This window comes from Polypterus senegalus, chromosome 4, assembly GCF_016835505.1.
Source record: "Polypterus senegalus isolate Bchr_013 chromosome 4, ASM1683550v1, whole genome shotgun sequence".
Lineage (NCBI taxonomy): Eukaryota > Metazoa > Chordata > Cladistia > Polypteriformes > Polypteridae > Polypterus > Polypterus senegalus.
Window position 1 is genome coordinate 189,067,036 of NC_053157.1, and position 104,740 is coordinate 189,171,775.

Genomic DNA, 104,740 nt, shown 5'->3' on the forward strand with positions numbered 1-104,740 from the left:
TATCTTTTTTGGGTAGTCCTGAGAGGAGTGCGTTACAGTAATCTAGTCGACTGAAAACAAACGCTGAACTAATTTCTCAGCATCTTTCAGTGATATAAGAGGTCTAACTTTACTTATGTTTCTTAAGTGAAAAATGCTGTCCTAATGATCTGATTAATATGTGATTTAAAATTCAGATTACAGTCAACAATCACCCCTAAGCTTTTTACCTCCGTCTTGACTTTTAATCCTAATGTATCCAGTTTATTTCTAATAGCCTCATTGTATCCATTATTGCTGATCACTAAAATTTCAGTTTTCTCTTTATTTAACTTGAGAAAATTACTATTCATCCATTCTGAGATACTAGTCAGACATTGTGTTAGTGAATCAATAGAATCGGGTCATCAGGTGCTATTGATAAGTACAGCTGTGTGTCATCAGCATAGCTGTGGTAGCTCACGTTGTGCCCTGAGATAATCTGACCTAACGGAAGCATGTAGATTGAGAATAACAGCGGACCCAGGATAGAGCCTTGTGGAACACCATATTGGATATCATGTGTCTTGAGTTGTAATTCCCACAACTAACAAAATATTTTCTCCCTGTCAGGTAGGATTCAAACCAATTTAAGACACTGCCAGAGAGGCCCACCCATTGACTAAGGCGATTTCTAAGAATGTTGTGATCAATGGTGTCAAATGCAGCACTCAGATCTAAGAGGATGAGAACAGATAAATGGCCTCTGTCTGCATTTACCCGCAAGTCATTTACTACTTTAACGAGTGCAGTTTCTGTGCTGTGATTTGTTCTAAAACCTGACTGAAATTTATCAAGAATAGCATGTTTATTTAGGTGGTCATTTAACTGCATAATGACTGCCTTCTCTAGAACTTTACTTAAGAAGGGCAAGTTAGAGATGGGTCTAAAATTTTCAAGAGCCGAGGGGTCAAGATTATGTTTCTTAAGTAGGGGTTTAACTACAGCAGTCTTAAGACAGTCTGGGAAGACCCCAGTATCTAGTGACGAATTTACTATGTCAAGAACATTATCAATTAGCACGCCTGATACTTCTTTGAAAAACCTTGTTGGTATCGGGTCAAGGACGAGGTGGAGGGTTTTAATTGAGATATTATGTAGACAACATTTCTTGTAAATATTCTGTCTGAGTCTGGCAAGAGTTTGCCTTGTTCAGGACCATCTACAACCTTGACAACAACATCTGGAAAACTTCTAACTCTTGATAATGCAACATATAACTGACCGTGGCTGAATACTGGTTCTGGCAAGTAAATGCCAACTTTTTGTAAGGTTTGCTCTTCTGAGTCTCTCTCTTTTAGCGTTTTTCTGATGCTCATTTTCTTTTTCTTCAAGCGATCTATTTGCTCGGATTGTTTTTTTTTTGTCTTTCAGCATTTCTTTTGTTGATGTTTACTTGTTGAGCTGAACGTTCTTCCAGGAGATGTTACTTATATAGGATTTGATTGTCTGTGTCTTTTGTCCTACTTTTTTTGGGTGGCATGTTGTTAGTAGATATGTCCGTAATATTTTCTCTTACAGTAATACTGGCTTGTATGTGGCTGTTATATGCATCACTGTATTGTGTGCCTTTAAATTTCTCTCGCAGTAATACTGGTTTGTATTTCCGTAAAATTCCTGTAATTTTCTCTGACAGTAATACAGTACTGGCTTTGATGTCCGTGATATGACTTTAAATTTCTGTCACAACAGTGGTCAATCAGCAGAGTGTCCCCAGAAACTGATGTAATGTGTGTCGTGCAGTTGATAATCGTGACTGTGTCGTCTCCCCAGCAAGTATTTTAATCTGTGCTGGCGTGTAGCTGATTACTGTATGTGTGGCGTCTCCCCAGCAACGGAGTTTATGCGGCGGCCGCGACTACCTAATCAGCACTCTCCCCAGTAATGATATCTTTTATTTGCTTATTATGCGCTGCCGCGGATAGGCCATTCACTGTGTGCCCAGCTTCGAGTGTGTGTGCAACCAAGGTGCTGTGTGCATGGGCGGTGCACGGTGCGATGTGCGTCGCGGCCCCGCGCATGCGCACTTCACCAGAAGACACACACATGGACACCTGGACGCACACAGGGCTTTTATTAAAAAGGATGATACATACTATTATCTATACTAATAAAAGGGAAAGCCCTGACTGACTGACTCATCACTAATTCTCCAACTTGCCGTGTAGGTAGAAGGCTGAAATTTGGCAGGCTCATTCCTTACAGCTTACATACAAAAGGTAAGCAGGTTTCATTTCGAAATTCTATGCGTAATGGTCATAACTGAATCCTATTTACGTACATATATATGGCTATAGCCTGCAGCTTGGTCGCCGTGTGAGGCGGAGTTGCGTCCCCCATCACCACGCCTCCCACGTAATTGAGTGCCTGCCCATATAAGGCCGTCCATCAGCAGCAATCCAATAGACACGCTGCTGCTAAATATTCGCTGGTGAAGGACTGTGCTTATGCAAAAGAAGACGAGATGGTCAGGGATAGAATAGTGTTTGGCACAAACTCAGCAAAAGTGCGAGAGAAACTTTTCAGTGCCCGGCCTAAGCTAACATTAAATAAAGCCGTGGACATCACAAGACGCACGAGATAGCACAAGCACAACTGAGAATCTTCGATACATGTACTCCGAGCAGCTCACGTGAACTGACTGTGAACGCAGTACGCAGACAACAAGCAAGAACTCCAAAGAGCGCTGAACAAAAAATGCATTACACAATTGAGACGACAGCAAAAGAATATGAAGCGAGTGACGCATACACGCATATTCATAAGTGCAGCTACTGCGGAAAACAAAGCACACGGTGGAAAAAGTCAATGTCCAGCTAAAGGAAGACAGTGTAAAAATGTGGTAAATTGAACCACTTCACTAAAGTTTGCAAGACTGGGAAAGATAAACCCGTGCATGTAGTGTGTGATGTCTCAGATAAAGAGGAAGACGAGCTGTTTATTGATGCAGTAAGAAAGGAACAACCCTCTGAAGTTGAACAAGCCTTTGTAGACATATCAATAGGAAAGCAAGGTGTAAAGCTTAAGTTTAAATTATGTTCATAGACACGCTGCCGCTAAATATTCTCAGGCAAATCCACAACTTAATACCGGGAATGCCTATTAAACATCTTAGATTAACGAGTACCGATTTGGGTAGTTAACACTTCGATGAATGAAACCTGTTATCTTTACAACGGTTGACAACGAAGATGAGATGGTCAGGGATAGACCAGACAAACACGGAATGTAACTTGAACACAACACATCCTCCAAATAAGAACCTGATTGAAAGAAATAATGATAATCAAATCCTTGATAACAGCAACACTCATAACAGTCACAAAACAATTACATTGACAATCGTGTTACGTTATTTTTAAAATGTTTCCTTTTCTTTTTCATAACTTCTTTGACACACTACTTCTCCGCTGCGAAGCGCGGGTATTCTGCTAGTTACTTATAAATCATTTACACTGGAGGCATTAGCATGACTATACGTGTATATATATTTTTCAGGCATTTCACTGTCTTCTGTCTAAGTATTGTTATCATCTCTTATAAGTGAGAAAGTAAGTACTCTTCCAAGCCTACCGTCTGTCTTTGGATTAAAGTTAAAAGAGAAATTCTGTTTCTTCTATATTGTTCAGCATAACTGAATAAATATATTATGAAGCAGTGTTTTAAAAAGCCATAGTTAGGATCACTGGCACATACAGAATGCTTTCCACTCTCCACTTACACCTGTAATTCCACACTGGTAAACAGGACCTCTCCTGCTGCCAGTAAGGAAGGTACTCATTCTGGCTTTAAGGTTTCTTTTGGAACTTTGTATGTTTCATGTCTCAGCCAGTATTCCTCTCCTGGCTGGAGTTGAAAGTCTTGTTTTATGTTTTTTTTTCTTGAGTCTTTGAGTATGTTAATGTCACTTTTGTGTATTGTCTGCTTTGTTTTCTATGCCTGTGATATGTTGCATATGCTTTGGAGTGGTCCCCCAAGAGGTAGGGCCATCAGTCAATCACCTTCAGGAAGTGTCCTCCGCCATATAAATCTGGAGGGTCTTAAAGAGTTCCTACACATGACCTCCCTGTTCTGAATGTGCTAGGGTGTGGTGGGTTCTTGTGCTCTTTGTTTCTACTTTGTCCTTTATTTTTGACTTCATGCTTTGTCTCTGACATTATTTTTGCCTTACTGCACTGGGACTTTGGTTGCATTGGATTCCCTTGTTGTTTTGGGCTAATCCTTTTGCCTTTATGCTCCATGGAGCTTCATTGTTATTGAAGAAAATTTTGTAAAGAATACATTTTTTATTTTATAAATATTCAATGTGGCCCTTTTTGTATCTAGCTGGGAAATTCCCCTTCTAGTGGGCATTTTTGAAAGTGCGTTTGGGACTTAATTAAGAGGGGGCTGGGCGGTCTCATGGTCTGGAACCCCTGCAGATTTTATTTATTTTTTTCTGTCCTCCCTGGCCATCGGACCTTACTCTTATTCTAAGTTAATTAGTGTTGTCATATTTTAATTCTTACTTTGTCTTTTATTTATCTTTTCTTCATCATGTAAAGCATTTTGAGCTACATTATTTGTATGACAATGTGCTATATAAATAAATGTTGTTGTTGTTGTTAATTGTTTTGGGACTCCCAGTCACAACAAAATTTGTCTTTTCCTACCTCTTCACAATATGAATATTTAGAAACAGCATCTTAAATAGCTGTAGTCATCAAATCGGAGATTATCATCTGTCTATTACTATCAAACTGTCAGCAAAATATTGCTTTAAAAATTTGTATTCTATGGCCACTAAGATAAGGCAAGGATAATAGAAGAGAGAATGATGAAGCATGACATATGGAAAGTCTCTTTAATTCTGCCTGCTTAGAATATCTCTAATCTAAAATATCTAAACAGCACTGTTTTTCATTGCATAACACTGTACATAATAATGAAGCTCTATGTCTGTTTTCTTGGAGACTGGCACATGCCAACAAACTGTTACCCTAAAATAGAATCCTTTGTGTTCTGTGGGCTCTTCTTTTGTCTGATCAGATTCAGGAGTCATTTTTAATTTGCTAGTGGCTTCATATGAAAGAGGAATATCACTTTCCTCATAATATCCCATTACAGCTCTTGCACCACACCTTTCATTTTTCTTATGATGGTGGCCAAGTTCCAAGATAAGGACATTTTTTCCCATTCCAGAATTATTTTTACTTATGTAAGAAGATAAACTTAAAAGAAGGTAAATATACTAAGCATTCTTTGCAACTAAATATTTTCCAGTTATGTACAGTAATCTGACCACAAAGGCATATTTTTATTTATTTGGAAAAAACACAGTCTAACAAAACCCAGTTCAGTTGGACAAATGAGAACAGGATGTGCTTCATAAACAATCCAAAAAGGAGTCATTATCCAACCATCACCAGACAAAACCTTAATTTAACAACTGACAGTTTGTTTAACTTCTGCTAAACACAAACAGGTAATTGTACTGTCATTGCCATTATATGGGTTTTTGAACAGTTTTACATTAATCCATCAACTCAGACATTTAGGTGGCAGCTAATAATATAACTAAACCATATTCTTCTCTCACAAAAGAAATGAGTTTAACTTGGATTCTGATAAATTGCCTGGAAGTCTAAAGACCATGTGCTTTGCTCCCTTCAGGTATGGTGGAGGAGCATCAGGAGATGCCATGTTACTTTCCAGGTAAGCATACATAAGATATCCAAATAAAAAGAACTATTACAAAATTATATTTGCAATATAATAATAACAAAAATAATTTGTACTGATATTGACCGTGCTGATAATACTGAAACATTTTAGTTAACACAGCGTTAAAATAGATTTACTTATAACAGTAAAAATGTTTTGACTGCAGGTGTGGATCATGAAGAAGGACAGTTATTTTGATTTTCAGATCTAGCATTTAATGAAGTAATGTTCAAGGTGTGATTATCATAAACACTTTAAGATCAGTTTACAAAGCATTATGAACTGTCAAATCAGGATCAGTGCAATCTGTTGATTAATGGCTATCTATCTAGCAGCTGAGAAATTTGATATTAACAGGTATACTTAATGCTGCATATAGTGGAGGCACAAACTAAATTTTGCAGTGAAACACTACCTACAGTCTTACCCTGCTCAAATAGGCAATCTGTACAACATTTCTCAGAGATACTGTAAGTTAAACAGTGTGGATTTGCATACTGGACAAACACACATGCAAAAACACAATAGATTTTATATAGTAAGATACAAAGTAAGTTTGATAAATATTTTTTACAGAATAACATGAACAACCATTATAATTACAGCAGCTTGTAAAGAGAATTATACATGCTTATTTAAGCAGTTATTGGTATCTACAGTCCGAACTTCAAATGTATGCTGTGAGATTTTGTCCAAGGTCTGTTTCTCAGTGCTTTTAGAAGAGTCCTAATTATATATAGGTAGTAACAATGTGCAAGGACATGTGGACATAACATTAAGACAGCCCCAGTAATGTCGGTATTTCATTGATAAGAGATATAGATAGTACAGGAACACAGACATCAGAGAACAGCAGGATATGAGAACTACCATGTCAAAAATAATGTGGATTAGTAGCTGCTAGATGGATATCTTAGTCTAAATGCTAGGGTGGGCTATTGACCGTGTGGGTGACAACCAGCAGAGGTCTACCCACATGGTGCTTCTGGACTATTTTTTCAGTGGGGAAAGGCTAATCAGACGTTTTTGGGGATTATACAAGAGACTGAGAGAACTGGGGCTCAGGAATTCAGGGACACCTGAAATAACCAGAGAGAGTGCCAAGTGAAGGTCACATGACTTTTGTCTGATACTTTTGTTACAAGCATGGAAGTTCCTTTGTGATACCCTGTCACTAGACACATATGCATATATTGATTTTCTGGTATGCGGCAATATTCAGTGGTAAATATGTATGATAATATTAAGATATTCAGTGTTGAAATATTTAGAAATATGTTTAGATAACAATCTGAAGTTTCATTATCACAGAGAAGCAAGTCAATTGAAATGTACTTTGGGTTAGCTAATAGGTTTCTCATTTGTCTTTCTTCATTAGTATGCCACCACTGTATAAATAGCATTTTTGTTTATTGACTCACATTATTTTGCCCTTTAGGATAAAAGATTTTAGCTTATTTCAGAATATTTTCTTATTTTGGCTTATAGGCTTGGACTTACTTGCAGAAGTATCCTTATTCATTGGTTTTCTGTCCATAGTTTGCTTGTGTTTTACTTAATCTGCTTGCACTTTGTACAACTCAATATGTGCATATTACTTTATATTGCTGGATTAATTAGTTCACTTTTTAAAAGAGGTTTTAAATTCAATGCTTTTTCTTACTAAAATAAAGACCACTGCTGTGGCTGAAAATAAAGTCAGTATGTTTTCAAAAGTGCACTGGCTCTTACTGCATAACCCCAGCATGCTTTACATAGTATAGTTAGAACAAAATACAAAAGTGCAAGAACACAATTACACTATTCAATATAAGCACAACAATATATAGGGCATACATGTATGTCTCATATTAGGTTAGCCAGTTAGGGCATTCCACAATGCATCTTGTTCTAGGTAACAGATGCCTGCTAGATAAATAGCATGCGTATATATATATAGGCACCATAATGTTTGGGACAATTGGCATCATTCTTCATCAGTGTAGACATAAATTACCTAGGCTCGCTTCCACCTACAGACTATCTTTGGAATCTGTAGTTGCCATAGTCTTCAACATGAGGCCAAGAGTTGTGCCAATGAACGTCAAAGAAGCCGTTATGAAGCTGAAAAACAAAAATAAAAACTTTCGATGCATTGGTAAAACCTTATAATTTCCTAAATCAACTGTCTGAAATATCATTAAGATGAAAGAATGCACTGGTGAACTAAGTAATTGTAAAGGTGCTGGTAGACCAAGGAAGACCTCCACTGCTGATGACAGAAGAATCCTTTCTATGGTAAAGAAAAAGCCCCAAACTCCTGTCCAACAGATAAGAAACAGTCCTCAGGAGGCAGATGTGTATATGTCAGACTACTATCTACAGAAGACATCATGAACAGAATCAGAGGCTACACTGCAAGATGCAAAACACTAGTTAGCCATAAAAATAGGATGGCCTGGTTACAGTTTCCGAAAAAGTTCTTACCAAACCAAATTCTGAAAAAAGATGTTGTGGATGGATGAGTCAAAGATGAACCTGCATCAGAGTGATAGCAAGAGCAAAGTGTGGCGATGAAAAGGAACTGCCTAAGATCCAAAGCATACCACCTCATCTGTTAAACATTACGGTTGGGGGTGTTATGGCTTGGGCATGTATGGCCACAACATATATTAGAAACCAGTCCTATCCACTTAATTCTTGTAAAAAAAATCAAGTCTAGTTTTGAAAGTCCCTAAAGTCTTACTGTCTACCAACCTACTTGATAGCTTATTCCAGTCCTCTGTGTAAAGAAAAACATTCTAATGTTTGTTCGAAATTTACCCTTAACAAGTTTCCAACTGTTTCCCCTTGTAATTGATGAACTCATTTTAAAATATGTCTCAATCCACTGTACTAATTCCCTTCATAATTTTAAACACTTCAATTATTTCACCTCTTAATCTTCTTTTGCTTATATTGAAATGGCTCAACTCTATCTTTCTTCATAATTCATCCCCTGTAGCCCTGAAATAAGCCTAGTTCTCTGGAACTTTTCTAGTGCCATTATGTCCTTTTTGTAGCCTGAAGATCAAAACTGCACACAGTACTCCAGGTAAGGCCTCGGCAGTGCATTATAAAGCTTGAGCATAACTTCCTTGGACTTGTACAGTACACATTGTGCTATATAACCTAACATTTGCTTTGTTAATGGCTTCTGTACACTGCCGGGAAGTCGATAGCTTAGAGTCCACTACGACTCCAAAATCCTACTCATAAGGTGTACTCTCGATTTTCAGATCTCCCATTGGATATTCAAACCTAATATTTTTACTTCCTATGTGTAACACTTTACATTTACTGACATTAACCTTCATCTGCCACAAATCTGCCCAAGTCTGTATGCTGTCCAGGTCCCTGTGTAATGATTTAACAGATTTCAGATTATCTGTCATTCCACATATCTTGATATCATCTGCACTTAATCAGCTTGTTACTTGTATTCCTATCCAAATAAATCATATATATTAAAAATAGCAGCAGCCCTAGCACTGACCCCTGTGGAACACCACTCTTAACATCAGCCAGTTATGATGAGGTTCCTTGCACCATCACCCTCTGCTTCTTGTGTCTGATGCAATTCTGCAGCCATCTAAAAATATCACGTGAACTCCCACTCCTTCTAGTTTGATGCCCAACTTCTCATGAAGCACCTTATCAAATACTTTCTGAAAGTCCAGTTAAATAATATCATAAGTTCCACTTTTAGCTTACCCTTTTGTTGCTTCCTCATAGAACTCCAGCATGTTAGTAAAACATACCCTCCCTCTTCTGAACTCATTCCGACTGTTCAGAAAAACCCCTGTAAATTGCCAAGTGGTGCTCAATCTTATCCTTAATAATTCCTTCCATTAATTTTTCTGTGATGCACATTAAACGTATTGGCCTATAGTTACTTTGATCAGTCTGGTCACTGTTTTTTATATAATGGGATAATATTTACCATTTTCCAGTCTTTGGAATTTCCCCAGTGTGTAATGACTTCCTAAAAATACAGTATGTGTCAAGGGTGTATATGTGTACTCACTAACGTCTGGAACAACTCGAAGAAAATTATTATCTGGTCCTGGAGATTTGTTTGAATTCGGCCTATTTAATCTGAGCAGCACTTCACCCCCTATAATTTCCAAAATCAATCAGTACCTCATTAGTAGTCCCATTTACCACTGGAAGGTTATCTACTTTCTCATTTGTGAATGGATGTAACTGCTGATGGCAGTCACACAATGAATTCTGAGGTGTAGGTAAGCATCTTATCTGCTCAGGTTCCTGTAAATGCCTCCAAACTCATTGAATGGCATTTCATCCTATGACAAGATAATGACCCCAAAACACTGCTGAAGCAACATAGGAGTTTTCAACGCTAAAAAAATAAAAGATTCTTGAATGGCCAAGCCATTCTCCTGGTTTAAATCCAATCCAGCATGCCTTCTATTTACTGTAGAGAAAACTTAAGGGGACAAGGCCTTTCAACCAGAAGGAGGTGAAGATGGCAGAAGAGCATCACCCTAGAGCAGGGGTGCCCAATGCGTCGATCGCGATCGACCAGTAGATCGCAAAGGTAGTGCAGGTAGATCGCGTTGCATTAATTTTTTTTTAAATGTTAGTCTATCATATACAGTAGGATGCAAAAGTTTGGGCAACCTTGTTAATAGTCATTATTTTCCTGTATAAATCGTTGGTTGTTACGATAAAAAATGTCAGTTAAATATATCATATAGGAGACACACACAGTGATATTTGAGAAGTGAAATGAAGTTTATTGGATTTACAGAAAGTGTGCAATAATTGTTCAAACAAAATCAGGCAGGTGCATAAATTTGGGCACCGTTGTCATTTTATTGATTCCAAAACTTTTAGAACTAATTATTGGAACTCAAATTGGCTTGGTAAGCTCAGTGACCCCTGACCTACATACACAGGTGAATCCTATAATGAGAAAGAGTATTTAAGGGGGTCAATTGTAAGTTTCCCTCCTCCTTTAATTTTCTCTGAAGAGTAGCAACATGGGGGTCACAAAGCAACTCTCAAATGACCTGAAGACAAAGATTGTTCACCATCATGGTTTAGGGGAAGGATACAGAAAGCTGTCCCAGAGATTTAAGCTGTCTGTTTCCACAGTTAGGAACATATTGAGGAAATGGAAGACCACAGGCTCAGTTCAAGTTAAGGCTCAAAGTGGCAGACCAAGAAAGATTTCGGATAGACAGAAGCGACGAATGGTGAGAACAGTCAGAGTCAACCCACAGACCAGCACCAAAGACCTACAACATCATCTTGCAGCAGATGGAGTCACTGTGCATCGTTCAACCATTCGGGCACTTTACACAAGGAGATGCTGTATGCGAGAGTGATGCAGAGGAAGCCCACAGCACAAACAGAGCTGCTTGAGGTATGCTCAAGCACATTTGGACAAGCCAGCTTCATTTTGGAATAAGGTGCTGTGGACTGATGAAACTAAAATTGAGTTATTTGGGCATAACAAGGGGCGTTATGCATGGAGGAAAAAGAACACAGCATTCCAAGAAAAACACCTGCTACCTACAGTAAAATATGGTGGTGGTTCCATCATGCTGTGGGGCTGTGTGGCCAGTGCAGGGACTGGGAATCTTGTCAAAGTTGAGGGACGCATGGATTCCACTCAGTATCAGCAGATTCTGGAGACCAATGTCCAGGAATCAGTGACAAAGCTGAAGCTGCGCCAGGGCTGGATCTTTCAACAAGACAACGACCCCAAACACTGCTCAAAATCCACTAAGGCATTCATGCAGAGGAACAAGTACAACGTTCTGGAATGGCCATCTCAGTCCCCAGACCTGAATATAATTGAAAATCTGTGGTGTGAGTTAAATAGAGCTGTCCATGCTTGGAAGCCATCAAACCTGAATGAACTAGAGATGTTTTGTAAAGAGGAATGGTCCAAAATACCTTCAAGCACAATCCAAACTCTCATTGGAACCTACAGGAAGCGTTTAGAGGTTTTAATTTCTGCAAAAGGCGGATCTACTAAATATTGATTTCATTTCTTTTTTGTGGTGCCCAAATTTATGCACCTGCCTGATTTTGTTTGAACAATTATTGCACACTTTCTGTAAATCCAATAAACTTCATTTCACTTCTCAAATATCACTGTGTGTGTCTCCTACATGATATATTTAACTTACATTTTTTTATCGTAACAACCAACGATTTATACAGGAAAATAATGACTATTAACAAGGTTGCCCAAACTTTTGCATCCCACTGTATCCTCGCTATGGCATTTGCCACTTGATTGACATACAGGGCGGCCAGTCTAAAATCTGTTCTAACACACTGGTCATCCCGCACGCACGATCAAACGCGTAAGCTCCTGCAAAACTAAGGCTATCTGACTGATCTAGTTAGCCTTCCAATTTATATCGACTAAAGATGGGATTTAAAAAAAAAAATGTTTGGGGAGGGTATGGGCTGGATGTGGAATTGGAAGAGGATGTTTTTTCTCACAATGTCACAATCGAAGTGCGTTTGTTTGATATGTCAATCTATCATTGCTATTCCAAAGAAGGAAAATGTGGAAAGGCACTTTCGAACTGTTCATAAAAACTACGAAACTGACTTCCTTCCAAAAAGCGATCTGAGAAAGAGAAAGGAGAGGGAACTAAAATCGCAGTTAATCGGACAGCCGTCATTTTTTATTAGGCTGAATTCAAAAGCTCCTTGACTGCATTATTCGGCTCTACTTATTTATGCGAGTCAGCCTTTCCCCACATAACGATTATTACATCCAAATAGAGTAGTGATCATAAATGTAATGGATTGTTATTGTGCCATAAAGGTTGTATAAAGTATACAACATACAGTTTATATATATATATATATATATATATATATATATATATATATAATTTCTAATGTAGGTAGATCATTTCGACCTGGTCATTTTAGAAGTAGCTCGCAAGCCGAAAAAGTGTGGGCACCCCTGCCCTAGAAGATGAATCACAGACTTTAAGAAGTCATTGTATGCAAGAGATATACAACAAAGTACTAAATATGGCTGCTTTAATATACCTACCATTGCTATGTACCAGACATAGTGCCCTAAAAAGAGGGGGGCCATGTATAAAAGGTGTGGTCATTTTCTACATGAAAAGACCAAAAGGTATGCAAAAACTTTTAAATTAAAGTTTGCAATGTTAACTTTAATCACATTTAAATTGTTTCATTTGTAATTTTTAAACTGTGGAGCTGAGGGATAAATTAAGAAAAAAATGTGTCTCTGTCTCAAACATTTATATTATCCGTTAAATATCAGAGTAAATCTCATTCATTAGACATTGGAATATGCCAGCCTTGTCAGTTCATTTTACACAAGCTGGGAAAAACTCAACTGTAATTTAACAAAGGAGTCCGTCTTTTCCCAAAACTATGGAAATCACGGTGGCCCCGTATGATGCAACTCCTTTGTACCCATGCATGTCGACAATGTGGAATATTTATTTCTTCATATAATTGATCGATCATATTACGCAAATTAGTACGTGCGTTCATTTTATATACAGTACTGCATTATCCTGTAGTTAACCGATAAAAAGTTATAGGCTTGCATAAGCTGCGTTAAAAATAGCGGGCTGCTTGTCAATAAGTAGCCAGTCCAATAAGTAGCTAACTTAAGGCGCGTACTACGAATTGGAGTAAAGAAGAGGTGGTGGGTGTAATATTTCTAAAAGAAATCATTCTGAATATTTTATCGAGGGAAAGTTAAACATATATTTATAGCTTAGTTAGTTTCGGCTATCACTAATTCTGTCTCTGACGCGAACAAGTCTACATTCACAAGCAGAAAACATCAATAAACGAGCAGACGTCATCTTCGCATCTCTGTTGGGTTAGGCAGAGACGGCCAACTCTCAGAAGTCGGTGCATCTGCGACGTACCCTTGTGTATTTTTTTTACGTGGCGATTTCGCCGGGTTAACCTAGTGGCTATGTGGCATAACACGCTTTTAATTTCTGAGGAGTTTGCGCATCAGTATACCCGTCGACGTCAAAGTAAACAGGCACAACTTTGACAGGTCAAAGGGAAGTTCCGCTTATCTTCCAACTAAGGTAAAGATGAGGGGGTTGTGGAATTTTCGGAGGTATTGGGGAAGTACAGTTTTCGAAACCGTTTATAAAAATAAGCACAGAAAATTGTGATATATACAATATTAAATATATATGTATTCCACAAATAGATATATAATCCAATAAATTAATAAATCCCTATATTTTGCTCTCCCCCATTTTCAGTAACGTTTGGTAGAGTCCAGGAAAAGGGGTCAACATTTTGTAACACTGAAAACAAAAACATTGCATCTGTCTCTTAACGAAAGTTATATTTGGCATGCTGCACTTCTTGTAAAACCGTTGTTGCTTGTTTTCGGTATTAACGACCTAGGTATTTTTTTAAACATTTTTTTTTCTAATTGGTCGCTTTTTATTTTTTAAACGTCATGGATCAGTGCGTCAATGTGGAAAGAGAGTTAGAAAAAGTGCTCCAGAAATTCTCCAGTTATGGGCAACACTGCGACTGGACATTGGAAGAGCTTGTGGAGTATACGAGTGGGCTGAAATCGGAGATCATCCAGACAGGGGGTAAGCTATAGTATGTTTTAAACTACATGTGTGTGGCCGTCCCAGTCGGGGCCGGAGTGGAGGCCTTGGCTCATGCATGTAAAACGCACCAAACTCGGTTGGCCAACGCACCGGTTCCTGATAAGAGTTGTGCCTGCTGAAGGGGGTTCAGCTTCGGCGAAAGGCGTCGACTGTACCCCGGCGTTGCGTGATATCTTTAGGAAGCCTTGTTTTAAAAATCAAATTAGTTACTTCTACCTTTTAAGTGTAATACATACTATCAGCCATAAGTTATGTAAAACTCGCACCAAATTCGTGTCGACAATGATGGTTTTAATTGTGGGAATAAAGTCATCAAGCGAAAAGTAATTCCGTTCTGTTAAGAAGACAATGTGGTAAATGGTCAAATCTCCTCAAGCCTTAGTGGCACGGAGACATGAAATACACGCATTTTTTTTTTTTTTTTACCCTGTCCATCCCATTGTTGAGTTTGGGTATACAGTGGCGCGAGTCGCGGTCTGTTTCGTCTAGGCACGAACACATCTCGGACGGTGCGCTACTCTGTCTGTTGCATGTATTTCCCATTATATGAAAAAGTGGACGGAGTTGATTCTGTAACTAAACATCGGCATTCTTGCAACGTATTGCCCGAAAATAAGTGAACTAGAACATGCTAAGCACGTGTGTGTTAAAGACCAGTTTAATGGGTTCAGACATGGGGCGTCATGCAGTAGTAACATACCGTAATTCTCTGAGGAAGCATATAAACACCATGGTGCTTATGTTGTTTTTCGTGACTTTTCTAAACGGTTTTGATAGAGTGTGAAAACGGAAGTCATGTGTTCAAGGCATAGTGTGCAGATGGGCGAGGCATTTAAGTGGGTTCATATAACAGTCGTAAGATCAGCGCCAGGACCACCGCTGTTCCAGATAAAAATGCGGGTTAGTTAAAAGTGTTAGACAAGGTTAGTTGTCAAAGTCATTATATGGGAACACAGGGAGAATATATGACAAGGGGAATCCACCTGAAGCTAAGCATGCCAGTACTGTACTTGAATGGGAGACCAACTAGGAAAAGCTTGGATTGCCGTTGGAGGAGGTGTTGATGGGGTCATCTGCCTACCCTGTGGTCAGGGTGTGGATCTCAATGCCTTAGTGCAGTGACGGGGACACTGTTGTAAAAATTGGAACCATCTTTAAATTGAGAATTGAAATTGAGGTCCTGGGTATCTTTGAAAAACTATAGGTGTATCTCAATGGCCTGGTGAAATTGCCAACCATATCATCGTCCATTTTGACTCTCAAATTACCCCCATCTCTAACTGGCCAACAATCTCTTTCATCCCTTCAGTACCTAATAGCTAATGTAGCGTACTGGCAAAAGTATGGTTGCCATTGCATAACCCAGGTGGGTGCTGCTAATCGGTAATGACTGAAGTGTTCCCCACTGTCTATGTACATAAAGCACTTTGAGTGTCTAGAACAAGTGTAGGCAAAGTCGGCCCTTGAGAGCCGCAGTGGCTGCAGATTTTTGTTCCAACCCAATTGCTTCATTAGAAAGCAATGATTGCCAGTCTCAGACCTTATTTAATTTTATGGCTTGTTAGTCTGCAATGTTAGGTTCTTATTTTGTAGATTTTTTTCCTTTCCAAGGCTATCATCCAAATGATTTGAAGCCTAAAACTGATTATTTTCAGTCTGTCACGTTTTTCTAGTAAGTGTTTTATTAAAAAGTGCATGATGAACACACATGGAAACAAGCTAGATGGAGAACTGCTGGCCTCCTTGACATTTACATCTTACTGCTAATGAGGAGCCATTAAACAGTGAATGCAGCTGTTTAAGATTGAAATAAGCAATTAAGGGTGGTGAAACTTAACAAGCAAGACCGCTAAAATGAAGCATCAAACTATCACTTTATTAAGCAATAAGTGCTTCATCAGCAATAATTGACTGCTTATAAAGAAACTGGTTTGGAACAAAATACCTGCACCCCCTGCAGCTCTCCAGGACTGGTCTAGAAAAGAGCTTTATAAATATAACTATCTTTAAATTTAAGCTTTGTATAGATAAATACATGTGAAGTTTTGTATACCAAATCATTATCAAGACTGTTAAAATCCATTTCAAGGTCATGCACTCAGTGTGCAGAAATAATCACGCAGGCTAATGTTGTGAGGCAGCCATAATAACATAATGCAAGGTCTGAAACTTTAAAAAACTTTGTATGAAAAGGACTTAGCCGTCATATCCACATCCAGAGAGGATTTTGAAAGCTAATGTTGAGTTGCATAGTTGAACATTTTGATAGTTTATTGTAGGGGTAAGCTCAGAATGGGCCAATTTAGTGTCATAGATTAGTTTAATAGCATTTTTAGACTGTGGTGAAATACTTAAGCAAACTCAGAATGATCAGTTTTCACTTTCAGTGGCCTAACAGCATTCTATGATTTTATTATTAACTAGCAAAATACCCGCGCTTCGCAGCAGAGAAGTAGTGTGTTAAAGAACTAATGAAAAAGAAAAGGAAACATATTAAAAATAACGTAACATGATTGTCAGTGTAATTCTTTTGTGACTGTTATGAGTGTTGCTGTCATCAAGGATTTGATTATCATTATTTCTTTCAATCAGGTTCGTATTTGGAGGATGTGTTGCATTCAAGTTACATTCCGTGTTTGTCAACCGTGGTAAAGATAACAGGTTTCATTCATCGAAGTGTTCACTACCCAAATCGGCACTCATGAATCTAAGATGTTTAACAGGCATTCCCGGTATTAAGTTGTGGATTTGCCTGCGAATATTTATCGGCTGCGTCTCTATGAACTTGTAGATTTGCCTGCGAGTATTTAGTGGCAGCGTCTCTATTAAGTTGTGGATTTGCCTGTGAATATTTAGCGACAACGTGTCTATTATCTTGTGGATTTTTCTGTGAGTATTTGGTGGCAGCGTCACGAAGTTGCTTTCGTCTAGCTGCATCAGAAAATGTACCACGATGTCTGCCATGCCTACTTTTTACTGTTTTCTCACAGCTTGGATTGCTGCTGTCATTATCGGTTTGAGTTTCATAGTTTGTTTCAATTACGTTAGTATTTGCAGGACTTGTGTTGAAGTGACGTTCGGCATCTGTCAAGCGTTGTAAGCATATAACCGGCTTCATTGATAACTTTGCATCCAACCTTTGAGAGTTTAATCATTTATAAACATCAAAGTGTCCACTACTCAAATCGTCACCTGTGAATCTAAGATGTTTAAGAGGTATTGGCGGTTGTCCAAAGGTGTAAAATATTTGGCCGTTTCGGTACCCTCGAAAGCGACAACCGAACAATTCAGCGGCAGCCATCAACTCACATGCAAATCCATAGGTGAAGGGCTTAAGTATTTCACTCTTCTAGTGCTCCTGTGTAGTATAATTATCTCCTGTACCGTCATCAGTCCACACCTTGAACCTGTCCCAGTCATTCAATACATAAGACACAATGTTCCTCCGGATATCAAGATTGAGCCTGATATGGCCGTGCAATATGTAACACAGAGAATGTAAAAGGCAGGCGGCATCTCCGGGCATGGAAACCACTCGGTAAGTGACAGTTCTTTGATCGATGGTGATCACCTCGATAGACATGTTAATAGGGGTACGGTTGGAGCGATAAAGGAAATGGGTACCTGAACAGTAAAATAAGTCTAAAATACCTACACAATAATTATAATCATAATAAACGAACAATGAAACAGCGGAGAAGCCATAGATTAAATAAAAAGGCTGCAGTTATCAGTGGGGAGACGTGAATACCGTGGCGAAGCAAAGAAGGGAATGAAGAGACCGGAGCAACGGATGGCCTTATATGGGCAGGCAGTCAACTACGTGGAAGGCGTGGGGATGATGGACCCAACGCCGCTTCATATGGCGACCGAGCTGCAGGCTATGGATATATATATGTACGTAAGTACAGTGTTCTCCCTAGCGTCTTTTAGCCGGGCGCACCGCCCAGCTAATTTAGTTGAGCGCCTGGCTGTCATCTCACATGACATTGTAAGATGACAGCCGCATATCTAATGATCTGTAGAGATGGTAAGGGACGAGCAGGCGGGTGGGCAAATATATTAGAGGTAGGATCGCAAGTTGCGAGGTGCTAAAGCTAATAGTGGGGATCGAGGCGGAGCGTAGTTCAGAAGCAAAGAGTATGGGGAGGTTGGCTTTCAAGAGGGGGGTGTACATGGTAATAGCGTGGCGGAGCAGTTTAATTACAGTAGCAAGGAGTATGGGCAGACTAGAGGAGGCTGTACATGCTAATAACGGGAGCGGATTGACACTTCACAAGCAAAAACGGTGTGGAGGTGGCGGGCGAGAGGAGGACTGATAAAATAAAAAAATAAAAAATACTCGTGGAACCAACCTATCAGATATCAGAAAAAGAGTGTCAGGAAGTGACGTCTCCGTTCTCAGTGTCAGTGCAGTCTGTGTAGTGCTGCTAAGCGTATGTTGAGAATAAAGTTTACATTTCCACTTTTTTCTCGCCATTTATCTCAAGATTAAAGTCGACATGTTGACTTTATTCTCGTAGTTTGTCATTAAAGTAGAACATCATAAACTAAACTAAACTTCATCTAAAAATGAATATTTAATTTACTAGATTTTCTCAAACCCCGTCATAAATTATGTAGTGCATGAAATTCTTTTTGTTATCGTGTGGAGAAAGAAAAAGGAAGGATGGGAATTGGGGTTTTGGTACGTCAGATAAAGACAGCACGCATGCAATAACGAAAGCCCGTTCAGAAGAATATCCATTGAATTCTGTGTTCGTGTCTCCAACCACCAGATCACTAACCCAACATTTACACAATATTTAAGTTAAACCTGTGCGATTCCCATTCATACATCCAGTTTTTTGGAGTCTCGTCACACCTGCCATAAAGTTCTCCACACTGAATGTACACCTGGGGACCCCTTACAGCGAGGAAGCAGCACTACTGCCACACTACCGTGCATGTTTAATACCTGCTTTAGTGCATTTCATCATGAAAATGATATCAAGTATGTATCTTAGGATTGTAAATGTTCAGAGAGCAGGAATATCATGAAGTTAATGGATTCTGTGCAGCGATCCCTCCCAGTGCCTCCTCATTGCAAGAGGAAGTCCGGTTAAGAAGTGCGTAGTGATTAACAACTCGGTCGGGGAACACTTAACACAAAGCATTTAATGCACTACACTACCTTATGACGGGGTTTGAGACAATCTAGTAAATTAAACATTGATTTTAAGATGAAGTTTAGTTTACGACATTCTACTTTAATGACAAAATAAAATATGAGAATAAAGTGGAAATGTCGACTTTAATCTCGACATAAACGGCGAGAATAAAGTTAACATGTCGACTTTATTCTCGACGTATAGTTTTTTTTTTCTTCTTCAATTTGCCCATATTTTTTTTTTTTCTTCACCGTGGCCCTAATACACTTCTGTAGTTTTGTTAAAGTGACCCATCTGCCATTCCTTTTTTGTACATATCTTTCCCTGCTGTAGTGCAAGTGTGCATTGGATATCCAACAGACTGTCGCATTCCCATTCAAAAGTCTTATTCATAGGTACTTTTAATTTTTTCCAAACGTTTTACCAACATGAGCAAAAAAAGTGTTTAGAAAACAACACTGCTCAGTTATTTCAGAAAAGAGACGCCACAGACTAATGAAGGTGCAGCGTCAACTCCTCTTATGGCAATTTCAGGCAAAGACATTGCAGAAGCTCGTCCATCAGGGGAAATCTCTTCAGCACACACTCTGCCAATTGATAAATCTAAGCACCGCTTATCCGGCATAAACAAACAATGGTTTAAAGATTTTGATTGGCTAATGGTCAAAGAAAATGGTATGTTGTGCTCATTATGCATGAAATATTCAAACAAACATCCCCCAAGGAGGGGTTACTTTGGGTAAATGTGCCATACACAAGAATTCGAAAAGAAAGCTTGCTAGACCATGAAAAAAGTAAAACGCACTTTGAGTCTTCTACTGACCTTTTAGGAAAGGGTGTACTAGAGCAAGCTGGAATTGGTCAAATTGAAAAATCTGTATCTGTGTTAAATAACTTACAGAGAGATGCCTTTGTGGGAGCTTTAAGATCCATGTAATTGGTTGGCAAAAAATGAGCTGCCACATACAACGTTGTTTGAAAAGCTGTTGGAACACTGTAAAGAAATAGGTTGTTCCTTTTCTAAGAAGAAAACAAAAATAAATATTTAACTGAAGACACCTTCTGCATGTGCAAGTTGGCTTTGAAGAATATTTCTTAATTTTTTCATTGTTTTCACTTTTCTTCCCGACAGTGACAATACTTGTGCCTCTTGGTTTATGTCATAACAATTGTTATTTAAAATTTTTGTTAGGGTTGCAGGATCCTGAATTGAATACTTCTTAAATTTAATAAAAAATATTCTGGCACAAGTGTCAAACCTTAAAAAAGGAAGTCATATTGAGCATTGGAAAATAATTAATAATAATTAACTAACCACCAAATTTCCCCATCCCGCCCCACCTGGGTACTTTTTCATGCCACCCGGCTGGAAAAAATTTCTGGGGAGAACATTGAAGTAGGATTCAATTATGACCGTTATGCGTAGAATTTCGAAATGAAACCTGATTAACTTTTGTAAGGAACCTGTAAGGAATGAGCCTGCCACATTTCAGCCCTCTACCTACATGGGAAGTTGGAGAATTAGTGATGAGTGAGTGTGTCAGTGAGTCAGTGAGGGCTTTGTCTTTTATTAGTATAGATTTGGCAATCCTTATTTCACTCACAGTACCTACCTAATGCTCCACTACATTATTCTATAATGTTATTTGACATCTATAGAAGGTTGCCTTATATACAGTAAACATTTTACTGACTATTAAATAATTTTCCAAAACAGCTAACAAAGTGCAGTAAGAGTGCAGAAGAGCCCCATGCCGGCCCAGCAGCAGTCAACAGGTAAAAGAAATGAGAGAAATAACATGTATTGACAATGTATACTTACATATCTAACTACAACATAAGGGTTTACTTGAGGCTGGGTAGTAGTTAGTGCTGTGGCTTGACAGCTACAGGAGATTGGATTAGAATTTCCCCATTCACTTCATGTGTCTGTGTAGGATTTTCTTCTGTTAAATTCGGTTTTCCTCCTGACTTGCATGATAAATAAATTGGGAAGTGTACATTTACTCAGTGTGAGAAGGAGTGAGCATTTGTCCAAATACGGCCAGCAGTACTGTATATTGGTCCACCCTCAATGAATGATTACTTCCTTATGCCCGTTGATTTTAGGGTAGACTCTAGTGTCCTGCGCCCATAGGATTTAATGGTAAGTTTTAAAAAAACAGCCAAAAACTTTTTCTCTCACTGTAAATATCATTTTAATATAAGATAAGATCCAATGAATACAAATGCCGTGCACAAAAATGACATTTAAATTATTTTTCAACATTGGCTCACATAGCAATGAATCACTAAATTGTTTATGAAACAGGTGTTCATAATATAATCCATAGTAATGTTCCTCAGTTTCAATACATTTAATTTATAATATTATGTGTACCACTCAAGCCTGGTTTGGACTGATTGCTAAATAATGAAGGAATGGTTGAGTATCAGGACACGTGGCTACAAGAAACTAGGCTATTTCAGATATTTTATTTAATGCATTTGAGTCTGTGTGTGTACGTACGTGTAACATAAAATATTATTTGCTTTTGTTCACGTTACAAAATTCATACTGAGTATAGACTAACAATGATATAAGAATACAGATTAGCATATAAATCTTAATATTCCATTATTGTTGTACAGTAGATCTTATTTTCATGTTCAAGTTTCACTGAAAGAAAAAAGAATAGACTGTAAAGTATGGGTCAAAACAATCCATTTTCTCTATGTCAGAATTGTATTTGCTCATTTTCTAGAGCACAGTTCATGTTCAGAGGGATGTGGAACTGTAATTCTGCTTGGTAACAACAGGCACAAGGCAAATATCCTCTTTGGAGGAAAGTTTAGTTTACTGCAGGCTGCACATATAGTAGAATCACCCACTGTTAACTTAAATACAGGACAAGGTTACAAGATTGATCGAAGAGCTCAGAACAACATACAAGCTAGTTACAGTTCCTAGGTTACAAAATACTAACAGCTGTTATTAGCTAGACAGAAATTCACAAAACAAGAGCCTTCAAATGTAAACACATTGAGGGAGTCAGAATTTCAAATGGAGGTGGGTAGCTTGTTTGTCCAACTAGGAGCTACACATAAAAAGTGTTTGGAATGATATTTGAGGCCATGCAAAGATGGCATCACTTCCTGTTGTTCATCAGTAGACCTGAGTGGTACAGAAGGAAGATAGGACCTCACAAGTGTCTCCTTTTGTATAGTTGCTGGCCACCGACTTCTTTGTAGGCATGCATCAAGGATTTGAACTTAATATGTGCTGTATGGGGAGCCAATGTAGTAAGCTGAAACAAAGGAAAACATCTTCCTGCTTTGGCTGTTTGGACACCAGATGTGCCACTGTCTTTTGAACCATCTGTATCCGCATGCCAGTAATCCTGTCAGCAGAGAGTTGCAGTAGTCCAAATGTGACAAGATCAAAGTCTTAACCAGGGGTTCTGCTGCCTATTCTATCAGATATAGTTTGATCTTGCATATAGTATTGGGTGAATCTGCAAAACCAAGAGACTGACAGGGTCAGTGAAGGATAGCTGGTCAGTGATCACCACCCCATGGTGGTATATCTACTTGGCTGGTGTTGGTGATAATGAGCAGGGCTGAAAAGAGATAAGGTGCTGAATGAGCTTGGATAATGATAATGTCTTTGCGAGGTTGAGTTAGAGATGGTGTTCCTTCATCCAGGTTGCAATGTCAGTGAGTCATTGTGGTGTTATGGGTCCACAGCTCGTTGAGTAAAGGCCATTTTTAAATAAATAATCAATGTGCTCGCGGCTTAGTGAGGGGACGTTGGGCCATAGTGGGCGTGGGGCGATCCGTAGGGTGTGGGCGTTTCTCACCTAGTGCACAGGTGAGGAACTGCCCACATTCATGATTGTCCCGCGGCTAATGCTGCAGCTGCTGTGGCCCTCGTCATTTTAAAAAGAAGCGCGAGTCGGTTTTAGGGGAAGAAAAAGAAAAGAAACGATCGGAGAGAGAAAGGAAAGGAGAGGACGGAGGTTACCGGGAGCAGGAGAGGAAGCAGGTCGGTGAGAGCGAGCGAGCCGCGAAGAGCGAGCGGCCGTGCGCGCGAATGGGCGCTCGTGGACAGCTGCATGGAAGCTGGGTGTTAGGCCGGCACCCACGTGTTTGTGTTGATGTCGCTCCCGCTGAGCGAGCAGGTAGCGGGAGTGACCAAGGTGAAAGCGACGAGCCGCAGAAGGCCGCGGAAAGGCAGCGGAAGTCGGGAGGCTTGGTGGTGGAGTCCCCAATATGAGCGACCTGGCTATTGGGGTAATCAAGTCTCGGGGACTGGGATGAGTGCCATACCGGAGCCAGGGATCGGGAGGTCTCCAGTCTCGAGCGTGTGAAGTAGGAGGGCAGCTGCAGAGAGCGTCTTGCCTGCTGCTAAGCCCGTACGGGATAAGCAGGTGAGACGCATACAGAAAAACACCAGATTTGTTTGTTGGGTTTTAAGACTGCTTCCAGGAGAAGATTTTAACCTCTCGTTTTTAAGGATTGTTTTTTTTCTATTTATTGGTTTTAACCTCCACGTGTTCTTTTAATGGATTATTTATTTATTGAAGAACTGCACTTTATGAGCACTGCTTTATTTTGTTGACTGTTTTAATAAAAGCACTTTTGTACTTTCAACCATCCCCTTGCTCAGATGCTCAATTTGCCTCCATTGACTGGCTCACTCGGTTTCATTATCGACGGTGTTGGGTTCAAGGGTTCCCAAACAGCCATGGGAGCGTGGAGCCAGAACCCACATCGTCACAGTCATACAAAGATTCTCGTTGATACCATGTGGTGCCCTGGAGGGAACGACAGGTATAATTGCGTATCTTCATGATAACACTGGGGAGAAAACTTGGGACAGGATGAGGAGCCTTTTGAGGAGGTGTATATAGAGACTAGAGGTGTGGGGCCAGCACTAATTCTTGGGGCACCCCCATGTTTGCTTGGAGCACCGCTGACTTTTCTCCTCACCAGGACACATGGTAGGATCTGACCAAGAAGTAGAACACAAACCATCTGAGGGCGGTTTCAGTGATGTCAGGATCTGAGAGGGTGCCAAGAAGGATTTGGTGGTTAACCGTATCAGGATTAGGATAGATGGCACTCTGATAGCTCTAGCCAGCCAAAACAGGTTAACAAGTTTAATCAGAGCTGTTTCGGTGAAATTGCCTGTTTTGAAACCTGATGAGGTTCAAGCAGTCTGTTCATTAGAAGAAAGGCAATAGACTTGGTTAGAGATGGCATGTTCCAGTGTTTAAAAAGTTGTCACAACCAGCAACCCCATTGCTTACCTCTTGTGAAAAGCTGAAGCAGCTAAGCCAGTCTTTCCACTTTGCACAGGTTTTAATGAAAACAATGACCACATTTATTTATATAGCACAATTTCATAAAAAATGTTGCTCAAAGTACTTTACAAGATAACAAAGGGAAAGTTACAAGTAAAGAAAAAAACAAATAAGATTAGGCAATAATATTAAAGAGTAAGTAACAACAAAACAAGGTAATGTCAGATGGCTGGGAGGACAGAAAAAACAAAACAAAACAAAAAAAAAACTCCAGAAAAAAAAAAATCTGCAGGGGTTTCAAGACCCAAAGACTGCCTAGCCCCTACTGGGCATCCTACCTAACATTCATGTTTTTAAATCAAACCTCTTAGATTTAATGCTTCACATGATCCATCCACTTGAAGGTCCACCTGCTAGGCATAGTAATTTTTATTTTCTGTCATTAACTTTTTTTTGTAATTCTGTTTGTGTTTTGGGGGTGTTTTCCTTTCTAAATGTCGAGTCTTATCAAAACAGTAGAACATTTCATTAAATTTGCTATAACTACAATGTAAGGCAGTGTATTCTTTGTTATCTGTTAAATTTGCTGAGAGACCATCGAAAAGTGATTTTTTTTCGTAATTTTTTTTTCTGAACACTTAAATTAGCCAAAACCTAAAGGACTTAATGCCTAAAACAAAATGAGCCTAAAGTTATTTAAGTGTTTTAGGTTAAAGCTGGAAATGAAACACATTGACTGTTTAGTCTTGCCTTTCACTTTTAAGTAGAACTGAATAGCACAGTAACCCACAGTCTTTGTGGAATATATTTAAAAGACAGAAAAAATGAGAAGAGTTTATATAAATTCTTTGTTTATCCTAAGAACAAAAAGAATCCTTAGGATAAAAGAAAAAACATCTGAAATTAAGCTGGCACAAGAAAGTATATCCGCATGTTCGGGTTTGCAGGAGCTCTGAATGTGATATATTATTCTGTTTTGATCAACTATAGCACATGCAAGGAAGAATTTTAGTATACTCTGTGCCACATCAGTTAATAAGAACAAAAAAAAAATCATTAAATAATATGCAGCCGAATATGATGCTAGATTTAAAATATGTACAAACCGGATTCCAAAAAAGTTGGGACACCATACAAATCGTGAATAAAAACTGAACGCAATGATGTGGAGGTGCCAACTTCTAATATTTTATTCAGAATAAAACATAAATCACGGAACAAAAGTTTAAACTGAGAAAATGTATCATTTTAAGGGAAAAATATGTTGATTCAGAATTTCATGGTGTCAACAAATCCCAAAAAAGTTGGGACAAGGCCATTTTCACCACTGTGTGGCATCTCCCCTTCTTCTTACAACACTCAACAGACGTCTGGGGACCGAGGAGACCAGTTTCTCAAGTTTAGAAATAGGAATGCTCTCCCATTCTTGTCTAATACAGGCCTCTAACTGTTCAATCGTCTTGGGCCTTCTTTGTCGCACCTTCCTCTTTATGATGCGCCAAATGTTCTCTATAGGTGAAAGATCTGGACTGCAGACTGGCCATTTCAGTACCCGGATCCTTCTCCTACGCAGCCATGATGTTGTGATTGATGCAGAATGTGGTCTGGCATTATCTTGTTGAAAAATGCAGGGTCTTCCCTGAAAGAGATGACGTCTGGATGGGAGCATATGTTGTTCTAGAACCTGAATATATTTTTCTGCATTGATGGTGCCTTTCCAGACATGCAAGCTGCCCATGCCACACGCACTCATGCAACCCCATACCATCAGAGATGCAGGCTTCTGAACTGAGCGTTGATAACAACTTGGGTTGTCCTTGTCCTCTTTGGTCCGGATGACATGGCGTCCCAGATTTCCAAAAGAACTCGAATCGTGACTTGTCTGACCACAGAACAGTCTTCCATTTTGCCACACTCCATTTTAAATGATCCCTGGCCCAGTGACAACGCCTGAGCTTGTGGATCTTGCTTAGAAATGGCTTCTTCTTTGCACTGTAGAGTTTCAGCTGGCAACGGCGGATGGCACGGTGGATTGTGTTCACTGACAATGGTTTCTGGAAGTATTCCTGAGCCCATTCTGTGATTTCCTTTACAGTAGCATTCCTGTTTGTGGTGCAGTGTCGTTTAAGGGCCCGGAGATCACGGGCATCCAGTATGGTTTTACGGCCTTGACCCTTACGCACAGAGATTGTTCCAGATTCTCTGAATCTTCGGATGATGTTATGCACAGTTGATGATGATAGATGCAAAGTCTTTGCAATTTTTGCTGGGTAACACCTTTCTGATATTGCTCCACTATCTTTCTGCGCAACATTGTGGGAATTGGTGATCCTCTACCCATCTTGGCTTCTGAGAGACACTGCCACTCTGAGAAGCTCTTTTTATACCCAATCATGTTGCCAATTGACCTAATTAGTGTTTATTGGTCTTCCAGCTCTTCGTTATGCTCAAATTTACTTTTTCCAGCCTCTTATTGCTACTTGTCCCAACTTTTTTGGGATTTGTTGACACCGTGAAATTTTGAATCAACATATTTTTCCTTTAAAATGATACATTTACTCGGATTAAACGTTTGATCTGTCATCTACGTTCTATTACAAATAAAATATTGACATTTGCCATCTCCACATCATTGCATTCAGTTTTTATTCACAATTTGTTTAGTGTCCCAACTTTTTTGGAATCCGGTTTGTATTTAAAATACATATTCCAACAGTGAAGTTTTGGCACACCCTGAAATGTTCATATATTTGGTAGGCATTGTTACACTTTTTGTCAATATACCATTAAATTGATTTGAAAATACAGCCACAACATTATTAGTGTTATTGATGACTAATTACTACTTGAAATGACTGAACATTTGACTGCAAAGTCCATTTTCAGCAGCTATTCCTTCAGTGTCCGAGTGGTTAATTGCCTTAGCTCATCCTTAACTAGTTGTATTTAAATACCAATTGGTTATTAGAGAAACCTTTGTAATTGTGTTATCACTTATGAAACATGTTATTCTCTTCAAAAAGACAAATACATTTTTTTAGGTTGCAGAGTAGTGGCATTCCAGAAGTGCAGTTCTGTGTTCAAAAGTCATCAAAAGTAAAAAGGTTTCTCAAACACGTCAGTCTATTGTATTTATTTATTTGTTTGGAAAAATGACAGTTCTCTCATGTGTCTCTGGAATGCTGACCTAAGAGGCAGAGTTTAAAAGAAAAAGTCATATCTGAAACTGAGGAAAGAAAAAAAAAAAAAAACATTGAAACACATGAGTTGTTTGACAAATTACTGCAAAAACAATAAAAAGAAAAAAAAATTACTAATTATCATTTTAAAAATGTAGGGGGCCACATTTATGAAAGTGAACTTAGAGGTGCCTGTATTTCTGGGACATTTTATAGAAAAAGTGAAATATAATTTCAAAGTCATGTATGCTATTGAATTTGTATTAATCAACAAACTGTGGGATAAGGCACACACCGCACTTCATCATAGGACAGGTGCCCTTCAGCATTTCAGTTTAAGTTGCTTAAAAAACAACCAGCCAGCCCTGATTGTTTCATTAGATTATTGATGGTGACAGTAAATGACAAAGACAATAAAATTGTCATCAACGACAGGAAGCATAGGACAGGTTTTGACAGGTTTTTTTGCCTTATGTCATTTACAAATTAAATACTGATTTAGTAACTAATATCTGTTGATTTTTTCCATCTTCTTATTAGTGTGCGCCTAATCAAATTACATATTAAGCATGTCAGTGAGAATACCTAGTGTAGGCTTTAGTTTGATGTTTAAACAAACAACAACCTAAATGATAGAAGTACTGTGCCGATTTTAGCAATCAACGTAGCTTTTGTACAGTATAACATCTAGCAGGCACTTCCAGAGTATGGTGGCAGACTATGTATTGTTTTAAGTCTTGCAACTAACTTTAAGTGAGTATAGGGCTAGTGGACCACCAGGCGGGCACACTGCTGCCCAAACCCAACACAGACACACGCAGAGGCACAAGTATAAGCACACACTTTTATTTTTTCTTCTTTTACCCTTGTGTGAAATGCCTTCCCCAGTTTCCCACAATTACAGGACAGTTCACAACCACAACACAAGACTATCTTTTTCTCTCTCTTTTCTTCACTCCACTCCTCCGGGCAAGCTTTGTCCACCTTCTCCCGACTCTGGCACCCCGAGTAGTGTCTGGTGGCTCCTTTTATAAGTTTTCCAGAAGTTCTCCAGGTGTTCATTGACACATTTCCAGCAGTACCTCCCGGTGTGCCGGAAGAGCTGCATTCCAGGGCTCAGCAGTAGCTACAGCACTCTCCAGCAGCGCCCATTGAACCCAACTCCAAACTCCAGCTCCCATGGAGCCCTGCGGGAGTCAGAGGCACTGCTACAACCCAGGGGGGCTACCATATAGCACTCTGGGGAAGGTAATGCTTTGGATATGCTGCCTCCCCCACTCATTCCAGCGTGGAGACATCCCGGCCATATGCCACAGGCTGTATGCTGAAAAAATACATTTAGAAAGGCAAAATTGTAGCTGTAGAGTAGAAAAGTATTACATTTTTTCATGTTGTAGTCTGAAATTAATTTACACGTGTTTTTAAATTTCACATGCATTTCTTGATCAATGTCCATACATTTAATTAAGCTTTTTTTCTCGGTATTAGACATATACAATGTTAAGGCTTTCTTAAGGCAACATGAATTCATAAAATTATTTGCTTTGTGTTCCGAGACCAGATAAATGATCCAATCTTTCTTTTATGTTTTAATGTCCAAACTACTTCTATACCACAGCTGCACCAGGCTCACATCTGGGGACATCTTGTTAAGAAGTTTGTAGTGAATAGAGGTGAAATCTGTAGATGTAAAGGCTACAACATAGGTTTTCATCCTAAAACCTGCCCCCCAGTTCCGGCACTTTAAACAGCTGGTGTTGTACAGAGAAAGCAAAAGAAACTGAACGAAAGACTTAGTGCTGATAGAGAAAATAGCTAAAATTGATGTTATCAAATCAGGTACCTAATAGCACAAGGTAACTGAAGCTTAATGTTAATTTGTGTTTTTTTTAATGAGCAAGGCATTAGAGGAAACAAGACTCAAAAACAAATCACACACACACACACACACACACACACACACACATACATACACATACATGTAAACCACTGCAGCTGCTTGGCTGCATGCATTTGAGAAGTGCTTCTGCCTGCTATAACATCTATCTGTCGTTTTGACTATTGTACCATTAGTGGACATAACAACAGAAAATAGAAGTTAGATAAGCATTATGATCTATGGATATGCAATGTATTAAAACGATAAGGCTATAGTCTAGGATGGCATGTCTGCATTTCCAGTTAGGCATGAATGTTAACTTAGTTATTACTTTAGACATGTAGTTAGAAATCTGCATCTCTCTCTTCATTATCAACTCTCTTAACAACAGTATATATGTCACCTGCTGTTGACAAAATGTGACACCTTGTTTACATTGAATGCAAATTTTGCCATGCAATAACATTCCTTCAACCTTAGATTGACTTTTGACACTATTGTTAGGACTGAACAAAAGAGAGCACATGGGGCACCTGAAACCGCATATCCTTTTACCACTAGTCCACTGATATTTTTGAATAGCAATGTGTAATCTAATTTTTCAGAGGGGTTTTTCTCTTGCAACAAGTTGTGTTCATTTTTAACACATGCAGTGTGCTGTCAGCACACTTGACATTTTTATATAGGTTTAATGAGGGTCTTTTTGGCCTTAGACAGTTAATTGTAATCAGAAGCCTGCTATCACTTGGGACAGGTTATGAAGAGTATGATTGCTCTTTGCTGTTTAAATTGCCACTGCTATTTTGAGCACCATCTTCACAAGGCATTGGATTGGTTTAGAAATGTGACAATCAGTGAGCCATTTAATTGTTGCCACCCAGTTTTAAGCAAAATTCACTTCTGGTTCTCTCCAGACGTATATAGTATACGTTTGATTCTGCATTACTACAGCTATGCTAATGTTGTATGCATATGTAGGAAACCTGTTATCAAGTAATACCTTCTAAGAAATGCATCCAAACTTAATTCATTTTGCATTTTTTTATTCCATTATTTTACCTGGGTTAAGAAAATTTCATGACAACAACAAAATACAGTGAAAACCAACTGAAGTGAATAAAAATATGTAAAGGTCAAGGATATCTTATTGTTGTCAGCTACTGTGGTTGAAATCGCCAGCGATGATAAAAGCCCCGTTGGGGTGGACAGTTTACAGAATGATTATGGTTTTGTACAACTTTGCTAGTGCCTGGCTAACATTAGTGATAGGCAGCAGATACACGGCAAACAAAACAACGGGACTAAACTCCCACTGTAGGTAGAAATGCCAACATTTCACTGCTATAAACTCCGTGTCTATGTGAAGTATATAGTATTGTACATTAACTTCACCATTATTTACTATACTCTTATAGTGGCAGCATATTATAGGAAGTACCTCAGTATATGTCCCAATGAAAATATACACACTGTCAAATTTGTATATTCTTTATTTTGTGCAGTTTATTTTTGAAAGCATTTTGCCAACCTTGAAGGCAAGCTTGAGGAAGTCAAAATAAAAAAACAAAAAAAAAAAAACTGAAATATGTGTATACAGATCTATGACTTTTGATTTGGTTATATTGTGTAATCATATTTATATTGATAAATGCATAAGGCACTGTACAATCTCAGGTATGAATTTTTTTTTTCAAATGGTCGGTTAACATTAAAATTAACTTTTACTCGTCTTTATTGATTTCAAACTGTCTAGTAAAAAATATAATCTAATTAAAATAAAAAACAAATAGTTTGAATTAATATGTACACCCATTAATTATAATATTTGTAAATAAGCACTGGTATAAACAGTTACTTTATACATCTCTCAACCCTTAAGTTGAGTTGGTTTACTTCAGTGTAAAATCACCCGTTTCTGTTCATTTTCCTCTCCTGGATTATGTATTTCAAATAAAAAATTAGTGATAGGCAGCAAGGAAAATTCAAAAAGACAGAAGGGACAAGCTTATAAAATGGTGAAGATTAGGTTATGTTAGAGAAACTTCAAAGTCTGTCACTATCCCTGGAAACAAAATGACATCATTAAGAAATCCAAGGCATAAGCCACTGAATAGATCTTCCCAAGATCAGGTTTGTAAGTCTAAGATGTTGTCATTGTTTACATGGCAAATTTTTCATAAAAGATCTTACTACACAAATATGAAAATATAGAGTGTTACTTGAGATATGGAGAACAACACAACAGAGATTCTGAATCAGTAATGTAATCTAATGAAATGAAGGTAGAGTTATTGGTGTTAATGGAGTATTTCACATTTGGTTTTCTTTGCAATACAGAATAATGTTACCGTGGGGAAAATAAACAGAAGTAGCATTCTTTTATTAAGCTTTTTTTCTTTTATTTTTAAAAAGGTTGGTGGTAAACTGGACATAGCAAAATAAATACTAATGAAAATTCACTTCTATGCGAAAGAGGGCAGTAAAAGAAATGTTTAATAACTGAAGATATTCAAAACCAGGTGTATACCTGGCAACCACAACCAATGTAGAAAAGGTCAGAGAGCAACATGCAGATTAAAAGAGCATTAATTATAAGATGAACAGCACTGACTTAAAAGAGTCAAACTGTGAAAGAAGTTCAGGATATTATACTGGCTTTACATTCTTCTCCCCTTCTATGCAGTATGATGATGATGAAAATGGTGATGAAATAGCAGACTGTGTTGAATTCAAATCAAAGTAAATTATCCTTACATTATGTGATGTGCTACTAACGCCATATTCCTTCCTGTTCTGATCACCATGCAACAGAACAAAGCAACAAAAAAGGTATACTGAAGGCTGTGCTGAGAAGAGCAAACAAGTTCATCCCTGGACACAATGGACCATCTTTTTGTGAAAGCCTACTTGGTACTGGACCGAGAAGCTGTCAGTAAAAATGATTTAGCAAAGCAATTCAGTTTCATTAATGACGAACCACCTTGAGGGGATTCATGGAAATTAAGTGAAGGTGCATTCGAAACCAGAGAGCATTTTTCCAGTGGCTTATTGATTATTTGGAACAAATTCTAATTCATGAAAAAATAATCCTGATGTTAAATCCAATCAAGTATCTATAAAATTATTTGAAGAGTTCACTCCGATTTTCCTTTTGAATAAGACAAATGGGGAAAAATTAATGATAGAAGTAGTAATAATAAAACTACTTCCATTAAGGATAAAATTATTCCACTCATTTTTTGAGTTTTTAGTGGCTTTGCATATTTTGAAGGTTTTTTTTTTTCTTCTTCGTCTATCTTTTCAAGCTGTCTCCATCAAGGCCTGTGACCTTCAGTGATTAATTGGAGCCAAATTATTTTATTTTTATTATTAATTGAAACAAAAAATTAACATTGAATTTAAAGAGCTCTACTTAATTCATATAGGCTGTAAAGGTTTTTAAAATAATTTATCTGTTGTAAATGAATTGTGAGATGTAGTTTTGCTGCTTTTGAGTAATCTAATGTATAATGTGTCTCTGTAAGTTTTAGCGCTAGCAACCCCTCCAGGCATTGGGTTCACTTTTTTGATTTGTTAAGTTGCCTGTCTAGATGTCGTTAACTCTGTAGTAGCAAATGGTGGAACAACTTCACTGGCAGTCCAAGGCTGGTTCTGTGCATTTCATTTCATTACTCTTTACTGCTGTTCGGCACACAGGACAGCAGTTCAGTTCACCAGTCATACCTTCAGATATGTGAACATGAAAGCATCTCCGTAAGCATACATTAAACCAGAAACAATCTTGGTGTATAATCACACTACTGTTTGTTTAACCAAAATGTGTTTTCTTTTTTTAATGCATTTGATTTTAAAACATTCATTTTTATGACATAGTTGTTTGAATTTCTCTCTGTGAGAAATATACACATTCTTTCAGTATGTGTATTAATTTTTTTCAGGTATTCTAGTTTTCTTTCAAACCCAAAATTATGTACATTTAAGGTGAATTGGTAACTGGTCATTTATGTGTGAGTTTGCCCTTTATTTTTGAATATATATTTTTTTACTGGTGGATTACCTTAAATTTTCTATTTTGATGCAATCTTTTCAGTTTAGTTTTTTTTTTTTTTTTTTATATATAAACTTAAACAAGGTTCTAGAAATATGTGTTGTGTGTCCATAGCACTAGTATTGTAGATAAATGCAGATATACCCATTGAAGACATAGTGAAGGTCTTTTTTTTTATCCAGTGTTATATAGAGTTATCTTCTGAAATACATTTTATTTATATAGCTTCTTTCCTGTACTCAATTAGAAAGCTGACATTAGACAACTTTTCCAGTAATGTTCAGCTGTAGCTGTCATTTACACAATTTTTCGGTAGCTGGAGGTAGTTGGCAGCTCTCTCATGTGAAGGCCAGTAGCATAATGTGTTATCCCCAGTGACTGTGCCATGTAGTCTGCATAATCAAACAGATTTGATTTTGTCTTTAGTCATAGGGATGGGCTCTGCGTTGCATGAAAGGTGACAATCAATGAATGCTCATCCGGAAGTACACTACATAGAATGCAACAATGAGGAAAAAGTTACTTGGATGTTTTGGACCTCACAAACAGAAGCACTTGACTATGTGGAAAGCTGGCATAAAGGTGCATAATTTGACATGGCCAGTGATTTTCAGTCATGTAAATTAAAAATTGTCTAGTGACGAGGTAAGCAACTGGAGTTGGCTAATCTAACAAACTTTCCAACTAGAAGTCGCATAATGGAATCTATACTAATAAAAGGCAAAGCCCTCACTCACTCACTGACTCATCACTAATTCTCCAACTTCCCGTGTAGGTAGAAGGCTGAAATTTGGCAGGCTTATTCCTTACAGCTTACTTACAAAAGTTGGGCAGGTTTCATTTCGAAATTCTACGCATAAGGGTCATAACTGGAAGCTATTTTTCCCCATATAATGTAATGGAGTCTTGAGTTGGAGATGGCCGTGGGGGGTGGAGTTTCGTGTGACATCATCACGCCTCCTACGTAAGTACGTAGAGCACAAGGAAGAACTCCAAACAGCGATCAGCACAAAACGCCATTTCACAATTGAGAAGGCAGAAGAACATTATGAAGCAAATAATGCATACAAGCATATTCATAAGTACAGCTACTGCGGAAACAAAGCACAGTGTGAACCGTAAGTTTATATTAAATTAAGTTCATAGGCTACCACTAGCATTTGTAATTTAGTGCCTGCCCATATAAGGCCGTCCATCAGCGGCAATCCAATACAAACATTGCCGGTAAATATTCACGTGTGAAGGACTGTGCTTATGCAGAGGAAGATGAAATGGTCAGGGTGGTGTTTGGCACAAACTCATTGAAACTGCGAGAGAAAGTTTTAAGTGCCGGGTCTTAGCTGACATTACACGAGATGGCACCAGTACAGCTGGGAACCTTCGATGCAAGAACACCAAGCGCTCACGTGAACTGGCGCGGTGCACAGACAAAAAGCAACAGTTCCAAAGAGTGCTGAACAAAAACCGAATTACACAATTGAGAAGGCAGCAAAAAAATATGAAGCGACTGATACATAGAATCATATTCATAAGTGCAGCTACTGCGGAAACAAAGCACACGGTGGAAAAAGTGAATGTCCTGCTAAAGGAAGACAGCGAAAAAAAAAACGTGCATGCAGTTTGTCACGTCTCAGATAAAGAGGAAGACGAGCTGTTTATTGATGCAGTAAGAAACTAATCGATGAATGAAACCTCTTATCTTTACAACGATTGACAAACACGGAATGTAACTTCTAACAGCAACATTCAATAACACTCACAAAACAATTACTGTATATTGACAATCATGTTACATTATTTTTAAAATGTTCCCTTTCTTAGCACAAGCACAGCTGAGAAGCTTTGATGCATGTACTCCATAACGCGTTAAAAAATAACACATTTAATCACACTTTCAATTCCAAACAAGCGGAACTTTTTGTCAATGCATGATTTCCTGGTACATCCATTACACTGATGCACCCATCACAGCTACAAAAATGTTACAGTCGGAATAAAGCGCGTTCCTACGACTGATCATTTCGACTTCCCGCGCGAAGCCTTGATAAAAGCATGGTTTTGTGCACACTGAAAAGCAAGCAAAATTAGATGCATTACAGAAAGCGGACTTTGTGGCTCTTACTAGGGATCATTGGAATTCCGTGACCGTTAGTAATTCTAAATACATCTAATTACAAAATGTTCAATGATCACACTGTTTTAGCCTAATGTACAAAATAATTTTGGCTAATGTTACTCAGAGTTTAAAGAGTAAGCTGGTCAAATTACCTTTTATGTTTCTGACTTATTTTTAAGAAGAAAAACTGCACTTTATGGTGAAATTTTGGTTATTATTATTTAAAGACAATACTATTCTGCAAACGTACTTAAAGTACTTAAACTACCACTTTATTTTTAAGTCTGCCCAATTTTAACCAGGGATGATATTTTTGTTTCTGTTTTGAATTCAAATGCAGTTTAAAGGCTTTTTTTCAGAAATTAAAACAGCTTCAGTTTACAATATTCATGTCCATGTCTATTATTTGATTCTGTCGCCCACTAAAACCGTTTTAAATAAAAAAAAAAAACATTTGCGATTTGGGGCAAATTTACGTGTGCGATTACATACGATTAATCAACATTAATTCTTACACAGCCTCTAATTAATTGGATTAATTTTTTAATCGAGTCCCACCCCTAATATATATATATGTAGATATATATGTACATTTGTATATATATGTGTATATACAGTATATATGTAGATATGTATATGTTGTATATACAGTATGTATATATGTGTGTGTGTGTATATATACAGTATGTGTATATATATGTATATGTATATATATGTATGTGTGTATATGTGTATATATATATATATATAACTGTATATATATGTGTATAATGTATATATATATATATATATATATATATATATATATATATACCAGCAACACTCATATCAATGACAAAACAATTACATTAACAATCATCTTACGTTATTTTTAAAATGTTTGCTTTTCTTTTTCATAACTTCTTTAACACACTACTCTCCATGGTAAGCTGGTATTCTGCTAGTACTCCATAATTTGACATCCAATTAGCATTCGCTCAGAAGTACAATACATATAATGCATTCATGAGAAATAAAGAATGCAGGGGTATGGACCTTGAAAATAGAACAGGGGCTCATCTGTCTGGTGTCTTGTACTTTACGCACCATGACAGAATGGAGGGGGAAAAAAAGGGAAAGATTATGGCTGAACTTATTGTACTTGTTAACCCTTCAGACAACACCATCAGAAAAAGAGACAAGCACAAATGTTCTGGAAGTCCTCATGCAGTCATATAATTTAACGTGCCCAGCTTTTATTTATTTATTTAAATTGACTTGGTCCAGCGACAAGATCAGCTACTGAAGTCTGAAATTTGACATACCCTCCAACTAGAAGTCATGTAAAGTGATGTCTATCTTCAGGTGAAATGGTGATGCTAAACTTGTCCCTAATGTAGTGTATGTATCGTCACAAACTCCACTCTGAGTCATAGCAAGGTTTGGGGCAACCAACCGTATATTTGGTATCCTGGCTGCAAAGTTGCGAAAATGTAAACAGCACTGATGTGCATAAAACCGAGTCCAAAACAGAACTGAGGGAATAGGGAAAAAGTGGAGGCTTTTAAAAGGGAAGATAGGAAGTGAGGACAACGGGGTCCGGCTCATAAGGGTCGAGCCCGGATGTGACATCACAGGGGCTGGAGCCGGAAAGGTCTTCTTCCATAGGCTCAGACCCGGAAGTAATGTCAAGAGGGCTGGGTGGAATCTCCCTTGAATGGTCTGCAGGGAAGGGAGAAAAAGAGTCTGTGCACTCTGCCACATCCCGGTCTGATTCGGAACTTCCCTTCCTCAAGCCCATTAGCTGCCTCCCATGCGCATGTGTGTGACAGCATGTATTTATGTGTGTGTTCACCTTATGATGGGCTGGCAACTAGTCCAGAGATTGTGTCTGTGGCAATTACTTGCTAGTATAGGCTTCAGATTCCCTGGGACCTTGCTCTGGATAAAAAGGTATAGAAAAAGGATGACTTCATGTAATAATCTGAATTTTCTATGCATCATACAACACACTTCATTTATTAAAGTGGCATGTTTATTTAAAGAATTCAGGCACAATCAATACCATATATACTTGTGATCAGAACTTCACAAAAACTGGACAAGGAAATTAACATTTTAATATATTATAATAATTCATTACATACAGCTAGATTATTAAAAATTTGAACGTGAACGTCAGTAGGCTTTGCGCCCTAAAAACCAAGTTACCCAAACTATTCTATAACATTTCAGTAATTATTTACCACTCTGATGCTGATCTTTCTAATCAAAAGAATAGGTCATTGTGATAGCAAATGACGAGAATAATCTAGAATTCACTCCTATGAAGTGGATGTTTCTCTTGCATGGTTTCACTCAAAAACTAATCAGCACATCGCCATCTCATTACTGGCTTAATTTTTAAGTTTGGTATTTTTCCGTCCAGCTATTTTGGCTCTAGACTGTGTCTCTGTGTGTGTGTTTTTGTATCACTGTTTCTTGAGGACAATTGTCTACACCATTATATTTTAAATATTACTGAGTGATGCATTATTGATGTTTAGAAAATGCTCATATCCAAAGAGACTTATAAAAATGTAGAGTGCACAAAATACATCCGTGGTTTAAAAGAAAAATCTCTGAACTAGCAGACAAACAAAATGGAAGTTGAGTCATGGTTGATATGGTTTTTAACTGGCTTAAATATTCAACAGGAAAGCTTCAGTGTTCATGTGCGTATTTGAAACCAGAGTAAACTAAAAATATGGCAGCTTTATTTTTGCCAACCATAGTAAGTGCAAATCCAGCCTGCATTAAAAATGTGCTTATTAAAAGAAAATAACAAAGCTGGTAGGATGTGTGGGGCCACCTGGTCCGTTTGTTGTTAGTTGATATGTTTATAACATGACTGAAATTTTAATTTCAGTTATGGTTAAAACAAAATGTTAACAGCTTCATTGTTACAGTATATAATGTTTTGTATATGTACCCCCCCCCTTGTATTTTATATTCCCTTTTAAATATATTTGAGATCATACAGTACACTCAATAATGTTTGGGACAAACACACATTTTTTCTCTATTTACCTATCTGTTCTACAGTTTAAAACTACAAATCAAACAATACAGACATGGTTAAAGTGCACATTGCAGACTTTAATTTGCATATTTTTGCATATTTTCAGTCACACTGTGTAGAAATGAGAACACTTTTTCTACGTGGTCTCCCCACTTCATGGCACCATAATGTTTGGGACATAGCAATGGTAGGTATATTAAAGCATTCATATTTAGCACTTTGTTGCATAACTCTTGCATGTAATGACTGCTTGAAGTATGCGATTCATACACATTACAAGGTGCTGAGTATATTCTCTGCCAGTCCTCTAATGCAGCCATCTTCAGCTCCTGCTTCTTTTTGGGGCTTGGTTGCTGCTTAGTATTTTTTTTTTTTTTTTGTTGCTATTAAAATCATATTGGTTGTTGGCAAGGAAATCAGTGGCATTCTTTGCAACTTGTAACTTATAGCCACCCTGTCTTGTATAAATATAACATTTAACAAGTTATGTTTTAAAATTTGTTATTATTTGTTAAAAAGAACATCTAGCCACTGGTATCTTGTGCTGTGCTTGTTATGTGCCTTGTGTTTAATGTGGCACCCTGCAACCCTTCTCAGGGTAAAAAGCAAATGGAATATCAATGGGCAGGTAGTTGGATAAATATAGTGTAAAATATTTATAATTTAGAATAAATATGATTTTATGCAGTTTTGAAAATCTCAGTGCTAAAGACCTTCTTCTAGAATAACATCTGAACATGGATGTTTCTTCTGTACATTTCAATAAGAGCATTCTTACATATTAACCCTTTTCTCTTCTCAGGGCAAGATGTTGAGTTATCAGGAACACTTTCCCTTGTTTTGTCACAGTGCTGTAAGCGGATAAAAGATACTGTACAGAAACTTGGTTCAGACCATAAAGATATTCACAGCAGTGTGTCTCGTGTAGGCAAAGCAATTGACAAGGTATGGTTGGTGTTCCTTTTTTAATTTAGAAAACATTTTAATTTGTGACAGTATTTGTTTTACAATTTAGAATTTTAGTAATATGGACTGCTTAAATAGCTTTTTTGCTGTACATATGCAAGTGGAATTTTTGAGTTGTTTTCTTTCTGCAAACATGACAGTGATGCAATATTAGACGTATCTGCTTCAAATAGGTAGCTTACCCAAATTTCTTTTTACGCCTTTTGTTACTCCTGGGTTGGTAGTACATGTCTAGATGCTAAAACATGTCTGTCTTTTAGTATTGGATCTGTCACCTATCCCTAGAAGATAAATGGCTTCTTGCTTGGTAAAAATAACATTTAATACCAGTCTGTCATAGTTTTATGGACTTCTGATCCTTATGAAAGATATAGAGAAAAAACTAATGAAGCCCCCAGAATTTCTTTACCCCATTTAGTTGCTACATTTAGATGTATATAATTAGAAAGGATTAATGTTGTTGGTAGCAACGGAATATTAATGTGAAAGTGACATTTACAAGTTATTTGTATGATTTCTGTGAAAGAGTAATATGAGGTTGTATTTTAGAAAAACATTTTGAATTAAGCAGACCACAAGTTACTACTTATTTTCCCAAAAAATATATAGTTATGAAAACCTAAAGAGGTTGCATGTTGGCACTGTAATACTTTGATAAATTTGTAATTAAAATAAATTTATCCTTGTGTGGAAAAATTGCTATTTGAGCTGGTGTAGACACCCATGTAAAAAGAGAAGCCAGAGATGTTGTACTGGGGTGGAATAGAATAGAAAAGTGATTTTTGTGATATATTATAAATACTGTAAACAGAATTAATTCTCTTTGTGCCTTTGTTTACCCATAAAGAGAGAGCAGAGCTTACTTTTCAATAAATTGAGTAGATTATGTAAATGGAAAAGAAAATATGTTCTCAGAGTGCTCTTATAACTTCATCTGACTTTTATTTAATTAACAGACTATAACACCAAATTTAATTTATATAACTTATTTTCAGTATTTTATGGCAGTGGTTAGCACTGGTGCTTCATGGGTTCAGAATTCTAGGTTCTATACTCTGATTCTCCCCTTATCTTTCAAATCTTTTCAGTCCCAACTCCCCAGACACATCCATGTCAGATTTATTGGTGGTTACAAAGTTTTAGTGTGCACATGAATAAGGTTTGCAATGTACAGACGCACCCTGCACAGAGCCATTTTGTGCCTGATGTTGCTGTGATAGGCTCTAGTTCCCCAAATCTCTGAACTAAATTTTAGCAGATTTGAGAATTTTTTTTTTTTTGTTATTTTTAATCATGGTATTTAAAAGATAATTAAATAAGTCCTTAAAAATCAATAGAATGTTGAAATGCTTGTTAAAGGGAAATTTTGGTGTTTTTTAAGTTGGAAGTTATATTTTTCCTTGTCATTACATGCTTTTTTTCTTCTTTCACTCATTTGATAAGAGAAGCTGTACTCACTAATTTCATTAAACATAAAAAGCGTCTTCTCAAGCTGCTTACAGCTTTCAGAGGAATGTTCTGAAGAACAAGCATTTAATTTTGTTACGGATTTTTCACACAATTTTTAAACGTATTAAAGAATTATTGACTTCCCACTCACAAAAACTAGTTGGTTTGGGGGAGGGTTTTAGATATATTAAGAATAACATGCGAGTAATTCAACAGGGATGGAAGTAATCAGTGATAATTAATAATCTGGAAATAAAGCATTTATCTGTTAAACACTAAATGACAGCATGTCTAAAAATACAGGGCAATTGCACTAAAAGCTGAAAAACTTTCTCACCTATGATTTATATTAATCTCTCAATAATCAAGACATGGGCAGCACGGTGGCGCAGTGGTAGCTCTGCTGTCTCGTAGTAAGGAGGCCTGGGTTCGCTTCCCGGGTCCTCCCTGCGTGGAGTTTGCATGTTCTCCCCGTGTCTGAGTGGGTTTCCTCCGGGTGCTCGGTTTCCTCACACAGTCCAAAGACATGCAGGTTAGGTTCATTGGCGATCCTAAATTTTATCCCTAGTGTGTGCTTGGTGTGGGGGTGTGTGTGTCCTGCGGTGGGCTGATGCCCTGCCCAGGATTTGTTCATGCTTTGTGCCCTTTTTGGATGGGATTGGCTCCAGCAGACCCCCATCACCCAGTGTTGGGAAATAGTGGGTTGGTAAATGACTGACGGACCAATCAAGACATGTAAGTCATAGTTTGAATTTAGATGTCAGTTTCCCTAAAAACTAAATAGTGGAGTGACAGAATGTGTCAGGGCACACAAGGTGTTGAATAAGGCTAGCAAGATCTCATTTCTGTCAGGCCGTATCATAACAAGTAACCAGCCAGGTGTTTTGATTTGGGAAAATGGTTCAAGGGATTAGAACATAAGTAGGCAAAGAATCAGAGAGAGAGGTCCAATACTTCTATTTTAATTACGTAATCAATTATAATGATCAAACACATATATAATGCAATATGATGCAGACATACAAAACAAAACAATACTTACAGACATAATATGATGCAGACATACAAAACAAAACAACACTTACAGACATATAAAAGACACAGAGCCATCATCCCAGACCAGTAGACTGAGGGGCCAGCTTGTCAGTCTTGTCATAGGACCAACTCATTTTGCCTTTCATCAGATACGCAGGCGGTTCGCCTTTCCCCACGGTTGAGCCTCCAAAGAAACAGAGGGAACCTTCCCTTATATACTAATTAGGTGTCCTTGCCCAAAAGCGGCTTACGTGGAAGCAGTGTATGCAGAAGTGATCAGTTTCTCACACCCCCTCCTTCCACGGGACACGGCGCTATGTTTTTTCTTCTACTCGGCCTTGAGACTAGTGCCTGATACCAGAAGACACAGTAATATGCTTACATGTGAAAAAAGCTTCTCGAAGTGAAAAACAACTCCTTACATAGCCTTGGCTGTATCTTTAGAACATTTCCCGGCTGTTTTTCCCAAAACATTAGTAATGCAGCTGGGTTTCGTGCTGAGCGACCAACGCCCATCTACTCTCTTTATTTCACCTTACTTTATACAGAGAAAAATCCTTTCATTACATTCGCCCTCGCTCAGCGCAAACCCAGCTCTTGCCCTTCTTGTTCTGATTGCAATTTTTTGTAAAGCACAAAATACATAACAGTTAAATATAGTCATTAAAGCAATAATAATAAAACAATTGTCCATAATAAATGCTTTTTCTTCGCTTGGAGAAATATTTTTCCAGTGAAATTACAGTTTTTCTTCAACCCAGGTACTTTATGCGTAGAGGGTCACCTCCCTGGGGAGCGGTTACTAGCACTTCACCCAAGGAGTTTCTTCTGATTTGGTATTTCATCATCCACATTGTCATCAAGAAAAGAATAAAAATCTTTAACTGAAGGTGTCCATGGTTCAAGAAATTGGGTGCACACCTGTTTGACAGCAACTCTAGCAATAACTAATTAGGAAACTAGTAATAAGCAACAACATACTATTAAGAGAGTAATTTCTGCTTCACTAACATGAACCCCCATGATACCCAGGTTCAAATAAAGCTAATACTAATTAATATTATTGGTGATGATACAGATGGCATAAATATTTATCTTAAATAACTCAAAAGTTCTCAGTTTTAGGTTGTCACCGCTGTGCACAATGATAATCAGAGATAAAGTCCTTACACACCTCACCATGCTCACATCTTAACACACTCATTTATAAAATTGCCCAAATATACACCCAGCTGTGGTCTCAACCTTGAGCCACCTTTATCACATTAATACAACCATTTTGTGGACAGTAGGTGTCAATCCTCCCTTCGAAGATGTCAGCACTACCTTCCAAAATGCAAATCACTGGGTCATTTTTGAGGTCACATTCATTTCAATTTCAATTTCAAGGGTTATACCCAAGCTTCTTATTAAGGATTCATATCTTCAGAGATCTTCAAACTTCATCTGGGCTTTTTAATTCACAGACCACACACTCACCACTGTATGTATAAGACACTCCATCTCCTATGGGCCAAATTATTACTTCATTTCACTGATTTCCATAACATATATACTCATCAAGCCATGATGTTAATCATTTGACCTGTATCACCATCAACATGTTGGCCTACACTGTTTTATCCTCTTCTAAAAGCTATGGATGTTTTGACCTATAGTATGTGTCCCTTATCCCCAAAATACTAGTTATGTGTGTCATCCCATATTCTTACTATTATTCTTTTCAATTAATTAAATGTACCTAAATGTAAAGCTCTACATTATTTGCTATAATACTACAATCAATAACCTAGAATATCTAAACTGGACTGACCCTAACTAGTAATAGTGGAATGCCACTGCAATGACAATCATTTAACAATCTCTAATAGATGCCTTATGTTAGATTAGACTCAATTCTGATTAACTTTACAAATAACCAAATCATTGGTCCTTAAAGGTGACTTATTATCTCATACAAAATATCAGAAGGCATATCAAAACATTTATCTAAAAATATCTATTCTTAACCACTATGAATTCATAATAATTATGTAGTATTCCCATTAATACAAACATTCATTAAATACATATTATTTAGGAATCCCTATATTCTGCTTTGTCTACAAATAATTAGCTTTCCTTTCTATACCTTTCATACCTCACAGTTCAAATACTTTTAATTTCTAAAAGATGTTGCTATTTGTCAAACAAGTGGACAGTCAAAGCAGGCTCCAGCAAGAACATTGAGCCCTGCAGAGTAAAAGTGTGACAAATTTTCTTCTCTGATAAGGATTAAAGCAGGTGTTGGGGTCCAATATCCCAGGTAAAAAGGACCCAAGTAGGCAGATGTCATCTATGATTCGAATCCATGATGATCTTTTGGGCTCAAACATCACCAGCATAGTTGAGCTCTTGGCAGCAGGTATCCATGATGCCTGGAACTGGAATCAAGGTGCGTTGTCCAGTAGTCAGCTGATCGATGGCCTGATTCATGACTTGATTCCCTCTTTGGTATGGCTGGGTTCTCCTTGGAGTCAGATAATTAGTTTATCTGCAGACCTTTATCACAGCCCAATCTCTGGTTCAACTTCAAATGCTGTCATCTACGATGCACTAGGAAAAAACAGCTTTCACCTGCAGATGTAAAGACTTAAAAACGCTCATTTAAATAGTCAGCCTATTAATTCTTCATTAGTAGCTACTTATGGATCATAAGATGTCAGATCTGTTTCGTTGGGGTACCCCTATTAAAAATATTGCTAGCAGTGAAACAAATGGTCAGTTCAATCCAGTCTGTGTTTGTCTAAGTCAATTTGTCTTTAAACAGTCAGAGTAAAAGTTTAAATTGATAAGCACAAAGTTCAAGTCCTCCTTTATAGCTGTTTCCAGTTTGGCTGGTTGCAATTTCCACTCAATTAAAAAACATGTCCCAAGTCATTATTGAAATAAAGTCAATCAATGTATTACAGAAAGAAATGTACTCAATAATAAATCATTACAAAAATTGGCCCCAATAACATTGACATAATATTCAAATTATCTGCATTTGTTCCCTAATAATTAAAAAGTTCCAAAATTTAAACTGGTTTCAAAATGTAAAATTTAAATAAAATTAAACATACTTATACCAATACTCCCCCCTTATTGACACTTGTGTCAATATTGCTGTTTTCATTCTTAACATATCAAGCAGAGTCAAGAAAGAAATCCACAATCTAGACGGGTAAATTCTTAATCTTTTCCTTGGTGACATTAAATATAACAAAAAGTTAGGCTCCACATTTCTAGCCCATGTATCTAATCACAAACCATTGTTCAGTTATGCAAAGTCCTAAAACATTTTTCTTTTTACACAAGGTGTTCATTTTTAAAGTTTCTATACATGTATCCTAAGTAATATTTCTTTCTTTTTATTACTAATTATTAAAATACCACATTACATTTGGATCTTAATAAAATGTCTCATTCAATATTTCATTAATGCATCAAAAATATAAAAGTGAACCTTCCATTAGTTTTGTTGTGATACCAGTATTCCACTGTATTTCACACAAACATGTCAATATTACACACAAAGGAAATAAGGAAAGAAATCAATATATATTAGAATGCCCTATAATGCAAAATGTGCCTTTATTTATTTACTATAAGGCCCTCTAAGAAATTTGCACATTCCTACCCATATTTAGAATGAAGATCCCAGAATCTCAAACTAAGAAAATACTTTAAATCTACTTCAATTATATACACTGATTTTCTTTTCCCCATAACCTTCTGTCAAAGACAGTTGATCTTGCACATTCTTTCATTGTTATCTTCCAGATGTTTTATTACACGTCTTTCAGAATGTTGACTCCAAAGAGCACAGTCTGTTTTTCTTCAGATTCATTTTGCTAAAAGAATGTCTCCTTCAATTGAAATTTACTCATTTTAATTAAAATCCTCCCTTTTATCAGAGTCTGGCCAGTACTCAAATAAAAGGGGTGCTCATATAATATGCTTAATCTGGAGACCTTTTACACCACCTGTTCAAATCTTTTCTAATTTGGAATTAAGAGCTCTTTAATTTCAACATTTACATTCACATTCCTACACATAATAATATCAATTATTTCATTCTTGCAAACAACACCACATGTTTTTACACGTACTTTTAAACACACTGAAACTTATTTAACATACACACATAGGGATCCTCTAATACACTATATAACATACATAAAATCACCCAAACCATTGTTTTAACACATTCAACTTTACCTCAGTTTTGTCACTTATTATCACTTATTATTAAAAGTGAATGCATTTTCATTTCATCAAATGTTACTCATACATTTATTTTAACCCATATTTACTCAGAGCTCTGGAAGTTTATATGCACACGGCAGCTTCAGCAAATTATAATCGAACTACATTACCCAGAAGTCTCCATGTTTTTGCTTTCTTACTCCCAAACACACGCACGCACCCACAGAACAAATAACAGATGCGCTCACACATTTTAGCACAAACATATTTACACACACAGAGAGAACAATTAATGCTCAGGCATACACATTGAATAAGTTCAGCACAGACTTATTCACATACACAGACATTAGCGCCAGGTACCTTTGAAGTGCACTTTTCTTTTTCGCGCATTATATTCTTCTCAACGCTTGTTATTCTTTCCCCACAAATATAAGTACAGATATATACATATTTGCACACAAATCTATATACTCAAACATTTTTCTATCGCTTAATTTTTCTTTTTGGTGCTATCCTCCTACATTTTTCTGAAGGCTGTTTTACTTATCAGACTATAATATAAAACAGCCTCTCATGACGTTAGCGGATGTTAACTGTAACACGATTCTACTCCGCTCGAAACGGCGCTGGTTTCTAGATCAAGGAGACTCCATTGGCGAAATGACTCAGCGACAACGAGGAATTGCTTCCGTGGCGATCCATTCCTGCGACAATTAGGGCAAATCCAACTATCAAGAAATCACGCGGTTCGATACTACAGCAAGACGGCACTCGTCAAAAGACTAAACTGTCATTGAGAATATTGACTCAAAACAAACAACATGTAAGCTTCAACATAAATCACAAATAAACTCGAATCATGGCATAAGTGCTAACCACTGCGCCACCACACACTTTAACACTGAGCGATCGTTGCTTAATCTATATGGCATTCTCTTTATACATCTTTTTCGCATTCGTCTTGGCTATGCATAAGGCTACCTTTTCCGTCATCTCCTCGGCCCGCTGTACCCGCGGCAATAATACAGCTACCTGGGATTCGGCCATCGAGGCCCGCCCTAACGCACCCACCAAGTCCATTTGCATTTTCTTAATCTCCCTTCTTCGTCCAGATTCTTAACCGCAGTTAGCAAAACCCACCCCCGCGTCTGCAAGCCCGTTATGGGTTCCTTTGCAGACACTTGACATTTCTTAAGTGCGGCTAGTACATTCACTGGTGTTGGGGGGCCTAAACTTTGCCAATATTGTGCTAATCCCCATGTCTCAATTCTCTAGCGCAGTCTTCCCATACTGTTTCCTCCCAGCTGGGAAGAGGTAAAGGAGCGTGCCAGGGTTTTTATCCTTTTTCTTAGACATCTCTGATTTCTTTTTGCCTCACTCAATAGTTCAATATTTTACCAGATTCCCCAAAATCCTGCAGCGACTACGCCAAAATGTTTTGATTTGGGAAAATGGTTCAAGGGATTAGAACATAAGTAGGCAAAGAATCAGAGAGAAGAGGTCAATACTTCTATTTTAATTACGTAATCAATTATAATGATCAAACACATATATAATGCAATATGATGCAGACATACAAAACAAAACAACACTTACAGACATATAAAAAGACACAGAGCCATCATCCCAGACCAGTAGACTGAGGGGCCCGCTTGTCAGTCTTGTCATAGGACCAACTCATTTTGCCTTTCATCAGATACCGGGCGGTTGCGCCTTTCCCCACGGTTGAGCCTCCAAAGAAACTGAGGCGGAACCTTCCCTTATATACTAATTAGGTGTCCTTGCCCAAAAGCGCTACGTGGAAGCAGTGTATGTAGAAGTGATCAGTTTCTCACACCCCTCCTTCCACGGGACACGGCGCTATGTTTTTCTTCTACTCGGCCTTGAGACTAGTGCCTGATACCAGAAGACACAGTAATATGCTTACATGTGAAAAAGCTTCTCGAAATGAAAAACAACTCCTTACATAGCCTTGGCTGTATCTTTAGAACATTTCGGCTGTTTTTCCCAAAACATTAGTAATGCAGCTGGGTTTCGTGCTGGCGACCAACGCCATCTACTCTCTTTATTTCACCTTACTTTATACAGAGAAAAATCCTTTCATTACACCAGGTTATCACAATTTAGCTAAAGGTTAATTCACTGAATTCATTTTGTCCATCTAGCCTTGTTTGCCTCATATTAATAAACATTTTCCTCAGGTGAAGTATGTATGCCAAGTGTACCTCATGAAATATTTTTTTTTATATATGGACGTATTATATTTAGAAAAAGGTGATCTAGTGGGCATAAAAAATGATAAACATTTGACTTTGCAGTAGTTTATTCAACAAAAAAAAACCCAGATATCCCATTTGCATCTGTGGTAAAAAGTACAGTAAGTACACGTGTCTAATAGATGGTATTGCTGCCTTTCTCAGAAACAACCTGAAGTAGGCATTTCCTATAAATTCATACCAGTCCCTGACATGACTAAGAGAAAATGTTTCCCATCCTCCATGCAGAATTCTTTCAGGTCTAGAATGTATTCCTTGCACAGCTCATTTCAAATCCTCCAACAACATTTCAGTAGGATTTAGATCTGGGCTTGGACTTGGCCATTTCAGAACACTCCATGTCTTTCTTTTCTGCCGTGTCTTGGTGGATTGGCAGGACAATTTAGGGTCATTGTCATGTTGCAAGCTCCACTTTGAGCTGAGTTTCACTCTTCTGACAAATGGTCAGTACCAAGTCATTGTACTTCCACCACCATGCTATACAGTTGGTATCAGATTCCTCTTATCAAATACTCTCTTTGGTTTTTGCCAAATATTTGTTCTGGTACTATGGCAAAGTAACTCTTTTTGACTTGTCTATCCAGAGCTCATTGTTCCCAGAAGCCCTGGTCTTTGCCTAGCTGTTCATGTGCATACTTTAGTCTGACCCTGATGTTCCTTTTGACCACATAGGTTTCCTTCTGGCATACCTCTCATGTTGAGCTGATTTGTGCAGCCTCTTTCTAATGGTAAAATCATGCACAGGTCCCGTGTTTAAACTGTGTAAAGTTTATAAAGATTTCTTTCAATACCTTTCATTTTGCTATTGGGCTGAACTTTTTGGGGCAGCCTGGCTTCGATGAGCTGGCTGTTGTTTGAAATCTTCTCCACCGGTACATGATCTTCTTAAAAGTGGAATGTTTGATTTCTAATTTTTTGAAGATCTTTTTAAATCCCTTCCCAGACTCTAAGGTGTCTATAACCTTTCTGAAAGCCTTAGAGAGCTCTTTTGATCTTGGCATGGTGATAATACACATTTCAGCAACAAACAGCAAACCGAACTAAATGCCAAAGTTTTAATTAAGTCACTTTCCTCCAAGATCCTTTCCAATGATCCTAGTGTACCTGATTCTAATTTTAGTTATTTGAGAGAGAGATAAATGTAAGGTTGTACTTACTTTTTCCACATGCAAAATTTGCATTTGTGTTTATTTAAATTATACAGTGGACTACAAAATGATCCTGTGGCATGATGTTTGTTTTATTATATAATCTTTATCTAATATTGATCTTGATCATATCCACATATGTTTAAAATGAGATTTTGTGTACTTACTTTTTCATGTGACTGTAGTTGGTAACTCTCCATGAAAATGTGTAGTCAAAATACATAAATTGCTACGGCAGTAAGTGCGCAATTTTAGCATTTTTTAAATTAGGTACTAGGGTTAGGAATTTGTTGGGACCACAGGATAGAATATTTTCATTAAGCTTGAGTCACAGTACAGAAATATTACATTTTTTTAATATTTTGCAATATATAACAACTGCAATTCAGCTCTGGAATACATTGCAGTGTATTTGTTTTTAGTGTGACTGGAGTTAAAGCTGAAATCATAGAGGGGCAAAAGAATGAGTCAATCTATTTCTACTCATACCACTCCACTTAAGTTTTTATTTTAATACCCCATGTTTGTGAAAAATATAACTTCTAAAATACTGAACTTACATTTTAATCATTGCAAACTGTATTTTCACTGGCCCATGGGGTTAGTATGATTTTGTACTGGTTTGTGTGAGACTATTTCATCTTTACATACTTGCCTCTAAAAAATATGTTTCCATTGAGTATTGTGTATCAACTAGTGTTTTTTCCTTTTTGGTTTTGTTGTCCTGCCTATGTATGCACCATGGCAGTGAAGAATGTGCTTAGATGGTGTAAGGAAAATGCTAAAATACATTGCGTTTGACATGTTTCATCACTTTTGTTGTCAAAAAATCTTGTTTTTTGTTCTATTGGAGTATAGAGAGTTAGTATTATTTAGGCTATATTGACATCATATTAAATTGTTGATTATTTACACATCATATGCTTTAATGTAAGTCCTCCTCCCACTCTAAATTTTTAAAGTCATGCCCCTTTGCATAGCATACTGTCAAAGGGCATGCAGTCCTGTAAAGATATCAAGCCAAATGTAATTAAAATAACAAACAACAACCTCTGAGAAAGCATATGTAGCTACACTATTTTTCCCATAAAATGATATATCCTAAAATTAGCAGTTAATTTAGAGTAGCACTACAGGTGAGAATCCCATCCCCAAATTACCAAAGACATTCTAGCTAGAAAATTCTCATTAAGCTTTGATTTCCCTTTGCCCTGGGCCCACAATGCTTTAAATTTATTATTGCCAACAATACACCACTCCACCTCACAGAGAGCAACATTTGACTGTGATAAAAATAGTTCATTATTGACACAAATAGACCATCATCTTAAAGATTGTTTCCATGTATAAAAGTATACTTCTTCAACAATGAGTTCCAGCAGATAAACTGTCTAATGCTGTAACAAAGATATCATAGGTTTTAGAGAAAAATAGATGTTCACTGTTCGAATTATCTTTATTTGGTTGGGTTTATTTGTGAACTATGGAGTCCTGATGTTTTGTGTGCGGGACAGCGGCAATCCATTCCGAGCTGTTTCTTTAATAAGCATTCTAAATCATACTTTCTTTCTGTTTGCCTTGTTTTGTTTAGACACATTACCAATACCCACCATGCTTCCATCAATGCCAGTTTGTAATCTATTGCTGCCAAGTGGGTAGAAAAGGGGAGTATGATTAGTATGAAACAGAAAAACCAGAGTCCTGGCTAGGTATACTTCTTAGCATTTGACAATGCAAGCTGCCAGTCACTTTCAGAATTTAAACACTTTTGTTGTGCACACTATGCAGACGAATCTCCTTGCTGAACAATGATATAGAAATTTTGGCACGACTACTAGAGAATGTGCACTGTTCTATAAGTCATAAGATCAAACTGGAATTGTTAAAGATGGGCATTTTGCACAAAACCTTCAATGATGATGTAGCCTCCTTAGCGTTGGCCCGAGCGTTACTTGTGCTGCGAAAACCGTGTGTTAGTCATTCGGGCAACTATATCATCATGTGGCCTGTAAAAGTGCTCTCAGTGCTGCCATTCTATGAAGAAATTATATCTGAGTTCAGGTTTTAATTAATTATGAAATATCTGAACTTTACCAACAGTGAAGACTTTGATGAGAATACCCATCCAGCACCCAAACTGAAGAAAATTGGGAGATATTCCAGGCCATTAAAGCAAATTTTGGAGCATTTGCATCCTGACCATGATGTCCACATCAATAAAAGTCTCATGGATACAGTACATTGTGTCAAAAAGAGCAAGATTTGGCATAAAGTTTTACGAGCTTTGTGAACATAAAACTGGATACATTGGGAATTTAGTTCCGTACACATGGAAAGTGACAATGTTTGAATCGAAATACAATTAGTACGGCATTGCTACGTCATCGGTGCTGAATTTGATAGATGCTCTGCTGGATTAAGGTTACTGTGTAACTCTTCGCCGTAGCTATTTGACATCTTGCTGCAAATGGTGACTGACGCATATGGAACAGTGCCTCCCAACTGTCGTGGCATGCGTGAAGACTTTGTTAGAACTAAATTACAGTGAGGTGCGCTAATAGCTTGGCAAAAGTGTAACGTGCTTTCGCTGAAATTGAAAGACAAGAAAGATGTTTGCCTCCTTGGTGCTGTATATAATGTAGCTTTGGTCACTGTACAAAAAAGGCAACAAGTGGGTTATGAAACCTTGTGCTGTAGTCGATTTCAATAGCACAATGGGTGCTATAAATCATGTGGATCAAGAATTCACTTTCTATCCTGTTATGCGGAGGCACCAAAAGAAATACCACAAAAATATTTTGTCATCTGGTGGAACAGTGCATTTGGAATACATTAATCTTATATGAACAGTAAGCTCGCGAAATTGTATCTCACACAAGTTACAGTATACTTGCCATATACTTCCCAGCAGTAGGTGCAGAGAGGCTGGTCAAAATTGAGGGAAGGATGAATACAGTCAAATACAGAGGGACTCTTGGGGGTGGGGGAAACCTTCTCTACAATGGAGGATACAACCATGGTAATGCTGGAGTGGCTTTGGGACAAGTCTCCATGACTGTCCTTGAGTGCCACAGCCAAAGCTCAGCCTTAAGCTATATAGAAATTGTTGACAGATCTGAAAATGGCACTTTACACACACTTCTTAAGCACCGTTAGAATGGATTAGATGATCTTCTAGGATAAATGAGAGAAACTGACCAAATCCAGGTTTTTAATACTTACAGTGACTTACTCAAAGCTGTAATTGCTGCCAGAGGAGATTCAATAAGTTGCCAAATTAATAGTCTGAATAATTATAGGAATGAGAAATTTCCATTTATCATTTGTAATAAATTTGCAAATCTTTCTGAAAACGTTTCCACTTCATCATCATGGGTTATTGAGTAGATTAACATGTAAAAATGGCTGCAATTTCTAATTATTCTTTATTTCTTATTTTCTAATTGAAAGTGTAAGCTGCTATACTAAACATAAGCTTGCTCGCCGTCCACATTTAGACAAGCAGTGCACATTTTAATTAAAGGATAAAATAAAAAGTTCTGATTTAATCAAAGTAGCTTTTTCTGGCTGTTTGTCAAATTGCATAGGAGGGGTCCCCTGATTCCTTTTTCTCAGTTTATTACTCTGCTTTCTTTAACATAAAGGCTAATATTCCAGTCTTCTCTGCCTTTGGTAAAGCCTGCTTTGCTGTTCTTTGTTTACAGGAAGTTCCCTGCCAGAAAAGGCATCCCTAGATCAATTACCGTAATACCTTGCATAAAGGAGCACTACACATAATTACTGTAAAGCTTATATAAGCAAATGCTGAAAATATTGTGTTTGGCCGATTTACCAGTCTCCAGTTTAGTCTTCTGTTGTGAAAATTGTCCAATTTAGATCGGTGGTGGATTAATTAGAGCATCACTAACCACATCTTGGTTTGTAAACATTTAATGAAGAATTTGTTTGGCAATTACTGAGCTCTTTTCACTATCTGACGTTCTCTTTAAAAAGTCACATACCCATTGTTGTCTTAGTTGATCTCCAGCAGCACTCTTTGAAATAGTTTGGTAAAGTTTGAAAACGCAACCATCAACATTTCATAAAATTAAATATGTCAATATTGTTAACAATAAATTTGAATGGAGGATGATTAAAGTTTAACAGGATTAATAAAATGTCTAACTTACTCATTGTAGAAAATATTGTAATTTATTTAGGTCTTTTCAAAAACTTGCATATTTATTCTGTTAACAGAAGAGTGTGTGTTGTGCTTTAATATTACAAAATGTTTTTATGAAATGGACAGTGTAGTGATGCAATCATTACAATAGCTACCACCTTGATCCTGTGCCACTCTGTGGTTTTCCTCCCTCATCCTAGACTTCTTTGCTAGCTTACCTGCTGATTCCTAAGTGAGCTGGGGTTGTGTATATGAACCAGTCCTAAGATGGATGTTGAGGCAAATGTAAAGATGGTTCCTGCTTTGTACCAAATGTTGCGGGGGGTTGCCCTATAGTCTCTCAGGATTATTGACTGCAATGAATTTGAAAATATATCTATCTACCTACCTATCTACCATATAAAAAAATCGTAGAGAGAAAAACTAGGGAGATGAGATGTGATCTTCACGTGAAGATCTGTTTACAACAAATATCAAATAAGACCATGGGCAGCAAAACACTTAGTCATGTAAAGGCTTTGAGCACTCACAGATCGAAGGCTCTCAGCGCATATAAAGCGTACTAGGAAAATACGTTCTAAATGAAACTTCGACGACTAAGAAAGCAGTGCAGAGAAAAGATACTCGAAAGCGTTGGAGAGAAAAATGAAAAAGAATAATCTAGGTGCAAATTCAGAAAATAAGGAAAGTAATTATCAGCCCGGAACAAGTGGAAGTGAAAAAAAAAAAGCATGTCCAATCGGGCTCAGAATTAAAAGACAGAGTAAAAGATAAAGTAGAACTTTATAAAGACGTTCAATAATGTTGGTGCTATGCACATGCAGAGCAGGTAAGAGGTTATGAAAGCAGTGGAATTGAAAGGCTCAAAAAAAAATGGCGATACACATGTGGAGAAAGTTAAAGAATATGAAAGTAGGAAAATTAGAAGTATAAAAAAAGAAAGTAAAGATCACAGTAGCGCAAACGAAAGGAAATTATTACTCGAAAAAGGGAAAATGATCACCATGGACCAGGTGTCATTGAAAAAAAAGCAGGACAAAGCGAGGTCAGAAATAAAAGACAGAGTAGAAAACAAAGTAAAACGTCATAAAGAGGTTAAAAAACAAGGGGGCCAAACACATGAAGAGCAGGTTAGAGATAATGAAAACTGGAATTCAAAAGACTCGAAAAAAACGTAGGTGCGAAGCAAATGCAGAACAAGATGCAGAATATGAAGGCAGAAAAAAGCGACAGTGTCAAAAAAGAAAGTAAACATAGCATTAAGCGCAAAGAAAGAGAAATTATTACTCGGAGAAATAGCGAAAAGGCTGAATAGAGATTGAATATATGGACATAGGTGATATGTCAGAAGTATGTAAATATTGTAAGGCTTTGAAGTTTAAGGCAGAGAATTACAAAAATGGGGATTACCTCACATACATTTATTGGTTACTTTGCAAAAAAAATGATTAACTGCTGATGATGCAGATTGCTTTGTCTGTACTGAAATTCCAAACAAAGAAACCTATCCTGAATTATGGTACAAAGTCATTAAACACATGTGTCACTGACCTCATTTAAAAGATTAAGCATATTGGGACTCGAAAGATTCGAAATATTGTTTATACAGAAGTTCTGAAATAAAAGTGAAACTAATGAATAGCAATAATTCAAAGAAAAAAAAATCCTAAAAGTGTGTATCCGGAAAACCAAAAACGGGGGTTGGCGAGCGAAGCCCCCTAGTGTTTGTGTGTGTGTGTATATATTCAGACCCCCTTCAATTTTTCATTCTTTGTTATATTACAGCCATTTGCTAAAATCATTTAAATTAATTTTTTTCCTCATTAATGTACACACAGCACCCCATATTGACAGACAAAAAAAAGAATTTTTGAAATTGTTGCAGATTTATTAAAACTAGCAAAATACCCGTGCTTCACAGCCCGAAGTAGTGTGTTAAAGAAGTAATGAAAAGAAAAGGAAACATTTTAATAATAAAGTAACATGATTGTCATGAGTGTTGCTGTCATATATATATACACACACACACACACACACACACACACACACACACACACACACACATATATATATATACATATAAACACATACTGTATATATGTGCACAAAACCACGCTTTTATCAAGGCTTACGTTGGGTAGTCTTTTGAAATGAAATTTTCCTCCAATCAGTCGTAACGCACTTTCTTCCGACTGTTACATTTTTGTAGCTCTGATGTATGCATGAATGTAATTGGTGTACCAGGAAATCATGCATTGACAGAAGTTCCCCTTTGCTTGGCTTTGCTTGCAAAGTGTGATTAAATGCGTTATTTTTTAATGCGTTATGGAGCACATGCATTGAGGCTTCTTAGCTGTGCTTGTGCTAAGAAAGGAAACATTTTAAAATACGTAACACGATTGTCAATGTCACCTTTTTGTAAGTAGTGCCTGGAGGATTCAGAGTGTGGAGAAATTCTAGAGACAGCGTGTGTATTACCTTGTGGATTTTTCTGTGAGTATTTGGTGGCAGCGTCACAAAGTTGGTTCCATAAGACTGCGTTAGCGGAGCTCAGCTCAGAGCGAAATGAGGTGAATGGGAGGGGAGATGATGACGTGACTCCCCCACCCGCCTTAACTGTCAATCCCCCACAAACACAGTCTCGGAATTTGCATAAGCACAGCCCTTCACCTGCAATTTTAACTTAGTTACAAAGTGATCAAAACTCTCGTTTATATCCTGCGTCCTCTCATTAAACTTGTATCCCGCATTAGCCGTGGGCATGACAAACGCCAGCGGCAGCCTGTCTATGAACTTAATTTAAACTTTAGGTTTACACCGTGCTTTGTTTCCCAAGTAGCTGCACTCATGAATATGGTTGTATATGTCACTTTCGCTTGCTTCTTATTGCTTCGCTGCCTTCTCAATTATATAATGCATGTTTTCTTCAGCGCTTTTGGAGCTCTTCCTTGTTTTCTATGTACTGCTTGACAGTCAGTTCCGTGATTACGTGGGAGGCGTGATGATGTCACAAGAGACTCCCCCACGCCATCAAGCTCAACTCCATTACAGTAAATGGAGAAAATAGCTTCCAGTTATGACCATTACGTGTAAAATTTCGAAATGAAACCTGCCCAACTTTTTAAGGAAGCTGTAAGGAATGAGCCTGCCAAATTTCAGCCTTCCACCTACACGGGAAGTTGGAGAATTAGTGATGAGTGAGTGAGTCAGTCACTCAGTCAGTCAGTGAGTGAGGCTTTTCCTTTATTAGTATAGAAGAAAACTGAAATATCACATGGTCCTAAGTATTCAGACCCTTTGCTCAGTATTTAGTAGAAGCACCCTTTTGAGCTAATACAGCCATGAGTCTTCTTGGGAAAGACGCAAAACAAGTTTTTCACACCTGGATTTGGGTATCCTCTGCCATTCCTCCTTGCAGATCCTCTCCAGTTCTGTCAGGTTGGATGGTAGCGTTGATGGACAGCCATTTTAGGTCTCTCCAGAGATGCTCAATTGGGTTTAAGTCAGGGCTCTGGCTGGGCCATTCAAGAACAAGTCGCAGAGTTGTTGTGAAGCCACTCCTTCGTTATTTTAGCTGTGTGCTTAGGGTCATTGTCTTGTTGGAAGGTAAACCTTCGCCCAGTCTGAGGTCCTTAGCACTCTGGAGAAGGTTTTGTCCAGGATATCCCTGTACTTGGCCGCATTCATCTTTCCCTCAATTGCAACCAGTCGTCCCTGTCCCTGCAGCTGAAAAACACCCCCACAGCATGATGCTGCCACCGCCATGCTTCACTGTGGGGACTGTATTGGACAAGTGATGAGCAGTGCCTGGTTGTCTCCACACATACCGCTTAGAATTAAGGCTAAATAAGTTCTATCTTGGTCTCATCAGACCAGAGAATCTTATTTCTCACCATCTCAGAGTCTTCCAGGTGTCTTTTAGCAAACTCCATGCGGGCTGTCATGTGTCTTGCACTGAGAAGAGGCTTCTGACAGGCCACTCTGCCATAAAGCCCTGACTGGTGGAGGCTGCAGTGATGGTTGGCTTTCTACAACTTTCTCCCATCTCCTGACTGCATCTCTGGAGGTCAACCAAAGTGATCTTTGGGTTCTTCTTTACCTCTCTCACCAAGGCTCTTCTCCCCGGTAGCTCAGCTTGGCGGACGGCCAGCTCTAGGAAGGGTTCTGATGCGTCCCAAACGCCTTCCATTTAAGGATTATGGAGGCCACTGTGCTCTTGGGAACCTTAAGTACAGCAGAAATTTTTTTGTAACCTTGGCCAGATCTGTGCCTTGCCACAATTCTGTCTCTGAGCTCTTCAGGCAGTTCCTTTGACCTTCATATGTACACACACATATATATATATATCTATACTAATAAAAGGCAAAGCCCTCACTCACTCACTCACTCACTCACTCACTCACTCACTCACTCACTCACTCACTGACTGACTGACTGACTGACTGACTGACTGACTGACTGACTCACTGACTGACTGACTGACTGACTCACTCACTCACTCACTCACTCACTACTCACTCACTCACTGACTCATCACTAATTCTCCAACTTCCCGTGTGGGTAGAAGGCTGAAATTTGGCAGGTTCATTCCTTACAGCTTCCTTACAAAAGTTGGGCAGGTTTTATATCGAAATTCTACGCGTAATGGTCATAACTGGAAGCTGTTTTCTCCATTTACTGTAATGGAGATGAGCTTGAACGCCGTGGGGAGTTTCGTGACATCATCACGCCTCCCACGTAATCACGCAGTACATAGAAAACCAGGAAGACCTCCAAAAAGCGCTGAAGAAAACATGCATTATATAATTGAGAAGGCAGCGAAACAATAAGAAGCGAAGCGAAAGTGACATATACAACCATATTCATGAGTTCTGCTACTTGAAACAAAGCACGATGTAAACCTACACTTTAAATTAAGTTCATAGACAGGCTGCGCTGGCGTTTGTAATTTAGTGCCTGCCCATATAAGGCCGTCCGTCAGCGGCAATCCAATAGCAAACTCCACTAAATATTCACGGGTGAAGGACTGTGCTTATGGAGAGGAAGATGAGATGGTCAGGGTGGTGTTTGACACAAACTCAGCGAAACTGCGAGAAAAAGTGCCAGGACTAAGGTAACATTAAATACAGCCATGGACATAGCACGAGATGGCACCAGCACAGCTGGGAACCTTCGATGCATGTACACCGAGCGGCTCACGTGAACTGACGCAGTGCACAGATAAAAGCAACAGTTCCAAAGAGCGCTGAACAAAAACCGAATTACACAATTGAAAAGGCAGCAAAAATATGAAGCGTCTGATACATACAAGCATATTCATAAATCCAGCTACTGCGGAAACAAAGCACACGGTGGAAAAAGTCAATGTCCCGCTAAAGGAAGACAGTGTAAAAAACCCGTGCATGCAGTGTGTCAGGTCTCAGATAAAGAAGAAGACGAGCTGTTTATTGATGCAGTAAGAAACGAATCGATGAATGAAACCTGTCATCTTTACAACGATTGACAAACACGGAATGTAACTTGAACACAACACATCCTACAAATACGAACCTGATTGAAAGAAATAATGATAATCAAATCCTTGATGACAGCAACACTCAGTAACACTCACAAAACAAATACTGTATATTGACAGTCATGTTACGTTATTTTTAAAATGTTCCCTTTTCTTTTTCTAGCTTTTTTAACACACTACTTCTCCGCTGCGATATGCGGGTATATATATATGTATATATATATCCCGATCTACATACTCGAATAATGGATACTTTATTCGCCATCAATGATTGTTTTGGTAAAGCCATACTCAGTGTATTCATTAGATGAACGGTAAAAAAGTAAGAGCGAGGGAGGATGACTTATTGAGGCATGCAGGCTGTAGTGCGCGCCAACTCTATCTGAATTGCGCGATCACATTTGAAAAAATATATCTTTTCAAGTTCTATTTAGTCCATATGTGTCAAACTCAAGGGCCGCAGGCCACATCCGGCCCGGTGTAATTATATCCGCCCGAGATCATTTTATATACTGTATTATTGTTATTAATGGCCGGGTATATGAAGCGCTGGTAACACAATAAACTACAGATCCCATAATGCAATGCGCGCTTCAGCTGCCTTGCCGAACACTTACGCGTTAATCAAGTCTAGCTTATGATGCTGCAAGTTATTGCGGCTAGCTCACACGATGCTGAAGAGAAAAGTTGATTCTGAAAATAGAGCCTTTAAAACCGATGGGAGGCTGAGTATATGTTTACTGAACCTGTGAACCCGCGTGTCTCATTTGTGGAGCTAATGTGGCTGTAATTACAGAATTTAATCTAAGACGGCACTATGAGACAAAACATCAGGGTAACCTGAATGCAATGCAGAAGATACAGAAAGCAGAAGAATTAAATAAGAATCTGACACTTCAGCGGACGTTTTTACCCGTGCACAATCACAAAGTGATTTCAAGTGAAGCTGCTTTTATGGGAGACACAAATGCACCAGTGCACTTGCCCCACTTTCCCTGTTGCCAAGTAATGTTAAACCAAGTCGTCACTACGGTGTTCCCAAATCGCACTTTGCTGATAAACTGAGCGCGACTGAGTTTGCACGGCGCTTTGGTGACTTTGAAGAACAAAAAAAGTCCGTCTACATGCGGCTCGAACCTTGTGCATGTTTGGTAGCACATATCTGTGTGAGAAGCTCTTCTCAGTGATAAAGACTAACAAAACAGCACACAGGAGTCGCCTCACTGATGAGCACCTGCAATCCATCCTGAGAATCTCCACAACACAGAACCTCACACCAAACATAAACGAACTGTTGCCAAAAAGATGCCAGGCGTCCAGCTCTAAAATGACATATGAGCAAAGACAACTGAATGATTTGATTTGTTATTGCTGAAAGGAACACATTTTATTTATATTTCCAGGTTTTGTTATGCAGCATGTTCATATTTGAATTTGTATAATTTTGACAGGATATATTTTTATGGAGAGCAAAATCTTTTGGGATATTTAAAATCTAAGTTTATTTTTATATAAAATTACATAAGAGTAAAGAAATTTGAATGTTTGTTCTTTTAACGTTTACTTTATTTCTAACTTGTATAATTTAGACAGGATATATTTTTATGGAGAGCAAAATATTATAAGTTGTTTAAGGTTTGAGTTGATTTATTCAGGAATAATATTCCTGTCTGTTTTTACCATTCCTACCAAAGATATTTCTGTCGACTAAATAAAAATTCCTTCTATTTAAAATTTAAATAGAACTTGAACAAATACGATAGTTCATAATATCCACGCAGACTTGCACGTAAGAGCGGGAGTTATCCGTTTTAACAAGCAGCGTATTGCACTGATCTGAAATAGCTGTGTGTGTATATATGTAGATATGTATGTATATGTATATATATGTTTATATATGTGTGTGTGTGTATGTATATATATATATATATATGTATTTATATATATATATATATGTATGTATGTGTATATATATATATATATATATGTATGTATATATGTATATATATATATATGTATATATGTATATATATATATATATATATGTATATATATATATATATATGTATATATGTATATATATGTATATATATATATATATATATATATATATATATATAATGTATATATATGTATGTATATATATGTATATATATGTATATATATGTATGTATGTATATATGTATGTATGTATATATGTATATATATATGTATGTATGTATATATGTATATATATATATATGTGTATGTATATATGTATATATATATATATATATATATATATATATGACAACAACACTCATCACTCACAACGGTGACAAAAACAATTACATTAACAGTCATGTTAATGCTATTTTCAAAATATTTCCTTTTTCTTTTCATTTACTTCTTTAACACACTACTGCTCAAGCTAGCGGCCTTGGGGCTCTGCTAGTATATATATATATATATATATATATATATATATATATATATATCTGCCAACACATACACACACACATACATATATATATATATATATATATATATATATATATATATATATATATATTTATATATATATATATATATATTATATATATTTATATATTTATATATATATATATATATATATATATTTATATATATATATATATATATATTTATATATTTATATATATATATATATATATATATATATATGTATGTGTGTGTATATACAGTCCCTGACAAAAGTCTTGTCGCTGTGTACAAATTGACCTGAAGTGCCGCTAAAATATATTTCTAATCAAGATTTTGTTACAAGAAATGGGTCATTTTAATCCCATCAGCTTTTGTAATAATGTTTCAGTGCAAAACGAAACTGACAAAAGTATTCTAATATTCTTGGTAAAGCCCATTGAGTCAATTTTTGGCAAGACATAAGTGTTGTCGCCTTGTCATATGAGCTTCACCTGTGACTAATAATGGATCAATTAGGTCTCAGGTGTGTATAAAAAGAACCCCAGTACACTAGACCTTCACATCAACTGCAACTAGACCTCTGCAAACATGCCTAAGATTCACCCTGAGACTAAAGTGTTGATTATCAAGAGGCTGAAGACCAAATCCACTGCTGTTGTGGCAAACACCTTCAATGTGTCTCAGCGTCAAGTTCAGAGGATAAAAAAGATTTGAAGAGACTGGAGACGTTTTTGACAAGCCCAGGCCAGGAAGACCCTGCAAGACAACTGCTCGAGAGGACCGCTTTGTTGGCTTGAAAATCCAAGGCCAGCCCATTTTCCACTGCAGCAGAGCTCCACGAGACCTGGTCACCTGAAGTCCCTGTGTCAACCAGAACAGTTTGTCGGATTCTGTCTCAAAATGGCCTCCATGGTCGAATCAGTGCCCATAAGCCAGCACTAAACAAAAGACAATTGAAAACCGTGTGGCATTTGCCAAGGCCCACAGCCTGCTAAAAGGATGGACGCTGGAAAAGTGGCAGAAGGTGGATTTTTCAGATGAATCTTCTGTTGAATTACACCACAGTCACCTGCAAATATTGCAGGAGACCTACTGGAACCCGCGATGGAGTTTTAGATTTACCCAGAAAACAGTGAAGTTTGGTGGAGGCAAAATCATGGTCTGGGGTTACATCCAGTATGGGGGTATGTGAGGGATCTGCAGGGTGGAAGGCAACATCAATAGTCTAAAATACCAAGAAATCTTAGCTACCTCTTATATTCCCAACCATAAAAAAGGCCAAATTCTGCAGCAGGATGGTGCTCCATCTGATACTTCCATCTCCACATCAAAGTTCCTTAAAGCGAAGAAGATCAAGATGCTCCAGGATTGGCCAGCCCAGTCACCAGACATGAACATCATTGAGCATATGTGTGGTAGGATGAAAGAGGAAGCATGGAAGATGAAACCAAAGAATATTGATGAACTCTGGGAGGCATGCAAGACTGTTTTCTTTGTTATTCCTGATGACTTCATCAATAAATTGTATGAATCCTTGCCAAACCGCATGGATGCTGTCCTTCAAGCTCATGGAAGTCATACAAGATATTAAATTTGGATCTCACAGCACCACTACTTAATTTGCTGACATATTTTTGGATTTGCAGTAAAGTTGTTCATTTTCTGTATAGGCTGACAAAACTTTTGTCTTGCCCAAATTTGACCTTTCTGTCTTGATTAAATGATAAATCTTTTTCAGTGAAACTAATTTATTTCAGTGCATTAAACATCATTTGAGAGGGCTTTAGCTTTTCATATGAGCTATTTCTAACACCAGTTGATTAATTAAAAAGTCAGGTTAATAGCAGGAGTTTATACAAAATAGAGAAGCGACAAGACTTTTGTCAGGGATTGTATAATAATCAATCTTGTTTCACCAATCATAAATTGTAATTGGCCTTAAAGTAATTATAAATATTATATAAATTATATTAATATTGAAATTAATTATTTTTATATTTAGTTAAACATTGAGATGTTGAAGAACACAGATTTCATGTCCCCAAATTTCCTAACAATTGCTTTATCTCTTCCTACTGCTAGTTTTTCTTGTAATTCCTTCATTATAATTGACTGTTAATTTTACTTTTCCAGGATATTTAAAAAATGTAAAATATTTACTGCTGTTATGTGAAGGCAAAAATAGGGATTTTTTTTTTGCTATAACTGTAATGACATATTTTATTCATTGACATCTATGCCTCTAAAAATGATGTGGAGATATACTGTATAGATATACTATAAAGCAGGAAAGGTACTGATAATTTCATGTTTATCATTTTAGGTGAAATGCTTTTTAACATGTCCTTAAAATTACATGTTTTGGGAAGTTGCCTTTCTTTGATCGCTATATATGAAAATTCTCAGAAGTTAGCTGTAAAAGAAAAATAAATGAAAACAACAAAATGTTTAAAGGAAAGGTATCTTAGAGAGTAACTTTTTGAGGCCAAAAGCAATTTGTGCGATAGCCATTTAGTTTATGCAGGTGTTCACAGGAATAGTGTTTTTTTTTTATGCTGACAAGAAAAGTATTTTCTGAGAGCAATATTCAGTGTTTTTTTTTCCTGTATTATTCAGCAAGGCCTTTACTAAATAGGTTTAAGACTGGAAGACTACATTCATATTAATTCTTATTTGCAAAATAAATTTAATATCTTGATTTCAGAATTTTGATTCAGACATAAGCAGCGTGGGAATTGAGGGCTGCTGGCAAAATGATGGTCAGAGGCTTCTCAGTGAGGTGATGGTGGAACACTTTTTCAGGCAAGGCATGTTGGACGTGGCAGAAGAACTTTGCCAGGTAAAAAAAAAAAAATCAATGAATTAATATGTAACAGACATGTTTTTTGTGTTATGTTAGTGTACATCCAGTAATGTTAACCAGTAATGTGTAGTGAACATGGAGATAAGTGCATCCAGCTGCATCAAACTGAATCATCTTACATACACATTAAGTTTAATTTAAAAATGTTCATGTTGTTTACAAAGATGTGATTTTTTGTGTTCAAATATAAAGAAAAGCCAAATACTTACTTTACAAATTTATTAGAATCTATTTTTAGTAATAAATAAAGCATGAATTCTGGTGTTCAACACTTCCTGTGAAAATATATATGTTCGTTCTCTCTGTCTGTCTCTGTCTCTGTCTCTCTCTCTCTCTCTGTTTGTGTTTTGTCATTCATCTTCATTTTCTTTCCATGTCCTAAAGATATACAGTGAACCCTCGTTTATCATGCTTAATCCATTCCAGACTCTACGTGATAAATTAATTTTCGCAGTAGGATTCTTTGTTTATAAATTGAATATTTTGCACTTAGAGTATAGAAAACCTGTTTGACCTTCTAAATAAGTTTTTTAATATTATTAGAGTCCTCTAGACATGAAATAACACCCTTTAGTCACCATTACACTCGTATTACCCAATATATTAGACAAAATAAGAGAAAATAAGACCTATTAGGCGTTACAAATATCATATTATTACTAGGCTCACCCGCCTTTTAAAGGCGACCGACTTTATCCTCAATTTGTATGCACTCCATGTGTACATTAGGCATGTAAGTGTTGGGAATGAGAACATCAAAGTGCCCATTCATAACATCTCCCGAAAACCTACAATTTTTTATCCCCTCGAGTGCCTGTCCAAAGTCGTACAATGCCAGCCCGAATCTGTACTGCTAAAGACGGAGTTTCATGCACTAAATAAGCTATAGATGAGAATAAGCAAGCACCATCTCCCCTGATCTTTACTATGCGGTGAGGCATTTGTACTCCATCAACATTAATTATTTCCAGAGACATAATTTTGTCTCTTTTTCCAGCGAATCGCGCACAAAAGCAAGGGAACGATGGGAGCACCAGAACTCTGCTCACATCGCGTCGCTTTGTACTGCAAGTAGTAAGTCTGTGATAAGCGGAATACGCTTCACGCATTGCACTCACGGGATGGAAGGAAAATCCCGACCGCTTTTATATAGTAGATTATTGTACTGTACATTTAATTACACACCCACACACAGTTCTTTCAAACAACCTCTAACCTATGAAGGCACAACCTCAGTAGGAGAGTCTTCAGAGGTGGTGCAGTATCTTCAGCAGGTGCGTTGTTAACTTCTTCCGCTGAAGGAGTACTAGGAGTAGGCAGTGGGTGTCTGGGTGTGCTGACTGAAGAACATCTTGATAGGCAGTTGCTGGCACTGTCTTTTCATATGCGTGAGGAGGCTTTTGTAGGGTATTGCCATCTTTGATCATATCCAAGAGTTTCACCTTCTCCTGGATAGTAAGCATCTTCCTCCAGCGCTTAATTTTATTGTCAGAAGGCTTAGAAAAAGCAACGTGTTTAGGAGCCATCGTGGGGCTTAGATAAAAGTTCTCAGAAAGCGCATGCGTAGTGACGTAAGCGTGTATGAAAAAAAATCGCGATAGAGTGAAGCCGCGAAAGTCGAAGTGTGATATAGCGAGGGATCACTGTACTTGTTAAGACTATGTAGCATTACTGGACTTTTCCAGCAATTTTTAATCGCAGCATTCAGCTATATAATTTTTGTATGTTGAGGTAGTCAGTGGTGCATTTCCATGAAATCAGTTGCCTAATGTGACATACTGTGCACTCACTCCGATAAAAATCAAACCCGTTTTATTTTGTCTTTATTTGTAGAGGCAGGTTCTTTACATGAGAGCTCATACATAAGTACAATGCATTTAATGTAGCAATGAATAATAAGGAATGCAGGTGTTTTGAACCTCCCAAATTGAAGAGAAGCTTGTCAGTCCGATGTCTCGTGTTTTACATAGCACAACAGAATGTGGAAAAAAAGGACTGAACTCACAGTTACAATGGTGACTCTGTCAGGCAGCATGTTGCCAGCTGTCAGAAAAAAGGGTGAGCACTACTGTTCTAGATTGATGGCACTCCGTCAGTAAATGTGGCGTGGCCATTGCGTTTCATTCATTTAAACTGACATGGTCTAGTGATGAGATCAGCAGCTGCGGTTGGCAAATCTGACAACATACGCCACGAATAGAAGTCATAAAATGTGACATTGGCTTTAGGTTAACTAACAACTTCAGATTTCCCTAGTATCTACAGTGCGTCCGGAAAGTATTCTCAGGGCATCACTTTTTCCACATTTTGTTATGTTACAGCCTTATTCCAAAATGGATTAAATTCATTTTTCATCAGAATTCTACACACAACACCCCATAATGACAATGTGAAAAAGTTAACTTGAGATTTTGCAAATTTTTTAAAAATAAAAAAACGGAGAAATCACATGTACATAAATATTCACAGCCTTTGCCATGAAGCTCAAAATTGAGCTCAGGTGCATCCTGTTTCCCCTGATCATCCTTGATGTTTCTGCAGCTTAATTGGAGTCCACCTGTGGTAAAATCAGTTGATTGGACATAATTTGGAAAGGCACACACCTGTCTATATAAGGTCCCACAGTTGACAGTTCATGTCAGAGCACAAACCAAGCATGAAGTCGAAGGAATTGTCTGTAGACCTCCGAGACAGGATTTTCTCAAGGCACAAATCTGGGGAAGGTTACAGAAAATTTCTGCTGCTTTGAAGGTCCCAATGAGCACAGTGGCCTCCATCATCCGTAAGTGGAAGTAGTTCGAAACCACCAGGACTATTCCTAGAGCTGGCCGGCCAACTAAACTGAGCGATCGGGGAAGAAGGGCCTTAGTCAGGGAGGTGACCAAGAACCCGATGGTCACTCTGTCAGAGCTCCAGAGGTCCTCTTTGGAGAGAGGAGAACCTTCCAGAAGGAGAACCATCTCTGCAGCAATCCACCAATCAGGCCTGTATGGTAGAGTGGCCAGACGGAAACCACTCCTTAGTAAAAGGCACATGGCAGTCCGCCTGGAGTTTGCCAAAAGGCACCTGAAGGACTCTCAGACCATGAGAAACAAAATTCTCTGGTCTGATGAGACAAAGATTGAACTCTTTGGTGTGAATGCCAGGCATCACGTTTGGAGGAAACCAGGCACCGCTCATCACCAGGCCAATTCCATCCCTGCAGTGAAGCATGGTGGTGGCAGCAGCATCATGCTGTGGGGATGTTTTTCAGTGGCAGGAACTGGGAGACTAGTTAAGATAAAGGGAAAGATGACTGCAGCAATGTACTGTACAGAGACATCCTGGATGAAAACCTGCTCCAGAGCACTCTTGACCTCAGACTGGTGTGACGGTTCATCTTTCAGCAGGACAATGACCCTAAGCACACAGCCAAGGTATCAAAGGAGTGGCTTCAGGACAACTCTGTGAATGTCCTTGAGTGGCCCAGCCAGAGCCCAGACTTGAATCTGATTGAACATCTCTGGCGAGATCTTAAAATTGTTGTGCACCGATGCTTCCCATCCAACCTGATGGAGCTTGAGAGGTGCTGCAAAGAGAAATGGTAGAAACTGGCCAATGATAGGTGTGCCAAACCTGTGGCATCATATTCAAAAGGACTTGAGGCTGTAATTGCTGCTAAAAGTGCATCGATAAAGTATTGCGCAAAGGCTGAGAATACTTATGTACATGTGATTTCTCAGTTTTTTTATTTTTAATAAATTTGCAAAAACCTCAAGTAAACTTTTTTCACATTGTCATTATGGGGTGTTGTGTGTAGAATTCTGAGGAAAAAATGAATTTAATCCATTTGGAATAAGACATAATTAAGTAAGACATTTGGAATATAACATAACAAAATGTGGAAAAAGTGATGAGCTGTGAATACTTTCCGGATACACTGTATGTGTGCGTGAAAGTTATATATTGGGTTCTCATCCCCGCTTGAATATTGGCAACCGTGTAAAGGAAAGCAAAGCTTACACAATGGATTGAAATAAATTGAAATATAGCAATAATAATCCTGCTTAAACATTTAGAGCTTTTCCATACAAATGAAACATTTCAGAAATTTAATTGAAGAGTGACAGAACGTTTGCAGGAACAAGAACGATCTGTCAAAATGCCGGTACAATTTTGGCACTTTGAATTAAAATTTGGAGTCAACTGAAGGTTAAACCTAATAGAAATTACAAATAACTGTCCATAATGGCTTGAAATTGTGTGTTGGCAGTTGCTAACTCTGTCATATAAAATTTAAGCACTCTATTTTAATAACCTTAGAGTTCATTTGAAGGCATGTTCAATTAATTATTCAAAATACGTCTTTTCTCAAGAGATGTTAAATAAAATGTCTCTTGACTAATTCTAGCATTACACTGTCATTGGTTCATAAGATGCTTGCCTTTTTGTGATATATTTTTGTTAATTGTTTTACTTTTTCGTTTGTTTTTAGGAAGCAGGACTTTGTATAGATTCAAGTCAGAAGGAGCCATTTGTAGAATTAAATCGAATCCTCGAAGCCCTCAAAGTGAGGGATTTACGACCAGCTCTGGAGTAAGCATTAAAAAAAGATTAATATTGCTACTATTTATTTAGTTAGCAGGGAATTTGCTGTACTGTTAAACCTTTTACAAACTGAATTACTTGCTTAATTAATGGAACATTTTCACTGACACAGGGCTATAACAATTTTAGTGGCATAATTGTATAGATCTTTTTATATGTAATGAGGTATTGGATATATAGGATTTTTTCTAAATTTCCACTTAGCCTGCCCCATTCTTCTTGTTTTGTGTTTTGTCCTCACCTAGTTTGTATATTACATTATCATTGCCATGTGTGTTTTTTGATTTATAATGTAAGGTATTTGTAACTTTTCCTAGAATCATAGAAGTTTAAGTTTGTGTGTAATAGAACCAATACAGTATTACCTCAGTTAAAAGAAGTAGGTGTGTTCTTGGATTTTCTTAATTATAAGACATTGTGTAATTGGAGGAAGATTTAACATAGAAGGAATATGTATAAGGGCTACTGCCTACTGCCTTGCAGTTAGGAGACCCGGGTTCGCTTCCCAGGTCCTCCCTGCGTGGAGTTTGCATGTACTATCCGTGTCTGCGTGGGTTTCATCCAGGTACTCCGCTTTCCTCCCATAGTCCAGACATGCAGGTTAGGAGCATGGGCGATTCTAAATTGTCCCTAGTGTGTGTTTGGTGTGTAGGTATGTGCACCCTGTGGTGGCCTGGCGCCCTGCCTGGGGTTTGTTTCCTGCCTTGCGCTCTGTGTTGGCTGGGATTGGCTCCAGCAGACCCCCATGACCCTGTAGTTAGGATATAGCGGGTTGGTTAATGGATGGATGGATGGAATATGTATATGTTCAGTATGTTAATGATCTTGGGTTGGGGTGAGTGTGGTTTGGACAAACGTTGCAGAGTTTATGCTGTCTGCCATTGTCAGCACCTTATGCTGTTCTGCATGCACTCATTTGCCTCATTCACTGCCTGCATGTTTTTACCTTCTGTTTCCACCTCTCACCTCACTTGGGTTTAGAGTCAACACCAACCATCTTTTCTGTTTCACCTTCCCGAAATATATGAGATGATCCAAACCAGAATCCTTAAGGAGACTTGCTGTTTTGTTTTAGCAGCAGAGAGACATCTCTGCAGTGATTGCATATTTGTGCACTGTATCCGTGCTCCCCTTCCTTGCTTTGTACTGGCTTTTTTCATGACAGGGTGCTAACCCCAATAATTCTACTACAAGGTGTTTTTTCACCCCCTACTATCCCCTGTATAATCTGCAGTTACTTTCTAAAGATACCGTTTTCCATTTTTTGACATATTAGGCAAATTATTTTTTTACCTAAAATATACAGTATTATTGCATAATACAATAATATTATAGTATATACTATATATTTTAATATACAGTATACTGTATAACTACAGTATATGTAAAATTACTTTGCCTTCACATATAATAACTTTGTATTCTTCAGCACACATAGTATCAACAATAACTATAATAGCACCCTAGCAGATTTGTACTTCAATTTGAGTATACGACTTAGCATTTTTATGCTAACTTTGCTAGAGTGAAGCTCTGTTGTCAGAGGATTCATTGACTATGGTATACAGGTGCTGGTCATAAAATTAGAATATCATGACAAAGTTGATTTATTTCAGTAATTCCATTCAGAAAGTTAAAGTTGTATATTAGATTCATTCATTACACACAGACTGATGTATTTCAAATGTTTATTTCTTTTAATTTTGATGGTTATAACTGACAACTAATGAAAGTCCCAAATTCAGTATCTCAGAAAGAACAGTGATGCCATGGTCCTTAAACCAGGTACTGGTAGCTTTGGCACTGTGTGCAGGTGCCAGGTCCTGTTGGAAAATGAAATCTGCATCTCCATAAAGTTCGTCAGCAGCAGGAAGCATGAAGTGCTCTAAAACTTCCTGATAGATGGCTGCATTGACCTTGGACCTCAGAAAACACAATGGACCAACACCAGCAGATGACATGGCACCCCAAACCATCACTGACTGTGGAAACTTTACACTGGACCTCAAGCAACGTGGATTCTGTGCCTCTCCTCTCTTCCTCCAGACTCTGGGACCTTGATTTCCAAAGGAAATGCAAAATTTACTTTCATCAGAGAACATAACTTTGGACACCTCAGCAGCAGTCCAGTCCTTTTTGTCTTTAGCCCAAGCGAGACGCTTCTGACGCTGTCTCTTGTTCAAGAGTGGCTTGACACAAGGAATGCGACAGCTGAAACCCATGTCTTGCATACGTCTGTGTGTGGTGGTTCTTGGAGCACTGACTCCAGCTGCAGTCCACTCTTTGTGAATCTCCCCCACAGTTTTGAATGGGTTTTCTTTCACAATCCTCTCCAGGGTGCGGTTATCCCTATTGCTTGTACACTTTTTCTACCATATCTTGTCCTTCCCTTCGCCTCTCTATTAATGTGCTTGGACACAGAGCTCTGTGAACAGCCAGCCTCTTTAGCAATGACCTTTTGTGTCTTGCCCTCCTTGTACAAGGTGTCACTGGTCGTCTTTTGAACTGTCAAGTCAGCAGTCTTCCCTATGATTGTGTAGCCTACAGAACTAGACTGAGAGACCATTTAAAGGCTTTTGCAGGTGTTTTGAGTTAATTAGCTGATTAGAGTGTGGCACCAGGTGTCTTCAATATTGAACCTTTTCACAATATTCAAATTTTCCGAGATACTGAATTTGGGACTTTCATTAGTTGTCAGTTTATAACCATCAAAATTAAAAGAAATAAACATTTGAAATACATCAGTCTGTGTGTAATGAATGAATCTAATATACAAGTTTCACTTTTTGAATGGAATTACTGAAATAAATCAACTTTGTCATGATATTCTAATTTTATGACCAGCACCTGTACATATAGATTTACTTATTTGGCTGATGCCTTTATCCAAAGCAACTTAACATTTATGGTACAATTGGTTGCACTTCCTTTGGTTTTCCAATAGTAGCATAGATGGGTCAAGTGACTTACTAATGGTCACACAGTGTCATTAGCTGGATTTGAAGCCACAGCCTATACCTATTTAATGTTAAGTATGCCTATGCTTTCATGATTAGAGTTTCTTCTTTGTGTTATTCTGGGTATGTGGATGTATACACACATATATCCAAAAAGGGTGATGATAATGTTTTGAGCCTGACATATTAAGAGAAACCTGAATAAAATAACACAAGTTACATTTTTTAGAATAATCCCCTTGAACACTAAAACCTTTGTTATAATGGCCAAGAAACTTTCCTCATTGCTTTTCCAAGTGTAATGTTTACCAAAAACATAGACTTTTTTAGAGAAGTAATCAATATGGGCTACAGTCTTAACATCATATAAAAACAGTGCAAGCAAACTCTAGATTACAGTGATATTTCCAAGTATAATCCACAGTTATTAATTGTTTGTAATAGTTTTCCCATTGCCACTTAATAAACTAAAAATTCCCTTTGGAACATTGGATGCAGTTATATCTTAATTCATGAGTCAATATTCTTAGCATATTTAGTCTTCACTGACATTTTTCATAATTGTTTAAAAATTAATTCCTGCTGTCACATGTATCATTATTTTTCAATTCTGTAATACATTTTGCTGTATATTAGCAAGTTTTTCTTATGTCATTCATGTTGAAGGCCACCTGGACCTTGGATGATCTTCAAGAGATGTCCTACCAGAATTCCATCTATTTCCCATGTACTGATTGTGGCATATACAGTAAAGTTGTACATGTTGTCCAAGCAAGAATAAAATTCATATTGTTGTCAAAGTCATATTGTTTGCACTGTTGAAAATTAAGTGATCGGTTGATACATAGAAATAAGAAGCATCCACTGTAAATTGCAACTACTTGAAACTAGTTTTCAGATGTTTTTAACACAACATGGGACAATATTTGGCATTTTATAAAAGCAACAGTAGAACACCCCTTTCACATTCAGGATACTAAAGGTACATGTCCCTGCGTGTCTCAAATTTATGGCTATTTGTAGACATCTTAAAGAAAAATATTTGTTATAGTCAAACTCCTGAGACCCACCTCACGGAAAATTTTATTTATTCATGAAAATAATTGGAGAATATGATATATTGCATTTAATAATTGGAAAGAGCAATGTTAGTGTCGTTCATTTGTAGTTGCAAAATAAACCAGATGGTAGCAAGTCTGACTGCAGCATGAAAAAAATCAAATATTACATTTTTGTTGCGATAAAAAAACTATATGAAAATATTTTCTGAATGCAAAATATTCTGACTTCTTAACATTTCTTCTAATTTAGAGGTGAACTTTATTTTATTATCTGAAAACACAATCACATCTTTTGATTTCCCTTCATTTTTCCATTTCCATCTTCAGCATATTGTAATTTAAAGTGATTATCATACATTACTAGCGTTCCCCCTCCCCCCCTTTTTTTCTCCTAAATTTTGGATGCCGTCTCTATTTGTTCATCTGACTTGCTACTGTATAGTTACTTAGCAGGGAATTTAAAATTATCACTTGTCACAAGTACGTCACGTATTCTATACATTTCTCCTTTCATAAATGTACTACTATGATAACTTATCATTATATGATACATTCCATGAGAAAAATCAAAATGGCTTACAAAGTGCTAGCCATAATTACTTCTAGTGGGTCTGTCCTGGGTCTGTAAAAACGAATTAACCAAGGATATCCACAAATAGCATACAATAAGCAGGCTTTTTAATGATGTTATTGATGTTATTTTTAAGCTGTTTTTTCATTTTCAAGAAGGTTGTGTAGGGTTGTTGAACTCTAGTGTGTCTATTCCTGGGCTTGTCAGAATGGAAGATATGATGATGTTGTTCCATCTTTAGTGGGACAGGGTAAGTTGGGTTGAAAGGTAGAGTTTGGATGTAGTCATGACTCATCTGTGTAGCGAAGGTCTTCCTTTCGGTTATGAGTAATAATTTAGAGAGCCCAAACTCCTTCCCTCGTGTATCCTTCATACTAAACTTCGGAAGAGACAGGCTAAGTTCTCACATGTGAAAACACACAACACACAATACTCACAATGTGAACAATGACATTATAACCTTATGTTGTCTTTAAGCAACTGTTCATAGTTCATGTACTCATCACTACATTCTTGTAGATACCTGGGTGGTGGTTCTAGATTATTTTCTGTATTTATTTTTTGAAGCACATAGTTTCACTCTTAACATGAACATGGCTACTATTCTATTTTTTAATTGTTGATAATATGGTGCCGAGTATAAATAGAACATATTTGAAGAGTGAGTAAAAATTACTCCACTGTAATAATAAGATACTGTATGCCCTACATTTTTGTAAGTAGAGTCCCTAGGGTCTATGTTGTTTAATTTCTGTCACAAATGATGTAAGTTAACGTCTTTAATGTGGCTTTAAACAATAATTATTTTTCTTTGAAAAGTTGGCATTTTAAAGATTTTCTGATAAATTTTATCAAATATTTCTTTCAGATGGGCAATCACAAACAGAGAAATGTTAATGGCACAGAACAGCTCACTAGAGTTTAAGCTGCACAGATTGTATTTCATTAGCCTGTTAATGGGAGGTACTGCTAACCAAAAAGAAGCACTTCAGTATGCCAAAAACTTTCAGCCCTTTGCTTTAAACCACCAGAAAGGTAAGTGTATAATTTGAATAAAAAACATTTGAAATGCGTTAATGGTATTATTAATGTAACCTTTTTCAAAAATGTGTTTAGTACTTTAAAATTCAATTTTACCATAACTAATTGTTTATATTTAAGGTAAATTGTGCTTTTTTTTTGGAATAGTGTAGTTATGCTACAAAATAATAGAAAGCTGCTCTACACGTTGTTGATAGAAGAAGAAGGAAATGCTGCCATACAATACTTTGATGTAAAAATGTGTGTTTTTGATTTTGTTTTAGGTTTATTAGCTTATTGCAGCAGGATCATCACTGGCTATAGTATAAGTGGTAGATGCTAGAAATTTCATCTGCCTGCCAAGGTTGGCTCTTGATAGCCAGCCTTACAGCTTTTTCTTCAGAGGTCTGTTACCTTTAACCACGGTTATGGATTCTCCCCTGCCCTGATTAGGCTTATACATGGTCAAAAGTAGGTGGTGATTTCTGTTTTAGGAGGTGGAGATGGAGATTTTCTTCAGCACCTGCTCATGGTGCCAGTGGCAGCACTCTCATCCCAGACCAATAGAGAATCAGCTGAGAACATGCTTCTGGGTCTCTTTCTTAACACACAGGGGAGTGAAAGTCCTGTCCTCTATTTTACACCCCAACATAAAACTTTAGATTGACTGGGGAGGACTCTGCTAGGAACTTGATGCGAATAGGCTTAGCTTCCTAAAGCTTGGTCCACAATACGTTATGATCAAGAGTTTGTTCCTCTCTAGTCTATAGTACTTGCTTGACTCATCCTTGGCTTTCACTTCTGCTGGACCAGTTGCTGCCATTCTCTGCCTTGGGCCTTGTCAGGCTCAGTGTAAACATTCTTGGTTATGAATTTCTCTAAAAAGTAATTATTTTAATTTGAATTGTTAACTTCTGCCAAATTGATTAACATAGTGTAAAGAATTGGTAGTTTATACAATTTATACACTACCAGTCAAATGTTTTATAACACCTTAATTTTTCCAGTTTTTGTTCAAATGTAATTAGCAATGAATGACCTAAAATGGAGAGAAAGATAAACAGTAAACTGCCAGAGATATAAATTTAAAGTTTACGTTAGGAAAAACTGAAAAAGGAAATTTCAGAATATTACAAATGGGCCTTCTTCAGGCAACAGCTAATAGGCTACTACTTACAGATGTTCTGCAGCCATTAAAGTAAATTAAGCCTTGCAAGTTGAAGGAAACAATTTGCACAGGTGTCCTAACTTATGTTGATTACTGAAAACCATCTGTCGGCCTTAAAGCAGAGTTGTAACAGACTGTGTTACTACTCCCTGTGAAGTACTACTTGGACCATATTTTACTGTAGAAAGTTGTGAATTCTAATGATATAGCAAGAAAACGGCAGTTAACAAATGAAATGAGACAGAGCAGTGTAGGCCTTTCATTTAGAGAAACTGCAAAAAGAAATCAAAGTAGCAGTGAGTATAGTGTCCTACATTATCCAAATTCAATTGGAAACTGGAAGAAACTCTGAGCAGACCCAAAGCCACAACCCAACCAAAGACAAGTTTCTGGGAGTCACCAGATTGTGTGGTAGGTGCCTCATCATACAACAGCTTCAAGCACAGGATAAAATAGGGCCTTGAAAAACTGTCTGTGGACTATTGCAGACTGGAAGAAAGTGATGAATCAAAATTTGAAATCTTCTGTTTATCGCGCAGGATGGTTGTACTCTGTTGAGTTGGTGAAAGGGTGGTTCCTCAATGTGTGACACCAGCTATCAAACTTGGAGGATGAAGTGTGATGGTCTGGGGTTCTTTTGATGGAAGCAGACATGGTGACTTGCATGTCAGAGAGTGACTGACATTCTGATTCAAAATGGTTACCACAATTTGGCTGTTGCATCAGCAAATGTTGGCTACTTTAATAATAAAAAAATGTAAATAAAAGTTTGTACACTTAATGAGTCCTTGACTTATTTTATTTGTCATTGTTTATTTGTTCTTTGCCTTGGTTTCATGAAACATAAAGACATAAAAGCTGAAAAATCTCAGGTGCTGTAAAGCTTTTGAACAATAGTGCACTTAGGACATTTAAAGGCGATCTATTTCTTATTAGTTCTTGCATGCTTCTTAGTTGTTTCTCTGACATACTTCTTTCATCTCTAGAATGTGCCACTGTTACTTGGGCAACTCAGTGCAAGTACAGTGATTGGTGTTGGATTTTTTCACCCTCTTTCTGTGATGACTCTTAACATACCATGGGGAAAATCATGTGAGAATAAAATGAGTCTGCATTGGTTTATTGTGCAGTGTTTGTATGGCAGGCAAATACTTAATAATAGTTTGTTTTTAGAGTTATTTGCACAGCAGAAGAATGAAATCACAAGTCTGCCTAACCGGCTGTGGCTTTGTGGATGGGAACCCGTTAATTAATATTTTTCTTCCTTAATATTTCCAGATATCCAGGTATTAATGGGAAGCTTAGTGTATTTGCGTCAAGGCATAGAAAACTCTCCTTATGTTCACTTGCTTGACTCTAACCAGTGGGCAGACATTTGTGACATCTTTACAAGGGATGCTTGTGCACTCCTTGGTCTTTCTGTGGAATCTCCTCTCAGTGTTAGGTGGGTCGTATTTTTTCCTCTTGTATGAAATATTTTGATTTATTTTATGTAAAATAAAATCAAATCATTTATATGAGAAGGTTCATTATTGAGTGCTATTTTCTAGCTATTCACCTTTATCTGATGATCAATTAATGTTAATGGAAAACACAAAATATTGTAATGTTTAGTCTGCCAATGAAAATATTTCTTGAACTAAATGATATGTTTCTTTTCAGTTTTTCAGCTGGTTGTGTGGCACTGCCAGCCCTCATTAATATTAAAGCTGTCATTGAGCAACAACAGTGCACAGGTGTTTGGAACCAGAAGGATGAGTTGCCTGTAAGTAGCAGATTTATTTTTTGCTTGCAGATTCACATAGGTTTTAGTAAACTTTACAAGTAAAGGAATTTGTTTTTGTAAGCGTATAATGACATAGATATTTGGTTATTTGTTATAGGGCTTTGCCTAAAGAGCCATTAGGGTTATCTGGAGGAGGATGGTGTCTCATCTAGACATCAGTCCTACCTAATGGTTATCTCCTGATATAGACTCTGTTTTATTCCAAACTTGAAGATACATAGCTTTAGTTGTAGAAAGTTAATCTATTCATCAATTTTAACCTATTTTTCCAGTTCAAGGTCACATCAGATACAGACAGAGCACAATCAAGCATACATCTACATGCACTCATTAATGACCATTTTAAAGTCCTCAGTCAGCCTAATATGCATTCTCTTGGAATATGCTGTCTAAAACTGAAATCTTAGAATTTAGAGAAAGCATGCAGTATTCGCATAACTTGTGATTGGGTCATCATTGGAATACGGTCTCCTAAAACACTCCGCAGAACATTTTTCATTTAACTAAAACACTCATTCCTGAGTTCCAAGTATGAAACAATGGCTGCATCCCACATAATCTCTAATCCTTGATTTTTTGTTCTTTAAAAGAAATGTGTAAAAACTGTTCGGTGATTTATCTTTGGCCTGCGATTTATCACACTTTAAATTTTAGTTTTTGTAGTCCAATAAAATAAATTAATTTTAACCTTAGATTTTTTCAGTTGACCTTGTTCTTTGTCCACGCCAAAAATTATTATTGACCTTGGCCTGTGTGTCCATGTGTAACCCTCTTCAAGCTTGTTCAATTTAAGACTCAATCCATCTGTTTTGTAATGCACTTTATCCAATTCAGCTTCACATTGTAAATGTTAAAGTTAAATAAATTATCATAAATTTGACTTAAAAGTTAAAACAACCTACTGGATATCGTGGTACTATCAGCCTTATTTGAGGTATAGTTTTATTAAAGTGTTGAGTTTAAATTGAGAGCAAAATACACCCCTTCAGAGATTTCTCCATCTTGTATATGCACTCTGAATATTTTCATGATGTATGTCTCTATGCTAATGATAGCAAATTTTGTTGATTATTTTATACTACATTTTATTTAGCAATACGCAAAGTTGTGTTATCAAAGTTCTTTTTGGTAAATACATATAGATGGAGGGAAGTCTCTGGAAACTTCAGAAAGTTTAACCAGAACTCACCCTGTGGTATCTTCTGTGACACTGTGTTAGAATAAAGTCCAGAACATAAATATATGAGTTATGGTATTAGAGGAATGGAAGAACATTTCAAACACATTTAATTACATATTTGTAATGTATTTTGTAAAAAGAGAGATCATCAGATACAGTACTCTACAAGGAAGAAAATGTAAGCTATATAACACATATTAGACAGATGACTCTGGCATTACATGTATGGCTTATAAGCATGAGAGAGGAACAATTCAAAAGAATATTAGAAGATCTGAAATACAGTTACGGAGGAATCTTGTGCAAAATGCAAGGTTCCTTTCAATATTTACCGTATGTTAGATTTAGGAGAGTAATTACAGATAGGCTAGGCAGGTATGCATCAGAGGAAATTTAATGTAAATAAATGTAAGATATTACATATAGGAAGTAAATATGTTAGAATTACTAGCACAGTGTGGGAAGTTCTGAAACTTGAAAGTCCACTTTAAGAATCCTAGTGCATTTGTTCCAGTATTTATCTGGATAGTATACAGAAACAATTAAGAAGGGCTTGTAGGATATAACAGTACAATAGTACAAGTCAAGCAAAGTTATTCTTAAGCAATGCTATAGATTGTTGAAGCCTCATCTGGAATATTTTGTCCAACTCTGGTCTTTAAATTACAAAAAAAGATATAGCAGCAGTCCAGAGAAGAACCAACTAGACTAATCTTAGAGCTTTGGGGAAGGTGCTATTATAAAAGTTTGCTTAAGCTAAAAATGTTCATGTAGAGCAGACACATGTCTAAAATAATGAAGAAAATTTGTTCAGTGGTTACAAACTTGTTGTAAAATAATTTCTTTCAGCAAGGTTATATTGTAAAAACTGTTGAATATAAATGAAAGGTTGTTCTGCTCAGACTATATAATTCACTGGAGTACTATGTACAGGGGTAATGTGCACCTGGGCTACTGTGTGCAGTTCTGGTCACCACCCTACAAGAAAGACACAGCAGTACTTGAAGCTGTGCAGAGGAGAACATCCAAGTGGACTTAAATACATGTCCTACTTCGAGAGGCTCAGGTAATTAAACCTGGTTAGTCTCAAGCAGAAGAGCATGCATGAGGACCTAATCCAGGTATTTCAAATCCTCAAAGGTGTTGATAAAATAGATCCAACAGAATTCTTTCATCTTAAAGGTGAATCACATACTGAAGGACACCTATGGAAATTAAGGGAAAGTGCATTTAGAACTGAAGCCAGAAATTCCTTCTTTACTCAAAGTTGTGAGAATCCTGAAACCTGTGATTGGGTCATTATTGGAATATGGTCTCCTAAAACACGAGGTGTAGATAGAAATTGTATAAGAGTAAATTTCACACAAATATTAGAATTTTTTTTTTTTTTTCATGCATGGAACATTAGACATATGGAATACCTTACAAAGTACTGTGGTAGGCAGAAGTAACTAGGGGATCTTTAGAACTTTAGTGGATATTTCACTAAGGTAGGGGAGCAGATATTGATGTGCCATATTGAGACGAATTGCTTTGTGTCATCAAATTTCTTCTTATTTTATTGTGTGGGTGATATGTTTTTTTTACCTTATATAGAAATTTGTAAAAGAGAAACAATGTGATCTGGTAGCAAGTGTTATGATTATTAGCTGTTTTATAATTTTCATTTTAAATTACAGATTGAAGTTGATCTAGGCAAAAAATGCTGGTATCATTCTGTATTTGCTTGCCCTATACTTCGACAACAGACAACCGACAACAACCCTCCAATGAAGCTGGTGTGTGGACACATTATTTCAAGGGACGCATTAAATAAAATGATTAATGGAAGCAAGTAAGTTAATAACTATTTCGGCATCTGGCAAGTAATTTGTACTGTTGTATTTTTTTATAATCTGACCAAATTATTCAAATGTGAATTTCAGTCAGAAATCTGAGAAAAGGATGGTACCATTGTTAAAGTTTTCTTTGTGTGATGAAAGAAGCAATTCTTTTTGGTTGGTTTATATATAAAAAAAAGACCGTAACCTTCAGAAAGAAATTGTAAGAGCAAATTGTGGGGGGGAAAATAAAAATGCTTCATTCAAATATGGAAATAATTGGAGATTAATAAGTAACATTACAAAATACAACAGCTTTATTTTCTTAAGGTTTTGTAAAACACCTGTCACTGTAGAGCTGGGGTAAGCAATGTCAGTCCTGGAGGGTCACAGTGGCTGCAGGTTTTTGTTCCAACCCATGTGCTTAATTATAAACCAGTCCTTGCCAATCTCGGACCTTATTTAATTTTATGAGTTGTTAATGTGCAATGTAATGTTCTTATATTCTAGATTTTGTTAATTTTCACAGAAATCACCCAAATGATTTGAAGCCTAAAAAGGATAATTTTCAGTCAAATTTTTCTCTTTAAGTGTTGTATTAAACCACATAGTGTATAATGAATTCACACAGGTGTAAATGGAAACAAGTTAGATGGAGAACTGCAGGCTCCTTTATCATTCACATCTTATTGCTAATAAGGAGCCATTAAAAACAGTGAATGCAGCTGTTTAAGACTGAAATAAGAAATTAAGGGTGGGGAACCACTAAAATGAAGCAGAAAAATGTCACTTGAGCAAGAAGTACTTCATCAGCAATAATTGAATTCTCATTAAGAAATTGGTTTGGAACAAAAACCTGCAGCGCTCCAGAACCGGCATTGTCTACCCCTGCTGTAGAATACAAGAAAGCCTGCTGGGGGCAAGCATCATTCTAATTGAAATAAAAAAAAAAAAAAAGATGACTGTATAAGTTGGGCCATGATATGATAAAAAGTCATAATGCATTAACATAAAGTTTTATTTTTGGCATTGAAAAATACAATTAGGTCATAAAAGTCTACTAATTGCTAAATACTCAAATCTGAAAAATAGTATTTTCCTTCTATTTTTAATTTGTTAGAATTATTTATTATATCATGAAGAAATCAATCAATGTAGTTCTTTCAGTTTATTTCTTCCCTTAAGGAATTTAATTGATTCAGACTTGATAACTTTATTCAGTTCCTGCAGGTTTTCTGGCATTAATTAATGCGGTGAACCACCAGTTTCACTTCATCACAAAGGTGCTGTATTTAATTGAGGTCTGTGGACTGTATAGATCATTGAATTAAATCAAAGTCACTGTTGCGTTCATGGATCCACTTTGAGGTAGTTTTTGGATTGTGACTCGGTGTATTGCCATGCTACAAGTATGCTCAAAAGTCTAGATTGTAGTTATAAATAGTCAGGAATAATGCTTAGGTACAATATAGCATTCAGATGATACTCAGTTGGTATTAGGATGCCTTAGGTCTTCAAAGAATACCTTCTCCACACCATTCCACTACCACCCCCAGTCTACACCATTACCACAAGGATGGATTTATCCACATATTCATGCGGTTGAGGCCAAGTCTTGAGCCTACCATCTGCATGCCAGAGCAGAAATTGGGATTTGTCAGAACAGGTGACATGTTTCCAGTATTCAGTTGTTCAATTTTGCTGATCACATTTCTACTATAGCCTCATCTGTCTGTTCTTAGTTGACAGGGGTGGAAGTCAACATGGTCTTTTGAAACTTTACTCTGTCTGCTTCAATATTTTCAGTACTTTGCAATCAGAAACTGTGCTCTGCACAATTTTGATATAAAGCGCTGTTATTTAAGTGTTTGTGGTATTTCTGTTCCATTCTCCTCTGGTCTCTCTTATTCAGGTATTTTTCCTTATAAACGTGCCTCTTACTGGGTGTCTTTTCTGTTTCACACCACTTTCTGTATATCAAACAAAACCATAAAAGAAAGAGCTGAACAGCCATTTCAGAAATGTGGAAACTATTACAGCTAGCATCAGCAATCCTAACTAACATTTGATTGTGTCAATATGCTAAAACATTGCAGGCTGTTTTGGAGTAGCTTGGTAGATTTCAGCAGGAGTTTAAATAGTTAAGTACTTACTGTACTCAAATTGTAGTTCTCATTTGTATAATACTGTGCACAGTGTGTTTATTTTTGACTGTGGAAATATATTAAAATGCTGGGTGGGGACATTTGTATATTGATTGATTTATGAATTGCAACAGTAGTCACAGTAAATTTTATTTAAAAAGCATGCTGAAAATCTTTTTATTAACATTTGTATAAATATTTTATTGTAGGTTGAAGTGCCCATATTGTCCAATGGAGCAGATTCCAGGAGATGCAAAGCAAATATATTTTTGAAACTTTACTCTGTGGACATTAATGTGGATTTATTTTCAAATGACGATCTGGTTTCTAGAGCTGAAGCCTGTAATATCCATGTGAGTGGCTGCCAATACTTAACAGGGACACAGTGCAAAAGATAGTTAAAAGGTATTAGTGAGGATAGGGCTTTTAAACTTGATCTGCATATTTTGGTCAAGTTAATACACCAGCATTCACTATCAAAGACAATTATTTGTATGTAAACAATATTCTTTTGTTTTAGTTTTTTTTTTTTTAACTCAGTGGAAACAAATAACTTTCTTCTTGCATTGTAAGTGTATCATCATATTGATAAAAACTAAGTCATCTTTTGAGGATGTATTGTGGAATGTTTTACTTTTCAAGTGTACATATTAATAATGAAATTATATAACAGAGAACAACTACTACTACTGCAGAATTTGCATAACTGATTTGTATTTTCTGGTGACAGATCAAGCTGTGAAATATGGTCACATTTGTTTTCCTTTCAGGACTTCTTTAAAATTTAAAACTAAGAAATGTACATAAACGGTGAATATTGAAGCCTATAGGCCTTAGATATTTAAATGTATTGCTAATTTATATGATTGTATGCAGTTTATATTATTGGAGGAGTGGCATGTACGTTTTCTTTGCTTTGATAAATAATGTTATTTGTGTAATGCCATCTCTAATAAAGATACGGTTTTGAGAAATGCTATGTGTCTAACTAGAGATTTTATTTTTTTTTATTTTAAACTTAAGTCACTATGTATAGTCTGCTGACTTTCAAATTCTGCAACTGGGTAGTCCTTATACTGTTAGTGTTCAGTTTTGCATATTAACAATAGAATTACCAGAGCCTACAAAAAAACTCGTAAATCCGTCCCAGCTTAAATCGCTTCTTAAAATCGTTCACAGCTCTCCACTAGCGTCTTTTGTCATCTAAATGTGCTGATAAAAATCAGGCTGCAAGCAGCCGGCTATTCAATCCCCCCACTGACTTAGAGCGGGCACAAACTTCTCCTAGCTCTTGCCTTGATTGATTTTCTGGGAGTGAAGTGGAGTTTTAGAGTGGAAATAATAGATTGTTGTTTGGAACACACGCATTTCATGTCTGTTCCGTTTCTACAGTAATCTGTGTAAACACATTGTTAAAATAGAAATGTTTTTTATATTCTACTAGTAGATAAAAAAATGTAGGCATAAACTATATAATGTATGAAGCCTGAAGTCCAAATATCAAAGAAATATTTTCACAGAAGGTACAAATCTAACACAACAATTGCGGTTTTATTCAAAAATATAACTGCCGAAACAAAAAGCCGCCTTAACATGTGACATTGACAGCTGTTTATTATGACTGCCTCCGTGTCGTAAATAGAATCCATGCAGTCGACTGTGAATCAGAAGGTCCCGAGTTCGATCCTGCCCCACTCCTTTTTGAAAAGTAAACTGCTCTGAGTCTTACTATTTTAGAATAAAAACATACGTTTGATTTCAGTCTGTAACAGCCGGTGTAATTTATGATACTTTTAAAGGTTAGCTTTGTTTTGTTTTTTTTTGTCAGTTTTATTATCTCAGCCGCGTTCACAAGCCCAAACACACCCTACCCCCGCATCTGACACTGCAGTTTTCACATAGACGCTCTGTAACAGAGGTAAACTCAGCTCCCTTCTACATCGCCAGACAGAATGCACATACCATTGCTTGCATACTAAAGTGTCAGCAGGCACTTTTCGTGTCATTACACATGTATTTTTTGAGCATGCCCTCTGCACACTACTTGAGACTTTAGGCTTTAGGAAGTAAGTAAATAAATAAAGGTAAATCGTGTCATAAAATGATTTCTTCAAAACGTCGAATGTTATTTATTTGGCATAGACATGCTCAATTTCTTGGAGCATATGTTCTTAACCAGGTTCACTGCATCCTCCTGACGTGAACACGCCATTCAGCCCAACAAACTTGTCCATCTTATTTGCCTAGATTGTTCAAAATTACATCAAGTTGAATTTTGAACGTCCCTAAAATCTTGGTCTCCACCATACTGCTTGATAATGTATTTCATATGTCTGGTTCTCTGTATGAAGAAAAATGTTCTAATAATTGGGTGAAATCTGCTGTTAAGTTTTCCAACTGTGTTCTATGCTCTTGTTGAAGAACTTAATTTAAAATAATAACTCTTATCTAATGTACTAATTTCATTCATACTGTTAAACATTTTGATCATGCTACCTCTTGATTTCTGTCTTCTTAAGATGAAAAAGTTTAACTCCTTCAGTCCTCTTAGCTCATACCTCTTATTCCTGGAATTAGCCTAGTTTATCTTCTCTGGACTTTCTCCAATTCGGTTATGTTTTTTCTGTACTATGGAGACCAAGTCTACACATGGCATTCCAGATGAGGTCTCAGTAGTGTGTTATTTAATTTTTCTATTACTTCCTTTAGCCGTGCGTCATGTTCCAAGATGGTGATATTTCATCTTGCAAAACACCCTGGATATCATCGAGGGGAGTTGCACAGCACGACACAATGACAGCTGCGGTCTGTACTGGGAACTGAGAAGGATGGCTGTGTGAGGGCTTTGAGGGCAGATAAGGAGAAGTTTGTTAGAGGAATCTGTGAACAAGTGACACACCATCTGTGGTCTAGTGACCCATGTCCGGGTTACAGAAGAGTCAAAACATTACATGCATCCGAATCTGTTCCTCAGAGTGTCGCAGTCAGGGTCGCTGATGGAATGGTCCTTAAGGATGACATTATAGTTGTGACCTGTTGGGTTCGCTACTTTGAGCAGCTGTTCAAACCTGATCCTCTGGCTAGGACGTTGGGCATCTCTGGGTCCACAGTTCTTAATCCTCCAATTAGGTGTGAACCACCTAGTCTCACTGAGATTGCACAGATGGTGAATCAGTTGATGGTAGGGATGGCTGCAGGGATCTGTGGTATCCGGGGTGAACTTCTCCAGGCTGGTGGAAAGGCTGTCTTACTGGCATTGCAAGCAATCTTTGCATTCATCTGGGAGATGGGCATCATCCCAACTGACTGGAAAACAGCACTTGTTTTCCTTATCTGGAAAGGGAAGAGTGATCGCTTGAATTGAGGCAACTAGATGGGGATAACACTACTCTCGGTGCCTGGTAAGGTCCTTGTTAGGGTCAGCCTCTGTAGGATCTGTAAAAACTTGCTCACCTACAAGCAACAGGAGCAGCCTGGTTTTATGCCTAAGAAGTCTACCATCAACCACATCCTGGCACCGAAGATTCTCATCAAGCACAAATGTGAATATTGGCAGAGTTTCTTTGCAGCCTTTCTCGATTTTTGTAAAGTGTTTGACTCAGTTGATGAGCTGCCCTGCGGGACGTCCTGAGACTTTGTAGGATACCCCTGAAGTTGCTGGATGTCCTGGCTGACCTGTACATTGGTACTATGAGTGCTTGCAGAGTGGAGGCAGAACCTCTGTGTTTATTCCAGTTGATTATGGGATTCGTCTGGGGTGTGTCTATGCTCCTATCCTGCGCAGTGCTTGCATGAACTGAGTGTTGGGTAGCATTGTGGGGTCCAGACGTTGTGTGGCATCTGTTGGTGAAGAGAGGTTCACTGATCTTGACTTTGCTGACGTTGCTGTGATCTTCACGGGGTCAATGGTGGCTATGATCTGGGCTTTTGAAAGAATGTGAGGGTAGTCTGAGTGTCTAGGTTTGTGAGTGTCCTGGATAAAAACAGGAATCCAGGCCTTTAATGACCTGTTGGGCACAGCCTTCAGCAATGTGTCTGTCTGTGGAGTGAATGACAACTTCATTGAGAGGTTTACTTAGTTCAGCAGCAACATTATTGTTGGATTGGGAGAGCATGGGAGGAGGGGGGTCATAAGATTGCTGGAAAGGGATGCTCTGGATATCACTGCAAAAGGACAAAGGTCCTAAGTCCTTGGAGTTCTGGTGCTTCCTGTTTTGCTATTTGTTTGCAAAAAACACGTAAGCTATCAAGTGACCTGTGACAAAGACTGGACTCCTATGGTACTGTGTCTCTTCAGCGAATCCTTGGGTACCACTGGTTTGACTTTGTGTCAAATGAGTGGTTGCTCAAGGAGTCCCGAATGAGGCACATTACCTGCATTGTGAGGGAGCATCAGGTACAGCACTACAGCCATGAGACATGATTCCCTAAGGGTGATCCGACTCGCAGGATCCTCATTGTTGAGGACCCGAGTGGCTAAACCAGGCCAAGGGGTTCCCACATAACACCTGGGTATGGCACATAGAGGGTTATTTCTGGAGGGTAGGACTGGACCATGTGCCTGACTAGGTGGTTGGCAATTGGAATCCCAAGGTGTTTCATCATGAGGTGGAAGCGGCAACGTGCTGTACCAGTGCATGCTCCCCAACCCTGACCTGAAAACCTCCTTTGACTTGTATTCTACGCATTGTGATGTAACATCTAAATAGCCTTTAAGTGACATTTTACAAACCATTATATGCAAATATTCAAGAAAAAATAATCAAAACAAAAAAGTGTTTTTAACACACTTGGATCATAATTGTTATTAAGAAAAATAATTTTTTGTAGAATGAAAGTGTACTTGGAAATATTATAGTAAAGCATATATACTGCTTTCATCTGGCAACCAAGCAAGTTTTTAAATTTAAAGCCTACCTTGAAGCAAATACATTTAGCTTCAGCTTTAGCTATAGCTTTAGATAGATAGATAGATAGATAGATAGATAGATAGATAGATACTTTATTAATCCCAAGGGGAAATTCACATAATAGAGCACAAATATGAGCTTTGAATGCTTAATTATCTGCAAATAGTTTGCTTGACAGTGAAGGGTAATATTTATTATATGTTGTTATGAGAATTGTGTTAAGAAAGTATGTTACATAACACAAACACCAAGGATGCTGCAAAGAGAGAGTTATAAAAAATGCATGCAATATGTAGTGTGTGGCATGCATGCAATATGTAGTGTGTGGTGCATCAATGTCATTTTTTTTTTTGTTTTATGTTTTGTCACAAATGTACAATTTATCTTATCATGTACATAATGTGCCATGTTTGAGAAAGAAAATTTTTGGAGTGAGTTGAATGAAATGATGAACAGTGTACTCAAGGGACAGAAAGTGGTGATTGGAGTGGATTTCAATGAACATGTTGGTGAAGGTAACAGAGGAGACGAGAAGGTGATGGGTAAGTATGGTGTCAAGAAGAAGAATGAAGAAGGATGGATGTGGCTGTGGTGAATACTTATTTTAAAAAGAGGGAGGAACATAGGATTACGTACAAGAGATGCACACAGGTAGATTACATCCTATGTAGAAGAGTCAATCTGAAGGAGATTGAAGACTGCAAAGTGGTGGCAGGGGGAATTGTAGTTTAGCAGCATAGGATGGTGGTCTGTAGGATGACGTTGGAGATCAAGAAGAGGAAGAGAGTGAGGGCAGAGCCAAGGATCAAATGGTGGAAGTTGAAAAAGGAAGACTGCAAGGTTGAGTTTAGGGAGAAGGTGAGACAGGCACTGGGTGGTAGTGAAGAGTTACCAGACAGTTGGGAAACTACAGCAGATGTAGTAAGGGTGACAGCAAGAAGGGTGCTTGGCGTGACATTTGGACAGAGGAAGGAGGAAAAGGAAACCTGGTGGTGGAATGAAGAAGTACAGGAGAGTATACAGAGGAAGAGGATGGCAAAGAAGAAGTGGGATAGTCCGAGAGATGCAGAAAGTAGCAAGAGTACAAGGAGATAGATAAGGTGCAAGGTGAAGAGAGAGGTGGCGAAGGCTAAGGAAAAAGTGTATGATGAGTTGTATGAGAGGTTGGAGGGAGAAAAGGACCTGTACCGATTGGCTAGACAGATGGACCAAGCTGGGAAAGATGTGCAGTAGGTTAGGGTAATAAAGGATAAAGATGGAAACGTACTCACAAATGAGGAGAGTGTGTTGAGCAGATAGAAAGAGTACTTTGAGAGGCTGATGAATGAAGAGAACGAGAGAGAGAAGAGGTTGGATGATGTGGAGATAGTGAATCAGGAAGTGCAACGGATTAGCAAGGAGGAAGTAAGGACAGCTATAAAGAGGATGAAAAATGGAAAGGCCGTTGGTCCAGATGACATACCTGTCAAAGCATGGAGGTGCTTAGGAGAGATGGCAGTGGAGTTTTTAACCAGATTGTTTAATTGAATCTTGGAAAGTGAGAGGATGCCTGAGGAGTGGAGAAGAAGTGTACTGGTGTTGATATTTAAGAATAAAGGGGATGTGCAGGACTGTAGTAATTACAGGGGATAAAACTGATGAGCCACGGCATGCAGTTATGAGAAAGAGTAGTCGAAGCTAGGTTAAGAAGTGAGGTGATGATTAGTGAGCAGCAGTATGGTTTCATGCCAATAAAGAGCACTACATTTGCGATATTTGTTTCGAAGGTGTCGATGGAGAAGTATACAGAAGACCAGAAGGAGTTGCATTGCGTCTTTGTGGGCCTGGAGAAAGCATATGACAGGGTGCCTCGAGAGGATTTGTGGTATTGTATGAGGAAGTCGGGAGTGGCAGAGAAGTATGTAAGAGTTGTATAGGATATGTACGAGGGAAGTGTGACAGTGGTGAGGTCTGCGGTAGGAGTGATGGATGCATTCAAGGTGGAGGTGGGATTACATCAGGGATCGGCTCTGAGCCCTTTCTTATTTGCAATGGTGATGGACAGGTTGACAGATGAGATTAGACAGGAGTCCCGTGGACTATGATGTTAGCTGATAACATTGTGATCTATAGCGATAGTAGGGAGCAGGTTGAGGAGACCCTGGAGAGGTGGAGATATGCTCTATAGAGGAGAGGAATGAAGGTCAGTAGGAACAAGACAGAATACATGTGTGTAAATGAGAGGGAGGTCAGAGGAATGGTGAGGATGCAGAGAGTAGAGTTGGCGAAGGTGAATGAGTTTAAATACTTGGGATCAACAGTACAGAGTAATGGGGATTGGGGGAAAAGAGGTGAAAAAGAGAGTGCAGGCAGGGTGGAATGGGTGGAGAAGAGTGTCAGGAGTGATTTGTGACAGACTGATATCAGCAAGAGTGAAAGGGAAGGTCTACAGGACGGTAGTGAGACTCGCTATGTTATATCAGTTGGAGACGGTGGCACTGACCAGAAAGCAGGAGACAGAGCCGGAGGTGGCAGAGTTAAAGATGCTAAGATTTGCATTGGGTGTGACGAGGATGGATAGGATTAGAAATGAGTACATTAGAGGGTCAGCTGTAGTTGGACGGTTTGGAGGCAAAGTCAGAGAGGCGCTTGTGCTGCTTTGGACATGTGCAGAGAAGAGATGCTGAGTATATATGGAGAAGGATGCTAAGGATAGAGCTGCCAGGAAAGAGGAAAAGAGGAAGGCCTAAGAGGAGTTTTATGGATGTGGTGAGAGAAGACATGCAGGTGATGGTGTAATTCAGGAAGATGTAGTGGACAGAAAGATATGGAAGAAGGTGATCCGCTGTGGCAACCCCTAATGGGAGCAGATGAAAGAAGAAGATGTACATAATGTGCCATACTTGACTGGATTTAGGCCAAACCTGACATTTATTGTCATTTTCATTTTTTTTTCATTTCAAGACTGGTACAAACATTAAAATGTAAAGATACGTTAGAAACAGAGCAAGAATTAATAAAACATAATCTGTGAAGTGATTAAAATTCAAAAGTCCATGGTGGCAACAGTGACTGTGGGTTTTTATTCTAAACGAGAGCTGGCTAAGTTGAAATGCCTATCATAGTTAGGCATACTTTTATTTATTGTGTTGGACCTTTATGGTTTCAATACAGAATGACACTGTGATATTTTACCTTTTATAGTAATTTGACTAATTATAATTACATTTTCAAGATTTTCTGATTTGCAGTGTTATTTATTTTTGAAATTACATAGTTATATATGTAGGTTGTATATTAATGATTCATAGGCAGCAATGCACTGGGTTAAAAAAACTGCCTGTTTTGCATTTTATGTCTTTGTTCTCTCTTTTTCAGTTGTCGTTATCTGGATGTTGTTTATACTGTAATTCAGGCTCTATTAAATAGTAAAATTAAAAGAAGAAACTGAAAACAGACTCCTGCTTGTTGAAATCTGTGGAGAATATCGCACTGTCTTTCTAACTGCAAAATGAGAGATAGAAAAGACCAGGTAATTAAAGGAGTTTTTTTAAATGTGTCTGTTGGCAGAGATCAGACACAGCTGAAAATGACTGGAGCAGCTACTTCATTGTCATTTCTGCTTCTATTATTTAAAAAACCAAGCCCTTTTGAAAATTTAAAACAACCAGAATCTGTAAAATCTCCTCTAAAAGTAAACTATTAATGTTAGGGTTGCTTCTCTGAATTGACACAGGTTGAAATTGGCAAATTATTATATATTTAACTAAGCCAGGACTCCGGTTAAAGTCAAGAGTTGGTTGAAATAAAAACCTGCACCCACCATGGCCTTCCATGGCATGAGTTGAGTAAATAGGGTTGTAAATGTATGTCTGTTTTGAGTAGGAGTATGTAAGCTGCAAGGTTTTAAATGAGTTTAAATTGGAAATGATCATCAAAAAGAGCTAAAGGAATACTCCAGTCAGAAATAATGTTTTTATATGTTGCTTAACCCCTTTCAACTTTGTTGTAATGGCAAAGACACATTCTTAGTCTCATGCTTGCATGCATAATGGAGATAAAAATAAAAATGAATATAATAAAAACCAATAGGGGACAATGCCGTACAACACGAGAAATGAAAGATTTTTTTCTATAGATGGTTTTCATATCATTTGCTGTTGTACAGTATTGTACATCATTGCTTTGAATTATATCATAAACTTTTTTTTTTTATCTGTGTTCTGTATCAAAACAAAAAAAAATCATATTGTTTGTTTTGCCTATCAGTACAAACAAAATGAAGTAACATTTAAACACATCATTTTTGTCATCAGCATTCCTTTAAATGGTAGAGTCCCAGAAAGCAGCTGAAACATACCTGACTTCAGTATTTGAACTAGATAATCAGAGATATTTTATACTGTAATTGTTGTTTTGTAATAGCGTTTACAGGCCAGCAGATGGGAGCCTTGCATGAGCAAGTTGTCATTTGATGATGTTCCTTCACTCTGTAAAGGCATACACTTCATTAGTGCCGGTGGAAAGTGGTAGGTAAAAAGGAACCCCACATTCTAAATGAAGTACAGTGTATGACTGCCTCATAATCCTAAAGTTCCTCCCAGGCTAGCCATTTGTCCATTTTTTTTTTTTTTTTTTTTGCAAAACATATATGATAACAGCAATTCAGTCAAAGATACACTTGTGTGAGTGACTGTTATATTCCAAAATATAAAAATAATAATAATATAAGAAAAAAATCCATGGGACTACAAAAAATACTTTCATGTACCCGTGTAATTATATATACATATGTACATAAATATATATTGTCAAGCTTGGCTCACAGAGTTGCACAAGAGACAGGAAAGTAAGACCAGGTTTCCAAGGAACAATAACTTAATTGCTGATCAGGCAAAAAATGTCTTGTACTTTATTCAGAGAAAGAGTGTACCTTCATCACACAAGCCCACAGGTTACAACTGGCAGACTTCCTGCTCTAGCTCTCCTCTTCAGTTTAAAAGAACACCTCGTCAAGCATGTTCAACAGCTTAGAAGCAGTGGCTGGGGCAGACATAGTCTGGAGAGAGGACAGGAGAGTGAGCCGTTAGGTTGGTCAGGGCTCGGTCTTTTAAATATTCTAAACATTGTGCAAGAAGCATGTTACACAGGAAACGTGCAAACCTGCAGCTAATCCCGTAGAAGGCCGGTTAAAAGTGTTTTTGTTTCCCATTGAAATACTCTTTAAGGAGGAGTTTTCGAAGGGTGGGTGTGTTTGTTTACCATTGGATTACAGTTTAACAGAGAGACTGCACACAGCTGCAGGCTTAACATGGGAGGAATACACAGCAAAGAATACGCTGAGCTGTCTTTGAAACTTATGCAAATCTGCAGCGACACCAGTCACAATATACACACACACACACACACAAACATGCACATATAGATAGATAGATAGATAGATACTTTATTAATCCCAAGGGGAAATTCACATTAATATATATGTGTGAGTGTGTGTGTGTGTGTGTGTGTGTGTATATATATATATATATATATATATATATATATATATACACACACACAAATGTATGTATGTATGTACAGTGGTGTGAAAAACTATTTGCCCCCTTCCTGATTTCTTATTCTTTTGCATGTTTGTCACACAAAATGTTTCTGATCATCAAACACATTTAACCATTAGTCAAATATAACACAAGTAAACACAAAATGCAGTTTTTAAATGATGGTTTTTATTATTTAGGAGAAAAAAATCCAAACATACATGACCCTGTTTGAAAAAGTAATTGCCCCCTTGTTAAAAATAACCTAACTGTGGTGTATAACACCTGTGTTTAATTTCCGTAGCCACCCCAAGGCCTGATTACTGCCACACCTGTTTCAATCAGGAAATCACTTAAATAGGAGCTGCTGGACACAGAGAAGTAGACCAAAAGCACCTCAAAAGCTAGACATCATGCCAAGATCCAATCTAATATATATGTGTATGTATATGTATGTGTGTGTGTATGTATATGTATGTGTGTGTGTATGTATATGTGTTGTAACAAAGGCGCTATACAGGCGCCCGACACAGATAGATACAGAGGCATGCATAAAATGCACAAAGACTTTATTTTCTTCACTTTCATGGTGCATACGTCTTCCCGTGACCCACAGGCAATACACAGTCCCAAACACCACACAGTAAACCACAACACCACTTTTTTCCTTTACCACCACTCCTCCTGAAGCTTAGTCCTCCTCCCGACTCTGGCTCTTGAGTGGTGGTGGCTGGCCCTTTTTATAACCACCTGGGGCCTCATGTATAACGCCGTGCGTAGAACTCGCACTATAACATGGCGTAAGCACAAAAGCCGAAATGTGTTTATGCACAGAAAAATCCAGATGCAGGAATCTGTGCGTACTCCAACTTCCATGTTCTTCCGTAGCATAAATCCCGAACAGCGTGAAAACTAACGCTCGTGCACGCGCATTATGTAACGCCCCAAATCCTCCCAGAATTACGCCTCTTTGAATATGCAAATCAATATAAATCGCCCTTAAGCGCAGCCTTCAGTGAAAAGACAATGGGAAAAGCACGGGGAAAATATAAGAATTTCAGCGAATACCAAGTGGAGGCAAAGGAAAAACATACTATTTGTTCAAATAAACCGTGGTATAATCAACAAAAGGAAGCTGATCGAGTGACATAGCGTGTTGGAGAAACATGAAAGCTCACATCCACAAAATCGCACAGTGCCGGAAATAAAAAAGAAGTCACATATCAAAGTCGCCGTGGAAAGCCGAGTTGTAAGCCCACTGTCTGAGTGTCATATGAAAGCTTATTAGGGTACAGAGAAAAAAGCCACACGATGGGGAAAAAGCACGAAATGTCCACTTCAATCTCGACATTTCCACTTTAATCACGTAGTTTATTTTGTCATTAAAGTAGAACATCATAAAATTCATCTTAAAATTGTTTAATTAACCAGTTTCTAAAATCACATTGTAATTAAAGTAGCACGTTAAATGCTTTGTTTTGTATTTGATCTTCTACTCGTATGTGATCTATGTGTGTGAATCACTACTTGCTTCTTAAACTGGCTCTCTTCCTCCAACTGGACACAGAGTCCATTACATTTGTGATATTACAGCTCTCTGAATAACTAAAATACTGAGATGTATACGTGATGTCATTTTCATGATGATAGGAGCTAAAGCACGTTATTAAACATGTGTTTCATGAGCCTCGTGCTCATGACAAGCATTTATCTTTTGTCGAAATTTGTCGCTGCGTTTTTAGCTGTGGTGTTATTTTCTCTTTCTGTTTTATATTCAATATATATTGGCAGTGCCGCCCCAAGAGTCCTTGCTTTTCTTTCCCCAAGTAACCGATCGCCATACAGTCAGCTCTATAATAGATGTTAAGCCATCTGTAAGCTTAGCGCCGATTCTTCAAAACGTTTAAAGAACATTGAAATATCTTCGTAGTACATGTTTAATTATTCTATCCTTCACGACACTCCCAGTGAAGAATATAGATTATTTAAATGAAGTTAAAGTTTTATCTGTATAATTTAACAAACATATTTTGCTGCATTTCACCTTAAAAATGATATCGTCATCATATGTAAATCACAGCTTTATAAAGTGGCTCAGGTTGTGCGATATTATAACTGTAGTGCAAGTTTACAGTGTGGTGATTGTACTTATAAGTACAAATCGTTCTACAAGGAGCAATTGATTGAGTGCATTTAAAGTTCTTGGGATTAAACTGTTTCTGAACCGCGAGGTCTGTACAGGAAAGGCTTTAAAACGTTTTGCAGTGGCTGAGACAGCGTGTCCTTAAAGCTGTATACCGATAATTCTCTTTCCGATCAGCTGCTGCTGTGATTCACACTCAGATACAGTGATATAAATACTCCGAGTGGTGCAGTGAGAGAAATATGGAAAAAGATGATCCGCTGTGGCAACTCCTAACGGGAGGAGCTGAAAGAAGAAGAAGAAGAAGAAGAAGGAGAAGTGAGAGTAACAACGCTAAAGCAGTTATGGTATTTGGAATACTATGGCTGTTCCCTGGACCATTATATTGTTACGAGTTAATTACAAGAGTGGAATGGAAAAGGTAGGTGCCATCTCCAGGCATGGAAACCACTCGGTAAGTGACAGTTCTTTGATTGATGGTGATCACCTCGATAGACATGTTAATGGGGGTACGGTTGGAATGATAAAGGAAATGGATATCTGAACAATGTAAAGTAAGTCTAAAATACCTACACTATAACTATAATCGTAATAAATGATCAATAAAACAGCAGAGAAGCTGTGGATTAAATAAAAAGGCTGTAGTTATCAGCAGGGAGACGCGAACCCCGTGGCGAAGCAAGGAAGGGAATGTAGAGACTGGAGCGACGGATGGCCTTATATAGGCAGGCAACCAACAATGTGGGAGGCGTTGGGATGGGCGACCCAATGCTGCCTCACACGGTGACTGAGCTGTAGGCTATGGACGTATATATGTACGTAAGTAGGATTCAGTTCGCCTTGGGAACCCGCGTACCAAATTTCTTGAAGATGGGCCCATAAGTAACAAAGACCATTGAAAAGTTCAATATGGCAGCTGACAGTGGCATCATACCAGCGAAATAAGTACGTACATTGGTTTCGGTTAGCGCAGGGAAGCGACTTACCAAATTTCGTGAAGATGGGGCCATAAATAAGAAAGTTCAACATGGCGGACGTTGTCGACCATTCTGACCGTTACTGGCGTAGAATTTCGAAATGAAACCTGCTTAACTTTTGTAAGTAATCTGTAAGGAATGAGCCTGCCAAATTTCAGCCTTCTACCTACACGGGAAGTTGGAGAATTAGTGACATTGGAAACTTCAATATGGCGGCCGACAGTGGCATCATACCACTGAAATAAGTACGTACATCGGTTTTGGTTAGCGCAGGGAAGCTACCCACCAAATTTTGTATATGTGTGTGTATATATATATATATATATATATATATATATATATACTAGCAAAATACCAGCAGCGGTGAAATACTGTCTGAATATTTTTATTAATAAAAAGTAAACATTTTAGACTGAGCGAAAATATGTAAAAATTAATTGTTAAGGATCTCTCTGTATACCACGTTGTCAGTTCGGCCCTCTGGTTGTAATATGACTAAGCTGTGTGCTGAGCTCACTCTTGAGCATGCAACATACAGTTGGCCATGTGAAAAGCAATCCCCTCAAATCAATGCCAACCTTTTGTAGTGTTTGTCCCTGAGACTTATTAATTGTCATTCTGAAGCAGAGCCTTACTGGAAATTGAGCGCGTTTGAATTGAAATGGGAGATTAGATGGTATAACGGGATCGAGGAATAAAAACTGTGTCACCTGAGGCACTGCCAGTAAATATAGTTGCTTCAATTAGGTTGTTTTGTAGAGATGTGACCTGAAGCTTGTTACAAAGTTTGGTGGTTGTAAGTTTCTGCTTCCTTGGCGAAGGTCGTAAGCGAAAGAAGACACCGCAGTGAACACAGAAGAGAACCTGTGGATTAAATAAAACCTACACAATAACTGTAACAATCGTAACAAATGAACAATAAAATAGAAGAGAACCCGTGAATTAAATAAAAGGTTGCTTGTTGGTGAAGCAAGGAAAAAGCACTTTCTTATATGTCGTTCGTTTTAAAACAGTGCAGAAGCTGTGAGAAAGCTGCTTCCTTGGCGGCTCGTAAACGAAAGAAGACACCGCAGTGAACACAGAAGAGAACCCGTGGATTAAATAAAACCTACACAATAACTATAAAAATCGTAATAAATGAACAATGAAACAGCGGAGAACCCGTGGATTAAATAAAAAGGCTGCTTGTTGGCGAAGCAAGGAAAAGGACTTTCTTATATATCGTTCGTTTATAAAACAGTGCAGAAGCTCTGAAAGCTGCTTCCTTCGCAAAGTAAGGAAATGACTGAAGAGGCGGGGGGCGGTAAGTGTTAGCAAGGCAGCTGAAGCGCTGCATTATGGGATCTGTAGTTTATTGTGTTACCAGTGCTTCATATCCCGGGCCATTAATAACAATAATACAGTATATAAAATGATCTGCGGGCGGATATAATTACGCCCGGGCGGATGTTGCCTCGGGCCTTGAGTTTGACACATATGGACTAAATAGAACTTGAAAAGATATATTTTTTCATACATTGAGCCCGCGTGCTATTGTGGTTTTGCTTGCATGCCTCAATAAGTCATCCTCCCCTCGCTCTTACTTTTTTACCGTTCATCTAATGAATACACTGAGTATGGCTTTACCAAAACAATCATTGATGGCGAATAAAGTATCCATTATTCGAGTATGTAGATCGGGTATATATATACATATATATATACCAGCGTATCACAGCGAGACGTAGTGTGTTAAAGAAGCTATGAAAAGAAAAGGGAACATTTTAAAAATAGCGTAACATGACTGTCAATATACAGTATTTGTTTTGTGAGTGTTACTGAGTGTTGCTGTCATCAAGGATTTGATTATCATTATTTCTTTCAATCAGGTTTGTATTTGTAGGATGTGTTGTGTTCAAGTTACATTCCGTGTTTGTCAATCGTTGTAAAGATGACAGGTTTCATTCATCGATTCGTTTCTTACTGCATCAATAAACAGCTCGTCTTCTTCTTTATCTGAGACCTGACACACTGCATGCACGGGTTTTTTTACACTGTCTTCCTTTAGCGGGACATTGACTTTTTCCACCGTGTGCTTTGTTTCCAGTAGCTGCATTTATGAATATGCTTGTATGTATCAGGCGCTTCATATTTTTTTGCTGCCTTTTCAATTGTGTAATTCGTTTTTTGTTCAGCTCTTTGGAACTGTTGCTTTTTGTCTGTGCACTGCGTCCAGTTCACGTGAGCCTTCGGTGTACATGCATCGAAGTTTCCCAGCTGTGCTGGTGCCATGTCGTGCTATGTCCATGGCTGTATCTAATGTTACCAGTCCGGCACTTAAAACTTTCTCTCGCAGTTTCGCTGAGTTTGTGCCAAACACCACCCTGACCATCTCATTTTCCTCTGCATAAGGACAGTCCTTCACCCGTGAATATTTACCCGTGGCAGTTTGCTATTGGATTGCGCTGACGGCCTTATATGGGTAGGCACTAAATTACAAGCGCCAGCAACAGCCTGTCTATGAACTTAATTTAAAGTTTAGGTTTGCATGCGTGCTTTTTTCGAGTAGCAGAACACATGAATATGGTTGTATATGTCACTCGCTGCCTTCTCAATTATATAATGCATGTTTTCTTCAGCGCTTTTTGGGCCTCTTCCTGGTTTTCTACGTACTGCATGATTACGTGGAAGGCGTGATGATGTCACACGAACTCCGCCCCGGCTTTGAAGCTCATCTCCATTACAGTAAATGGAGAAAAACAGCTTCCAGTTATGACCATTACGCGTAGAATTTGAAATGAAACCTGCCCAACTTTTGTAAGGAAGCTGTAAGGAATGAGCCTGCCAAATTTCAGCCTTCTACCTACACGGGAACTTGGAAATTAGTGATGAGTCAGTGAGTCAGTGAGGGATTTGCCTTTTATTAGTATAGATATATGTGTGTCTGTATATTTATATATGTAGATATGTATGTATATGTATATATATATGTTTATATATATGTGTGTGTGTATGTATGTATGTATATATATACATGTATTTTTGTGTATGTATATGTATTTGTGTGTATGTATGTGTGTATATGATGTAGATACTGTATGTATGTATATATATGTGTGTATATATATATATATATATGTATATATATATATATATATATATATATATATATATATATATATATATATATATATATATATATATATATATGTATATGTATAAGTGGTACCTCGGTATACGTCTGCTTTGGAATAAGTCCAACTTGGTATACGTTATGTTTAGAGGTGAAATATTTTGCTTGGTATACGACCTTTGTTTGGAATACAACTCGTGTGCTAGAACAACACATGTGGTATACGGTAGCGCCTTCAAAAAAAGTTTTAACCTGTACAGTAATCCCTCACTATATACGCCGACTTTGGAGCTTCACTCTATCGTGGATTTTATATGAAAGCATAACTAAATATATAACCACGGATTTTTAATGCCAGCGGGTTCTGCGACAATGTGTCTTTTACTTCCTGTACATGCTTCCTCAGTTGGTTTGCCCAGTTGATTTCATACAAAGGGGCGCTATTGGCGGATGACTGAGAAGCTAACCAATCAGAGCACGCAGTTAAGTTCCTGTGTGTTGAATGCAGTGTTAACCAGGTCTCTCGTCTACTCATTCAGCATCAAGCGTGTTTTGCTGTGAAAAGAGTTAACTTTGTGCTCTTTTGTGTTTATCTTTGTGCATAGCCAAGCCCTTCATTATGGCTCCAAAACGATCTGCTACTGCTTCAGGGGCCGTGCCCAAGTGCAAACGGAAGATGTTAATGATTGCGAAAAGGTAAGCGTTTTGATTTGTTGAAGGCTACGATTCTTTTTATTTAAAACGTAGGAAAGGAATATACGATCTACGGCCGCAGTGTTCTTTTTAACCAAGGTGCAAAACGAGTTGTAAGTGGATGTAATAAGGCAGTAGTCTGGATGGAATCTGCTTTAGGGATTTGGATTGAAGACTGCCAGAAGAAGAACAACAGCAGTGCTACACAATCGCCTGAAGTGGCTCCTTTGGAAGAGCTATAGCAGCTCTCCTTTGTTGTGCAGTAAAATTAAACTCATTGTTATCGGACTAGTTATTTTAATTTATTTCATCTAATTGCTTTTGTTTAAAAGTGTTTAAATTATTTTATACAACCCCATCAATGTATAATATGCCAATAACAATAGGATTTTTCATGGGAACGAATTAATCATTTTCCCATTATTTCTTAGTCCAAGGATCTGGAACGGATTAAGGACGTATACCAAGGTAACACTATGTGTATATGTATATGTGTATATGTGTGTATATATGTATATGTATATGTATATATATATGTGTGTATATATGTATATATATATATATATATATATATATGTATATATGTATATATATGTATATGTATATGTATATATATATATGTATATATATATATATATATATATATATATATATATATATATATATATATATATATGTATTGTGAAGCGGTACCGGGCACAGACAAGTGGACATATTGTTTTGACACCACCACACGTTTATTTACAAAATACTTACAAATATATTACGGTCACCAAGACCCCAGTTCCTTGGTCACAAAGACCAGTCACGTGCACAAAACCCCAAACACTCAAAGTCCTGGCCACAATGCCTTTCTTGGGCGCCTCCACTCTCCACAGCCGTCCTCCTTCCACCCGACTCCAGCCCTGAATGGCGGAGGCGGCCCCTTTATGGAGGACCGGATGAGCCCCAGGTGTTCCCGGCAATCTTCTGGCCACGCCCAGCGCGTGGCGGAAGTGTCGGCTGTCCTCCCGGCTGCTCCCGGGCACCGTCAAAGTCTTCCCCAGCACTTCCTGGTGTGGCAGGGTGCTGAAGGCTCATCCCAAGGCATTGGGCGCCTCCTGGCGGTGGCCACAGGCCCCTACAGGGAAGAGCTTCCAAGCCCTTGACCCGTGGCTCCCAAAGCAACCGGGGCGAACCCGTGGTCAGGCGGGCTCTGACCCTCTTCCGGTCCCTCCTGGCGTCCCGGCGGGTCATAGCCCCTGGCATCCCTGACAGTGCCCCACAGCCAGCGAAGACCACTCGTGGGTAGGCGACCCGTCCAGCGAGGGCAGCAGAGCCCGAAGCGGGTCCCACTTTCGAGGATAGCGGGGGTCGGCCCGCACTCTAGCAGGGACAGGGGGCGGAGACACAATCTGCGCACCAACCCATGGTGCATCCTGTGCCTCGCACAGGTTGTACTCCCCTTTACGGCACCCGGGGCCTCCTCGGTAGGCACCCCCTCCGGGACCTCCACGCCCCTTTGTTCTGAGCCACTCGTTCCCCCGTTGGCTCCTCCAGCTGCGCGCGCCTGCGGACCGACAGAGATCCTTCTGCAGGCGGCCCGACATCAGAGGGCTGTTCCGCCGAAGGGTTCCTTCAACTTCGCCGGGGTCCGTCCCTACAAAGAGAACACAGGGGCAGAACCGCTGCCAAAGCACCCAGCTCGTGCCCGCATGCGGGCAGCGTTCCCCCTCAACCGGCACCCGGCACTTGCCTGGTCGGCACCCTCTCCGCGGCTTCCGTGTCCCTCGGCGATGGAGTCGTCGGCACGCCAGCTCTCTCCCGCCCGGCCTCAGGGATTCCCTCTGCTCTCCCAGAGAACCAGCCAGCCGCGCGTGCACCAGCAGCGCGTCTCACCTTATTGGAGGAATCGGCACCCAGCCTCTTAATCCTCCCTTTACTTTGGACGCCTTGGCGATATGCGGCTCCGTATTAATCAACACGAGCCCCTTTCCGTCTGCGTCCGTAACATATCGGAGGAATCGGCACCCAGCCTCTTATTCCTCCCTTCACTCTGGGACGCCATGGCGGTTTGAGACTCCTTATGGAATAAAAGCCTCTGTCCGTCTGCGTCCCTATAGTCTGGCGCAAGACCGCAGCCGACTTCGAGGCGGGCGCTAGGACCCGGGGCACTTAGCAGCCCGTGTCCATTCAGCGTCCTCTCGGACTCCCCCTGCGCCCGCAGATACAGTCGCGGCGCCCGCACCTGTCGGAGGGCTGCTTACTCGGAACTGATCATTGCCTTCACAGCCTTTTTGCAGACCCTCCCATATGCTTTACGGTCGGCTGTACTCACCGTCTCCGCTGTACCTCTCGGCTGGAGATTCCAGCGTCGCGCCCGTCCGTTGTCGATAGAAGCGTTCTCCAGCGCCCGGCGCCTTCCTCTCCAGTTCCAGCACCTCAGCCCGGAGGCACATAGCACCTGCACACACGCTGCCCGGCGCCTGAAGGGGCGCCTCCAGCTCCGCCAAAGCAGCCGGCAAAGACAGGAAGTTAACCGGCCGAGCCTACCTGACTGTCGGCCTCCGGCGCCGCCACTTCCTGTGGGCCTTCTCCTCCGGCCCAATCGGGTCTCCCCCCTGCCGTGATGGACATTCCCTGGTCCGCCTCTCTACAGTCATCGGCGGGCACGCAAGACACACCGTCCAATGGCGTGCCTGTCAGGGGAGGACTTCGGTCAGCGGCCATCTTGGCTCCCTTTCTGCGGCGGCGGCGTGCTTGCGGCAGCCTTGCTGTTGCCAGCGCCTCTCGAGCTGCAGCGTCTCCTCCCGCAGCCCTCGCGGCTGCGCTGTGCTGCGGGCCCGCAAACCAGCATCGCCCGCCACTGGCGCGGATCCTGGAGGTCCCTGCCTGGAAAACAAAATACCGCCCGGCCCCAAGGGCGGCTGCCGATAGGCAGGGAACTCACCTCCCAGGTCCCGTCAAACCGAGGAAGCGTCCTGGCGTGGCCTCTCCGGACGCCATGCCGTCCAGGCGCCTCCAGCAGCGCGCTCGTTGGAACCGCTGCACTCTTCCAATACCGCCGCCCGCCCGCTTCAGGGAATACGGCCCTCCTGCGGACCCCTGGCGGTCCGTGGGGTTCCTTTACCAGCGGGGCTGTGTGCACGCAGCCCTTGATGCGTGGGTGGGGTCCCCTGCTGCACGGGCGTCCACAACAAAATTTTTATGAACAGGTCTCCGCCTTGAAACAGGCGGAGCATCCTGCCGGCTTCGCCAGATGTGAGCGGTACCGGGCACAGACAGAAGCGGACATATTGTTTGACACCACCACCGTTTATTTACAAAATACTTTACAAATATATTCACGGTCACCAAGACCCCAGTTCCTTGGTCACAAAGACCAGTCACGTGCACAAAACCCCAAACACTCAAAGTCCTGGCCACAATGCCTTTCTTGGACGCCTCCACTCTCCACAGCCGTCCTCCTTCCACCCGACTCCAGCCCTGAATGGCGGAGGCGGCCCTTTATGGAGGACCGGATGAGCCCAGGTGTTCCCGGCAATCTTCTGCCCGCCCCAGCGTGGCGGAAGTGTCGGCTGTCCTCCCGGCTGCTCCCCGGGCACCGTCCAAAGTCTTCCCCCCAGCACTTCCTGGTGTGGCAGGAGTGCTGGGGAAACAAATCCCCAAGGCATTGGGCCTCCTGGCGGTGGCCACGGGCCCCTACAGGGGAAGAGCTTCCAAGCCCTTGACCCGTGGCTCCCAAAGCAACCGAAGGCGAACCCCGTGGTCCAGGCCGGGCTCTGACCCTCTTCCGGTCCCTCCTGGCGTCCCGGCCGGGTCATAGCCCCTGGCATCCCTGACAGTATATATATATATATGTATGTATATATATATATATATGTATATATGTATATATGTATATATGTATGTATGTATATATATATGTATATATGTATATATATATGCGTAT

The 104,740-nt window shown here is 38.3% G+C and overlaps 1 protein-coding gene across 1 annotated transcript; it reads left to right on the top strand.

The window, feature by feature from the left end:
* Nucleotides 1–14,029: 14,029 nt before the first annotated feature.
* On the top strand, nt 14,030–84,432 carry LOC120527882 (E3 ubiquitin-protein ligase RMND5A). The gene is made up of 9 exons (XM_039751802.1): nt 14,030–14,354; nt 39,875–40,017; nt 65,003–65,137; nt 69,636–69,736; nt 75,206–75,372; nt 77,804–77,969; nt 78,188–78,290; nt 81,171–81,325; nt 83,665–84,432. Exons 1-9 carry the CDS (start codon nt 14,213–14,215, stop codon nt 83,726–83,728), a joined length of 1,176 nt encoding a protein of 391 aa, XP_039607736.1. The 5' UTR covers nt 14,030–14,212; the 3' UTR covers nt 83,729–84,432.
* Nucleotides 84,433–104,740: the final 20,308 nt, after the last annotated feature.

Bases quoted from the DNA above. Each gene is read 5' to 3' on its own strand.
- LOC120527882 (XM_039751802.1), top strand. From the start codon at position 14,213: ATGGATCAGTGCGTCAATGTGGAAAGAGAGTTAGAAAAAGTGCTCCAG. The intron at 78,291-81,170 runs GTAAGTAGCAGA...TTTAAATTACAG, and splicing joins ACCAGAAGGATGAGTTGCCT to ATTGAAGTTGATCTAGGCAA. The intron at 81,326-83,664 runs GTAAGTTAATAA...ATTTTATTGTAG, and splicing joins AAAATGATTAATGGAAGCAA to GTTGAAGTGCCCATATTGTC.